This window comes from Ostrinia nubilalis, chromosome 28, assembly GCF_963855985.1.
Source record: "Ostrinia nubilalis chromosome 28, ilOstNubi1.1, whole genome shotgun sequence".
NCBI classification, from domain to species: Eukaryota; Metazoa; Arthropoda; class Insecta; order Lepidoptera; family Crambidae; genus Ostrinia; species Ostrinia nubilalis.
In genome coordinates, this window is record NC_087115.1 from 6,676,701 (window position 1) to 6,783,390 (window position 106,690).

Consider the following 106,690-nt stretch of genomic DNA (forward strand, 5'->3'; position numbering starts at 1 on the left):
CGATAATAAATATTCACCTAAGTCAGTCACTGCCAACTGGACAACTAAAAATTGAGCTAAATTTTTCAACTAATTTTAAAACCGCTCCGTGTTTTTGCGTATTTTACAAGAAAATGTAATTTAATATTAAAATAATCGGCCATAAGTAACTTTTAAAGACTAGTCATAATTTTTTCTAGAAAAATATATATATATATAATGATATATTAGTTACTTGAGAATGTATTATATTGGTCGGGCTGTAGAAAACGCCTTTTTTTGATGAAAAAAAAACTGAATCCTGTAAGTAGTTCATAAACATGTAACTTTAATACAAAAACTGTGTTTTATTTGGTTCATTTTTTTAACCCTGGAAATAGGTACAGCCAGTAGTATAGAACTACAGGTATAAAGCCTGGTCTCTGAGCACGTAGAATTTTGTCCAATGACCCCAAGCTACCCATCCTTATCGCTCGCGCGTAATTATATTGCTGTCGCGCTCGCACACTCACTGCGGGCGCCCGTCGCACAGTCGTCACCCAAAGAGCGATGGAGAGGGCTATGCTCGGAGTCTCCCTGCGTGATCGAATCAGAAATGAGGAGATCCGCAGGAGAACCAAAGTAACCGACATAGCTCGCAGAATTGCTAAAATCAAGTGGCAGTGGGCGGGGCACATAGCTCGTAGAGACGATGGCCGTTGGGGCAGGAAAGTTCTCGAGTGGCGACCACGGGCTGGAAGACGTAGCGTGGGCAGGCCTCCTACTAGGTGGACCGACGATCTGGTAAAGGTCGCGGGAAGAGCCTGGATGCGGGCAGCGCAGGACCGTTCATTGTGGAAAGCCTTGGGGGAGGCCTTTGTCCAGCAGTGGACGTCATTTGGCTGAAACGAACGAACGAACGATGCTGTGACAGCATTGTTACGACACATGTCTTTGAACGGTCATTACTACATGAACCTAAGTTATGCACTATACCTACCTATAGTTCCTTTTTTACACGAAGTCTGGGAATAAAGAAAAATGCCATCGTAAAAATATATAAATATTTATTACATAATATTTTTACATAACGCATTTTGAGAACTCAACAACAATATTATATACAGGCTGTTCGTATTTTTAATAAACAATAAACTTGAGCACGTAATATAGCATTCATATTTTATTACTTTACTTTTTCATAGAATTCATTTATCAGTTAGAATATTATTTAGTGTTCCACGACCGGAATTACCAGAAAAAACACTAAACTAATAAAATATGACATTTGATGATAAAACACCCTGTATAAAAAAATAGACCACCCAGTGATCATAAAAACGTAATATCCCATACAAAATCCATATACCATATTCGCTTAATAAATAAATTGTGTACAACCTACTTTTTGATTTACATTAACAATATGGAATATTTCGACTACCATCATGGATTTTTAGCATTTTTCATGTATGAGTATAAGGCGTAACTGTAAGAAATAACAGAAATCTCAGTCTGAGAAGATATTTAGAGCTAAAGATCGTTTCATCCACTCGGACGCGCCCCACCATTCTTCCGCGAATGTTTGAGTGTTATCGGTACACGCTAATGCTCCATGAGTGCACACGCACACTCCAGTAATGCCTTACGGATTGCTCGGACCACACTCCCCGCACCCCGCGCGACCGGGACCAAACATTGTGGGGCGCGTCTGCGTGAATGAAACGAAGTAATACCAAGATATTGAGTAAATTTTCAAGAAAATAATTACACTATATAAGCCATATTGTTCCATCAATTACTCACTAGTAAAGGTACCCATAAGTATTTAGAAAAAAGATTAATAAAATATCCACATTTCTTACAGTACAGAAAATACACACACTTGAAAAACAAACGGTGTCATGTAATTTTTGCTTAACCAGCTAGTTCCCCGCTCCACCAATAGATGGCGCTTACTAAGTATTGTGGATAATTCAGTTAGGTAGTTGGCACCAATTTTGAAAGAGAAATTCTCCATACTTATCTAGGTATTTAGTATAGAAAAAAACAAGCTTACTTGTCAAAATTATGAATAATTGTAACCGACACAATAATTATTTATTAATTGATTGATTGAATGACGCCACTTGTTCATCAACTGTTTTTGTTATTCGATAAAATTGTTTATTTATTCCAAACAAGTAACAATCTAATTTTACCTTTATTTTTAGTTAGTTTTAATAAGTTTTGAGTTTTAATAACTTTGAATTAAAAACCAATTAGTTTTTCATTAGTAATAGTAAACACATACGTAATTTTGGACTTTACTCATTGCTTCAAAGATTGAGTTTTAAATCTTCAAAAACAACTAAAAAATTTAACTTTCTCTCGATTAAAGGTCTTAGAATCACAGTTAAATGGTGCCAATTACCCAATTTCTCTTATATTTGTGAACACAAACACGTTAAATACACAACCTGCGTGTATTAAAGCATCTTTCTGATCATGTAGTTCAGGATACCTCCGTTTTTGAAGTAGGTCAAGTCGACTTCAGTGTCGAAACGCACCTTGACTTGGAATGACTGGCCTGTGGATACCTGGAAAGAAATATACATTGTTATAGGTCTGGCGCAGTAATTCGGGACTAATCCCACCTCTCGTTCCCACCACTGCAACTCCTTGTAGCCAGGATCTACAGCTTGACCGCTAACAACCCAACCAATGAAGGCCAAGTTTGTCCCGGGGGAAAGTTAAACTGTCATTGGACCCGCAACGATTTTAATCAGAAGAAAATAGGAGTTCGAAATTAAGGTTCGATTTCCCTCCATTGCAAAGCGGATGACAGGACATAAGCAAGTCAGTGCCTGAGGTACAGTTCCAAAATACTGAACTGTCCTATGCATGACATTGACAGTGGGGCGCCACCGTCAATACCGGATCGCTGGTTCCGATGTGGAAGCAGGACGAGAGGGATGACATAAAATAATGACGTTACAGAGCATATAGATGACCCACGCTGAACTGTCCCACCAAACTCAATGACAGGGGGGCGCTACCATCGTTCAACTATATGGTTTCCAACATGGCAAACATCGGAACCAGCGACCCGGTATTCACGGTGGCGCCCCGCTGTCAATGTCATGCATAGGACAGTTCAGTATTTTGGATATACTAAGCTTACTCGTACCTACTCGAGGGGTTAACGGGACTATATTAGTAATTTGTGGAAAAACAAATTATAATATTCTTTAAAAAAAAGTGTCAGCAAGATTTTTTTTCATAAAACGACAAGAGCGATTGTTACACGATTTCACGCTAAAATTGTCTGGCTGGGACGAAGAACAACGTTTAAAATTAACTTTAACCGTAACTACAACCAATGTTTAAATAAGGCGGTGCATATTGTAACGAGCATAATATTAAGTGTATTCACAGTGTTACTCCAGAAAATCTGGACCACTGTACTCAAAAATATAACTATGACACCTGCATGCCTTGCGTCGGTCATAAGTCAGTTAAATAACGCATAGTGGACGTTCAGTATAATAAATCCGGAAAAAATCAAATGTTAGCGCGAATTAAAACAGCACAACGTCATCTAGTGGAGAATAAACGAACTATCAACTCAAGTTGTGACCGATGGTACACAGCGCCATCACTGGTAGCGGCAGAAATTTGAACTAAAATTGTTTAAACTCTCCCGACAGACCACAACAGACAGACGTAACGACGACTATGACTTTACGTGATTTTTTTATTATACATATTTTAGTTTAGCTCATTAATCAAACCAAATGGATCTTATTTAATTTATCTATACTAATATTACAAATGCGAAAGTAACTCTGTCTGTCTGTCACGCTTTCACGCCTAAACCACTGAACCGATTTGAATGACATTTGGCACAGAGATAGTTTGAGTCCCGGGAAAGGACATAGGATAGTTTTTATCCCGGTTTATGAAACAGGGACGCGCGCGATAAAGTTTTTCTATGACACACAAAATTCCACGCGGGCGAAGCCGCGGGCGGAAAGCTAGTAATTAATAATTACGAAAACAATACGCGATAAAGACTAAGGCCCAGAACACACGGTGAAACGCAATTGCAACGGAACTGCAACTTCTAGTTATTTTTGAGTTGCATCGACCAGTTTGAAACCGGTTTGAAGGGTCGCGTCATGTGTGGTCTCTCAACGGAATCTATGGCAGAAACTTAGATGCAACTCAAAAGCACGGTAATACTACTATCATAAGTATTACCGTGTCAAAAGTAACTAGAAGTTGTAGTTTCGTTGCAATTGCGTTTCACCGTGTGTTTTGGGCCTAACAGAACGAAAAAGCTAGTTTGACTACAGTCGGGTAATATACGACATTTCTGACAGTGTTACTCCAGCATAAACTGGACCACTGTATACAAAAATACCAATGATTTCCACAACGACCATAGGTCGTCGGTCCAACGAGGCATTGTGGACGTTCAGCATTAGTAAATCCGGAAAAAATCAAATGTTAGCGCGAGTTAAAACAGCACAACGCCATCTAGTGGAGAATAAACGAACTATCAACTCGAGTTGTGACCGATTGGATTCAGCGCTATCACTTTGGTAGCGGCATAAATTGGAACTAAAATTGTTTAGACTCCCGACAGACGTAACTACAACTATAGTTCCAAAATACTGAACTGTCCTATCCATAACATTGACAGCGGGGCGCCACACCGTCAATACCGGATCGCTGGTTCCGATTTTTGCCATGTTGGAAACCATATAGTTGAACGATGGTAGCGCCCCCCTGTCATTGAGTTTGGTGGGACAGTTCAGCGTGGGTCATCTATATACTACGACTTTAATGACCTAAACTAAAGTATGTATAAGAAAAAAATCACGATTAATCAAACCAATTGGATCTTATTTCATTTATAAGGTATAAATGTTCTACTTCTTCGGTTTCACCCGCGTGAAATTTAGTTTGTCACAGATCGTCATAAATTATAGCCTATATGTTAATCTGGGTTATAAACAATAATGCTGTAAAGTTTCATCAAAATCCGTTCAATAGTTTTTGTGTGAAAGAGTAACAAACATCCAGACATCCAAACTTTCGCATTTATAATATTAGTAGGAAGTAGGATAATTAATGTTCTACTTCTTTAGTTACGATAGCATTTTTCATAGAATGAGCTATTTTCACGATATTGCTTGATCTTAATTAAATCAAAACCAAAAAGTTTAAATTTTCGACAAAAATTAATCATCTTCAAAAGACCATAGATTGGCCCCTGATTTTAAACCTTACGTTGTTGGATGGAATATTTTTTTATGAAGTTTGACAGAGTTTTTACGTTTGTAAATAGTTTTACCAAGTTGGCGTAAATGGCGCACCTACCTAAGGCCCAGAACAGACGGTGAAACGCAACTGCAACGAAACTGCAACTGCTAAGTTGCATCTAAGTTTCTGCCATAGCGTCCGTTGAGAGACCACACATGACGCGACCAGTTTGAAACTTTCCGTTTCAGTTTCATTCATAAGAAAGTTGAAGTAGGGATATTCCGATACTAATAAATACGAGTAGGTACTCGATACTTTTGATTCGATACCAAGTATTTATTGTATCGAATCAATTTTGCGATACATAATCGGTATCGAAACAAAAATACTTGGTATCGAATCGAATCAGCAAAACAACCGAAAACAATAAAAAAAACCGAGAACGCATCATTGAAGTAATATTACTACGTATAGAACAGACATCGCGAACAAAATATGTACAGTGCGGGGTGCGGGGCGGGAATTTGACGGACAGCTGTCAGTCAAATCCATGACTATCAAGTTTCATAATTTATGGCGATAAAATCTGCACCAGAAAATGTCGTACTACATTGATAGGATTGCACGAATAGTGACGTTCCTGCGGTCGCCTCATCATAGACATTGTGAATCGATTGTGAAAATAAACAAATCGGCTAAATTGTGTTAAATTTTCATGGTGCTCAATAGCAAAAAGGTTCAGCTACTTACATTATTTTCTTTTATTATATTGTGCGTTTCCTGTAACGTAATCTAAGCTCCCCTTCCTTAGACTAAAATTAGCCCTCCTAGACAAGTGACAAAACGTAGCAGTTGAAACATTCGAAATCACTTCGCTCTGCCGTTTTTTGGTGTTAGTTACTTCACTCTGATGCGATTTTAAAATTACAACTGGCGATTCCGAATTCACAACTGAGGGGACTGAGGCTAATCGTGTTACTTGTGCTACAAGTGCGTATGGGCTTCATACTGATGCTTAAGCCATTAATTATTTTTCTTCCCGATTAAAATCTAATGTAATCGATAATCGCCTTGAGAATCGATAACTGGTATTTTCTAATTCGATAAAAAAATTACCCATCTCTAGTTTAAAACTGTCATCCAACAGCGCACGAAATATTATGAGTTATAGATAATGATACCATTACAGAGGCGACACTTCGTTTACGTTTAGTTTCTGCCTATTGAATTGGATACTGTAAGGAAACATCGTCATCATCATTTTAGCTACTGGACGTCCACTGCTGAACAAAGGCCTCCTCTAATGATTTCCACATCGCCCAGTTGATAGTGGCCTGCACCCAGCGTCTTCCTGCTATCTTCAGTCAGTCCATCTTGAGATTTTAGAAAAATTCCCACTCGTAACGGTAGGAACAAAGCTAGGCATGACCCACGCCTTCATTCCAGAACCAATAAAATAACTGAAAGTCAGAAACTAGTTATTTTATTGTCTCTATTGTTAACTAACTCAGTGGTTGAGTTACACGTATAATAGCTGTGAGGTAGAAGTTACGGGACTATTCCCACCTCTCCATTTCACCGCTGCATCTCCTATGTAGCTAGCACCTAGACTAGTTGATTTAAAGCCAAGGTATATCAGTTTTTAGGTAGTGACTTAGTGCATCTAAAAATGTAAAACTTTCTAGTTTTTTGTAACATTGAAAAATCTAAAAAGAAGCATCATTTTTTTACGTTCAAGTGTTTCTAAGAAATTTAAATGGAAGCTTTTGATGACAACGTATTGCTTACTTTTTCAGCTGTCGAACGAATCACTTTTATACTCATAGGTCCTGTACATCGGTAGATTTGGTAAATAAATGAATCCATCCGGACTCAGAAACTAAAAAAATTAAAATAGCTGTAATTTTTTAATACTAGATTTGTCGATTAAATTGATCATATTATTGCGCCCTAACGGGTCGGACACTGGTGACCAGACACACTGTACAATTATTATAATTTTAGCCTATCTCGTGAGCTAGGTGTCAATAATTAGGGTGATTTACTAACTAACCAGTCGCATACGAACAACAGCAGTGAGATTCAAACAATCTCACTGATCCATGATGCCGCACGACTATTGTGTGAGCCCACCCGTAACCCAAGCTTATTTAGCTTAACACTAGGGGCTGCTGGACGGGACTATTAGTAATTGGTGCAATACAAAGTGCTTATAATCTAAAAAAAAATCTTTTTATTGCTGTATTTAACCTTCCTTTCGTATACTAATTTATGCGTCAGTGTCAAGTCTGCGATTTTTATTCTTTTAAATTTTCGTAAAATGGCTGCCGCCGCGGTGACGCCTTGTAATTAACAAATTAAAATTAAATTAGTGTTTTAAGTGCATAAATGTACAACTTAATGGTAAAAAGTCATTCCTTGATTTTTACTTAATATGTATCTGGGGTTATTTGAACAGTATTTTCGTCTATAGGATGGCATATTTCAAAAAACAAAACTGCACTCAAGCGTGTTGTCACAGCAACCGCTGAGCACATACTAATTGAATTTCGGTCCATGGACCTGTTTGCGTGCCAGAAACAGTCTAGTTGACATGTCTTCTCTAGTACGTAGTACATTATAACTCAATGGAACGCATCATACAGAACTGAAAGAGTAAAAACAGTCAGCTAATCAGCTTTAATCGGTTACCGAGTTACTAGAGCCCGAGCCGAAAGCGAGAGAAGGAGACACCCGCACCCGCCCGCAAATCATCTCGCCATTCCGCCATTGTGAAAGTGTTAAGTCACTATTTACAAGTAATTTTATTAATTGTAATCATCAAATTCATCGGTTTATTCCAATGTTATCATGGCATAAACCGATAAATAAATAGTTGTTTTCTTCTCAATTTTGTTTAAATTATTGTCCTTCAACGTTCATTGATAGCACCCTCAAAATAATAAAACAAAATAAAAGTTCCAAAAAGTATCGATATCAGTAAGTATCGATACTTTAGGAGTACTTATTTAAGTAGTATCGAAAAAAGATTTGAGTATTATCGAAATGAGTAGGTATCGATACTTAGGTGGTATCGGAACATCCCTAAGTTGAAGTTGTGTTTCACCGTCTGTTCTGGGCCTTACACAAACAACTTACTACAATACGTTCCGACAGTGTTACTCCAGCCGAGACTGGACCACTGTATCCAAAAATAGGTTTTCCACAACGACCTTTAGATCGTCGGTCCAACGAGGCAAAGTGGACGTTCAGTATTAGTAGATCCGGAAAAAAACAAATGTTAGCGCGAGCTAAAACGGGACAACGCCATCTAGTGGTGAATATATGTACTACCATCTCAATTTTAAGTAAACAACTTGAAAAAATCACTACTATTAATATTACAAATACGATCCTACTAATAATATAAATGCGAAAGTTTGGATGTCTGGTTGTTTGTTACTCCATTTTAATGAAACTTTACAGTATTATTCTTTAACCCAGAATAACATACATATTAGGCTATAATTTATAACGATCTGTGACAAACTAAATTTCACGCGGGTGAAGAAGCCGCGGGTAAAAGCTTCAAATACAAAAAAATACTTTGAAAAGCGAAGAGTCGCTTAAAGCAGGGTTTCCCAATTTTTCTTTGCCAAGGAACCCTAATTGATTATACTTTTCCTAGCGGAACCCCCGTACTACTCCGCCCGCACGCCCTGCCCCTCCCTTGTGCGTAAACAAGTCGGTGCGCGCGAACAACGTCGGTCACGAAACGTGGGATAATATTTTTTACGAAACCCTTGCGGCCTTTCCACGGAACCCCAGGGTTCCGCGGACCACCATTCGGGAACCACTGGCTTAGAGAATCGCTAAGATTTTTTTTATTACCATCTCAATCAATATTGTGACAGACAATATGCCTAGCCGCAGAACACTTTTTCTAGGTTGATAGTTGGGTCGGGCTGTTCAGTATGGATGTTGCAGTCAAAACTTATAATCGGTCAAAACCACTCTGCAAAAATCAGTCCTTGGTCAAAATGACTAATTTTTTAGCTAGAATGAAGAATGTTCACTAATTTTGTTTTTTAGCTTTCTGTATTCTCTGTTAAAAATAAAAAATACACGTGAAAGAATTATTTCGATACGTCAATTAGTTTCCAAGATATTGAATTTTAAAAGTGCGGGCGGCGGCCGGCCCGCCATTTTATGCGCGTGACGTCGCGTCATATTACAGTGACTGGCTCATATTTGTATGGGTGGAATCTTGCAAGCTGAATTAAGACCCACTTCCAGGCAACCGATTAAGCTGAAATTTCGCAAACACATGTGATTTGGATGACCATGCAATATTATGATGACATGGAGCTGATCTGATGATGGAGCTGGAAGGTGGCCATAGGAACTCCATAATAAAACGACTTAACTCCATCGAGTTTGGGCTCGTTCGTTTTGTATTGACGAGTACTTCAATTCTATATGTATAGTAATCAGGGTCTGATGATGGAGCTGGAAGGTACTTCGCAATAAAACGACACAATCGCATCAAGTTTGGGTTTGGTTCAATTTAAATTTCTGTGATGGGTCTGGGTCAGCGTTGCCAGTTTTTTTTTTCGCCAAGTCGGGACTTTGGTACTTTTTGAGTGAAAATAGCGGGATTCTTCCGTCAGAAGCGGGACATAGTAAAAAAACGTATAATAATCAAAGGTTTTCAAATATTTATCTTTTTATTTGACTTAAAATTACGTTTACGTGACAATAGATAGCAAAAGTAGCTATAGAAAATGTATTTTAACAATAAAAATAATATTTTAAATCAGATTTAGTACGTACGCCACGTACGGTCGAGTTCTCTCCGAAAAGCGGGACCGAGCCTGTCCCGCGCGGGACATTTAAATTTGATTTAAAAATCGGGACGTCCCGCCAAAATCGGGACGTCTGGCAACGCTGGTCTGGGTGTTAATATGTATGTATTTACAAAAAAAAATGTATTTAAGTATGTTTATATCCGTTTTCTAGTGAGCGGACACTGTGAATGTACGTCACGCGGGGTCACGTGACCGTTGGCGGGACTCAATATTTAAGCGAACTTTGAATGCCTATAAAATCATAACTACTGGGTATTTTTGAATGAAATAAAAACTAACGTATTTGTAAATATAAAAGCCTAACTGTAACATAGGTTTCAAGTGATTTTGCATACCTAGTAACATTCTCAATTGTGGCCTATAGTACAGTTCTACATGCTCATTACTAGCACGAAATCAAGCCATTATTGAGCAATTGCTACTACAACAATATATAAAAAATATTTTCAATTAAGTTTGCTATAAGTAGTTATAGGACGATTCCCTTGTGACGTCACATCGCCAGCGGCAAACTTATCGCGAACAAATACTGAGACGTGCTTAAAAACCATGATACATAAGCAATGCTTATTAAGCATGGCTCTGCAATGTTTACGTTTGCCAGCAATAAGCATGCTTTTTTATGCTTACTCTTAATTAAGCAAGCATGCTTAAAACCAGCCTGTTCAGACGCTAAATTAAACGTCAGTTGATTTTTAAGCATGCTCATTAACTAGCAATGTTGAGACACGTGCTACAATATTGAGCATTGGCTCAATAAAAGCATGAATTCGTGCTGTTAAATAATGAGAAAAGCACGAACCTCCGCGCTAAATTATACTCAAGAGTTTCCGACAGTGTTACTCCAGCCGAGACTGGACCACTGTATCCAAAAATAGGATTTCCACAACGACCTTTAGATCGTCGGTCCAACGAGCCAAAGTGGACGCTCAACATTAGTAGATCCAGAAAAAATCAAATGTTAGCGCGAGCTAAAACAGCACAGCGCCATCTAGTGAAAAACACACGAACTACCAACTCGAGTTGCGAAAGCTTGGTACAGCGCTATTTCTTTGGTAGCGGCAAAAATTGGAACTAAATTGTATAAGACTCCCCGCAAACAACACACAAAATCGGCCGATAGATTGGTCTAAAGGCGCAAATACACTATGCGGTTGAAGCGCTAGCCTGCACACCGAAGTATGGACAACACACGCGAGGGAAACGGAGAAAGTAACCGAGATGGTGTTCACACTATTACGTGTTGGTCAATTTTCCGCATAGTGTACTTGCGCCATAAGGGTGCGAAGTTATGTGCTTACTGACGAGGTTTTAAGGATTGTATACAGTGATTTGAGCGTCCCCCCCCTCTAAAAATTAAACTGTTAGCTTGAAAAATCTGGGAAAATTCATTATTAATGTAATTTTAATGTAATTTTTAATAATTTTTTTTCAATTTAATTTATTTTATTTCTCTCTATTATTATGATTGATTTAATATGTTTTTTTTTAATTATTTAATGCAATTATTATTGAAATTTTATGGGCCCTGGCCTGAAATAAATGTTTTTTTTATTTTTTTATTGTAATAGTGCTTTCAAGGAAACTATAAAGAAAGAATTAAAGAAATTTTTTTTACTAATTAAATTTCTTACCTGATAAAAATTCCTTAGAACAAAATATTAAAAGTGACTAGATGAAGTAATTGCTTGCTTCTGAAATACATTATGCTAACTAAGGACAACTACGGAACCCTACATTGAGCGTGGCACAACACGCACTTAGAATTTTTTTTTCTACTTACATTTCGACGAATGTTTTTATTTAAAAACTCACCTGTACAGTAAGATTCTGTCCAGGCGCCACGTTCTCCGGTACGTCGATCGAGTAGGTCTCCGCTCCGCTAAGGCCGAGGCTCTCCGCATTCTCTCCGTTAAGGAACTGCAGCGGCATGATGCCCATGCCTACAAGGTTGGACCGGTGGATACGTTCGAAGGACTCCGCTATGACTGCTTTGATGCCCTGGAAAAGTGGAAAAATATTTTTAATGAAAAGGAGTACCTACTCAATAGTCAAATTTCCAAGCAAATTATGCACCAAAAAAGTTGCTTCTATTGGCCTTTACTCAGTCGGTGTCTGACAGCGCGCAAAAGGCGATACTGTGATGATCCCTTTCCGAGTTGATAAGTCTGCTATGACCTTTAATCACCCAGGTGAACAAAGTGGAATTATACTTAAAAATAGACTGAAAATAAATAAAAAAGGTACAAGTCACACACAATACTTACGCCCGTATTCACAAACGATGCTTGCTTAAGCGAAGCAGCAAATCGATCGCACGTTGAACGGAATAACGTTTCAGCTCGGAATGACAACTTCTCAAAATGACCACCGGGGCGCAAAATGTCCACTTCTCGAAATGACAACTTCTTAAATTTGTCAACTTCGCTAAAAGACAACTTCTCATAATGTCTATTTCTCACAATGACAAATTCGCATTTGGTCAACTTCACATAATGACAACTCTAGAAGAACTAGAACTCTAGAAATAATGAAAATAAAATATCAACAAGTAGTTGACATTATGCGAAGTAGACCAAATGCGAATTTGTCATTGTGAGAAATAGACATTATGAGAAGTTGTCTTTTAGCGAAGTTGACAAATTTAAGAAGTTGTCATTTCGAGAAGTGGACATTTTGCGCCCCGGTTGTCATTTTGAGAAGTTGTCATTCCGAGCTGAAACGGTTGAATAGAGCTCTATGATTGGTTCGTGTGTCACCCTGTGTCACGCGCCCTGTGAGACCTCATACAACCCGTTCGCGATAAGTTTGCCGCTCCGTCGAATGCGCGTCCCCTCCCCCAACCGCGATTAAACGCAATCAGTTAGTGATTAAACGCATTTAATGTGTATTATTTTATCCAAATACACAATTTTTTATCAATAATAATAAATAAAAAATATTTTAAATATACACTCGGCATCAAATAAATCGCACCTTCCGCGACGCGAACTTTAAAGATTTTCTTCTGACACAATCATGGTACCCCAACAATATTGGTGTTATTTGAAAGCCCAATAAACAAACTTAAAGAAAAACACATTTAATTTTTTTTATAAACAATTAACAGGTACCATAAATGTGACTTGAAAAAAGGCCTCAGTTGGGGCTCACCTCTGGGATCAATTAGACCAATTTTTATGGTTATAAAACCAAATAATGATCTCACGTGTCCTCTTTAACAGATGGATAGCGATTAATCCCAACTTAACAGTTTTATAGCCACAAAAGTTGGCTCAAGCGTAACTACCTATTTTTTGAAGAAGTGACTCTGGATTCTTCTACAGACACATTTTCGGGGTAAAAACCTTTCCTTTAATGAAATGAACTTTAGAACTAGGCTTTCAAATGGTATCAATGTTGGTGGGAAGTGGGGATGCATACGTTTGATAAGTGCTTGTCGCGGGAGGTGCGATTTATTTGATGCCGAGTGTAGTTTGTTAAAGTTATAGACGCTTCCCTTCGAGTGACGTCATATCACCAGCGGCGAACTTATCGCGAACGGATAGTAGTAATGTTTGTGAACACGGGCGTTGTTCTTACCAGCAGATACGGCCCCTTGGCGGCCCAGTCTCGGCTGGATCCTGAACCGTAGTCTTTCCCCACCACCGCGATGAGAGGCACGTTTTCAGACGCGTACCTGGAAACACGAGTAGTAACTAATTTAGGACTTTTGTACTAGTCGTATAAGTTTATTTGTATACAGAGTGTTAGGTAAATGGGTATATGAGCCGACACTAGCCCATGTAAACATGGGCATATAAATGGTATGGTGAAGTCAGAAAATTGATATCTTCATTTTAATTATTTTAATTTGCATACAAATCGGATTTTATAAAATTTATTTTGTATGAAAATAAAAAAAAAATTAATGATGATATCAAATTTCTGACTTCACCATACCATTTATATGCCCATGATAACATGGGCTAGTGTCGGCTCATATACCCATTTACCTAACACCCTGTATATAACATTTTTGTGTTTTTTAGAGCATCGCCAAACGATTTTATTCTGTTTCTGCCCAAGCAACTGTCTTTAAGTTCGCCTTGTGTGGCATTAAAGTTTAAATTAACAAACAAATCGACTGCCTCACGCATTTTTTTTTATTTTACACTAACCAAATCACATACATACATGAATTCACTGAGACTTTTCTGACCATTGAGCAACCGAGACATTGGATGCTGGTCTGTCTAATGGTTAACTGGTAGAGAATGACATTAAGTTCGCCTTTTGTACTGCAATTTTTTGTGTGCTAATAAATAAAGCTTTAAATAAATAAACAAACATACACAAGTTAAATAAAGCATTAATTAAACCTACCTCGCTGATGGTCCTGGTTCGCGGCCCGTCGGTAGGCGCCATCTTGTTCACGAGGCGAATGTTCGCGAACGTATTGTTGCCACAGAATTCGAACGTTCGTTCAACATCTTAAGCCACCAAGGCGGAACAGAGTGGAGCGAAGTTGTGCGGAGCAGACAGGAGAAGTGGAAATAATCAAATCAGATTGTTTTTTTTTTTAAGATTTTAGTAACTAGCGGACGCCTATATGTTAATCTGGGTTATAAACAATAATACTGTAAAGTTTAAACAAAATCCGTTCAGTAGTTTTTGCGTGAAAGAGTAACAAACATACAGACATCCAAACTTGTACAAATTACTATAGTCTGGTCCGTGAGCACGTAGAATTTTGTCCAATGACCCCAAGCTACCCATCCTTAGCGGGGACCGAACCTGTTGCCCTGTCCAGCCTGTTTACCGTTCGGCTATCGTGGCTTTTACAAAACACTTCTCCGCTCCGCTCCGCTCTGTTCCGCCTTGGTGTCTATTAAATCCAACCTACCTCTCTGCAGCGTCGAATATATCCATAACGTCACCGCTTGGATGGTGGGTGGTCCTTGGCCCAGCTGTAGGCGCCATCTTGTTCACGAGGCGAATGTTCGCGAACGTTCCGCGCGACATGATCGCGTCGTTGCCTCGTCGTGACCCGTAGGAATTGAATTCGCGGGGGGTTAGGCTGGAAAATGAGAAAGAAATAAATTAATAAATACCTAGTATACATAAATACATACGAGTAGGTACTCTTAATATCCACCCACAAGGTGGACCGACAACCTGATAAAGGTAGCAGGAAGGCGCTGGATGCAGGCCGCTACCAACCGGGCGATGTGGAAGTCATTGGGGGAGGCCTATGTTCAGCAGTGGACGTCCTGTGGCTGAAATTATGATGATAATGACTCCTAGTATAGTTAGTTCTGGTGGTTCACGTGCTAAATTAATGCGCTAGTAGTCACGGGTTCGATCCCCGTACAATGTCATCATCATCATCATCATCTCGACGTCCACTGCTGAACATAGGCCTCCTCCAATGCAATATACGCCCCGTACAATGTATGCATTTATAATTCTCGTCGTCCCCTTGCTTGCAGCTCGTCGTCCCCTCGCTTGCAGCTCGTCCCCTCGCTTGCAGCTCGTCCCCTTGCTTGCAGCTCGTCCCCTTGCTTGCAACTCGTCGTCCCCTTGCTTGCAACTCGTCGTCCCCTCGCTTGCAGCTCGTCCCCTTGCTTGCAGCTCGTCCCCTTGCTTGCAGTTCGCCGTCCCCTTGTTTGCAGCTCGTCGTCCCCTTGCTTGCAACTCGCCGTCCCCTTGCTTGCAGCCCGCCGTCCCCTTGCTTGCAACTCGCCGTCCCATTGCTTGTAATTCGTCGTCCCCTTGCTTGCAATTCGTCGTCCCATTGCTTGTAATTCGTCCCCTTGCTTGCAATTCGTCGTCCCATTGCTTGCAGCTCGCCGTCCCCTTGCTTGCAATTCGCCGTCTCCTTGCTTGCAATTCGCCGTCTCCTTGCTTGCAATTCGTCGTCCCATTGCGTGCAATTCGTCGTCCCCTTGCTTGCAATTCGTCCCCTTGCTTGCAATTCGTCGTCCCCTTGCTTGCAGCTCGTCGAGTTGATAAGTGTGCTATAACCTTTTCAAACTACTCACCCCTTAGAAGCGAGGAACCGGGCGGCCGGCGAGTTCCTAGCAATAGAGCCGGCTGGCGCGATTGGGGGACTAGCGGAGAGGGGGCTAGCGGAGAGGGGCTAGCGGAGAGGAGACTGGCGGAGAGGAGGCGACTAGCAGAAAGGAGATAAGATGAGACTAGCGGAGAGGGGACTAGCGGAGAGGGGACTAGCGGGGAGGGGAATAGCGGAGAAGAGAATAGCGGACAAGCGGAGAGGGGAGAAGAGAAGATACTAGCGGAGAGGAGACGAGAGGAAGGGAGAGGAGACTAGAGGAGAGGAAACACGATTGGAATGGAGAGGAGACGAGCGGAAAGGAGAATTCTAGCGATGGGTCCAGCTATCAAAATTTGGTCTGTTTAACGCTGTCAATTGTCTTTAAATTACTAAACAGATAGTGACGCTACTCACCCCTTAGAAGCGAGGAACCTGGCGGCCGGCGAGTTCCTAGCAATGGACCCGGCTGGCGCGATTGGGGGACTAGCGGAGAGGGGACTAGCGGAGAAGAGACGAGAGGAAAGGGGACTAGCGGAGAAGAGACGAGAGGAAAGGGGACTAGCGGAGAGGGGACAAGATGCGACTAGCGGAGAGGGGACTATAGGAGAGGAGACGAGAGGAGAGGGGACTAACGGAGAGGGGACTAGCGGAGAGGAAACTAGCGGAGAGGGGACGAGAGAAGGGGGGAATAGCGGAGAGGGGACGAGGTTAGACTAGCGGCGAGGAGACAAGATGAGAGGAGATTAGCGGAGAGGAGACAAGAGAAAAGGGGACTAGCGGAGAGACTAAAGGAGCGGAGACGACTAGCGGAGAGGGACTAGCGGAGAGGGGACTAGCGGGGAGGGTACTAGCGGAGAGGGCACTAGAGGGGAGGGGACTGGCGGAGAGGGACTAGCGGAGAGGGGACTAGCGGAGAGGGGACTAGCGGGGAGGGGACTAGCGGAGAGGAGACAAGAGAAAAGGGGACTAGCGGAGAGGGGACGAGAGGAAGGGAGGGGAGACTAGAGGAGAAGAGACCAGATGAGTCTAGCGGAGAGACTAGCGAAGAGGAGAGGAGACGAGAAGAGACTATCGGAGAGGGGACTAGCGGAGAGGAGACGAGACTAGCGGAGAGGAGGCAATTGGAGAAGAGACGAAAGGTATCTAGCGGAGAGGAGATTAGAGGAAAGGAGACGAGCGGAGTGAAGAGGACTAAAAATGTCAGCTGTCCGTCTATTGCTGTCTACGTATCGCAATGATGATGATGATGATGATGATGATGATGATGATGATGACACTCACCCCTTAGAAGCGAGGAACCTGGCGGCCGGCGAGTTCCTGGCGATGGACCCGGCTGGTGAGATGTGGTCTGTGGTCACCGAGTCGCCCAGGAGCAGCAGGCAGCGGGCTGACTTGATGCCGCGACTGGGACTAGCGGAGAGGAGAGGAGACGAGAAGAGACTATCGGAGAGGGGACTAGCGGAGACTAGCGGAGAGGAGAGTAGACTAGCGGAGAGGAGCCTAGACTAGCGGAGATGAGACAAGATGAGAGGAGATTAGCGGAGAGGAGACGAGACTAGCGGAGAGGGGACTAGCGGAGAGGAGACGAGCGGAGAGGAGAATTCCAGCGATGGGTCCAGCCATCAAAATGTGGTCTGCTTTACGCTGTCAATTGTCTTTAAATTACTAAACAGATTGTGACGCTACTCACCCCTTAGAAGCGAGGAACCTGGCGGCCGGCGAGTTCCTGGCGATAGAGCCGGCTGGCGAGATGTGGTCTGTGGTCACCGAGTCGCCCAGGAGTAGCAGGCAGCGGGCTGACTTGATGCCTGAGATTGGGGGTAAGTCCTGGAAGGGATAAAGATTGATTTTATATTGTTTTGAACTTCCATGGTCACTGTCATAATTTTTATTACTGACGGGTTGCTACCATGTACAGTAGAATCTCGATTATCCGGACTTCGATTATCCGGATATCCGATTATCCGGACTCATTCTTTATGGTTCCTAAATTCCGATTTAGGGTCTGGACCCATCAAAACGGCAAAGCGCCGCCACCGTAACACGGTACGCACGTCGTCTTAGTTCATTGTTTAAAAAAATGCATTCATCCAATGGTCTATAATTCAGATTTTAGACTATAATTCTAAATGATGAATTGAAAACCCTTTTTATTGTAAAAAGTTAATTATTGTTTGATTTTACTTTGAAACCAATTATCCGGATTTTCGATTATCCGGAACACCCCTGGTTTTAATTGATCCGGATAATCGGGATTCTACTGTACCTTAATTTTGAGTTTCCGATATTTCGGCACTGTTACTCCGTGACCATGGCGCTTGCAACAGTGCCATGGCGCTTGAAATATCGGAAACTCAAAATTAAGGTAAAGCCTGGTCCGTGAGCACGTAGAATCCCGTCCAATGACCCCAAGCTACCCATCCTTATCGCTCGCGCGTAATTATGTTGCTGTCGCGCTCGCACACTCACTGCGGGCGCCCTTCGCACAGTCGCGACAGCAATATAATTACGCGCGAGCGATAAGGATGGGTAGCTTGGGGTCATTGGACGGGATTCTACGTGCTCACGGACCAGGCTTTAGTAGTTACATATGATAGCAATCCCGTCAGTAATAAAAATTAGGATTGATTTTATTACTTTTTGAAAACAATAACCGTTAAATAAATATAGAAGTCACAATAGCCGAACGGTGAAGGTGTCGGACTAGCCGACTCGTGATCCGAGGAACGCGGATTCGAACCCCGCCGAAGGACTATTGTGGTGAGCCCACTCGTAACACAAGCATATTTAGCTTAGGAACCTACTACAAAAATACTATTTTTTTTAATTATAAGAGTCAAAAAGTAACAGTTGTAATTTCGAAAGGTCTGGCGTTTTTTTTTGTATGGAGTCACTTCTAATTTTTTCTTTTTTTTTCTCGTTCGTCTTTTTTCTCTTTTCTTTTTTTTCCAATGAAGTTTGTGTATGTGTTTTTTGCTGAGGCACTAAGAGCGCCTTATTTCCTTTTTTTTCTTTATTCTCCTGTTTTCTTTTCTTTTACTTTTTTTTTCTTTTCTCTTTTTTTTCTCTTCTTTCTTTTGTTTTCTCGTCTTTTTTTTAAGTGCAAATGTGTGTTTTGCTACCAAATTAATTTCACTTACCCTGCTCATCCCATCAAAGAACGGCGGTCGCTTGATGTAAGTTGAACTGACGTCCCAGCCATACAGCTTTCCCTGAGGCACTGAGAGGGCCTGCCACGAAGGAGAGCCTTGCTCGATCTTCTCGTACACCTGGAATATTAATAATAATAATTCACATAAGACTATACATTTTTTGGATCGTCGGTTCACCTAGTGGGAGGCCTGCCCACGCTACGTCTTCCGGCCCGTGATCGCCACTCAAGAACTTTCCTGCCCCAGCGGCCATCAGCTCTACGAGCTATGTGCCCCGCCCACTGCCACTTGATTTTAGCGATTCAAATTATGTATTTTTAAGTTAAATAAATCTATGATTAATTGGATTCATTTAAAAATACTTAGTTTTAAAACTTATAATAATTTAGTCATATTTTAACTGAGAAACATGTTTTGCTCAATTCTCGCAATTTTTTACACTGTTTCTTGCGGAAAAAATAAATTACGTTATACTTGCCAGAAAATCCTCCCTCTTTTGCTGTGACCATTGAGCTACTAAGACATCGGACCCGTTAAGTTTATTAGGTACAGTCACGAAATGAAAAGGTTCGTCAGTTTTCAAATTGATTCCTTCAACGAATCGCGAGCACATAATAATAATATTACCTTTTGAAACTATGTTACAGAATAATCTCGAGTTAGAGAAAATAATCTTTAACTGTTCGCCAATAAAGTTCAAAATTATTTAGATCAAAGTTGTTTGACGATTTATCTTGTCAAGATTAATTATGATTGATAAACTAAAACCTTCTTGTTGGTTCAACCTGCCATTATTATTTCTATTAAATAAAAAAAAACTACATTTTGTAACATTGCATGGGATAGAAAATTAAACAAGCAAAACCTTATTCGTTAGCAAACGTCATATTTATTTAATAGCAGCACTGTTTCTTGCACGGTTATGTTGGCAGGTTTGACTCTTACAATACCTAGTGCAAGCGAAAACCGACACTAAGGTGACGAACCTTTTCATTCCGCGACTGTACTTTGTGAACCAGCTGCACAAATCAGTTTAAGGCAATTTATTTGTCAAGTTTTATCAAATGTTAGTGTGCAAACCTCCTTGAACATGCCCGGGATGACGAACTTGTTCTCCACCTCCTGGATATCGGAGCGAGTGGGCCAGATGTCCCGGAGGAAGACCGGGCTGCCATCGGGACGGTTGCCTGAAAAGTAATGTAGATTGTGGTTTTAGACAAAATTGTCATAGGATTTAGAATGATCATGCATCATAATTCATGATGCATTATGAAAAATGTTAATGCATGATTTAAGATGCATTATGTATGATGCATGTTTAATTACATTATACATACATAATGTTAGAAATCATTGGGGGAGGCCTATGTTCAGCAGTGGACGTCCGATGGATGATGATGATGATGTTGCATTATACATGCTAGATAATGAATGATTCGTGATGCCGATGAACGATTGTATGATAAGTGATAAAGGTTGTATTATGTACTATTAGAGGCCAGTAGATCTATTCTCATAAATAAAATGGATACTTTACATTCACCTTATATTGCCTAGTGTCTATGCTCGTATTATGTAAGAACCTTTGTATGCTAACATTGAGTAATAAAGAATTTGAAATTGATGATAATATGTGAACTTACCGAGAGGCTCTGTCCAAATCGATGTCCAGCTATCAACAGCAGCGGCGAAGCTAAGTAGTTAGCTCGCATATTTGGATGGATAGCTTACCGAGCCTTGTGAGTGACTCAAGTGTTTTGCTAGATAATAAAATATGGTAATAAATTCTTGATACATGATTGATCATGCCTGATAGACGATAGGTACTTGATGCATCTTGCTTACCGAGCGGCTGTGTGTCCAGAACTATATCAACTGTACCAGCCAAAGCATATGTAATCACCAATTTTTTATTTTATTTTTATTTTTTTGATGCATGATGGATGATTCATGCATGACACTTGATGCATCTTGCTTACCGAGCGGCTGTGTGTCCAGATCTATGTCGACTATACCAGCCAAAGCATAAGCTATCACCAGAAGTGGCGAGGCTAGGTAGTTGACTCATATATTCGGATGAATGGCTCACTGAGCCTCTTGAGTAGCTAAGTGTTGTGTTACTGTGTTAGATAGTAAAAAACGTATGATGATTATTCTTGATGTATGGATGGATATGCATAATAGATGATTCATGATTTATGATAGATACTTGATGCATGATGGATGATGCATGCATGATAAACGATGCGTGAACATACCAAGAGGCTGTGTGTCCAGATCTATGTCCACGGTACCGGCTAAAGCATACGCAATCACCAACAGCGGTGAAGCAAGGTAGTTGGCTCTCGTATTAGATGATTACGGTCTTCCAGTGGCTAGTGTTACATTAGATAGTAAAAGAAGTATGATGATTAATGATTATTCTTGATGCATAATGGATTAGGTATGCCTGATTGGTGATGCCATGATAGATGAATATCATAGTCGATGCACGATACACACGCTGCATCGCTGATAGATGATGCATTATTTAAGCATGATAGACAATGGCTGATGACTTACCGAGTGGCTGTGTGTCCAGATCTATATCAACTGTGCCTGCTAAAGCATAAGCTATCACCAGCAATGGTGAAGCAAGGTAGTTGGCTCGTGTATTAGGATGGATACGGCCTTCGAAGTTGCGGTTGCCTGATAGAACACCGCAGCAGACCAGCTCGTTCTGAAACATCATCATCAGGTCATCTAGTCTCCACTGCAGGAGTCTGACCCTCTAATTTACCAGAGGCAAATGGAGGATTTGTCCTACACTCCCCACGCTGGTCAGACTGGTTAAAGAGTCCTGATGTACGTTATTTTGGATTGTTAAATATGTATTATTTACTATATACTATTGTCGGCCGTTTGGTGTAGTGGTTCAGAACGGACTACTATGCCGAGAGGTCCCGGGTTCGATTCCCGGCCGGGCAGAAATTGAAATGATGAATTTTAATTTCTGTGACGGGTCTGGGTGTTACTATGTATAATATGTATGTATTTAAAAAAAAAAGTATATAAGTAGTATATCCGTTAAGCTAGCACCCATAACACAAGCATATTAATTGCTTACTTTGTGGCTAGATGGCGCTGTGTGAGATTGTCCAAAGATATTTATTTATTTGTTTATTACACCTATAACAAATGTGATTTTTTATTTACTTATTATACCTCGTATTTCAGTCTGTTATGTTCAGAGGGCCTAGTGTGAGTTTTCATCAAACGCGCTCACTAGTGAGCGCGTCAAAAAATTACATTAAATGTATGACGGATTGTACAGCGCCCCTAGCGGGAAACGTTCAAGAACTAAAATTTCATACGTTTTTATAACGCGCTCACTATAAGTTTGATGTAAACACACTACGCCCACTGAATTGTTCCACGGATTGTACGGTGTACTTAGAGAATCTAACCAAATTCCTCTATAACTAGTCCAGTCAATAAAGCATTATAGATGGAAATCCGTGGAACACAATTTCTGACTTCGGGACTTTATTTAGACTAGTTAGGAGGTGAACATAGCAAAAGTCCCCGCCCTTAGCCCTTGAGCCGGCGGGGAGAGGGGGGTTTAAAGGTACCACTTTTCAGTTTTTCGATATCTCACCTGTAGCAAAAATAAGCTTTTTTTAGTTCATAGTAGTCATGTCACTAGGACGCATAGTTTCCGAGGATTAAGCGAAAAACTGAAAAGTGGTACCTTTAAACCCCCCTCTCCCCGCCGGCTCAAGGGCTAAGGGCGGGGACTTTTGCTATGTTCACCTCCTAACTAGTCTAAATAAAGTCCCGAGGTCAGAAATTATTGTGTTCCACGGATTTCTCTCAACACCGTCGTTAAAGCATTCATTGACTGGACTAAACGGTATACCACCTGTAAGAACGTTAGGTACCTACACAACATAGAAATTGTCTGCTCAACTTAATAAAAAATCGACTTTACCTTCTCAATGGTGTTGGCTATGTTGTCATCAATGGGCCCTGAGTTGCCGATGCACGTCATACACCCGTACCCCACAATATCGAAGCCGAGTTTCTCTAGGTACGGGATCACTCCGGATTCCTGCAAAAAAACAAATAAACATAAATAAATACCCACTTATATTTAAACTCTCTCAAGGGTCTATAAGACCTCAGGGCCTAGTAGTGAGCGCGTCAAAAAATTACAATAAATGACCACACCAAAACTAAAATGACCACAGAATAATAGTAAGTACTACGTACAGAAGCTTTACTTCGCGAAGGTATTTAAAAAAATGTATGCTCAATGTCATTTACAATATGGTGTAATTTAGCCTGTCTCAGGAGTCAAGCACCATTTTGTTGACAAACGTCAGTGATCGGCACTGCGCCGAAGCTATAGGGCTGACTTCGGTAAAATGATGTGACGTGAGGTGCCAAACTGCGGAAAATGGCGGAGGAAGTATATGATTTAGCATGAATTATCATGAATAATATTAACTACTTATTTATCTCTCAGTGTCTTGAGGCAACTTAAACGAGTAGATTCTGTGTTTTTATTATTATTTCGGCAGTTAAATACTGCACAGTATTTAGTACACCATTTTCTTTATTTTCTTCCATCATACACAAGAATACGCGTGCGTGAGTCAATGTTCGCTCGTATGTGAGGCCTTGTCGAATAGTATCCTGTAGGTGGGCCATCGTGCGTGTTTTGTTTTCGATGTAAGCTCGCGGAGATGAACAGGCCTGGTATGACGGATTGTACAGCGCCCCTAGCGGGAACGTTCAAGAACGAAAATTCTCATACATTTTTTTAACGCGCTCACAAGTGAGGACGTTTGATGTAAACACACTCAGCCCTCAGCACTTTTCAATCAAAGATAAGTTTACTTGTATCATTTGATACATTTAAGTGACCCCTATACAAAATGCCTGTTGTGTTACCATAGGCGTCACTTAAAAATAAGGGATTCATGGTGAAAACAGGCATAATTCCAGCTATTTGGCTGGAAGGAGGTCATTTGACGTCCACTGCTGGACAAAGGCCTCCCCCAAGGATTTCCACAAAGACCGGTCCTGGCCTGCCCACATCCAGGCGCTTCCTGCGACCTTCACCAGATCGTCGGTCCACCTAGTAAGAGGCCTGCTCACACTACGTCTTCCGGCCGGTGGTCGTCACTCGAGAACTTACATATTTGATACACTGTACGTAATCAAATTCTCTATTATAATGTAGGATATTTTCAGAGCCATCATTTCGGGACACATATCGGCTGGCGCTGAGAAGTGGCATCGACTAGGGGTGGTTCTATTCTATCGCAACTACAGTTAAAGTATCATCATCATCATCATTTCAGCCACAGGACGTCCACTGCTGAACTAGGCCTCCCCCAATGACTTCCACATCGCACGGTTGGTAGCGGCCTGCATCCAGCGCCTTCCTACTAAGGCCCGGTCGCGGAGCACGTAGAATTTACCCATCCGCGCAATATAATTACGCGCGAGCGATAAGGATGGGTAGCTTGGGGTCATTGGACGAAATTGTACGTGCTCCGCGACCGATCTAATAATAGATCTTTATTAGGTCGTCGGTTTACCTTGCGGGTTATAAAATATATCATACCTTCAGATAGTAAGTAACCACTCCAGACCCTGGCGAGAGAGACGTCTTGATGTATGGCATCACGCTCAGACCGTTCTTCACAGCATTCTTGGCCAGGAGCCCTGCGAAAGAATATTGCAATGAATAATCACGAAAATGACAGAAAAGTTATGGTAATAATAAAAAAATATTTAAAATTGAGATAGAAATATAAATAAAGAAATAATAATAATAAATACACTTTATTGCACACCAAAGAACAGAACAGAAATAAAAGGAACACATAAGGTACAACTAGGCGGTCTTATCGCTATGAAGCGATCTCTTCCAGACAACCTATGGAAAGGGCAGTTACTTAAAACAAATAATATGAAGGGGAAGGCGGTGTCGACACTAATGAATGATGTAATGATGTAAGTACCTACACTAGACTAAAGAACGAAGCACACTTATCAATCAACCCGGAAAGGTACCGTGACGTCAACTCGAGGCGGTCAGTATTTTTACGGATAGCGTCTGGAAGCCTTTTTAGGAACTAGGCACTACGAGACTATTCCCACTTCTCGTTCCCACCGCTGCAACTCCTGTGTAGCCAGGATCTACAGCTTGACCGCCACAAAAACCCAACCAATGAAGGTCGTCCCGGGGGAAAGTTAAACTGTCATTGGACCCGCAACGAAATTAATCAGAACATAGGAGGAGTTCGAAATTAAGGTTCGACTTCCCTCCATTGCAAAGCGGACAAAGGTTTAAAACCTTTAAGAAAAGATTATGCACCACGGACAATAAATATCAATTAAGGGGGCCTATCTTATGAGCAATTAGCAACTACCTGCCAATAATATTTTTCACAAAATCGCTTAAAAGTACGGAAAAATTTCGTAGTTGCGACAAGGACGATGATGATCATCTGCCCCCAGCATGACGCTCGGATTGGAGGAGGTACTCGTAAACTAGTTCCTAGAGTGTCTGCGAACTAGAGTGTCTGGCTCCTAGTGTCTGGTTCCTAGAGTCCCTAGCTCCTAGAGTCCCCCTAGTTCCTAGAGTTCCTAGCCAGTTCCTAGAGTCCTTAGATAGTTACTAGTCTCAAGGTAGTTACTAGAGTCTCAAGGTAGTTCCTAGAGTCCCTAGCTAGTTCCTAGAGTCCCTAGCTAGTTCCTAGAGTCCCTAGCTAGTTCCTAGAGTCCCTAGCTAGTTCCTAGAGTCCCCCTAGCTCCTGTCGCCCCCAGTTCCTAGAGTCCCTAGCTAGTTCCTAGAGTCCTTAGGTAGTTACTAGAGTCCCTAGGTAGTTCCTAGAGTCCCTAGGTAGTTACTCGAGTCCCTAGGTAGTTACTCGAGTCCCTAGAGTCCCTAGAGCCCTTAGGTAGTTCCTAGAGTCGTTAGGGAGTTCCTAGAGTCCCCAGCTCCTAGAGTCCCCCTAGCTCATGTCGCTCCTAGTTCCTAGAGTCCCCCTAGCTCCTAGAGTCCCCCTAGTTCCTAGAGTCCCTAGGTAGTTCCTAGAATCCCTAGGCAGTTCCTAGAGTCCCTAGGTAATTACTAGAGCCCCTAGGTAGTTCCTAGAGTCCGTAGGTAGTTCCTAGAGTCCGTAGGTAGTTTCTAGAGTCCCTAGGTAGTTCCTAGAGTCCCTAGGTAGTTCCTAGAGACCGTAGGTAGTTACTAGAGTCTCTAGCTAGTTCCTAGAGTCCCCCTTGTTCCTAGAGTCCCTTGTTCCTACAGTCCCTTGTTCCTAGAGTCCCCCTAGTTCCTACAGTCCCTTGTTCCTAGAGTCCCCCTAGCTCCTAGAGTCCCTAGGTAGTTTCTAGAGTCCCTAGATAGTTCCTAGAGTCCGTAGGTAGTTACTAGAGTCCCTAGGTAGTTCCTAGAGTCCCCCTGGCTCCTAGAGTCCCTAGCTCCTAGAGTCCCCCTAGTTCCTAGAGTCCCTAGGTAGTTCCTAGAGTGTCTGGCTCCCTTACCTGCGCCCAGCATGACGCTCGGGTTGGAGGTGTTGGTGCACGAGGTGATGGCAGCGATGATGACGGAGCCGTGGGTGATGGTGTAAGTGTTGCCGTCGCTGAAGGTGAAGCTGCCCGATGATGACAGCTGCGATGGGGACAGGCCGTAGCCTTTGAAGCCGACCTGGAAGAGAAATAGTTTTTTTAGATAATAAAACTCATAAAAACTCATTTATTTCTGTAAATAGGCTTAAAAAAAGCACTTTTACACGTCCCAGTATTAACCCTACCACTGCTTCAGGACAATAAATGGGCCAGTGCTGAGAAGAAGCAGCGCAAGAAACTCAGACACTATTGTCAGCCTCTTTTTCAAGGGTTTACAGGCTTTCAAATGTACAAAGTTATAAATATTTATGCGAGCTAGGCAGTAACGCATCTAATGTTTACTAAGATATTCCAGGGCAGGCCTTCGCACTAGGTTGACCGACGATCTGGTGTGGAAATCCTTGGGGGAAGCCTTTGTCCATCAGTGGACGTCGAACGACAAAGATAACGCAGACTAAAGACTTTTTGATCTCTCAAAAGCTTTTGAGTGCGTAGAACATCTAACGCTAATTCGCAAACTGCATTATTATGGGGTAAAGAACTCGGATTTGAATTTAATACAATCCTATTTAAACTTTAGAGTTCAAAAAGTTGATATAAATGGTGTTTTGTCTTCTGGGTCACCTGTGAAAATGGGAGTTCCGCAGGGGTCCATTCTGGGTACATTCTTGTTTCTTATATACATTAATGATCTACCATATTTTGGAATACAATATTTTATGTATGAAAAGTATGGTTTAAGAGCACAATATTTGACGATTTGTAAGTACTATTTATTAGTCTAAACAAATAAAGAAATCTTGACTTTGACTTTGTGGGCCGATAGTTGGGTCGGGCTGTTAATCAGTATGAATGTTACAGTCAAAACCACTTTTGACTGCAAACAAAAAAGTGGTTCCCCCGATTTAAAATTTTATCAATCAAAATTCATAATAATATAAAGTTATGAATAATGGAAATTACTAGGAAATCGTTTTAAAGTGTAATTTCGATTACGTTTATGTGATTTTTGCATAAGTACAAAATGATAAATTTTGATTGTAATATGAACTTATGGAAGTGCGCGCAATGAGGGCTATCGTTTTTATACTTAACAGTTGACACCCCTGGCGATTGACAGGACCTTACTCTACAGTGGCGCCATCTTGATGAGTGCAAATGCGATAGTCCTCGTACCACTTTAGCGCTCACCAGTTGGTGCCACTGTCTTCGCTACTAGCAAGTGACAGGACCTTACTCTACAGTGGCGCTAACTGGTGAGCGCTAAAACGATAGCCCTCATTGGACGTTCCTAAAACGCAAGAATGTATCAATATAAAATGAGTTTTCTTCACATTCTCTACAACAAAACAGCTATTTCATGTTATTTATTTATTTCTAGAAACCAACAGCGATACATTTAGTACTTAGTGAAATATTTGCAGGTTTATGATCTTTCTTAATATTCATCATCATCATCATCATCTCAACCACAGGACGTCCCCTGCTGAACATAGGCCTCCCCAATGACTTCCACATCGCACGGTTGGTAGCGGCCTGCATCCAGCGCCTTCCTGGTACCTTTATCAGGTCGTCGGTCTGTTATTCTTAATATTATCCTATTGTTTTTTATAATAATTATGTACTTAATTGAAATGTTTCTCAGGAAGTGAATTTATTATTAATAGGGATGTTTCCTGGGTCAAAAAGCAAGAGTTTTAATTAGTCCGTCAGTTAACTTATCAAAAAATACTCTACACGTATTTTTCACTTTTTCAAACTAATGAAAATTTAAAGAGATAAAGCGCGCCAAAGTTCATAAAAAGAGGCCCGTGACGTCAATGCGTGCATAAAAGTGCCGCACGTTGTGACGTCGTGCGGAACTTCAACGCACCATAACTAGTTATGTAATTATTTGTTAGATTGACAAATAAAAATATATGTGTCCAATATTTTTTGATATTAAACATTACGGACTAAAAAAATTTTTTTTGGAAACTAGCCTATTCTTATGAGAAATAAAGTTCTTAAACCGTACTTAAAAATCTCAAATTCAAAATCTTTGAATAATAAATTAAAAATTCAAGCGAAGCCGCGGTCAAAGTATTTAAAATAAAAAGAGAAATTGTCACGAAAATTCATTTATCGAGTTTCCATCAGGTCACAATAACGACCGTGACATACATTTCATACATCTTCAACACAAATATGAAATCAATGATACTTGTTTGTTATGTTAAAAACATAAAGTGCAAATTGGCACGTTTTAACATGTTTTGAAGGTATTTGCTGAAACTGCATGTTAGAAAGACCTTGTTTATTCAGATGTTTGTCGAGTAAGCTTAATTCACGTGGGTTTGCTTCATAATAAGAAACAAAAAAATGATAATTAGTTATTAAATTGCCGTGTGGTTCTAGCAGGAGTAGAATAGGACCACCCCCTTTCTTAGGGCTATATTTCACCGGGACACCATGGCGGCGCAACCAGTCGCCGCTACCAACAAAATGTATGCAGCTTTGCGCAACCAAACGGACACCAGGTGAGTAACTCTCTATAGAGCTGCATACATTTTGTTGTAGCCGGCGACTGGTTGCGCCGCCATGGTGTCCCGTTGAAATATAGCCCTTAGATGTCGTAAGAGGCGACTACGGTACAATCTACTACACTAATATTATAAAGAGGAGATTTGATTGATGTTTGTATCATTCATTGAGCTCCGATACTACTGGACCGATTTGAAAAATTATTTCACCATTAAAATCCTACATTATTCCTGACTAGCTTTCCGCCCGCGGCTTCGCCCGCGTGAAATTTTGTCTGTCACAGAAAAACTTTATCGCGCGCGTCCTTGTTTCAGAAACCGGCATAAAAACTATACTATGTCCTTTCCCGGGACTCAAACTATCTCTATGCCAAATTTCATTAAAATCGGTTTAGTGGTTTACGCGTGAAAGAGAGACAGACAGACAGAGTTACTTTCGCATTTATAATATTAATATAGATGACACTCAGCAGCAATAATGTGGCTTTCTATCGGTGAAAGAATTTTTAAAATCGGTTCAGTAGATCCCGAAATTACCCCTTACAATTTAACAAATATACAAACACACAAACTTTACCTCTTTATAATATTAGTATAGATAAACATAGACATATTTTAGGCGGTACGAAGTTCGCCGGGTCAGCTAGTATTTTTAATATTAGTATGATAATATGATAGTTAAATTATTCCTAAAATAGATTAGTTAAACACTCATTTCTTAATAGCGTGAAAGTCCCATGATTTAATTATTACATCTTTTGTATCACTAATGATTTACCTGAATGCTAATTATTACACTTAATAATTGTTTTTAAGTGAAATTCACACGATGATAGAAAATATGAGTCAAAGTCAAAGCAGGCCGTTACCAACTGTCCAGTCTGGAAATCATTGAGGGAGACCTATGTTCCGCAGTGAACGTTCTATGGCTGAAATGATGATGATGATGATGAATAAAACTAACGAGCGAGATCGAATCAGAAATGAGGAAATCCGTACACGAACTAAAGTCGCTGACATAGCCCGACGGATTAGCAAGCTGAAGTGGCAATGGGCAGGGCCAGGGCACTTAGTACGCAGAACTGACGGCCGATGGGGCAGCGAGGTTCTGGAATGGAGGCCGCGTACCGGAAAACGCAGCGTTAGACGCGTCCACCTAAACGTGGAACGACGACATCGTAAAGGTAGCAGGGAAGCGCTGGACGCAGGCCGCTACCAATCGATCAACGTGGAAAGCATTGGGGGAGGCCTATGTTCAGCAGTGGACGTCCTATGGCTGAAATGATGATGATGATGAAACGTAAATAATCTATATCTATGAATGCGAGAGGTCACTGACTGATTGACCGACTGACTCACTCACTCATCACGAAATCTCAGAAACTACAAGTGCTAGGAGTCTCAAATTTTGCATGGGGGTTCCTTTTAGCACGTAGGTGCTCACTAAGACGGGATTTTTCAAAACTCAACCCCTAAGGATCCACGAGTACGAAGTCGCGGGCGGCCGCTAATAATATCATACAGACAAGGCGACAAAATTATATGTACATACAAATTAGGAAGTAAAAAACTGCTGAGTGTATCCTACGATCTGTATGTATATAAAATCATTTGCTATAGTTTTCGTCACGTACTATGTGTTTAGTGTTGTACCTATTGTGAAGTGACGGTGTACAAAAATAATTAACGTAAGTGTTTAATTACAATTTATTATTTTATTAAGCTACTAGCTGACCCGGCGAACTTCGTACCGCCTATGTTCATCAGAAATAATGAAAGTTTTTTTTTTACCATCTAGCCCTAAAGTTTAAACAAGTACCTAGGTAGGTAATAAGTAATATGCTTGTGTTATGGGTGTTATAACATAGTAACACCCACCTGTGGTCAAATACCTGCCTTGTTATTCATAATAATTAAAAAAAACCAGACCCGTCACAAAAATGAAAAGTCATTATCACAATTTCTGCCCAGCGGGGAATCGAACCCGGGACCTCTTAGCATAGTACTACTACACCAAACGGCCGACAAAGGGTTTTAACGGTGAAAGATTTTTTCAAATCAATCCAGTAGTTTCGAAGCCGTTTTGTGGTACAGTCAGCAAATACTTCGTGACACCCAAAGTAGTCAAAAAGTCCGCAACACGTCTTTGTTACAATGAGGGCTATCGTTTTAGCGCTCACCAGTTGGCGCCACTGTAGAGTAAGGTCCTGTCACTTGCTAGTAGCGAAGACAGTGGCGCCAACTGGTGAGCGCGAAAGTGGTAGGAGGACTATCGCATTTGCACTCATCAAGATGGCGCCACTGTACAGAAGGTCCTGTCAATCGCCAGGGGTGCCAACTGTTGAGTATAAAAACGATAGCCCTCATTGGAATAAGGTTGGGTTGAAACTTTTTGGCTACTTTGGGTGACACGAACTATTTGACGCTGACTGTATTATAGATAACAAACCACAGGTATGTAGCGGGAACGTTGCGAAATCGGTCATTTTCCAAACCATCTAATACTCGTTAGGTTAATGGGATATTAATAATGTATTTTTGCGAATCCTGTTCGTCACTACTGACATAATTACGTCAATTCTTAATGATTTTAAGTACTTAGTAAAGTATTAGCTGTGAATTTGATGTTTGGTATGAATTAATATTGAGAGCGGGGATATTCTACCACAAGTATTTGTTTACTTAAAAGAATTCCTCGATCGCAATATAGAAATGTAAAAACTCCTGGTTATGAATAAAGAAATTTGAATTTGAATTAATCATATTGGCTTTGATTTTTACATGATTTTATGCAACACTAGCTTTTGCCCGCGGCTTCACCCACGTGAAATTTAGTGTCAGTATAGGCTTTATTTTATGCCGACAGATCGGCATAAACTATAGCCTATATATTACTCTGGGTTACAAACAATAATACTGTAAAGTTTCAAAAAAATCCGTTCAGTAGTTTTTGCGTGAAAGAGTAACAGACATCATGACATCCAGACATCCAAACTTTCGCATTTATAATATTAGTGGGCAGCAGGATTCTGTGGTATGTGTGCTTTTTTAAAGCCTAACTTGCAAAAATAAATGAGTTTTTATGCGACACAATGTGTCGCTGACGAAGATGATGATGATGACATAATCATCATCTTCGTCAGGTCATATGTATATTCTCCACTGCAGGACCCTCTCTAATTTACCAGAGGCAAATGGAGGATTTGGCATACACTCCCCACGCTGATCAAACGGGTTGGGTATCTCTTCAGTCCATTACACAAATACCTTATGTTTCACAGTTTCATTTACCTGGATGCTTAGATCAATAAAGCCTGAATAACATAAAACCGAATTAGGGAGCTCTTTTTTAAGTAATAATTAAAAATGTAGACAGACTACAATACAGAAAGACATACAAGGCACACACATAGAGAAATAAATTGCATTATTAAGTTCGGGCAATTAAATGTACACCATGATCGAAATTTTTACCATGATTGAAATAGATTTTTTTTATGATAGGAGAGCGCAAAATGTAATATTTTGACTATTTTTTTTTAATTTGAGAAGCGACTCTATTCCCTAAGAAATTTTAATAACGAATTTGACTATTATCTTACCTACCAGGCATTTCACAGACAGTCAAATGGTACCAATTAAAACAACACAAAATCGTGAACAATATTATAAATCAATAACAAAAAACCACCAACTGATAGTGAGATACATAAATATGTATTCTAACCACAAACTATCATAATAGGTAGGAATTTGTGCGCTCGGTAAGTCATATAGTGTATTCTGCTTCTTTCCTCTTCTGTCTGAATCAAATCAAATTAAATCAAATCGTTTATTTATGCAAGTAGGCTCCCAAGCACTTTTACACGTCCCAATCCTACCACTGCTTCGGGACAATAAATGGGCTAGTGCTGAGAAGAAGCAGCGCAAGAAACTCAGTCACTATTGTCAGCCTCTTTTCAAAGATTTTCAAGATTATATTCCATACATGTACTGTGTGAACTACGAAGTTTTAATTCTATACATTTTTGTCTAATAAATAATCAACTTATAAAGAGTTTCTTGCGATACTTCTCAGCACTGGCCTACTTATTGTCCCGAAGCAGTGGTAGGGTTAAAGTTATACTGGGACGTGTAAAAGCGCTTTTTAAAAGCCTATCTGCAGAAAATAAATTACTTTTATCTTGTAGATTGTAACAATAGAGCTCAGATTTTTATTTTTATTGAAATGATACGATCTCGGGTTGATTTGATTTCGTTTAAATTTTATCAAAATTGGTTCATTAACTGTTTTAAACCAAAATAACTGGAAAAAATGTCGTTCGAGGAGAATGATAGCTTTTCGTGGCTTTTCTGAGGTGTTATAGTGTTAGAATAGTCCCAGATCCCAATGGCCAATCTTTGTTAACAACAACCAAAAATGTGAACTACACCTTTGGAGTCGGTTATAATATTGTTATTTATTTATTTAAACTTGTGTTTTATCTGCTGGACCAATCAGTTCATCATCATCACCAAGAAGACCTGATTCAAGTATTTGGTGACTCAGCTTATGAGGGTATTGATGATCATAAAGCTGACTTACTAAATATTTGCGTTTGGATGTGTTTGCTACGGATTGAAGAGTATTACTGCTGCTGAGGACTCAGATGTGGTGTCAAAGTTATGACCCGCTATAGGAGTCTGACTCGATGGTGGAGTCTACAAGAAGATTTTTAGGTATAGATGTTTCTTAGATGTCATTTAATTTTGATGTGCATGTTTCTATTGTTAATGAAATACATTTTATTATAGTAAGTATAATTTAATAGTAGTCTATATTTTATTACTTACCTTGAATAAAAATGTATGATAGGTTTATTTGTCTGTATGCTATAACTAATTTGTGATTATTTTTTTATTAAATATTATAACTGAATGGTATATTTTCTTTAAAATAATAAAAAAGTAGGTGTCGTCATCTATCCAGAGGAACATACATAAATAAACATATTTTACACTGCACCATCAAGCCCAAACTAAACAAAACTTAGGCAATAATAAAATTAACACAAAAACCAATTAAAATAGACTATTTAATTGATTTGACTATTTTAATGCAATTAAATACGAGTTTTTAACTATCACTTACATTAGAAGTACATTATCAAACCGCAAACCGTATATTTGATTGAAAATAAACTGACAAAGTTGTGTTAATTAATACCTTTTAGAGACAATAAAATATCATGGCAGTACTTATTTCTCACAAAACTACTTCAGGGATCATGGATGAATGGGCATAAACTAAGATACTAGGGAACTTAGCAACAATCCATTTAAGAAAAAATAGCACAGTAAATAATATAAATATACGAATAGTCGTTAAGAAAATTAAAAAACAACGAAAAAAGGACAAAACAAAAATACAAAATAATTATAGTCATAGAAAACAAAAATAAAAACACCGAAAAAATATTACTCGTCAAATTTCACAACAACCTAATTAGTTATTGCCTCAAAAACATCCTATGACGAGTCATCGATCCAACCAACGATCATTAGCAAATAGATCGGTAACAACCCTTAAAGTACTTAGTAATTGCTCAGGTGACTTCAAAATAACTATTTAAGCCAAAATAAGTTCAATACAAGTCAGTATTAATTTAGCAGTGAAATGTGTAACATCTAAAAAGTGCAATAAAAGGATATCAATATTAATAATAGTGAAGAGTGGTGATAGAAATCATATCAAATTATTTAGTGAAACAGAAAAAAAAACTGAAATAATAACTCGGTTTCTCTTTTAAATTCGATAAAACATAGAAAAACATTCCAAAATTACCGAAAAATATTTAATGTAGAGATTTATTATAAGATATTTTTGCTATTTCGCGGTTAAACTAAAAATCAAAGCTGTGTCAGATAAAAAAATAGTTTGTGAATGTCAAATGGACAATTTTTTCGTGGTTTCTTAGTAAAACAATTTTTGAATAAAAAAATATAATCTCATACGGGATAAAATTACAATTTATTTTGATTTTCTTTATATAAAAAAACAGAAAATGTCAGATACCTAATATTTGTGTAATAACGGAATTGTTAAAAATTGTTAAAAATATAAAATAAATATTTAAATATCTAAGATATTGAGCAATTAATAATGTTTAGACAATTACGATGCAATGGTATTTATTACTCATAGCAATTAAGAAAGGGTGAAGCTTCTAATTACAATGTCATTATTAAGTATCAATTACTAATGAGCTTTAATGCTTTAAGCTTTGATATAAATACACAAAAAAGTCAATTTGTTGGGCAGTATCTTACTAACTTTTCTAAGAGACACATCTACTAAAATATTGGCAATACCACTATACTTCTAAGTATTATTTACTCCAGTTCAAAAACAGTGTGCAATTTCCGTGCAATCTAAAATGGTATAGAATCTTCAGTAAAATTAAGAAAAGAGTGAAAAATGAAATTAAAAAGTTGCGTAAAATAAGAAATTAAATAGTGTTATGTGAACTTTTTTGTGATAAAAGTGATGAATAATGGATTCACCAGCAGTTGGAGGTAAGTTATTTATTATTTTAACTTTTTATACCAGCTCGTTTAGGTTTAGTTTAGCTAGTTTAAGGCAAATAAATTATTATTACGTGACACCCAAAGTAGCCAAAAAGTTGTAACACTTTTTGGCCACTTTGTGTGTCACGAACTATTTGAGGCTGACTGTACAAACAAGCAAATCAAGTTAACTTTGGTCCTACCTACTTAGGTCTCTAGAAGAACACTATAAGCAAGTGGGTCTCAGTAGTGTGCATCCAGTAGTTTACCTACTAAGACCGCGGAAGACCAGTTTCTTGACATGCCCTCACGAGCATGTCAGGATAAATGCTGACCACTATTTTATATATTCGTTTTGTGTTGTTATTGTTTATAATTTGTGCTTACTGTGTTCAATAAATTCTATTTCTTTCTTTCTTTCCTACTACAATCTTTAATTAGGTCGTCGGTCCACCGAGCCGACTGCATTGTGTCTATTTTCAAACAATCGGCCTCTGTTCCTTAGAAGATAATTCCTTTTCTATCACTGGGAATGAGACGCCGATTATTTGGAGATGTCTTCTTCAGAAGAAGAGAACAGAAGAATGTCAAAGACCGTTAGGTTATCATGCTGTCAGTTGACATGTTGACATTCAGTCACTGGGTGTGCGATGACCTTTTGGGAATGACAACAATCGGCAGCAGAAGATAGAGAAGAACACAGAAGACCGAGACTAGCGTAAACTCAGTCAGTGCCTGAGGTATGAGAGCGGCACGGCAGGGTGTTTTTGTGATTTGTATGCTGTCACGTCATATGTCAAAATCACCTCTCCCGTGGTACTTCCACACCTCAGGAACTGACTGAGTAAACCTATATCGAAGGTAACTGCGACAGCATTCAAGTACTCAGTTGACATGTGCCAAGTTTACTGGGTAGTTGGAGGCCCGTTGCAGTGATCTAATAATCTACAATAATGTCAGCAAGAATGCGGTCCCTCAGTAGGAGCATTACTCACTCAAAAGAAGCATTCACTCACTCAATAGGAGCATTCACTCACTCTGTAGACATGTTTTCACTCTGTCACTGGGTGAGTGATGCCTGCTACTGAGCGATACTAATAAACGTCGAGTCTAGAATGGAGTTTATTTGACTACTATTTACTATAAAATTATCTAAGTGTTTTAATGATATTTTTTGTACAAAAAAGCAAGAATTTCTCTCAGTGGAAGCACTCACTCATTCAGTAGATATGTTTTCACTCTGTCACTGGATGCGCGATGTCTTCTATTGGGTGATAAGTTACATCGAGCATCGAGTGTGTTTTTGTATTTATATTTTTTGTACAATTCTCAGCAAGAATTTCAATCAGTGGTAGCACTCACTCACTCTGTAGACATGTTTTCACTCTGTCACTGGGTGAGTGATGCCTGCTACTGAGCGAAAATAACTGTCGAGTGTCCAGCTTACATTTTATTTAAATACTATTCGTGTGTAATATAAACTGCAAGAGCTTGTGTCTCTCAATGGAAGCAGTCGCTCATTCAGTAACATGTTTTCACTCTGTCACTGGATGCGCGATGCTTCTTACTGAGAGATGTGAATCTACGAGTACCTACGTATATAATATAAACGTGTATATGAAACGTAAATATTTATTTCTATACTACTTGTGTGACAGTTTTTTAAATACTTTCCAGCAAAAAAATTGTCTCTAAGTGAGAGCATTCACTCGCTCATTAGACATGTTTACATTCTGTCACTGGGTGAGTGATGCTGCTTACTGAGAGATGTGAAACATCGAGCTACCAGTGTTTATTTTATTTTTTCTTATAGTTATCGAAGTAGTTTCTGTAAGGGTTTTTGTCTATCAATTGAAGCTTTCACTCATTCAGTAGATATGTTTTCACTCTATCACTGGATGCGCGATGCCTTCTATTGAGTGATAAGTTACATCGAGCAACGAGTGTTTTATGTTAATGCTATTTTTTTACAATTTCAACAAGAATTTCTCTCAATGGAAGCACTCACTCATCCAGTAGATATGTTTTCATTCTGTCACTGGATGCGCGATGTCTGCCGCTAAGAGAATCTGTACTGCATACCTTTTCTGTCACTGTTACTAAGGGATTATTGCAGTAGCATTCAAATACTACTTTGACATGTGCCAAATCTGTCACTGAGTATCTGAATGCCTGCTGCGGTAATCTAATAATCATCAGCGTTTAATCAATGATATTTTTGTATAATTTTCTACAAGGTTTTCTCTCAGTGAGAGCACTCACCATTCAGTAGGCATGTTCACCATCTGTCACTGGAAGGGAGGGATTGCTCTTACCGAGAGATATGAAACGGCGAGCGAGCAGTGTTTTTTTTTCTGTTTTTAGCATAAGTCAGACAATTTTTTCTCCCAGTATCTAATATTTTCTGTATAATATGTTTCTCAGTGAGAGCACTCACTCATTCTGTACGCATGTTCATCATCTGTCACTGGAAGGGAGGGATTGCTCTTGCCGAGAGATATGAAACTGCGAGCGAGCAGTGTTTTTTTGTTTTTAGCATAAGTCAGACAATTTTTTCTCTCAGTGTCTAATATTTTCTGTATTTGTTTCTCAGTGAGAGCACTCACTCGTTCAGTAGGCATGCTTTCATTCTGTCACTGGAAGGGTGGGGAAGCCTCTTGCTGGGAGATATGTATCCACGAGAATTTTTAACCGACTGCGCCAGAAGGAGGGTTATTTGTATAACACATTTTTTTTCTGCAAATCTTTCGTCTCTTAGTAGGAGCAATCATTCGCTCAGTAGACATGTTAATATTATGTATTCTGTCACTGGGCGCGCGATGCTGCTTGCTGGGAGATGTGAAACGTCGAGCGAGCAGTGTTTTAAATTAATACTCTTTTTAGTATGTCTCATTAAATGGTTTCTGGAAGTAATTGTCTATCAGTAGGAGCCTTCACTCATTCAGTAGATAGTGCACCATCTGTCACTGGAAGGGTGGGGAAGCCTCTTGCTAAAAGATGTGAAACGTCGAGCGAGCAGTGTATTATTTGATTTTTTTTTACTGTTTTTAGCATAAGACTGACAATAGTTTGTCTCTCAGTATCTAATATTTTCTGTATTCGTTTCTCAGTGGGAGCATTCACTGACTTAACAGACGTGTTTTCATTTGTCTCTGTTTGGGGAGGGGATGCTCTTACTGTGAGATATGAAACGACGAGCATTGAAGTTCTTTTTATAAGAAAGTAATCAAGTACTAATACTGTTTTGTATACAAATAATTTTCCGCAAGAACTTCTTCTGTCAGTAGGAGCATTCACTCGCTCAGTAGTCATGCTTTCATTCTGACACTGGGCGCGCGATGCTGCTTACTGGGAGATGTGAAACATCAAGCTGGCAGTCTTTTGTTATTTTTTTAGCATTTTTACTGACAATAGTTTTGTCACTCAGTGGTAGCATTCACTCGCTCAGTAAACATGTTTTCACTCTGTCACTGGGTGAGTGATGTCTGCTACTGAGAGAAAGTTTCGACCGAAGAATCTAATCGCACGAATTGAGCCTAGACAGTGACATTCGTGAAAGTTTTAATTTCGAAATCGCTTTACGAAACGAATTGACTACTTACCTACCATGAAACGTAAATGTGTTGTGATTTTTTTTACATGTGTCTGTGTGATTTTCGTGGTGGATTAAACCTTTAAATGTACAGCATTTTATCAGACAATTATTTTGTAGCAACATGGAAAGCATTGGGCTGAGATGATGATGATGATTTTAAAGTTCCATCAAAGTTGCCTTTTAGTGGTAGCTGTCACTGATCCAGGAGACATGTTTAATTATCTGTCCAAGGGTGAGTGACACCTGCTATTGAGAGATATACACACCGCCGTCTAGTATTTTATATATATTTTTATATAATTTTTATCTACGTGTTATTTTTGTGATATTTATAGCACGAATGTGATCACTCAGTGGTAGCAATCACTAATTTATTTATTTATTTATTTATTTATTTATTTGAACACCAACAAGGTTACATTGAGGCTTCACAAAAGTAACTTCAGAAGACATGTCTCTATTCTGTCACTGGATGTGTGATGTCTGCTATTGGGAGATATACAAGACCATCGATAATCGACTAACATAATTATTTATATTTAATACATCTACTTGATATTTTTGTGATAGCTATAGAACAATATTCAGCACGATATAGTCGCTCAGTGGTAGCAATCACTATCCCAGTGACAAGTTTTCATTCTGTCACTGAGAGAGTGATGCTGCTAGTGAGATATACATATACACCGCCAATCGTCTAGCTTTGTATATATTTTTATGCACTGCCAATCGTATTTTATGTACTTTATTACATTTAATAATACTATTTTTGTGATAGTTATAGAACAAGATTCAGCACGATATAGTCACTCAGTGGTAGCAATCACGACCCCAGTGACAAGTTGTCATTCTGTCACTGAGAGAGCGATGCTGCTAGTGAGATACACATACACCGCCAATCGTCTAGTTTAGTATATATTTTTTTATGCACTGCCAATCGTATTTTATGTACTTTATTACATGTAATAATACTATTTTTGTGATAGTTATAGAACAATATTCAGCACGATATAGTCACTCAGTGGTAGCAATCACGACCCCAGTGACAAGTTGTCATTCTGTCACTGAGAGAGCGATGCTGCCATTGAGAGATTTAGACCTTCAAATGTATTTTGGCAGACAATTATATTTTGTATTATTTCAAAGTTTCAGCAAGATAGTCTTTTAGTGGTAGCTGTCACTGATCCAAGTGACATGTTACCAATCTGTCAAAGGTTTAGCGACACCTGCTACTGAGAGTTTTCACCAAAAAATCGACGATCAATTGAATCGAATGGAATTTTATCGGACAATTGTATAAGTTCCAGAAGGAGAATTGATTTTGTATCTTAAAAAAATTATCTTTTAGCGGTAGTTGTCACTAATTCAGGGGACATGTTAACTATCTGTCCAAGGGTGAGTGACATCTGCTACTGAGAGAAAGTTCCGACCGAAGAATCGAATCGAACGAATAAAGCCTAGACAAAGTGACATTCGTGAAAGTTTTAATTTCGAAGTCGCTTTACGAAGCGAATTGACTACTTACCTATTGCGAATTGTTTTTACATGTGTCTGTGTGATTTTCGTGGTGTAACAACATAATATCTGTTAGTGGCGGCATTAACTAACTCGGAGGACATGTTCAAATCTGTCACAGGGTGAGTTATGCCTACTACTGACAGATACGAATCTCCAGCTGCAGATTTGTGTATACATTTATTTTATTTTATTTCTTGTTGCTATATTTTTTACTTACCATAATTAGTTAAAAAGTAAAAGCTGCTAGATAAAATTAGGTAAAACATATTTGTGTAATGCTATTTTTGTCTAATTGTGATGTGATTTTCAGTGACGAATGCTAGTTGTCAAATCACTATGGGGTTACTGCAATAGCATTCAAACACTTATGACATGTGTCATGTGCTTCTGTCTGAGTATTTGGGTGACTGTTGCAGTGATCACTGAACTCAGCGACAACTAGCGTGAATGCTGTCACTCAGTGGGAGCATTCACTCACCCAATGACATGTCGACATTATGTTACTGGGCGAGGGATGCCTTCTACTGAGAGATAATAACCGTCGAATTGAATTCCATCTATGTAATTTTCAAATGTTTCGTATGAATGCTGTCTCTCAATGGGAGCATTCACTCATTCAATAGCCATGTTGACATTCTGTTACTGGATGAAGGATGGCTCTCACTGAGAGATGTGAAACGACGAGCAACCAGAATTCATGTACAATTTTGCATTTTGATGTTATGTGACGTCAAGCTTAGTAATCGCCAAAATTAACTTCGGGTATGTTTTGTAAAGATATGAAAAATATTATACGTTTATTGCACTAATCTGTCATTGAATTTATAACACGTGTTTGAATTAACCAACATTTTTTCAGAGGCACATGTTTTTTAGACTGTCTTATTGTGGTAGCGATCTTACGCCCATGGGACGTATTCCATTTCCACTGGGTGCAGGATTACTGCCAGAGTAGACATGATATCATCACCAGTGTGAAGTCGCCAGTCTCCAGTGATAGTACCAGTGAAGTCTCAGTGACAGCATTTACTCACTCAGTAAACATGATTTTTTTTTATCCACAACGAGGAAGCTCTTGGCCTGTATCTCACCTGATGGTAAGTGACGATCAGACCGAAGGTGGAAGCGTTAGCGAATGTTATACGCGTATTAACATGTTTTCAGAGGCACATTGCATCTTTACACTGTCGTATTTTGGTAGCGATCTTACGCCCATGGGACGTATTCCATTTCCACTGGGTGCAGGATTACTGCCGGAATGGACACAATATCATCTTTATCGGCGTCATAATAAGGTCTAAATTGGAACTGCAGCAGCGGCTACAGCTACTCAGTGGTAGCATTTACACAGTCAGTTGACATGTTAATTTCTGTCACTGGATGCGTGATGCTGCTACCGAGTATGAAATCTTCGACATTAATTTTATTCGTTGTTATTACTTGTTATGCCCAAGTATTATTTACACTTAATCTGTCTCCTTTAAAACCAGAGAAGAGACCAGAAGTCATTCAGTGACAGCATTCACACATCCAATAGACATGTCAATAGCTGTCACTGGATGCGTGACGCTGTCACTGTTGTATGTTTTATCGTCAGCTCCATCAAGAATGTTCCAGAACATCAAGTAATTTGGAATCTCTCAGTGGTAGCATTTACTAATTCAGTGGACATGTTCTCACCTGTCACTAGATCAGTGAATGATACGCAAGAAGAGATCAAAATCGTATAAACGTTTTTAAAAGCCTGTAACTTTTTATGTCATTTTAGCAGCAAGATGAAGAAGTGTTTTGTCTCTGTGAATGCTCAGCATGTTCAGTAGACATGTTCCAATTCTGTCACTGGATATGCTGCAGCAATTACAGGGAGATATTACTGCACTTTAAACTGTATACAAAGCTGTTTATTATTTTGTTATATGTTGTTTTTGTAGTAGCGTTCGAACACTTGTGGATATGCTGCAGCAATTACAGGGAGATATTACTACACTTCTAACTGCATACAAAGGTGTTTATTAATTTGTTGTATATTGTTTTTTGTAGTAGCATAACCAATACTTAGTAGGCTGAACATTTTTACTGAGTGCTCAAAATATTATTTTATTTACAATTTTGTTTTATAAACTATATTATTTTAATCTACTGTCAAGGAAGATGGATACCAAGGAAGATATCGAAGAAGAGTTTCTCAGTGGTAGCACTCACTCCCTCAGTCAGGCAAGTCATCATTCTGCCACTGGGTGCGTGATGCTGTCGCTGTTTGACGTCATCTATCATCATCAAGAATGTCCAAGGACATCAAGAAGATACTTGAAAACTATAATCAGCTCCATCATCAAGATAAAAATAATAATCTTAAGGTACTTGAAAACTGTCTACAGTCCCTCAGTGGTAGCACTCACTCCCTCAGTTAGGCAAGTCATCATTCTGCCACTGGGTGCGTGATGCTGTCACTGATAAACATCAGTCATCACCATCATCATCATCAAGAATGTTCCAGAATATGAAGATATTTGAATACAACAACGAGATAAATGAAAATTGTTTGTCAGTGTAAGCACTCAGGTCACACAGTAGGCAAGTTATCATTCTGCCACTGGGTGCGTGATGCTGTCGCCGATGAACAACTTCTTTCATCATCAGTATATGAAGAATGTTCCAAAATATGAATATAATTGAAAACGATCAAGAAAAAGATACATACGTACAGAAGATGTACATCGAAGAAGAAAGTTTCTCAGTGGTAGCACTCACTTTCTCAGTAAGCAAGTTATCTTTCTGCCACTGGGTGCGTGATGCTGTCGCTGTTTGACGTCATCTATCATCATCAAGATTGTCCAAGGACATCAAGAAGATACTTGAAAACTATAATCAGCTCCATCATCAAGATAAAAATAATAATCTTAAGGTACTTGAAAACTGTCTACAGTCCCTCAGTGGTAGCACTCACTCCCTCAGTAAGCAAGTCATCATTCTGCCACTGGGTGCGTGATGCTGTCGCTGATGAACATCAGTCATCACCATCATCATCATCATCAAGAATGTTCCAGTATATGAAGATATTTGAATACAACAACGAGATAAGTGAAAATTGTTTGTCAGTGTAAGCACTCAGGTCACACAGTAGGCAAGTCATTATTCTGCCACTGGGTGTGAGTGCTGTCTCTGATGAACATCATTAACTCCATCATCGGGAATGTTCAAGAATACCAAGATTATCGGTCTCTCATCGGTAGCACTCACTCACTCAGTATGCATGTTTTCATTCTGCCACTGGGTGTGTGATGCTGTGACTGTTGGACATCTTCCTTCATCATCAGCTCCAAAATCAAGAATGTTCGAGATATCATCATCAAGATACTTGCAAACAGTTTCTCAGAGGTAGCACTCACTCGCTCAGTAGACAAGTTATAATTCTGCCACTGGGTGCGTGATGCTGTCACTGAATGAACATTGGTCATCATCATCATCACCGAGAACGTTCCACAATAACGATACTTTAAAACTGTATCTCAGTAATAGCACTCACTCAGTAGGCAAGTCGTTATTCTGCCACTGGGTGCGTGGTATTATTGCTGTTAGACAGCTATCAACATCAGCTTTATTATCATTAAGAATATAAAGATATTTGAATACATCGACGAGATAAATGGAAATTGTTTGTCAGTGTAAGCACTCAGGTCACACAGTAGGCAAGTCATTATTCTGCCACTGGGTGTGAGTGCTATCACTGATGAACGACTTCCTTCATCATCAGCTCCACCCTCAAGAATGTTCGAGATATCATCATCAAGATACTTTAAAATAGTCAATCAGTGGTAGCACTCACTCTCTCAGTAGACAAGTTATAATTCTGCCACTGGGTGCGTGATGCTGTCACTGAATGAACATTGGTCATCATCATCATCACCGAACGTTCCACAATAACGATACTTTAAAACTGTCTCTCAGTAATAGCACTCACTCAGTAGGCAAGTCGTTATTCTGCCACTGGGTGCGTGGTACTGTTGCTGTTAGACAGCTATCATCATCAGCTCTAATATCATCAAGAATGTCCAAGAATATGAAGATATTTGAAAACTACCAAGAATTCAAAATCAAGATCTATTGTTTGTCATCGTAAGCACTCAGGTCACACAGTAGGCAAGTCATAATTCTGCCACTGGGTGAGTGATGCTGTCACTGATGAACGACTTCTTTCATCATTAGCTCCACCATCAAGAATGTTCTAGAATATGAAGATATTTGAATACATCGACGATATAAATGAAAATTGTCAGTGTAAGCACTCAGGTCACTTAGTAGGCAAGTCATTATTCTGCCACTGGGTGTGAGTGCTGTCACTGATGAACATCATCAACTCCATCATCAGGAATGTTCAAGAATACTAAGATTGTCTCTCAGTGGTAGCATTCACTCCCTCAGTTAGGCAAGTCATTATTCTGCCACTGGGTGCGTGATGCTGTCACTGATGAACGACTTCCTTCATCATCAGCTCCACCATCAAGAATGTTCGAGATATCATCATCAAGATACTTTAAAATAGTCAATCAGTGGTAGCACTCACTCTCTCAGTAGACAAGTCATCATTCTGCCACTGGGTGCGTGATGCTGTCACTGAATGAACATTGGTCATCATCATCATCACCGAGAACGTTCCACAATAACAAGATACTTTAAAACTGCCTCTCAGTAATAGCACTCACTCAGTAGGCAAGTCATCATTCTGCCACTGGGTGTGAGATGCTGTCACTGATGAACATCTTTCATCACCATCATAACCATCATATCATCAACAATGTTTCAGAATATGACAGCTTTAATGAAGAATCTTCCAGTATAATAATATCAAAATAATAATATGTGCTTCAATATTGTCTCTCAATTGTAGCACTCACTCATTCAGTTACCAATTTATCATTTTGCCACTGGGCGTGAGATGCTATCACTGATGAACATCGGTCATCATCATCATCATCAGCATTTGAAGGATATTCCAAATATGAAGATATTTGCACACTGTCTATCAATGGTAGCACTCACTCACTCAATAGACCAAGTCATCATTCTGCCACTGGGTGCGTGATACTGTCACTGATAAACATCAGTCATCACCATCATCATCATCGAGAATGTTCCAGAATATGAAGATATTTGAATACAACAACGAGATAAATGAAAATTGTTTGTCAGTCTAAGCACTCAGGTCACACAGTAGGCAAGTCATCATTCTGCCACTGGGTGCGTGATGCTATCACTGTTGGACATCTTTCATCACCATCAGCTTCATCATCAAGTGAATATCAAGGTAGTTGAAAAGTAACTGTCAGTGGTAGCATTCGCCCACTTACCTAATAGCCAATAATTTTAAATCATAATTGTAAAAATGTATTTTTTCAGCGAAAGACGATACACACAATTTTGTCTCTGTGAATGCTCAACATTTTCAGTAGACATGTTCCAATTCTGTCACTGGATATGCTGCAGCACTTACAGGAAGATATACCATGTTTTCATCATCTACTGAGCATCATCATCATCAGCTACTAAAGGACTCTTTTAAAGATTATCAATCATAATAGAATTTGTATATGTGAATGCTCATCATTATGCAGTAGACAAGTTACAATTCTGTCACTGAATGAAGTTGCAGCAATTGCATTGAGATGAATATCGACTGATCCAAGTGAAAGAGTGAAAAATTCTGAAAATGGCAGTAGAGTTGACTTCAGCTGTTTGACATTGATTAAAACTCATAGCAGACTTATCAACTCGGAAAGGGATCAACACCGCATTGCCTTTCGTCTACCGCGAGGTATGGGCTTTTACGTTATGGCGCGGATAAATGTGGGTTGTAGTATGGAGTTTCATACAAAGAATACTACTGACCGCCTCGAGGTGATACTTACAATCCCTTTCCGAGTTGATATGTGTGCTACGTCCTTTAATTCACTAGACTTTTTTACAGAAATTAGTTACAGAATACATGTTTTCCTACATTAGGTCTTTAGAAGCAGCAAGATGAAGATGTTTACCTCTCGGTGACAGCATTCGCTCATCCAGTAGTCATGTTTGACATCTGACACTGAATAAGCGATGTTTGTCACTGACAGAAACGAAATCAGCAGATGACATCATGAAGATTGGCAACATAACAGAATATTCATTTTTGTTACATTATCACTAAATAAGGCGCCAGTTTATCACGGAAAAAGGAGTGTCACGCGGCGGCAGTCTCCACACTGCCATTAGGTGTCATTCAAAATGGCCAGAGTGTTGACTCAGCTGCAGTATGACATTCATCATCCTCTCAAGAAAAAATCATCCACTTGACTTTTTCACTGCAACATTTATAGAAATCATATTATTATCTAGAAGTGTTTAGAAGAAGCAAGAAGATGTTTGTTTCTCGGTGGCAGCATTCGCTCACCCAGTAGTCATGTTTGACATCATACATGAAATACATACATGAGACATGATTAAGTATGTTTTATAAACAGATATCTGTTTATATCTATTTAGTGGTTATCTAAATAAATATTATAAACGTATGTATGTGTTTTCTTTTATTATTATATTTCCTGAAAGTTTAATCCAGATTATTCCTTTAATCCAATTTCCAATCCTAAAATCCTTGATTTCTTTTCTAAACAGTGCCTAACTTTTTGAGGCATTATTACATTACATAATCATTTTAATCATTTATCATTTAATCATTTATTTATTGCTTCATAAGTGTACATAGGTGGTGATCTTAAACTTAGTCTCAACTTATGACCCTGTAAGGGTGTTGCAAATCTTGTATCGTAGGTACATTACTAAATATTCTACAATAGTTAGTAATAATTAATATTGATAAATTATAAAATTAATTAGTTTACATAATTTTACATTACAATTAAAATACAATAATGTTTCTCCATACCTATTCATACATAATTTTCATCATCGCATCCTACTCAAATTATAGAACTCCTGAATACTATAAAGACATTTTGATATAAGGAACTCTTTTAGCTTGGCCAAGAATAATGAGTCTTTTTCAATATTTTTTAAATAGGTAGGCAGTTTATTATAGACTACTATGGACATGTGATAGACTCCTGATCTTACCAGGTGAAGCTTAGTGTCGGGTAATGCTAATCTATCTTTGTATCTTAAGTTACGGGGTGCTGAATATTGTTCTTTTGCTTGGGAGTAAATAATTTTATTCTCTCTGACAAATTTACACAGACCTAGGATATAAATTGATGTTAGTGTTAATATTTTTAGTGATGTGAAGTGCTTTCTACAGCTTTCAGTTTCAGTTATGTTTACTATTATTCTAACACATTTTTTTTGTAGAATGAAAAGGTCCTTGGCATCTGTGCTATTCCCCCATAGTATCACTCCATAGCTAAGCCAAGCATGCGCATAGGCATAATATGCAGATGTGGCTGTTTTTAGATCTGTGCATTTTTTTAATTCGTATAGCGCGTAAATAAATCTGGATAGCTTAGTCGAAATTTTATTTACATGTGGTTTCCAATTTAAGTAGGTATCAACCTCAACGCCCAGTAGGTTGCATGAATCAACTTCTTCTACGCATTTGCCATTAAATTTACATTTTATTATTAAAGGTTTTTTCTGGTGAGGATGATATTGGATGAGTTTTGTTTTTGAAATGTTTAGTTTAAGATTGTGTTCATTTAACCAGTTCTCAATGTTTTGTAAATTAATATCTATTTTTTGTACTAGTTCCTCGCTGCGACTAGTTGGCACAATAATATTAATATCGTCAGCGTACAAAATACACTTCTCTGTTGTAATTTGTGGCAAATCATTTATGTATATCAAAAATAATATACATCCCAAGACGCTACCTTGAGGTATAGAGCAATTAGTTTTAATTTTTTGTGAATAATATCTACTTAATGTTTTTTTATTACTTTCAAAATACTCAATAGTAACTACTTGTTCCCTATTTTCCAGGTAGGTGGACAACCACTCATGGGCTTTACCCCGTATTCCAATACCAAATAGTTTTTTGAGCAATATCCTATGGTTAACCATATCATAGGCTTTGCTAAGATCAAGCAACAACGAGACTGCATATTTTTTATTATTCAGGATATTGAGAATCTCCTGTATGTAAGCAAAAAGCGCAGTTGTGGTTGATCTTTTCTTTCTAAAGCCATTTTGACTATTATGAAAAATTGCGAATTTTTCACAAAAAGAGTTCAGTTGTTTTGCCATTGCTGATTCTAAAATTTTTGAAAACGTGGATAATAAAGCCACTGGACGATACTGGCTAGGTTGAGTCTGCATTTTTGTTTTTGGTATAGGTTTTATTATCGTAGTTTTGAGTAAATTTGGGAAAGTTGCTTCTAGAAATGATTGGTTTATTAAGTCGGTCAATGGTAAAATTAGTTCATCTTTACAATATTTTATTAATTTAGGAGGAAACTCATCAAATCCAAAGCTAGATTTATTTTTTAAGTATTTAATAAGATTTTCTACTTGGAGTGGGCTTACTGGGTTTAAATACATAGTACTGTCATTTGTTGCGATTACGGGTCTACCAATTGGCTCTTTGTCTATTGTTGGGTTGGAACCAATTGATGCAAAATATTTATTTAAAATGTTTGCGACCTCATTGGGTTCGTCTGTAGTATTTTTACTATTGTTCTTTTCTAATTTTATATTTTTAATATTTTTATTTGCTTGTCTATTTGTTCTATTTGTTTTTTCCTTTATTACTTGCCACATAGTTTTGGAAATATTATTTGCTTTTCTCATGGTTTTTATGTAATGGTTTCTTTTTGATATTTGGACTACTTTCTTCAATAAATTATCATATTTTTTACAATAAAGGTTAAGAGTAGGATTATTTGCTTTAATTGATAATATTTTTAATAGACGTTTATTTTTACATGATGTTTTTATGCCTTTTGTTAACCACTGTTTGTTTTTTATCTGAATTTTTACTTTTTTTATTGGTATACATTGGTTTAGAATAGATATAAGTTTTTGATGAAATGCTTCATAGTTTTCATTTATACTTTTGTCTAACTTTAAAATATGCTCCCAGTTGACTGTTTTCAACTCTAATCGAAAAACTTCCATATTTTTTGCACTAAAAATTCTTTTTGATACATAATAAAAATTACTAGAATTTGTTTGACACTGGTTTTTTAGAGTAATGCTTATTGCTTTATGATCAGAAAGACCAAACTCACACACATTATTTTTAAAATTTGAACAGTCAAAATTAGTAAATAATATATCCAAACACGTAGAGCTTTTGTCGGTAATTCTAGTTGGTTCTTTTACGTTTAGTGTAAAATTATGACTTTTAAAGAGATTCATTATGTCCCTAGACTGTTTATTATCGTTTAAAAAATCCACATTAAGGTCTCCGCCAATAATTATATTTTTATTCGAGTACTTAGACCTTATAATATTCAAAAGTTTCTCAAGCTGCATATTAAAAATCATTACTTCTCTACTACTATTCGGCCAATATATTACAATTAACATAATATTAAGCGTGGGAACATTTACTGCACTTATTTCTATTATATATTCAATTGACAAGTCTATTATTTCCTTACATTCATTAGAAGTTATATAATTTTTTAAAAGTATACAAGTTCCACCCCCCTCTCTAGTATCTCTACAAAACATACTCGCTACGCTGTAACCTTCTAGGTGTAATAAATCAATTTTTGCAGCAGTTATCCATGTTTCAGTTAAGCAGATAGCGGCAAAGTCTCGTTCTTCAGTGAGAGCCTCCAGCAAGTGGGTTTTATTCTTGATACTGCGTATATTTTGGAACATGATTGTGGCTTCATTACGGGCGAAAGGAGTGATTATTCGCTCGTCGTTGTTCTTCTTTAGGTTGACCCTGGGTGGGAGATAGTGTAGATAGTGTGGACCTGGCGCGACTTGTCCTTGACTGTGTATTTATTTGGCTTTTTTCATGACTATTTCTGAAATTTAGTCGTCTCTGCTGTCTTTCACGTAGCCCCTGTTCATCAAGATATTCAGAGATCCATAGACCAGAATTCTTGAACATATTCCTACATGAAAGCAGGTATTTGACCATCCGCTTGCTAAGTAATTCTATTTTTAGGGGTCTTCTGTAGCCTTTTTTGCCTATACGGTCCATTTCCTCAATATAACCCATCAAATTTGTATGAGTTATATCTCGAAAAACTGCGAGTACTCTGTCATACAGTTCAATATCGGATTCATGATGATATTCATTTAATCCATACAAAACCAGGAACTTGCATCTCTCTCCTGCATCTACACATTTAACTGGAGCATTTTTTATCTCATTTTTGTGATCTACGGCACTTGCTGGTTTCTGTTGCTGCATCGTAGTTGTTGAAGGTGATCCAGGCAAAATACTGTGGTTTGCAGAATCCTGACTTAGAGCTCTTCTTTGTAGGTCTTGACGAAGTTTATTATTTTCTTTTTCAAGTTCACTTATTCTGTGTGAGTTGTCCTGAACTGTAGAACGTAAGTCTTGTATTTCAGTTTCTAATAATTTTTGTTTGTTATTTATGGTATTTATTCCTTCCAAAACTGTTTTAATTGTATCTGATAAATCATTTTTGAAGCTCTCCTGATTTTGGTTCTGGATTGTTAACTGTTTTTTAATTTCGCGTATTTCTGTTAGCAACAAGCTCTCCTCTGGTTGACATGATGTGGTATCGAACATCAGTGTATCTCCCTGCGGCGGCGAGTCATCTATAGCAATGGACTCAGATAGGTCAATGTTTCTGGTTGTTCTTTTTCTGAATGTTATATTTTCATTTGAAGTTTGTGGTTTATTTTCGTCATCCAAGGCTGGCATCTGGTTGCGAACAGGAGTATTTGTATTATCATATTTCGGCTGTTTAGATTTACACTCTGGGCAAATCCAGTTTTTCTTATGTTCCGCTGTCATTGTATTATAGAAACGTTTCTCTGGTACATTAACGCATGGTAAATCGAATTTTCCTGAACATTTCATGCAAACAAGAAATCTTCTATGATTGATTTCTCCCAAACAAGCTGCACATTTATTTATATTTTCAGCATTCCTTTGGGACGCCATCTTTTGGTGAGGTTCACTCGATTACTTAAGTATAAGATGCGGTATACTACTCGCCAGTAGATGGCTCTGATTGATGGTAATTTATTTATAGTAAGGGCTGTTGTCGAGTAGTTAGTTTTACTACTCCTTACTAGATGGCGTTGTATGCTGGTAATTACTATTTACTTCAAGTGATGGTGGTTGTCTTCGAGTAATTATGTGAGCTACTCCTCACTAGATGGCGCTGATTGATCGCAAATAGATTATGTAGTAGGTAAGTGTGAAATTTAAAGATGGAACAGATTTAGGTTTCTTGAATTATATCACAAAACTGTTTTTAGCAATCAACACTGGGATTGTTCTGCTTCACTGTGTTGTTTCTCAAGTATTGTCACAAAAATATGTAGATGTTATCACTTCACAACAAAGTTTTAGGTGAACTTAGTCTGTCCACATATTTTCTTAGTTTTTAGTTATTAATTGTGCTTTATTCATAGAGATAACACTATCACTTCTTAATCAGAGTCTTTACTTTATTAATCAAACGTTTTTATTACACTTTTTCGAGTTTTACTATTTTTTAAGGTAACGAAACACGGAGCTGTTTGTTTACATGAGAGCAGCGCCCTCTTCATCTGACACTGGTTAAGCGATGTCTGTCACTGTCAGGAATGAAATCAGCGGGAGATGACGTCATCACCATCATCATCTATCATCATCATCATCATTTCACGCGGCGGCAGTCTTCACCCAGCCATCAGACAGTTTGTCATTCTGCAGATGGCAGTGTGTTTGACTTCTGCTGTTTGACATTGACACTTTTAAAAGCATATTTTAGTTGTTTTTTATAATTTTTTAATTTTATTGCATACGTGTCTCGATTAACGCTGAGCGAGCGTCTTTTTGGCACAAATACCTTAATATCTTTGTATAATTTTTGTTTTTGTATTTTGTGTCAATTACAAATTATTGTTAGCAATCAATTGTGTCTTTGCAGTAGCATTCGTACTCTCAGTAGACATGTTTATACTCAGTTACTGGGAGTCCAATGCTTGCTCTAATACACAAAATAATAATTCATCACAGAAGAAACTTATCCAGAATCCAGCATAGAAGATTTGGAAGAAGAAATCGACCACAGACCTTCAGAGAACATCGTGTCTGACAGTAATAGCATTCACACAACCAGTAGACACGTGAGCATTCTGTCACTGCGCGTGTAATGCTACTGCTGTTAGATATTAGTCAACTCTATCTTGAAGAATATCATCATCATCATCAGGTCATTTAGTCTCCACTGCAGGAGCACGACCCTCTCTAATTTACTAGAGGTAAATGGAGGATTTGGTCTACACTCCCCACGCTGGCCAGACGGGTTGGAGTCCCTTAATCACCTTCAAAGACATCCACGGGAACAATGAGTGTTATATTTTACTCTGCCAGTACCATACAGGTAAAAGAATATCATCATCATCATCATCAACAGCCCTTTACAGTCCACTGCTGGACTATGAGCCTCCTCCACTATAGTGGAGGGTTTTGCCATAATCTCCACGCTTGGCAGGCGGGTTGGAGATCGCAGTTTAAAAGATTGATGTTTTTCAGAGCTGCTTGCGCTGCTGCCCATTCTCTGTTTGATGTGTAGTCCCTAAGTCGCCTCTTACGACACCCGCGGGAAGAGTAGGGGTTGGTGACAAATGTATTCTACTCTGCCGTCACCACACGGCTTAAACGAAAACGGTAAAAGAATATACTACAAGATATTTGTCTAGAAGAATGCTCCAGTATATCAAGATAATGAAATGTTTCTTAGTGGCAGCATTCACCCACTCAGTAGCATGTATAATTCTGTAACTGGGAGCGTGATGTCAGTCACTGTTGAACATCGGTCACCATCATCATCATCAATTTTACAGAATATAACTCTGAAGATACTTCAAAACTGACACGCAATAGGAGCATTCACTCATCCAGTGGACATGTTAACCTTCTGTCACTGGATCAGTGATGCTGTCACTGCGAGATGTCAATATAAAGTCATCTTTTTGTGACTGCTCAACGTATTCAGTAGACATGTTTTAATTCTGTCACTGGATACGCTGCAGTAGTTACAGGGAGAAGTAACAACACATTTTAATTAAAAATTATGTTAAAGAAAAAAAAACTACAGGTGTAGCGCATAACTTAGTGCCTGAGGTATGGGAAGGAAAGGCACAGGAGGGTGTTTTTGAGATGTCAAGCGTCAGCTAGACTTCACATGTGTCAGATTTATATGCTCTGTCACGTTATACTCAAAATATGTCAATGTCACCCCTCCCGACGCGACTCCCGACGAGCGCTGGACCTATAACATGACTTTTATTGTTTTCTAATGATACCTGTAATGTAATGTGTGATGGATATTTCTAACTCAATAATTATTTTTTAACAGGTCTTTAAAGATAATAATTCAAGAAGACTCATCAGCATTCACATAGACATACGACAATTTAGCATTCTGTCACGTATTTCTACTGTTAGACTAAAAACTAATAAACATGCACACTTTTTCAGCATTAAACTGATGAATAAATGAATAAATCCTGTCTCTCAGTGGTAGCATTGACTTATCCAGTGGTCACGTTGACATCTGACACTGGATAGGTGAAGCCTGCTACTGAGAGATGCCAATCTCAGCGAAATACTGACGTCTGACATCTTTTACAATTTACGTTGACTTTAAATGTGATCTTTAATAAAAATTAAGGCATTTTTGGCACAAACAAAAGGGGCGACTTTCTTTATTATTGTTGGGTTTCTGTTTTTTGTGTCAAATATTACTAATTCATCTAAGAGTAGGCGCACACCGTTGATTTTTCGTCGGCCGATAGTTTAGTCGGGCAGTTGATCAGTATGGGCATGTATGGGAGTGCGCACACTACGCCGATTCGATTTGGCCGATTCTTCATACAAATTAAAATCGGGTACAACTATCGGCCAACTAAAAATCAACGGTGTGCGCCTACTCTAAGTCTCTCTGAGTTGTCTGGATTTGACAGTTTTATGTGTTTTAGAGCATTTATATCTATCTATGTACATATTTATTTTCAGATTTTTCAATGCCAGAATGTCTTATTGCAGTAGCATTCAGTCACCCAGTAGACATGTTGACATTCTGTCACTGGGTGTCTTGATGCATGCTCCAATAGACAATATTCATCACTTCATGCTGTATTTTGAAGAAAAGGAGCTTGACTGAAGTAACAGATTTACATTGTGTGATTTTGGCTGCAATTTTTAACTGACTTAAAAAAAGATTGCATGTTTTTTTTTATGTAGCTATTTTCATTATTTTTTTTTATTTTTTTTTTTTGATGAAGATGAATTTTTCGCGGCTATAGATTATATTACTGGCCCATTTATTGTCCCGAAGCAGTGGTAGGGTTAATACTGGGACGTGTAAAAGTGCTTTTAAAGGCCTATTTGCAAAGAAAAGAGTTTTATGAGTTATCAACTCGCGTTTCTGTTGTTTCATGGTCTTTGTAACCAAACATTATTCTTATGTTGGTATTAGTACTAGTACAGCGCTGTCATATTGGTAACATTGTTGAATATACTCAGTCGTTCAGTGAAAATAAATAAATAATAAATAAATAAAATATCCTTGGACATTTTACACTGCGCTTCTAGTCCCAAACTAAGCAAAGCTTGTACTATGGGTACCAGACAACGGATATAAACATACTTAAATACTTTTTTTTTTGTAAATACATACATATTATACATAGAAAACACCAACAAATATGTTCATGCACACAAATGTTTGTACTGTGCGAGAATCGAACCCGCTACCTCCGGAATAGTAGTCCGTTTCGAACCACTACACTAAACGGGCGACAAACTATTAAAAATCAAAGTGTTTTATTAGTTTCAATTCCCTATTTTTTGGTCCTTCGAGCCGGATTTCGTGAAACAATAAAAGAAAAATCGCTTACCTTATTAGTCAGGCATTCTTGGAAGTCCTTCTTCATGACCGACACGGAGACTCGATCCTGGGGCCTCTTGGGGCCGCTTACTGATGTCACCACAGTCTCCAAGTTTAGTTCTACCACCTGGAATTTGTTTGTTTATTCTTTGAGAACTTTGATTCAAAATCAAAAATATTTATTCAGGTTAGACCACAAGTGGCACATATGAACGTTAAAATATAGTAAATAATAAAAAAGAAAAGGTAGCCCTTATGGGGCACTTTACATGTCTCCTTATCTTTTGGGCCCTACCAGCGCTTCGAGACAAACATAATGGCAAGTGCTGAGAAGAAACGCCGGAACAAACTCAGATTCGAATTTGGACCTTATTACAGTGGAATAGATCACACAGCGTCAAATAGTGACACCCAAAGTAGTCAAAAAGTTCGCAACACGTCTTTGTTACAATAGACTAGTTTCCTAAAAAAACTTTTGGTCCGTCAAATCACTGCAGGAACCACAGATCACAGAAACTAAAGGGAGATGTGATAAGGGGGCGGGGCCGGTGTCGCAGCAATATGCCCAAAAACAGAACACATTGCTCGTGACAGCAATGATGACAGCAGTGACGTCATAATGTAAACAGTTTACATTGCTTGCGTAGTACTAAAGATTATTCGAACGTTGAGTACTGATACCGCAGTGGATAATGAGCACATTTTGATTTCTTTGTGTGCGTGAATTTCTAATGCGACACTGACGCAAACGAACAAAAATATGTAAATGATTTTTTCCTTTTTTTTCTCTTCTTTTTTTTTCAATAAATAAAAACATAAATATAGTAGGTATTATACCTCAGAGAAAATAGGGTCCTGTTCGGCATTATTGTAGTCTCTGAATTGTTTGGTAGCACGCAGGTACGCTTCAATGATTTGAATCTTTTCGTTGGCACGGTCTGAAAATGGAAAAATATTGGACCAATTTATTTGCACAGAAATGGAATAGTTTATTCAGGACATAGGCCCTATCCAGGGCACTTATACACGTCCCAAATATAGCTTGCCCTACCACCACTTCGGGACAACATATGGGCTGGTGCTGAGAAGTGGCGGAAGAAACTCGGTCACCTTTGTCAGCCTCTTTTTGTCCCGAGCTGTGTCAAGATGTGTACACACAAGTATGTATGTTACAAATTACAAAGGCCACTGTGGCCCCAAACTCCGGATACTTATTGGCCACAGTGGGCCCAAACTCCGGACACATATGAGCCACAGTGGCCCCAAACTCCGGACACATAATAACTACGATGGCCCCAAACTCCGGACACATTAACTACAGTGGCCCCAAACTCCGGGCATATTATGTTAGCCACAGTGGCTCCAAACTTTGGACATAATAATATGTTAGCCACAGTGGCTCCAAACTTTGGACATAATAATATGTTAGCCACAGTGGCCCCAAAGTCGGGACACATAATGTTAGCCACAGCTGCCCCAAAGTCGGGACACATAATGTTAGCCACAGCGGCCCCAAAGTCGGGACACATGTCAGCGACAGTGGGCCCAAACTCCGTGCATATGTTAGCCCCAAACAGAGGCCACAAAATCCAGGTATATGTTAATTACAGTGGTTCCGAACTCCGACACATATTCGCCACGGTGGCTCTATCAACATAATAAAGGTGATAAAACAAAATAAATTAACCCACTAGTCTGCGCCAAGTACTGCAATGATCGGTCATCTATCGGGAAGTAAGCCACAGTGGCCCCAAATTCCGGGCACATGTTAGCCACGGTGGCTCGGTCAGCGTGATAATAATGATGAAACAAAATGAATGAAATACATCAACTCACTAGGTTGCGTTAGATACTGTAATGACCTTTTATCATCATCATCATCATTTCAGCCAAAGGCCGTCCACTGCTGAACATAGGCCTCCCCCAATGATTTCCACATCGCACGGTTGGTAGCGGCCTGCATCCAGCGCCTTCCTGCTACCTTTATCAGGTCGTCGGTCCACCTTGTGGGAGGTCGTCGGTCCACCTTGTGGGAGGTCGTCGGTCCACCTTGTGGGAGATCGTCGGTCCACCTTGTGGCTGGAAGTCCTCGTATTAATGAAAGAATAACTCACTAGTTTGCGCCAAGTACTGCAGCGACCGGTCATCCACCGGGAAGTAAGCCACAGTGGCCCCAAATTCCGGGCACATGTTAGCCACGGTGGCTCTGTCAGCGATACTCAAAGCTGACACTCCGGGCCCGAAGAATTCCACGAACTTGCCCACCACGCCGAGAGAGCGGAGGTGCTGGAATGAACGAGTGAACGATGAATGAGCGAACGAATGAAGATAAAATATACACAGCTTAAAAATAAAGATTCACTATTGTTCAATCAGTCAGTAGATCCGACAGTCAATTGTTTCTACAGACAGTTGTTTCTATAGGCAATTTTTTCTACAGGCAATTGTTTCTACAGTCAGTTGTTTCTACAGTAAATTGTTTCTACAGTAAATTGTTTCTACAGTCCGTTGTTTCTACAGTTGTCTCTACAGTCAGTTGTTTCGTCAGTTGATTTATCAATCAATTGCTACACCAGTCAGTCAGTTGGCCCCAAACTCGGGGCACATGTTAGCCACGGTGGCTCGGTCAGCGATGCTCAGAGCTGACACTCCGGGCCCGAAGAATTCCACGAACTTGCCCACCACGCCGAGAGAGCGGAGGTGCTGGAATGAACGAGTGAACGATGAATGAGCGAACGAATGAAGATAAGATATACACAGCTTAAAAATAAAGATAATAAAACAGGTCCAATCAGTCAGTGGATCCGTCAGTCATTTGTTTCTACAGTCAATTATTTCTGAAGTAATTTTTTTTGTAGTCGTTTTTTTCTACGTTTAAATGTTTCTCAAGTCATTTGTTTCTACAGTCAGTTGTTGCTACAGTCAGTTGTTTCTACCGTCATTTGTTTCTACAGTCAGTTGTTTCTACAGACAATTGTTTCTTAAGTTTTTTTTTCTACAGTCCTTTGTTTCTACAGTCATTTGTTTCTACAGTCAGTTGTTTCTACAGTCAATTGTTTCTACAGTCAGTTGTTTCCACAGTCAATTGTTTTTAAGGACATATTTTTCTACATTCAGTTGTTTCTACAGTAAATTGTTTCTACAGTCCGTTGTTTCTACAGTTGAGTCTACAGTCAGTTGCTTCGTCAGTTGATTTATCAATCAATTGCTACACCAGTCAGTCAGTTGGCCCCAAACTCGGGGCACATGTTAGCCACAGTGGCTCTGTCAGCGATGCTCAGGGCTGACACTCCGGGCCCGAAGAATTCCACGAACTTGCCCACCACGCCTAGAGAGCGGAGGTGCTGAAATGAACGAGTGAACGATGAATGAGCGAACGAATGAAGATAAAATATACACAGCTTATAAATAAAGACAATAAAACAGGTCCCCTGAAGCTATTTCATAAGTCACAGTCAGTGGATCCGTCAGTCATTTGTTTCTACAGTCAATTATTTCTTAAGTCATTTGTTTCTACAGTCAGTTGTTTTTACAGTCAATTGTTTCTACAGTAATTTGTTTTTACAGTCAGTTGTTTCTACAGTCAATTGTTTCTACAGTCAGTTGTTTTTACAGTCAATTGTTTCTACAGTCAGTTGTTTCCACAGTCAATTGTTTCTAAGGAAATATTTTTCTACAGTCAGTTGTTTCTACAGTCCGTTGTTTCTACAGTTGTCCCTACAGTCAGTTGTTTCTACAGTTGTCCCTACCAGTTGTCCCCGAATTTGGGACACAAATGTTAGCCACGGTGGCTCGGTCGGCTATGCTGAGTTCTGATACGAAGATGCTGGAATTAAGGATTAATTTTTCATTCGTGATACTTCAGTTTAACGCTCGTATTCACAAACATTACTATGAGGTCTCACAGTGCGCACAGGGTGACACATGAACAAATCACAGAGCGTTCAACGCTGTGCGTTCGATTTGCTGCTTCACTTAAGCAAGCATCGTTTGTGAATACGGCGTAACAGTCAGTCGGCAGTTTTGCAGTCAGTTAGTCCTACAGTACCAGTACAAGTATTTTAATTTTATTTATTTATGGCTCACAAAACAAGTTAGTCATATTTAGGCACAGATAATAATCCATAGATAAATCTAAACCGCAACTCTTAACATGTGCACAGAATTAATTGAAAATTATGAAATAAAGAGGGTAAGTAGTGTTAGTTTAACCACAGAATAATAATAAGTACTACGTACAGAAGTTTTACTTCGCGAAGGTATTTAAAAAAATGTATGCTCAATGTCATTAACAATATGGTGTAATTTAGCCTGTCTCAAGAGTCAAGCACCATTTTGTTGACAAACGTCAGTGATCGGCACTGCGCCGAAGCTATAGGGCTGACTTCGGTAAAATGATGTGACGTGAGGTGCCAAACTGCGGAAAATGGCGGAGGAAATACATGATTTAGCATGAATTATCATGATATTAACTACTTATTTACCTCTCAGTGTCTTAAGGCAACTTGAAAAAGTACATTCTGTGTTTTTATTATTATTTAGGCAGTTAAATACTGCACAGTATTTGGTACACCATTTTCTTTATTTTCTTCCTTCATACACAAGAATACGCGTGCGTGAGTCAATGTTCGCTCGTATGTGAGGCCTTGTCGAATAGTATCCTGTAGGTGGGCCATCGTGCGTGTTTTGTTTTCGATGTAAACTCGCGGAGATGAACAGGCGTGGTTTAACTTATTTTATGCATATAATAATAAACATGTTCACACAGTACCTTAGTGATGGTCAGCACCAGATCAGTAGAAGTAGCCAGCGGACTGAGTTCGCCCACGAGTTTGTATCCGACCACTTTGGGCAGTAACATGCTGATGGCCTGGCCCAGCATCACGGCTTCGGCTTCGATGCCTGGCGGGGACAAGTGGATTTTAACTGTTTGTTCTCAACCAGTAAGAGTAGGCGCACACCGTTGATTTTTCGTCGGCCGATAGTTTAGTCGGGCTGTTGATCAGTATGGGCATGTATGGGAGTGCGCACAGTACGCCGATTCGATTTGGCCGATTCTTCGTACAATTTAAAATCGGGCACAACTATCGGCCAACTAAAAATCAACGGTGTGCGCCTACTCTTAATGTGTAAGCTGTTGGAAAGATAAATTAAACAGGTGTTCTAACGAGTAACAATGTGAGTTAAGAATTTGGATATTCTTCCTATTGTTTTTTTTTACATTTGCACAGTAAAAACCGTTTAGGCGCTATTGGTCCAATTTTTTCTGCAATAGTAGTAAAAGTTGAATAACCTCCTTATTTTTTTCATTTTGGACCAATTACGAATTGGACCAATAGCAAATTGGACCCATCGCGAATTGGACTAATCGCGAATTTGTAAATTTTTCACTTATCGTGAATTGGACCAATCGCGCCTAAAAGAGTAAAATCAATCCTTTTTGTTTAATCATTTACCAAGGGGTCGCATTTCAAGAGCATCTTTTTATTTTTTCTCTGACTATGGTTTTACATTGATGGCAGTTTCATAAAGTACTTACCGCCCACTCCCCAGCCCACCACTCCAAGCCCATTGATCATGGTGGTGTGACTGTCAGTACCGACCACCGAATCCGGGTGCAACACGTCACCAGTGAACACCACGCGAGCCAGGTATTCTAAGTTCACCTGTAAATTGCAATAAAAAATCAAAACATTTATTTCTCAGAAGTTTCTTTTTCATCCACAACAAAAAAAAATCTAAAATCAAAAATATTTATTCAGTTTAGACCACAAGTGGCACTTATGAACGTCAAAATGTAAATAATAAAAAAAGAGAAGGTAGCCCTTATGGGGCACTTTACATGCTTCCTTATCTTTTGGGCCCTACCAGCGCTTCGAGACAAACATATGGCAAGTGCTGAGAAGAAACGCCGGAACAAACTCAGTCACCACTTATTGCCAGGAATTATCTAACGGTAAGAATAGCCAAATTTAAGTACATCAAATATGTGCAGACTGAACTGACCACGCATCCTTGTCGTCAATATAGTCTCGAACCTTGTAGTACACAACGAGGAAGCTCTTGGCCTGTATCTCACCTGATGGTAAGTGATGATCAGGCCGAAGGTAGAAGCGAGCTTCACTCGGAATCCTCAAATCATTCGGAATTTACTAAAGCCTGGTCCGTGAGCACGTAGAATTTTGTCCAATGACCCCAAGCTACCCATCCTTATCGCTCGCGCGTAATTATATTGCTGTCGCGACTGTGCGACGGGCGCCCGCAGTGAGTGTGCGAGCGCGACAGCAACATAATTACGCGCGAGCGATAAGGATGGGTAGCTTGGGGTAGACGTGCGCGCCGGTCGAAAAAAATCGGGCGGCGGCGCGCCACGAAAAAATCCACGGCGGCGGCGTAACGCCGGCGGCGTGGGATTTTTCAACTTTGTATATTAAGACGTATAGTAATGAAAAACCACGTTTAAACCAAATAACTTTAGTAAGTAAACTAAAAAGTTGACTCAACCACTTTTCTTGACAGAAATATTTTGTTTGCAACTTTTATATTTGTCGTGCACAAAAATTATTTTATTCACCCTAAATGGACTGAGCCGGGACCTTTTGGCTGTTAAAAGCAATCTAGCAACCGAAAACACTCTTTCACTCGGAGTGCTGGTTGCTGGAATGCATAACAAAGCCTGAGCGAATGACGATAAACGCGGGTAGGCAGATTGTCTGGTTTGCCAGTAGGACAAGATGTCTCCGTCTTCAAGTTCCGCAGGATCAGCAGTAGCTAGGTATTTCCAAGCTTCCTGGTCAACAGCATCATCGAAGCCGGAACCATGAGAACTGTGTTGCATGCTGTATTTGCGCGAGAGTTGGGAAAGTATTAAAACTTTACTTGTACTCGCTTCTTGACCTTCATTGGTTGGGTTTTTGTGGCGGTCAAGCTGTAGATCCTGGCTACACAGGAGTTGCAGTGGTGGGAACGAGAGGTGGGAATAGTCCCGTTGTACTCGCTTTTTCCTGGGGACCCTCCTGGTGTAATAATGGTTGAATATGTTCGTAGTAAGGGATTAATTCTTTGGTATATTCTGCCAAAAAACCAGCTGGAGTTAATTCGTTAGCAGTCAGATAGAGGTCAACTTCTCCAAGCTTCATAAACCTACAGTCTAATAATGCTGCAGCAACAACAGCCTTACTGGCTGGGAAGCGTGTGTCCAGTTTCATCAACATTTTCCTTTTTAAGGATGTTATTATTAGCGACTTGTCATCATCAATCGAATTAAGCACGTCTTTTATTTCGGCTTTAAATACAAGAGCAAGGTTGATTGTGCTCGATTTTGATGCTGATAAAATTTCAACAATTTGCCGAAACTTGCTCAGAAAATTGCATAAATCCTCTAACAAAATCCATTCTGCTTAGGAAATTGTCATACCATCTGGCCCTATCCGACGTATGATGCTATTTATCGGGTTCCTATTACAACAGCTTTAGCTACAACGGGTTTAGACGGATTAGCAAGCTGAAGTGGCAGTGGGCAGGGCACATAGTACGCAGAACTGACGGCCGATGGGGCAGCAAGGTTCTGGAATGGAGGCCGCGTACCTACCGGAAAACGCAGCGCAACGACGACCTGATAAAGGTAGCAGGAAGGCGCTGGATGCAGGCCGCTACCAACCGTGCGATGTGGAAGTCATTGGGGGAGGCCTATGTTCAGCAGTGGACGTCCTGTGGCTGAAATGATGATGATATTACAACAGTGTGCCATCGTTTCAGCCAAATGACGGCCACTGCTGGACAAAGGCCTCCCCCAAGGTTTTCCATAATGAACGGTCCTGCGTTGCCCGCATCCAGGCTCTTCCTGCGACCTTTACTAGATCGTCGGTCCACCTAGTAGGAGGCCTGCCCACGCTACGTCTTCCAGCCCGTGGTCGCCACTCGAGAACTTTCCTGCCCCAACGGCCATCGTCTCTACGAGCTATGTGCCCCGCCCACTCAAGTCAAAAGACTTTGACCAGTGTGTGTTGCCAGTGATGGTATACGGATCTGAGACATGGTCGCTTACTATGGGCCTCATAAGAAGGCTCAAGGTCACCCAAAGGGCGATGGAGCGGGCTATACTCGTAGTTTTCCTGCGTGATCGAATCAGAAATGAGGAGATCCGCAGGAGAACCAAAGTAACCGACATAGCTCGCAGAATTGCTAAAATCAAGTGCGCCATACTTTCGAGCATTTCTAAGACACTGTGCCATCTCGTTGGAGTAGAAGTTTTAACTGTAGGCATGTTTGCCAAATTTTCAAATAAGGCACGAGCTTCTGTCTCTCTACCACGTCTTCACTGTCTTCAGAGATTGGATCGTTTTCATCTTCCTCTATTACTTGAGAAACAGTCTCCAAAGAGTTTTAAACTTGCTGTTCATCATTTAGGTTGCATAAAATAGGTAATTCATTCTTGGGGATTACCATATTTAACAAAATACCACACAACCTTGTCGAATTGCCGATAAACAAATTTAAGATACATATGTATAAAAAATACCCTTATGTCCAAAGGGTACTACAAGGTTCGAGACTATATTGATGACAAGGATGCGTGGTCAGTTCAGTTTGCGCATATTTGATGTACTTAAATTTGGCTATTCGTTAGATAATTCCTGGCAATAAGTGGTGACTAAGTTTGTTCCGGCGTTTCTTCTCAGCACTTGCCATATGTTTGTCTCGAAGCGCTGGTAGGGCCCAAAAGATAAGGAGACATGTAAAGTGCCCCATAAGGGCTACCTCTTTTTTATATTTGACGTTCATAAGTGCCACTTGTGGTCTAAACTGAATAAATATTTTTGATTTTGATTTTGTCTCGGCGCGAATTTTAAACTACCGGCGGCGGCGGCGGCGCGCTGACTCCTCATGGCGGCGGCGCGCCGCGGCGGCGCGCACGTCTAGCTTGGGGTCATTGGACAAAATTCTACGTGCTCACGGACCAGGTTTTAACAATCTATCAATACTGGATTTTTAATTCTGATTTTTGCCACTTGACGATTCAGATCATTTAACTACATCAAAAATAAAAATTCACTGTATTCTTCCTCTGGGACATTCTGCAAAAACAAGTACCTACCTAACCTATTAAAATCGGACTAAAGCCCGGTCTGCGAGCACGTAGAATTTTGTCCAATGACCCCAAGCTACCCATCCTTATTGCTCGCGCGTAGTTATATTGCTGTCGCGACTGTGCGACGGGCGCCCGCAGTGAGTGTGCGAGCGCGACCGCAACATAATTACGCGCGAGCGATAAGGATGGGTAGCTTGGGGTCATTGGACATAATTCTACGTGCTCGCAGACCAGACTATAGTAAACGTTACCTGATGGACGATACCAGATCCTGGAGGCACTATCAACATGTTATCGAAGGCTTGGGCACCCCACTGAAAACAGTAACATTATTTTATTAATTATTATTATTTATGTATGTATATTTTATGCAGTATAGGTTAGTGTCCGTGACTCCCACTCGGCATGGGGCACACTGAAAACCAGCGTCGTGGCTTCCCTCACCGGGGGCCACGGCATATGCTGAGTGGGGTCCCATTGCGATGGACATCGCTGTGCGACAGGGTGGCACTGCTCAGTTTACTTTCTCTTCCATTGTATGTTTATTGCCTCCTCTGTCTTATTTGCTTTTTTTTATTTACATCTTTTGTCTTTTGTGATGTCCACGGCAATAAATGTTTCTTTCTTTCTAATATTTTTGCGTTTCTCGAAAAATCTGCATTACAAAATAGGTATATGGCTTAAAATTACCTTCAAGAACTGGAACCTTTCCTTGTTTCTCTCAAACTCTAGCTCTTGATTTTTGTTCAAAGCGTCAGGTCTGAAATTAATAAAGTTTTGACAGTACAGAATCATTGAATTCTTGCACTTGCAAACATACAACACTAACGATTTTTTGTTACGATTTTTTTACAAATACGTAGACTTTTAAAAATCATTTTTACACGTCCCAGTATTAACCCTACCACTGCTTCGGGACAATAAATGGACCAGTGCTGAGAGGAAGCAGCGCAAGAAACTGACACTATTCTGAGAATTCAGAAAAGTAATGGGTCAAAAAATCTAATCGCACTCTAGGCACCACAAAAGAAAGACCAAAATGTAGTTCATGGTTAGCCCAACATATTATTTAATTGTGGAAACTTGATTAGTTTGTGAGTTATTGCACCTACTTAATTTAAATTAAGTTGTAACTGTGTTTTCCTCACCGCGTCCGACCATCTCATCGGTGCCCTGCCCCGAGCACGTCTGCCTTCCATTTGTCCCAAGATAATTTGTTTCTCCAGACAATGCCTTGGGCACCGACGAGATGGTCGGACGCGGTGAGGAAGACGGTGGGCGGGAGTTTGCATCGTGCGGTCCACACAGCTTATTTTTTTATTTTATTTTGTTTATTTGGTTCACCAACAGTTAATTATTAATTATGACCGCAGTCTGTGGAGGAACACTATCTGTGGTCGCGATCCTCATCAGTGAGGGACCGAGGAAGAAGAAGAAGTAACTGTGTTTCCCAAATATTAAATAAATGAATGGTCCTTCGAGCCGGATAATGAAAGAAAATTAATAAATGTGAAAACTAACTATAAATATCAGTAGACTGATGACTTACGATCTAGAGAAGTCGACTTGCACCGAGTGGTCAATCACCAGGTCAGCTGGGCAGATGGGGTTTATCTTCTGAGGGTCACCGCCCAGCTGTTTGACAGCGTCACGCATGGCTGCGAAGTCTACCACCGCTGGGACGCCTGTGAGGTCCTGGGGAAGAATATCCATCGTCAGCATCATGGGGTTGTCATCATCATCATCATAATTTCTGCCACAGGACGTCCACTGCTGAACATAGGCCTCTCTCAATGATTTCCATGTTGACCAGTTGGTAGCGGCCTGCATCCAGCGCCTTCCTGCTACCTTTATTTAGGTTATTTATTTTTTAAAACTTATGCACATAAAACATTTGCCAAATGTTTGTCTCGTTGGTAGGGCAAAAAAAGAATGAGACATGTAAATAGGCTTCCTAAAAGCATTAATGACGGTTTGTAAGTACTAATTTAATTAGTCTACCTACACAAATAAAGATAATTTTGATTTAGATTTTTGATCAGTACCTAAGGCGAACTTAATGCCATTTGGCTTCTCCTCCAGTTAATCTTACTAAGAATAAAGTAGTTAGTCCCCACTGTAGGCGAACGATATCAATACTAAGTCTATATTTAGGGTGATAGTAACTCAATGGTGTCAGTGTCGGATAGCCAATTCGAGGATAGTTCTAATCCCATCGTCTATTGGACTGATATGGTGAACCTAGGTACTCAATACTACTCATAACACAAGCATATATTTGGAGGGGTTTACGGGACTAATATCCCAAAAAAACAATATTATTCCACCCTACTTATCCATACTGGTCCAAACTAGGTAGTTCATACTGGTACTGTATTATGGAGGGAATTTTGCGAAGCCCAAAATTTGATTTGCATACATCTTGAGGCCATTTTATGAAAGTAATTCTTTCATCAACTTTTCTACTATTGAAAGGCCTCCAAATACAGTCAGCGTCAAATAGTTCGTGACATCCAAAGTAGCCAAATAGTAAACACGTCTTTGTTACAATTAGGGCTGATTTTTCAATCGTCTGATAACTTTTAACTGAAGAATAAGTTAGGCACATTGACAGTTTTAATATGGGAAATATGTCAAAATGACAAGTTTATTCTTCCGATAAAAGATATCTAACGATTGAAAAAACAGCCCTTAGAATAATATTGTGTTGTCAACTTCTTGGCCACTTTGGGTGTCACGAGGTATTTGACGCTGAGTGTACCAAATAAAATATTGGTCATAGCCTCGTAATATCCATTCTTGGGACAATATTTTACACGTTTTCACACCAGCCTTGGGAAATACAAACGTGTTTTAAGAAAAACATCCAAATTGTATGGTAATTCATTGAGAAACGTAACATGTAAGCGGATACGTGGTGTATACGTATATATTCCACGAGATTTTAGTAGTTGGCACCAATCATACTAATTATAAAAAGCAAAGATTAGTATTTTTGTAATAAACTCAAAAACAGAAGAGAGAAGAAAGGGCTATGCTCGGTGTTTCTTTACGAGATCGAATCAGAAATGAGGAGATTCGTAAACGAACTAAAGTCGCGGACATAGCGATCGGATTAGCAAGCTGAAGGGGCAGGGCACATAGTACGCAGAACTGACGGCCGATGGGGCAGCAAGGTTCTGGAGTAGAGACCATGTACTGGAAAACGTAAGACATCCACCAAACCACAAAGTGGACCGACGACCTCATAAAGAATTTAGAAAAGAGACCATATTTTACACGATGAACATGAAATTAAGTCTTTTCTAAGTATCAAAAAAACAATACGTCATCATTTCAGCCACAGGACGTCCACTGCTGAACATAGGCCTCCCTTAATTATTTCCACAATAGCCGGTTGGGGGCGGCCTGCATCCAGCGCCTTCCTGCTACCTTTATGAGGTCGTCGGTCCACCTTGTGGGTGGACGTCCTACGTTGCGCTTTCCAGAACTTTGCTGCCCCATCGGCCGTCAGTTCTGCGTGCTATGAGCCCCGCCCGTTGCCACTTCAGCTTGCTAATCCGTCGGGCTATGTCATCGACTTTAGTTCGTTTTCGGTTTACGAAAAAACAATGAAAAAACAGTGTGTAAGTATAAAATAGACACACCCACTGAACTAAACGGAAAGTAATGTCGTCACTACATAGACTGCAAGGTCATGTATGAATAATTAATTTGTTTTTTAATAAGTATAGTTTTTCCATTGTTTTCTATGTATAGTGATACGATAAATTGGATATTCAATCCAGGTGATTAATGTAGGTACTGTTTCTGAGCTGTCAAAACAGAAATTCTCTATAAATTGTACTAAAATACCCACTTTTGACATCAACGGGACTATTCCCACCACTCTTTCCCACCGCTGCAACTCCTGTGTAGCCAGAATCTACAGCTTGACCGCCAATAACCCAACCAGTAAAAATCATTGGGGGAGGCCTATGTTCAGCAGTGGACGTCCTATGGCTGAAATGATGATGATGAATTACCAGTACGAGACCTCCATTCCTAAACCCTTCTTGGTCCTTCAAGCCGGATAATGACTCATAAAAACTCATAAAACTCATTTTATTTTTGCATGTAGGCTTTAAAAAGCACTCACACGTCTCAGTATTAACCCTACCACTGCTTCGGGACAATAAATAGGCCAGTGCTGAGAAGAAGCAGCACAAGAAACTCAGTCACTATTGTCAGCTTCTTTTTCAAGGGTTTACAGTCTTTAAAATATACTTACAATGGCAGTGGGCGGGGCGCATAGCTCGTAGAGCTGATGTCCGCTGGGGCAGAAAAGTTCTCGAGTAGCGACCACGAGCCGGAAGATGTAGTGTGGGCAGGCCTCCCACTAGGTGAACCGACGATCTGGTGAAGGTCACGGGAGGTGCCTGGATGCAAGCGGCGTAGGACCGGTCTTTGTGGAAAACCTTGGGGGAGGCCTTTGTCCAGCAGTGGACGTCTTTCGGCTGAAACGAACGAACGAGCGAAAATAAATAACTTTGCTCACCTGTAGAATGACTCTGGCAGGTTTGAAGGCGATTTCCACTCCCCCTTCCACGGCTTGATTCTGCTCCCATTCCAGAACGTTCTGCACATCCTTCTGGAGAACTTGGAAGTTGTCGCAGTTCCTCACACAGGATTCTAGCAGCACTCGGACGCTGAATGGCAGACGTTCTGGAAAAAGAAAAATAAGAGTAAGGCATTTGTGCCACCGCCAACGAAAAAGGAAATAACTGTAGGTTATTTTTATCAATAACGCTATTAAAGTATCTACCATAGTGGACCCCCGATGCAAAAAGAAGGGTAGTCTCTACCTATGGCACCGTAACTCTTAAACCAGTGAATCGATTTGAATGCTATATTTTTATACGAGTATGTTAACTATGCGGTAATTTTTTATATGTTAAGTTACCTCTGTAAGTATTGCAAGAATGCAAAGTAACACCGTGTATTTAATAGCAATATTACTTCAATGGTTTGCTAGCGATTTTTGTTGGATATATTTCATAAAAATGTTCTAGCTATTTTCTTTAGACATGTTTAAAAAAATCGGTTCAGCCTTTTCAATATCATCAACTCTTATTTTAGCTGCCGTAGGAATCTAAGACATGAAATTTTGGAAGCAGGTTTTCTAGTGGTGGTTCTTTAAATCCACATGGTAGGGGCGTCATAAAAGATTTCAAGATCTTTCAAGAGAAGGTTTCAAGATCATCCGCCCTTTTGTTGCGGTAGCTTTTTTATGTTATGAATTTTGCCATTGTCTGCTGTAGAACTTAGTAGTACTAGTCTAGATGCTAGATCAGTGGTTCTTAACCGGTGGTCCGCGGACCACTGGTGGTCCCTGGAGGCTTTCCAAGTGGTCCACGAAGTGCACTTGCACGCCTTGGTCAAAACCACTTTTAACTGATTTTTGCAGTCAAACTGGCTTACTTTTGACCGATTATGATTATGAGGTGGGCCCTGACAAGACAGAAATGTGGTAAAATGGTCCCTCATGACTTAAAGGTAGAAGAACCACTGTGCTAGATAGTCGTAAGAGTCGTTTCGTCGTCGACAAGTGATTATAAATGTAAATTAATATGAATTCACTTTATCTACTGCATAATACATATTTGTCATAGAATGAAATGAGAACAGACGCGTTGGTGTTTTCTTATCTCTGACGAGCTGAGTTTATTGCTTCAAATCAAAGATAACGTCAAGATCATGTGATGATACCTATACAATTAAATACATCATCATCATTATTAGGTCATTTAGAATCCCCGCAAACTACAGACTTATCGGCCAATAGTTTGGCTTCTAATTTGTATGAGAAATCAGCCAATTGGCCATCAGTCGCTGGATCATTATGGTGAAGTGAACCCTCAATTTTAGGAGAGACATTTTTTTTTATCCACAACGAGGAAGCTCTTGGCCTGTATCTCGTCTGATGGTAAGTGATGATCAGGCCGAAGGTGGAAGCGAGCTTCACCCGGAATCCTCAACCACGGAGGAACTGGATATCTTACCTCTAACTGCCGGAACACAACAATGCTGTTAGTTAACATTGTTGTTATGGCAACAGACTTAGGTAAGATGGTGGTAGCTAGCCAATCGGACTTAGAACAAGCCCTACCACCAACCAAACCGAACAGAAAAATCTGCCCCCACTTGGAATCGAACCCGGGACCTCTGCGTCTGAAGCAGGTGGTCTTACCACTAGACCACAGAGGCGGTCAAAACATCATTTGCTTGAGGCAATTCTTACAAGCTACACACGGCGTCAAATAAATCGCACCTCCCGCGACAAGTACTTTCAAACGTATGCATCCCCATTTCCCACCAATATTGGCACCATTTAAAAGCCTAGTTCTAAACTTCATTTCATTAAAGGAAAGGTTTTTACCCCAAAAATGTGTCTTTAGAAGGATCTAGTGATAGTATAATATAAGATTTTAAACTTTCGCGTTCTATTACAGTCTGCTTGTGACCACGGCTGCAGCATCGCAGCCGAAACGTCAAGCCGTTTAAGACCCGTGTCTTACTAATCTAGTGATAGTAACGTTACCAGTGATGGTGCCCATCTATCTATATCTATATAGGCTTAATTTGTTTGTTCTTAAAGCGACATGCAGTTAGGCTGGTTTTAGTGTCACGCGGACCGTCTGGTGCGGACCCGCTCCGCACGGCCGATCTGTATGAACTTCTGGGAGCGTTTTAGAGTAATGCGGTCCGGAGGAACCGCTCCGCTCCCTAGCAGTTCATACAAATCGGCTGTGCGGAGCGATCCGCACTGACAGTCCGCGTGACACTAAAACCAGCCTTACGCTTAAGTGGTGGGGCACCATGATTGTGTTAGAAGAAACTCTTTAAAGTTATTGTCGCGGGAGGTGCGATTTTTTTGAATCCGAGTGTATTTTATACAGCGCATTCCAATGACTAGAGTCATAAATGAATGACAATTGATATTAAATTAAGAGGTTCCTTCGTGCGTGTCGCAGTTCAAATCTATTTATACTACTACTAGCTGTGCCCGCGACTTCGTACGCGTGGATCCCGTTTTACCACCTTAGGGGTGGAGTTTCGTAAAATCCTTTCTTAGGGGATGCTTACGTAATAACATCTAACTGCATGCCTTTCAGCCCGATCGGTAGAGTGCACTGGACGTTGATAGGACGTTGATAAATCACTATGTCAGTCAGTCAGTCACCTTTGAGTTATATTTTAGAGATATTATAGTTGTCGGTTTGTAAGGATGGATGGATGTTTATTACGAGGTCGTGGGTTCGAGTCCCGCCTTAGGCAGTTCGATTATTTCAAGTTGTTTATTTAAAATTTAGGTACTTACCATATTTGGTCCCGAAGGACGATAGGTCGAAGTATTTGAAAGTTTTCCCGTTGATGTCGATGGTCTTCAACAGGTTCCCGTAAGGGTTGTTGGCGGCTGGAACAACATACATTTATTTATTAATACATACATTACTTGTAATAATATAAGTTACTTAAGCTTCAGCCAAACCAACGCGTGCAGATCGCGTCGGCGTGAGCGATCACTGCGCGTGCATAGGCCAATGACAGGACGTGCGAAATGACAGGACCCGCGTCCTGTCATTGATTCGCTTTGGTTTGGCTGAAGCTTAAGTAAGTGAGCGGGAAAGTGAGTCAGGAAATACTTTGCTTATTCTCAGACCGCGGGGACAGTCAGGAGTTAGGCTAGGGTGTTTTTAAATTTAATATCGTGTGGATTCCTTGGATCCTTCATCACGGTCTACGGATATGGTCTACTATTAAACGCTATACGCGACGTACGAAACGTCCAGCATCAAACGTTTCTATCAACGCCATATGCCGATGTCAACGTCTGAAGGAGACCACAACAGTACTTTCTATAGTAAGCATTGTGGCACGGCCTACGGCGTTTATAGGACGATCAGTATAGATCGCGTCATCCACTCGTACGCGCCCCAGCAATGTTTGGTCTCGGTCGCGCGGGGTGCGGGGAGTTTGATCCGAGCAAGGCATTATTGTACTGTGCGTGTGCACTCATGGATGATTTAGCGTGTACCGATAACACTCAAACATTAGCGGAAGAATGGAGGCGCGCGTCTTCGTGGATGAAACGATTGATCATAATCAAAATCACAGAAAATATCTTCAATAAATAGAGCCCGAGGAAAGCAAATAATCACTTGGATGGCTATATTAAATAGATAACCACAGGTATTGATAAACTATAGGTTATCTTTCACGATAGTGTAGCATTGAAATCTTATTCTGACCTATCTACCTCGAAAAATACTTCTCAACATGTTATTTAAAGGTAAATAGGTATACAGAGCTGCAGTGGGGTGACACGAGCTTATCTCGAGAAAACCTAAGTGGTTGCTTGACCGTTCGTTCGTTCGTTTCCAGTTTAAAAAAAGGCACGATGGCCTAACGGTGAAGGGGTCCGACTGGCCGAGTCGTGATCCGGGGAACGCAGGTTCGAATCCCGCCGCCACTCGACTATTGAGGTGAGCCCACTCGAGACACAAGCATATTTAGCTTAGTATGAGGGGCTAAACGGGATTATTAGTAATTTGTGCAACATAATTTGTATTATTAATAATCTTAAAAAAAACTGATCAACTGGATTAGATCACCTTGGATAATCATACGCGACACGTTGTTATCCTTTGATCACCCAGTGATCATAGGCGATACTCTATCCTTTGATCACCCATGGATAAGGTCATCTAGGTCAGGGGTGGCCAAACGGTCGACGTAACCCGCTACGGCGGGCCGGGGGTCCTGTTGTACCAGGGCCGCGAGGAGAAAACCTCTATAAAAAACAACTGGAGGAGGGAATTGGGGGTTCCCTCGAAGCCAGAGAGGCTTGCTCGTGAGCGAGCCTCTAGCCTGAGGCGGAGCTGCGGACGAATGTCCAACCAGGACAATAAATCGCGGCTCCGTTTCTTTGGGCTCTGGTGGAAACCGTCGGGTTTTAGTGGGTAGGTTAAGCGCCTTTAGTGTTAGGCGGGGAGAGTCCCACATAACCCACTGGCCGTCCCCATCGACCAGTGGGTAAGCGCAAAGCATTTCCCGACGTAAAAAAAATGGCCAACCGGTCGATCGCGACTATTAGTCCAGTCGATCGTCGCAAGGCAAAAAAAACTACATGATTGTGTACTAAACTATACTGTTTGATTTAAGATTTCAAGAAGTATGTAAGTGGTAGACCACCCAGGGTTTCGTTAGTAAACAGTAGATCTTATGTCTAATCAAGTTGGCCACCCCTGACCTAGGTGATCAAACAAAATGCATTTCAGTTAAAATATTATTTTAGTATCCTATGATCACCTATTTAAGGGTCATTCCACAAAAATATGTCAACTCTTAGTCCGCGCCACATTTCACATGGAATATTTGTTAATATTTTATTCCAAAATTGTTAAATAACAGCTCGCAATGTGTTTTATTCATCACCCATTTATATTTTTTAAAACTATTTTTAAAACATCTTAAATTCCTTTTAATTTACCCATAACGTCATTCCCTAGGCATGTCCGTACTCCAAAAGTTTGTGTTTTGGAACCCATATTTATGGAAACATCAACTTGATCCTTTGTTTTAATTAACGAATAATCTATTTAAACGTATATTACACCAAATTCTATTCATATTTTACGGTTTCAATAAACAATAATTTGATTTTCTTAAGTTGAAAAAGAGTCCACAGCTTTTAACGTCATTCCATCGCCACGCACAGATTTTATAATTTTGCGCTTTAATAAGTATTTAGAGTGAATGACATTTAGTTGAATTTAAAGTACGATACGAAGTTATCTTCAGACCATACTGACTTTGCGGCAACCGTTTTTTGAATTAGTGCAAACGTGCCAATTGTTGCGGAAACATGGTGTTGATCCAGTCACTGCGTCAGTCCCTAGTTGAGTAGCTTTATTGATTACAATAGGAAATTGTATATAATTTATTAGTATTTACGTGTGGTTTTTTGGCTATTTTCGGCACATCGTATTAAGCATCTTATAATATAAAGTTAATCTGCATTTGTGTTAAGTTTTACTCCAAATCGTCAGTCCCTAGACCGTCAGGCCCTAGCTTTTAATGGCGCTAGGGACTAAGTTACTAGTTATGGAATGACGTTTTTTATATAGTGATAATAACAAAACAACTACATTAAGTATATTAACTTATCTATACATGTTAAGGTTATAAGTTTTATACTTTATTAAAAGTCATATAGGAGTAATGTAGTATGAAAAAATTGAAAATTATAATTTCTCGTAAAATAAAGCATAAAGTGACTGGCCCTTTTAGACATAACATAATTAATAAATAAACTATAATTTACACTAATAAAGTATTCAAAAGCATCTTAAAAAAGTTTAGGACAAAATGACGTTGAAAATATACAGATTTTCATGGAATGACCCTTAAATAGACTGTCTAATATAACAATGCTAGGGGAAGTTGCACCACCTAACTTTAACCATAAGTATAACAATAACCCGTGTTTTTTTTGTATGGAGTTTGACAAATTTTTGATGTTTGCTATTGTTAAAATTAATGAATAAATATATAGAAAAGTTCTAAATCCACTAGTGATTTGATAGAATGATTTGAGTGATTTGACTAATTATTATTATTAGTCCTCAAATCAGTACTAATTAATTCTAAACCCTTTCTACTTAGATTAATAAAGCCATTTCTATCAAATCACTCTGAATAGACATTTATTAATCCATGGTACTAATATTGTACACAAATTTTAATTTAATATACAGACCTACCTACATACTAAGTACATGTTAAGTTTTGTGTTAAAATAATGCATCAAAGGCAGGAAAATACAAAACACTGGCTGGCTGATAAACTTTTGAGCTCTATTCTAAAAAAATAAATTTATTCATCAGTCATTGCCTAGTAGGTAGGTACTTTACAGTGTCAATAGTTCAAAGCAGTAAACAGTGAATATTCAACAAGACCAAAGGTTAAACGGTATGACAAGAAAACATAAAATAGGTAAACATTTTAAAGGTAATGGTTAGGCCATGTGTACTTAATTTATTAGAATATTATCGCTAGATTAGTAGTGTTGGATACTGTTAAATTGTGGTTGACAATGTAACAGTTAGTAAGAATCTAATTAGAATTTGATTGCGTACATAAAAATACCTGTTTTTGAATTTAGAATGTAAATACATACCCATGGTCACTCGAAATGCTGAAAAGTCACGTAGACACAAGCCGAAGCCGAAAAAGTTGAGTATTAGTGCTGGGTGATACGATTTCTCGAACACAATCGAGAAATCAAGGAAAATTTAATTAAAACAAATGACAGCCGACTGCGACACTACCGAACGCTGTCAGTCAGTGACAGTGAGTGAATGAATGAACGAGCCAAAGAGCATAAAAGAGTAAGAGACGGCACTCCATAGATATTTTTTGAGCTCACGCACACATATGCATTTTAGAGAACGACCCGCAAATCTTTACCAACCGCACAAACTACAGGCGGAGCTACCAACATAATGCCTTATTTTCTGACAGTATTAGTGACGTTCGTAATAACTTATCGATTATCGATACTTTGCTAGGGTTGTAATTGCATATCGATATCTAGTATAGGAACCTTCAATATTTTAATGATTACTATTTTTATTTTATACTATATGTAAGTAAAACGAAGTTTTGTAACGTAAATTATTTATTTCGAAATAAAATAGGTATATTACAATAAGTATTGAACATGACATAGCAGTTGTAGGCATGAGGAATTATTGAAAATTATAACAAAGTACAGAAATGATAATTTTGTAAACTTTTATTTTCACAACTTTTTCTAAGAAAAAATAAGATTTTTATTTATAAACATCTTTAATTTTCTTATCAGCTGATCGAACCTCAGCCTCAAGATTACTTTTCAATGCTTTGTTGCTGTGCTTTTTTACTTTTGTCAGCAAAATTGTTTTCACTTTTTATGAAGCTGTCATTAATGATTTTACAACTTTTTCTTAGAAAAAGGTAACTTAATATTTTAAACATCTTATCATAAATTTCTTTATTATGTTGTTGACATTTAAACCAACTAAAATTACAATTTGTACTCAACATTAAGAAAATGAATTTTCCAACATTTTCCATATATATCTGGTCGGCAATATGGTCATGATAAAATTGTTTAGCTTCATTTACGGTGGTACATAATTGAATTGTTGGATAAACGAGACTTTTTTTATCATGCCACCATTCGCGAAGAGATATATATGCATACAAATCATTGTCAACAGGAGTTTTCACGCTCAAACACTCTTCACAAATTAAACAAGAACTGTTCTGTAATAGTTTGGCAGCTAAATACCCGCTTACATATACTACTGGTTGGTTTTCAAGGCTACACAAATTTTCAATGGGCTGTTCTAAGTTCTTTTATAACTGTGGACTAATATTTCTGCCTGTGCATCTTGATGGCAAATGTTTTTATCATCTGAAATATTATAAATATGCAAATTAGTTTAAAATTTATTTTGTTGTTTTATGAAACATATTATTTCCAAATCAATCAATCATTATCAAGTTTTAAAAAAATGCAAAGACAGGATAATGATAGCTCTTCTCATAAAATATGAAGCGTGGGCCCACCTTCAATAACAATGACATAATATTAAATTAAAGGCATTTAGAGGTTTTAATGTTCTGCATTCTGGATGCGGTCTGCGGGTATGTCAAGACAATCTGTAAGTGGTCGTGATAAGGCAATCAGTCACGTGTGCTTTGCGTTCTTTGTTCGTATCCGCACGGTCAAATAGCATTAATATAAAATGTACAGAAACCTAGAATGTTGTACATATAAGTTCATTTTGACCTGACTGCAGACTGCAGAACGCATCCAGGGTGGCATTCTTTAGTTTGAGGGAAGGCATATTTTAGAAGGTAAATAATTAGTTTGTACACTTACCATGAGTAATGGGTTTATAGGTCATATGTTCTGGTGCATTGGAAGTAGAAGGAAGAGGTTCAAAAGTTGTTTTCGCAGAAATACCAGAATCTGGTATATCCACAGCTCCCAAACATGTTGAATTTAGTTGTTTGGTTGTAGTTGTAAGGGGAACTGAAAGCAGATAATGAAATGTGAATTGGGTAATAAAATGTCATGTTCTTACCCAACTTTAGGGTACAATCAGTCTAGTACATGTCTTGCTCACATTAAAAATTACTAGCTTATAAATATTATTAAACTAGCTGACCTGGCTAATTAATGTAGATTGCCTAAAATTTTTCAAATTGGTCCGGTACTTTTTTTGAAGAATTTGTATTACACAAATTACTAAAGTCCCTCTAACTCAACACACATTCTAAGCTAAATTGTGTTACGAGTGGGTTTACTACAATATTCAAGCTGTGGGGTTCTAACCCGCACTTTAGGCTATCTTGGCTTCGAGTTACGGAGCCGATCAAATACAAACAAACAATTAAATATTTCCTTTTTATATTATTAGTATAATTTTATATAAACATACCTCGTTCAACTGGATTTGACTTCTTTGGAATGCAATATGAATGATCATAAAGAACTGTAACAAAGTATAGATATAATTAATAATTGAAATTATATATTATTTATTGATAAGCATACAACACATGTTTGTGGTTACAAAGAAAGAACCTTGTTAAATTGCATTCGGTTGGTTTGTTTTGGAAACCAAAGAAAATTAATTAAGACATCTAAATAATTCAGAAAAATTGATAGTAAATTAAATTTAAAAAAAATAATTGAAGTCATCATCATACCTGTCTTGAGGTTTTCTTTATTGGAGTCTTTTACATGAAGAGGAAACTCTGTCAAAACTTCATCTGGCAAGATGGGATTGCTCAATTCCAGTGTTGGAATAGCTGAGTTCTTCAGCCGAGTTCCTTTGGCATTGAAGGATTCAGGAGTGAAGTGCCCACCACAAACAAACTTCAGTTGGTGTAACTTTTCAATAGGTACATATGCTAAGTCTTCTATGCCAGCATTTTTAACCCACATTCGACAACTGAAATAAGAAATACCTATTAGAAAAGAAAAAGAATAACAAACTGAAATTTATTCATCAACTAATTTCTTTTAGTATTGTTATGCAATTCATTTACAGAGTACGAAACAAAATACTGAAATTAAAAATTGGTTATGGTTATTTACTGTATGATTAAAAATATTAATCCCAGCCTTTAAGTTTACACAATCAGTAAAATTATCTTGTAATAAATGAGTGTTATTAGAAACTTACCGGTCAGAATCCAGAGGAAACCTACTCAAAAGTAAGGGTGATCCACCACGACTTCGCCTCTTATTACAAATAACGCACTTCTTGTTGTTTCTACTCTCCATTATCAGTAGAAGCCTAAAATGAAATAGGTATTAATTAAACAAAGCCTATAATTTCTCTCCAACCAGTGTCAATGCCCTGGTTCATGCATTTACCAGTTTTGAAAGTACATTTACATTTTCATCACATAGGGTTGTTTTTAATGAATAATAGATTTGTAATAGATCTAATATTTCAAGTAAGTAGATAACATACCCATTAAACAGAAAAGTAAATAAGAGTTTAAACTTCTGTAGAAGTTGAAACACAGCTTATTTAAAAGAGTCTCTATCTCACAAAAAACATAACACTGAACAGCAAACTTTATCACGCCCGATACGGAGGAACTTAATCAACTCAACGTAAACGACAGAAAAGTTTATTTACAGTAATATTGCACCAAATCTGAGAAAATAACTTCACACGAATCAATTCGCCGGTTAAAAACTCAAACTCAATTGACAGACATTTTTTTTCATTTGTCAAACTAACAATACTACCAACATAAGGACACTAACAATTATTTTTAGTATGGTGGTATTGATCCGCGGGTTCCCCTGCTGTAGTGAAATCAATCCAAAATGCACTTTATTGCTTAAGGGATAAGGTTGTATATCAATTGCTACATATAGAGACTAGTTTTTGAATGAGAAGTGTCTACCCACTGGAACGAGCACGTATTTATTAGTAGCACGCGAATGAATGAGGTTGACCTCTGTTGACCTTTTTTTGATTCAAGATTAATGTATGAATGAACGAAAATAGTAAAACGTAAAATCTGTGTTGCCTGACACAAAATTCAATTGCACCTTTTTAATTTTTTTTTAATATAAATTCTGTTTTGATTTGGTATTTCATCTTTCTTCTTTTTTGAGTAAAGGTTAACATTACCATTATTGGCTGTAAGAACAAAAATACCTGTTTGTATTATTATTATAAAGAGCTGTGGTTTTCTGAATAAAGAAAAATAAAAATAAATAAATAAACATGAGGTTAACTGAATTTACGGTAGACTGAATTTATCTTAAAAGCTTATTAAACCTTTATGCGTTGAAATATTTACCAAATTGATTTGCATTTCGATAAACCGTTGATAATGATGAACCATTTTCGGGATTTTTAGCCGACTTTTGAAAATATGAGTAATGATCACGAATGATCATAAAGATGATCTTCGAGTTAAGATGAGCTAGCTCACGCCTAAACCACCATTAATCCAAGTTTACGAACGGATTTAAAAATTTTTTAAAAAGTTCAAAAACGTCATGTCAGTTGTCAAAAAAATATAAAAAAGATCCGTTGATCGAGCGTTTGTTTCCATGTAATTTTGTTTGTGTACATATTTATTTAATCAATAGTTATTAATAACTTATAATTATGGCTACTTTCGACTTTAATTCCATTACGAAAGCTTTAAACGATCCTAATAGGACGACCAGTGGCGTTGATTTTTCGGGGAAATCTTTGAAACTGGACTCTGAGCAAGATGGTAAGTTTTTCGCGCCTACAGCTCTATACTTACATTAAATTATGTCTCTCGGCCTTTTATAATGAATGATTAAGGTCGATTTATCAAAAGCGCTAACAATAATGGGGTTTTTCGAGTGTTTTGTAAACATAACCTATTCATACTTAAATGTGCGCCTTTTTTCATCTTGACGCTATTATTGTATTAAAACAACCTGCCCAGGCTTTCTTCGGGTGTAATTACATTACACAAACCTACATTGGAGTCCTATGTAAAGCCTATATTAAGGTCTCTTCAGTATTTTCTGAGATTTACCACATAAAATATTGAAATGAAAATTCTATAAACTATCTGACTATCATAGGTTAAAAGGTCTTTCTAAGTTAGTAATATAACAAAGTGAAAGATTATGAAGAGTATTAAAATGTGTGGAATACATTATCTGAACTTACTTTTTTAAAATAAAATAGTACAAAATAAATATTGTAGATCTCATTTTGAATAACATTCATTGACTATAATAAGTACCTAACAATATACAATATATCTATTAATGTGCAATAAATAAAAAAATAAGAAATGATATTGATAGGATAGGTTCATTCAGGTTTTTATTTACTGAAAGCACAAAGACAGTAAATACATTAATTTTTTAATGGGGCAGCAAGATTCTGGTGTGGGGGCCACATACCAGTAATGTAAGACGTCCACCCAAAAGGTGGACCAACAACCTCCTAAAGGTAGCAGGAAAATGCTGGCTGTTATCAACTGGTCAGTATTTAAGTCATTGGGGAAAACCTATGTTCGGCAGTGGACGTCCTATGGCTGAAATGAAAATGGTGAATCTTTACGATTAATTACTTACTCATTCGTTTTTCATGTCAGCTAGCACCATTTCAAATTGCTCCAACTATTATCTTCAGAGAGATGGGCAAGGTTGAAAAACAGCGCAGCCCGGGACTTACTCTCGAGGCAGCTTGAGCCATCCATGGCCTTTTGTTTCCTGTATTTACTATGGTTTAAATTTTAATTGTAATGACAGTTCCTGCTCTGCACATCCCATGATGTGTCACCTCTTTTCTTTTAGAATTACTCTTCAGATTGATGCTATTTGTTTTCTGTATTCATCTTCTGTACCACATTAAAAGTAAATAAATGATGATTCTGATTCTCCTGAGCTTGAATGTAGAGTTCTCAGAATTTAGGAGAGATGCAGCAACAATAAACAATAAATAATTATTATTTATTTATTATTTTTAATCCCCAGCGCAACCAATCGTAGAAGCGATCAACAAATGCCCCGACCTCCAGTATCTGACCCTAACCGGCAACACGCTGGGCGTGACCGCAGCGCAGGCAATCGCTAAAGCGTTGGAGCACCATCCCGAGCTGAAAGTTGCTAAGTTCTCCGATATGTTCACTGGGAGGATGAAGACGGAGATACCTCCGGCGCTGGTGAGATTATTATTATTCCTCAGCCCTTCTTAAATGAGAGTTTTCGCGAATGAAAAATCCGCCCGATGGCAATACGTAAACGCGAGGTCCAAATGCTACATGATTGGTTATTTTTGACATGACATTGACAGATATGTCAAAATCCACCAATCACGCAGCAGTCAGACCCCACATCCACGTACTGCCATCTAGCGGATCTTTCATTCGCGAAAATCCTCATTGGCTTAAGTGCTGTTAGAAAAGAAAATATTATCATCGCCCGTATTAAAAATGATGCTTGCTTAAGTGAAGCAGCAAATAGAATGCACAGCGTTGAATAAGAGCTCCGTGATTGGTTCGTGTATCAACCTGTGCGTCCACGCGCACTGTGAGACCTCATAGTATTGTTTGTGAATATGGGCGTGACATCTGTAAAGGATCCTAAGAACAATAATTTTTTTTTTTTTTTTTTAATTATGTGGTAATTTAACAAATATTTTTTTACTTTGACAGACACAATATTCTGTACCGTTCCTTACCTTTAACATAAAATAATCAGTTTTTTTTTTAGTTTCCTTAAATACAAATAATTTTATTGCCCAATAAATCACATACCCTAACTCATCTTCATAACAATTTTATCTCCAAAAATAAATACCAAATTGTTCAACTGAGCAGTGAAAGTATTCATACTTCCCTACTGATATTACTTGTTCCAAACTTCACAGAGTAAAGATAAGGGCGAAAATCACTTAATTTTTTACATTCACAAGTTTCAAATATCTTAAACCTAAATAAAGACATTTCTCTCCGCACAAAGCGCTAGGCAATGCCATGATAATGCCAGTCGCTAGACATGCAAAGAAAGAACCCAAATACAGACTACCTTTTTCATGTATTTTTGACGTGCCCAAACGTATAATAAAACATAGTTGCTTGCCGCTGTCTGTCCTGTAAATCTTTAAAATTACGCAACCGATTTTGATGCGGTTTTTTTAATAGATATCTTAGAGCAGTGGTTCTTAACCTTTAAGTCACGAGGGACCATTTTACCAAATTTCTGTCTTGTCAGGGACCACTTATTTATTTTTTTTCAAAATCCTATGAAAGGGAGGTCGATTTCTCGCCCACTGTGCGCCGTTTGCGTTGTGTTGACTCGACTCATCACGTTTATTACGATGTCTTCGTGGACCACTTGGAATGCCTCCAGGGACCACCGGTTAAGAACCACTGTCTTAGAGTGATTCAGGAGGGTTTTTAAGTATACTTAGCTCCCAGGTGAAACCGGGGCAGGTCGCTAGTAACTTTGAACTAAATAAACACATTTCTCTCCACAGAAAGCGCTAGGCGACGGCATGATAACGGCCGGCGCCCGGTTGCAGTCGCTGGACCTCAGCGACAACGCCTTCGGGCCCATCGGGGTGGAGGGACTCGCTAAGTTGCTGGAGAGCGAGGTCTGCAGCCAACTTCAGGTAAGCTCATTAGGTTAGATCATTGGTTCCCAAAGTGGGGGGCGCGCCCCCCAGGGGAGCCGCAAAGACCTTTAAAGGGGGGCGCGGGCCATCTGTGTCCTTAAGTATAAAACACCTGCGACCGAATTTCAAACTCCTCCTATGTTCTTCTTATTAATATCGTTGCGGGTCCAATGACAGTTTAACTTTCCCCCGGGACAAACTTGACCTTCATTGGTTGGGTTTTTGTGGCGGTCAAGCTGTAGATCCTGCCTACACAGGAGTTGCAGTGGTGGGAACGAGAGGTGGGAATAGTCCCGTTTTGAATGACTAAACTATCGGCCGACGAAAAATCGGTGGTCTGAGCCTTGGCTAACTGTTGGTATTATAATGAACATTATGAATAAATTTCTTATTCTTATTAAGATTTATTCCAATGCAGTTTCCATACATTTTCCATGTGTAGTCCTGCAAACGGACGACTAACGTCCAGCTCAATATATGTTATTTAAAATAGCCCTTACTGTTTTTGTAACCTATCAACTTCTTTCCAGGAACTCCGTCTAAACAACAACGGTCTCGGCATAACTGGGGGCAAGCTCCTGGCCAAAGCATTGTCAACCAATCCTCGGCGACTCAAAGTATTCGTTGCGGGCCGGAACAGACTCGAGAATGATGGGGCTAAGGCACTGGCTGCTGTGTTTAAGGTAACAAATATTTCTTTTTCTAATTAACTACTGGCCAAAGCGCTCTCGGCCAATCCGCAACTGTCTAACTCTCAATTGGTCCACTTCGCAAGGTAAAACGTTCGTTCGTTTCAGCAAAAAGACGTTGTTATCACTCATTGGCACACTGAAAATTTAAGCTCTGAGATTTTTTAGATTTTACATAAGTGAAATCGTGGATGTTATTTCAGCTTCTTAAAAACGGCTAAATCGCTGATCGCCTAGTTAAATAGTGTAGTGTAGCTGAAGTGCTAAAATATTAGTTAAAATTATATCTAGGTAGGTATATCTATAAAAGCGAAAGGTCACTGACTGACTCATTCACTCATCACGAAATCTCCGAAACTACCAGTGGGAGTCTCAATTTTGCATGGGGGTTCCTTTTAGAACGTAGGTACTTGCTAGTAAATAAATATTTTTGATTTGATTTGATTAATTAATGTATGTACTGTTTTTTATTTTTCCAGAACATGGGCACTTTAGAAGAGGTAGCGATGCCACAAAACGGAATATACCACGTCGGGATCACAGCTCTGTCCGACGCCTTCAAGCAAAACCCGAGACTCAGCACTTTGAACCTTAACGACAACACAATAGGGCCGAAAGGCGCTGCGGCCATCGCCCAAGCGTTGCCTAGGTAAGTGTGTATAATTTAAGCGATTGTTTACCTTGCTTTTTTCTCTAGAGTTTTCTTGCCTTGTCTCCTAAATAGTTTCATATCTGGCACTTGGCCAGAAGGATATCTTAGACTTGTCATGCTCACTAAAATGTCTCTGGGGTAGTGGCGTGTGAGGCGGGTCGTTAAATTCCCTATAATATGGTCGAGTGAAGCGATGGCTGGTTCACACGTCATGTCTGTTAACAGGCGCTGCCTTCGGGGACTGGTCAAGGAAAGATATACCTGACATAAAATATATATGTATCAAAACGCAACAATTAACCTTTAACTACTGACGTGGGGGCCTCTCAGGCCTTGCAAAAGTCAAATTGTTGAATTTTTCCTCTCCCACGTGCACGACACACGCGAATCTTTTAGTACCTTCAAGTTTCATTGAGCCGAGGCTGTCAACAACGGTGCACGTGATTGCACGCGCAATTTCAGTAGGTAAATTAATTTTAAAGTTTCTTGTGGGCCTCTCAGGCCCCTCAGTATTGGCGTAACTTTTTTTGTCTATAGTTTTTATTTGGTTGTCGTCTTTTCTTGAAATAATTTGAAAAAATCTATAATATGGAGCTCACAGTACGTCGTCCGAGAGAAAGCGGTATCTCGGAAGTAAAAATAACCAGCATTTAACGAAAAATAGAAGAACAGTAGTTTTTGGCACGTATGCTAGGAAATGATAAGCCTGTACCTGTCTATCAGGATTTAAACGATGAAACCAAGTGCCATAAATGTATTTTGAAGATTCAAATGAAATCTACATTTTAAAAATATGTATGGCTTTCTTCACTGAGCAAAGCAAGTTTATCCAGACTGTGTTTAATTCGCACTATTTGATGTGAGTAATTTTTTTCCCCCTTTTTCATATTAGGATTACTGATATATCATTAGCTAAAAAGACTATTGAAAATTAAGATTCTAAGTTGATTTGTTGAATTTATGAATATTTTTCATGATAACTTTGTAAATCATGATTTCATGAGATGTTTGCCAAAAAATGCTACATGTTTTCTAAATATTGAAATAATACGTACTTATTAACAAATAATTTACATAAAAATCGTTTTATTGTATTTAAATATAACCACAATTAATAATTATTAAACAAAAAAACCCTAAAAAGATTATATATTTTTAAATATAAGCACACATATGTACGGGCCTCTCAGGCCCCCACGTCAGTGTTTACGTGAAATTAAATCCACCTCAGTAGCTAAAGGTTAACCTAGAAATTAGCACGGCACTAAATAAATATATTCAAAACTGCCACGCGGTCTCGTGCTAGATGGGCGTCTTAAAGGCCACTTTCTATCAACGGGAGCGCGTGGTAAGTAACTTGCTTCTGAATGTATTGTTACTTCCTACTTTTTTATATTTTTAAACTGGCAGACAGTGGTGACTGAGTTTGTTGCGGCGCTTCTTCTCAGCACTTGCCAAATGTTTGTCTCGAAGCGCTGGTAGGGCAAAAAAAGAATGAGACATGTATAGGCTCCTTAAGAGCATTTGACGATTTGCAAGTACTAATTTAATTAGTCTAAACAAATAAAGAAAATTTTGATTTTGATCTTATGGTCATTGGTATAGAGTGTGTAATAGCTTAGCAATGGAGCCGAAAGGCGCTGCAGCTATCGCGCATTTAAGTTAAGTAATTTTGTAACTTATTGTCATTGGTATAAGGTAGGGTCTAAAGGCGTTGCGGCCATTGCCCAGGCAAGTTAAACAATTTTGGAGCTTATTGTCATTGGTATAAGGGGTAAAAGAGCTTCAAATAGAACCAGAGACTCAGCACTTTCAACCTTAACGACAACACAATAGGGCCGAAAGGCGCTGCGGCTATCGCCCAAGCGTTGCCTAGGTAAGTGTGTATAATTTAGGCGATTGTGTACCTTATGGTCATTGGTATAGAGTGTGTAATAGCTTAGCAATGGAAACGAAAGGTCGCAGCTATCGCATAAGCGTTGCCTAGTCGTTGTTATTCTAATCTAATATGGTATAAAAAAAGCTTAACAATATGGCTGAATGAAGCTGCAGCCAATGCCAAGCTAGGCTTTGCCCAGGTAACTGAAACAATTTAATTTTGGATCTTATAAAATTTATTGTCTATGGCCATTACGTCCTACAGAATGAAGTTAGATCTAAGTTAAACTATTGTAACTTGTTCTCACCTATGCTCCACAATAAAGATGGTTTTTGACTTCTTGGCGGGAATCTGAAGCGTCATGTTAGCGGTTTTGTTTTATTTTCTCAAATTCGTGTGTGGGCGACTATTAATGTGTAATAATGGTGGATTATTAACCATTGAGTGTTCGTGAACGTGCATGAGTGTGGGCAAGTGAAGCAAAACAGTGCATCGTGATTCTTCTAGTTCTCTCAAGTTGTCCATAGGAGGTCTCAGTAAAGCACCACAACTTTACTGAGACTCAAAGGGTGGGAAGTCATTTTCTAACTCGAATCACTTATACAGGGTGTTAGGTAAATGGGTATATGAGCCGACACTAGCCCATGTTAACATGGGCATATAAATGGTATGGTGAAGTCAGAAAATTGATATCTTCATTTTAATTATTTTAATTTTCATACAAATCGGATTTTATAAAATTTATTTTGTATGAAAATTAAGAAAATTAAAATGATGATATCAAAGGACATTGTCAGAAACCGCCTAAAAACCGCCCAAAAACATTAACCCATCATAATTATTTTCTATTTTTTTTAATACATTAAGCACCCTTTCATTCTAATGGACACTTAAGCATTGAAAAATTAAATAAATAAGTCTTTTAACGTTTATTCTATAATACTATTACAACTTCCGGACGTTTTGGTGCGTGGCATGGTCTAAAACCTATCAAGTTCCATAATTTTTGCCGATAAAATCTGTACGAGGCGTACCGTTACCGGTTACCGTACTTTATTGCTGGGAGTCCATGTATAGTGATGTTCCTGCGGCCATCATAGACAATAAAATATCGATTTTGAAAATAAAATAAATCAATTAAACTGCTTTGAAGACTAGATTTGCGTTAAAAGCTAAAAAGATATTGACACTATTACAAGAAGCTATCTAAAGTGTCCAACTGGTCGAAGGTCGTAAATAAAATAAAAATAATTAGGACCATAAACTGATATTCATGGTATCATAACTGTAAAAGTGTCAGAATCCGATGTTGAATCCAATGCCAGTTGAAGTGAGAGAAACATATATCAACCTAGTATAGTTGCCAGTCTCTCATAATCTATGCCAATGAGGGTTTTCGCGATTGAAAAATCCGCCAGATGGCAATACGTAGACGCGAGGTCCAAATGCTGCATGATTGGTTATTTTTGACATGACATTGACAGATATGTCAAAATCCACCAATCATGCAGCATTTGGACCTCGCGTCTACGTTTTGCCATCTCGCGGATTTTTCAATCGCGAAAACCCTCATTCATAGCACATGTATAATAATAGACCAAATGAACTTTTATAGATTGTGAAAGAGAAGATAAAGATTTTATTATTTTATTAAAATCTTGCCACGAGGTAGTTTTTCAGTAGAAACCAGGATTGGATAATCGCTACAGGCAAGTATCAGAACATTTTATAAATATTTTTAATCGATTATATCCTTGTGAAACGTTTTAATAAATTGTCATTTTACTTTTTCAATTAAAACTTTTTCAATCCCTAGTCTTGTCATACTGTCATAATGTCAACAAATTATAAATGTCACGTCAGTTGACTCAATTTCAGTCTTCTGTGCGTTTATTGTATTTTTATTTCAATGAAATAGTGCTAAAGGGTTAGTACTAAAAGTGAAAGCCTTTTTTCAGAAAGAAAACCAATGTGGTGCCCTTATTATTCATACTGTTTGAAAGTTACAAGTCAGTGATACAGAGTTGCCGCCATTATAACTCCGTAGTGATACCATACCAAAGAAGAAGTTTTCCTAAACACTTGTGTTATTTTTATATGTGATCAAAAAAAAAGGATTAATTCTACTGCTCAAATGGAATAACTTATCCCAAGAGACCGAATATAAAAAAAAACCACTCCATAGAAATTATCACCATCACGAGGATGTGAATTTTTTTGAGAATTTAATATTGGTCCTGTAAGAAAAGTAGTTGTATCAGCATCAGCAAGAGTAACTATAAAAACGCCCTGTAGGTAGGTATTATTAAGCTGAAGAGTTTGTTTAGTGTCAAAGACTGTCACACAGTGTAACTTAAATTGGCATATTATGATAATGAACATAAAAACTTAAATAAATATTTATGTTAATATTTTTTCTATTTATTTATTTTCCCAAAGCTTCACAGTGACAGCTGAAACAGCAATACTGTTGTAAAACTAAACTTAGAACAAACTGTTACAAATATTTTACAAATTAAAATAAAACCGCATGTTGCTTTACTTTCTCGTATAGGTAATAAATGTAATTAATGGCTAGATTATTAATGTTACTTTGTTACCCTCAATAGTGAGGAGATCTTATAAAATGGTAACCCTGATTTTCATTGTCAATCAATGTCATTCAAGTGCTCTTTCTTCGCATAGTAGTGCATATAGACATAGACGGGGCGGGGCACATAGCTCGTAGAGCTGATGGCCGCTGGGGCAGGAAAGTTCTTGAGTGGCGACCACGAGCCGAAAGACGTAGCGTGGGCAGGCCTCCCACTAGGTGGACCGACGATCTGGTGAAGGTCGCGGGAGGTGCCTGTATGCGAGCGGTGCAGGATCGGTCTTCGTGGAAATCCTTGGGGGAGGCCTTTGTCCAGCAGTGGACGTCTTTTCGGCTAAAACGAACGAACGAACGATACGTATTACCACTATTTACCAGACATTACTATTTATTGCATACTCGCCGGATTACACGTAGAAGCACGCCCGTTACAGCTTCGCTCTTGCATTATTATAAGATCTTGTTCCGCCCTTTTTCGAACTTCCTCCGTGAGGATATCCCCGCCGAATTCTATGATGAACCTATCAAAAGTCATATTCTGCAATGTCAACCCACCACAAGGTGGACCGACGACCTGATAAAGGTAGCGGGAAGGCGCTGGATGCAGGCCGCTACCAACCGTGCGATGTGGAAGTCATTGGGGGAGGCCTATGTTCAGTAGTGGACGTCCTGTGGCTGAAATGATGATGATGATAATGAAATGAATGAAAATGACAAATCTTCGAACGTGTATAATACCGTGCCAAAGTAATCATATAATTTTGGCACCTTAATAACTATTGCCGTTTTTGTTGTAAAGATCATGCAGCGCTACTTGCGGATATTATTGGAAAGAAAACTATGTGGGCTCTAGATCTGAAGCCGCTTTAACGAACACGAAGTGCTCATACAATGCGGCGTATTTTCTTCCAGTCTTTAGTCAGGACTTTAGTCGAATTAAAACCCCGGTTGAACGTGATATAGCCGCACTAGAATACGATGCTTTTTTGCATAATCGCAAGACTTCGTTCCGGTGTCGACCGAATGTTATCATGATGTATGTGGCCCAGGGGTTACTGTAGCCGCTAAGGTTTGAAACTTCTTGCTTAAAATATTGTAGTCTTTGGCATAGACTACGACGGTAGTCATGGAGATAGGAGTTTGATATCTCGTGTCAGATGTAAATGGTGAAAAGAAAACTCATGATTCGTGTTATTTTTATGCAATATGTAGGTATTTTATAAAAGTGGAACCCCGAGTGATCTCTCATTCTATTATTATATACGATTCGGCTTCGATATCTATAATACAATAGGAGTTTATTTCATGTGTCAGATGACAAGGGTGGAAACAAACTACGATTCATGTTGTTTATTTACGTGCAATATGTGGGCATATTATAAAAGTGGAATGCCGAGTTGTATTTCTAAAACTTGTTCTATTATTTTATACTATTTGGCTGCGACTCGGCGTGACGACAATACAAAACATTTTTCGCGAATCGGTGTTCATACATTCACACAATACATTAGACGCCATGTTGTCATAAACGACATATTATAAAATCGCTGTGATTTAATATTCTTAATTATTAATTTTATGGCAAGTGTCCATCAGGAATCATTGTTCTTACACACAGAATCGTATTATTTCGCTTTCGGGTAGTAATATGTCAAAATTGTTGGTTCTTAGGCGAACAATGTATGGAGAACGAACATTGTCCTTTCTGACTTCACCATACCATTTATATGCCCATGTTAACATGGGCTAGTGTCGGCTCATATACCCATTTACCTAACACCCTGTATACTTGAAAATGGCACAAATCAAGTCGACCTCGACGTGTATTGCCAACATCAACAAAAAAGAAGAAGAAAGATGGTTTTACTAGCTTTCCGCCCGCGGTTTACACAATCTTTTATTTCTCCATACAACTTTGGATCCCCGTTTCAATCCCTGGCGAGAACAAACTCATAATCCTACTAATATTATGAATGCGAAAGTTTGGATGTCTGGATGGATGTTTGTTACTCTTTCACGCAAAAACTACTGAACGGATTTTGATGAAACTTTACAGTATTATTGTTTATAACCCAGATTATCATATAGGCTATAATTTATGACGATCTGTGACAAACTAAATTTCACGCGGGTGAAGCCGTGGGCAAAAGCTAGTCAAATCATAATAACTAAACAGCGAAGTAAAAGATTTCAGCTGTTTGTTGGATATCAGTCAGTAACCGTCACCTTTTAGGCCCGGCCAGCAGAGCGGAGAAGTGTTTTGAATAACCAATCAGATTTCATTATTTCCACTTCTCCGCTACCCGCCGCGCCGCCGCCCCTGTCAAATTTGACGGCTCGACACTTCTCCGCTCCGCTCCGCCTTGGTGGAGACCGGGCCTTATGTATACAGATTTTTCAATCTAATAACCTTTATTGTACTTTATTACAGCCTAAAAAACCTCAAGTCCATCAACTTCGGCGACTGCCTACTCAAAAGCAAGGGTGCCAACGCGCTAGCGAAAGCCTTCAAAGACAACACACACGTGTTAGAAACCCTGGATCTGAGTCACAATGAAATTGGAAGGGACGCGTGCATGGGCTTGGTTGATTCAGTGGCTGTAGGCGGATTAAATAAGCTGACTCTTGCTGGTAAGTAAAGAAAGAGAAAATACAGGGTGACTTTTGTATCAGTATCCAAATTTTTTCCTGACATTAGGTATCGTTTATAGATGACATTTTTAATAAAAAATAGGTAGGTCAAATTTTAACATCAACTATTTTTTTCCTAACCAATTAATCACGTAGTGTGGTTACCGCGCTTAGCGCGTAAACATTTTGCGGGAGAGCTGGTCGAACGGAGAGCTGGCAACGTGTGGCAACGCTCGACCGGCCGGCCTGGCCGCGCGGCGCTTCAATCAGTCGCCCGCGCAACCCATTACGAGACGCGCGTATCGCTGCGCGCGCCGATCGTTCCGTCATGCGGTCAACGTAACGATGTATTCGCAGCGCGAGTGTTATGAAATGATTCGGTGCTACATTTTAAGTGGAGAGAGTTTGAACCGGGCCCAGAGGAATACCTCGACTTCGTAACCAAGGACTAAACCCAACAGTGCCAAACCGGTGAACGATTTTAGCGGCAAACTGAAGCGAGATCCGCGAGCAAGTAGGTAAGTACCTACACGAGACGCGAAGTGCGAAATGACACTGTAGTTTTAAATAAACTCAAAGACAATGTACAAAAGCGTGCAAGTCTGTCTGGAGAAAAATGGTATGCACTTTGGGCAATTATTAAAATAACTACTCATAATTTGTTAGTTTGTTGTTAGGTTAGGTAGGTTTGGTAAGCAATCTCAATTATTGCACATGAAAATAACGATAAATACCCCCGAATAGGTACACAAGAAAAGTAGTGTTACCGCTCTCGGTGATTTTATTTTCTTTTTGATAGCGTAATTATTGTCGTAGGTATTTAATTTTTCTACCATAAATTAGTAAGTCTGTTTAATTAAAACTAATTACCACTTTGAAATCTTTTGCATTTTGACGGTCCTAAGCCCGTGAAAGTATGAAGGGAAAATCGACAACTTATAAATCGTATCGCAATGAATGAAATGCGGCGCGGGCAGGCGCGTACGTGTGTGCGTGCGTAAGCGAGTGAGCCGTGACCACGGTGTAAGTGTTTTTTCAGACTGTTTCTGGGTGCTTTATTTTGACATTTTTGTACTGGACGATACAAAAATAAAAAATACGTGTTTTGTCTTTCGCTTCATAGATTATTATATTAAAATTTGGATACTGATACAAAAGTCACCCTGTATATCTCTTTGGTTCAAGTACGTAAGTAAAGATCAGCCTATACCCGATCGAGCTAACTGCGCATCTAAAGCCTGGTCCGTGAGCACGTAGAATTTAGTCCAATGACCCCAAGCTACCCATCCTTATCGCTCGCGCGTAATTATATTGCTGTCGCGACTGTGCGACGGGCGCCCGCAGTGAGTGTGCGAGCGCGACAGCAATATAATTACGCGCGAGCGATAAGGATGGGTAGCTTGGGGTCATTGGACAAAATTCTACGTGCTCGCAGACCGGGCTTTAGACCTATATCATACCTATTATTTTTATTTTACGCAGACGTAAGGTTCACGTTGATTGAAAATCTATACTAATATTATAAATGCAAAAGTAACTCTGTCTGTCTGTCTTGCTTTCACGCCTAAACCACTGAACCGATTTTGATGAAATTTGGCATAGAGATAGTTTGAGTCCCGGGAAAGGACATAGGATAGTTTTTATCCCGGTTTTTGATACAGGGACGCGCGCTATAGTTTTTCTGTGACAGACAAAATTCCACGCGGGCGAAGCCGCGGGCGGAAAGCTAGTATCTGTATAAAGATATGTAAAAAATTATTTTATACCTACTTATTATTTGTTTCAGGCAACAGTTTGGGTGGAGCGTCCAACAAAAAGTCAATTCAGGACAAGCTAGGCGCACGAGTTGAATTGAGCGACGGGGAAGGAGGCAGTGACGACGAATGTGAGTAGATAAGATAAGATAAGATAAGATAAGCATTTATTGTTAATTGTGTTGATACAGTGGTGTTACATAAAAGGCACATAATGCTAAAGTACACAATTTATCCATTTCGGACGTACAATATAAATTGTCAAAAACATAATTAATTATTAATTGGATTATTATTTGCAATGTCAGTTATTATAAAATTATTCATTACATTACATTAAAATATTCATTTAAATTATAAAAAGATTTGTCAAATAACCAGTCTTTGAGCGTTCGTTTAAATTTGATTCCCTCTAATTGTTTTATAGTATTTGGCAATCGATTGAATATTCATCATCATCTAGAACAGACGGTGAAACGCAACTGCAACGAAACTGCAACTTTGTGATGATTCTGATGAATGAAACTGAAAGTTATGGCAGAAACTTAGATGCAACTCAAAAGTAACTAGCAGTTGAAGTTTCGTTGCAGTTGCGTTTCACCGTCTGTTCTGGGCCTAACTCTGTCTGTTACGCTTTCACGCCTAAATCACTGAACCGATTTTGATGAGGTAGTGAGATAGTTTGATATAGCCTCCTTCCAAATTTTGCTGTGACCTGAGTCCACGTTGATCTGCTTGAATTGTAAAACCTAAATGCTAATGTGGTGAAGCAATAAAGTATTTAGTCCCGGGAAAGGACATTATTATCCGGGATTTGAAACATGGACGAGCGCAATAGTTTTTTCGACTGACAAAATTTCGCGCGGGCGAAGCCCTGGGCAAAAGCTAGTTAATTATAATTTGAGCAGTAATTATTGCCGATTACGTAGCCCATAGGTGTTCAAGTGACAGTACTTGGACTGTCAAACTACGTGAATGAGGGCTATCGTTTTTATACTTAACAGTTGGCACCCCTGGCGATTGACAGGACCTTACTCTACAGTGGCGCCATCTTGATGAGTGCAAATGCGATAGTCCTCCTACCACTTTCGCGCTCACCAGTTGGTGCCACTGTCTTCGCTACTAGCAAGTGACAGGACCTTACTCTACAGTGGCGCTAACTGGTGAGCGCTAAAACGATAGCCCTAATTAGGCCACTGATGACGCTCGGTGCACGCGCCATCTTGCGTTTTCTCTTTCACTGCCGTCAAATTAGTTTTTTTTAAACAAAGTTTATGTATTTGTTGGCAGACGTAACAGATTCCGACGAAGATGGCTCTGAAGAGGACGACGAGTCGGACAACGATAGCGGAGACGAAACTGAAATCAACGAATCTGCGGACATCGTGAAGGACATCAGTTTGGACTCCTCAGGTTTGTACTACGGTCTAGATCATATCTGAGCCATTGGGTGAGTTTGGAAATAGCCAAGATCATATCATATCTGAGTCATTTGCCAAATGCAAATGGAACTGCTAAAAAAAATAATGAAACACGTCACTGTTCCAAATCACTTCTAAGTAAAAATTCTACATAGGCGTGACGTAAGGCGTCATTTCAACTCGATGTAGCAAAATAATAATTTAATCAAAAAAGAAAATAAAAAACACGAGTCTAATATCTGTCTGACGGACAAATAATTTAAATTTTGTCATCTAGCCTATTTGTAAAGATTTCAGAATGACGATAATCGCGACTCTCGTCCAAAATTAGTATACAGACAGCATAATTATCATTGATATTTAATATTCAACCGTATATTTGTGTGGCGCTAGTGCTAATATCTAGTGATATTATACTTGTTTTGAAATGTATGATTAGTTGTCAAAAACGCCATCAACTAGATATAAAAATCTATGGAAGAATTGTGTTTTGACGCCTATTAAAAGTTCGTCAGTCAATGAGGGTTTTCGTGAATGAAAGATCCGCTAGATGGCGGGACGTGGATGTGGGGTCTGACTGCTGCGTGATTGGTGGATTTTGACATATCTGTCAATGTCAAGTCAAAAATAACCAATCATGCAGCATTTGGACCTCGCGTCTACGTATTGCCATCTGGCGGATTTTTCATTCGCGAAAACCCTCATTGACTGCTGTTCTCAAATACCCTATGAATATCAGTTTTAATAAAACTATCAATGTTTTTATTTACCAGGAGTGGAAGAAATCGAAACGGACGTGGGCAAATTCCTCAGAGAGCCGACGATAGAGAATCTGAACCGGTTAGGCGCAAATGCTGCTGACGTCATAGACACGCACCTACAGGTAATAAACTAAGGCTAACTTTGCAAAACTGTTCAAAAATATTTGCGCAACGTATTTGCAAAGAGGAAAACTTTTTCAAACATCTACTCGTGTAAATATATCTTTAGACAATATCTCACTGTGCCAGCTAGCCCCAAAGTAAGCAACTATGATGCTTAACTGCCTAGCTCGCATAAATATTCATAACTATGTATATTTTAAAGACTGTAAACCCTTGAAAAAGAGTCTGACAATAGTGACGGAGTTTCTTGCGCTGCTTCTTCTCAGCACTGGCCCATTTATTGTCCTGAAGCAGTGGTAGGGTTAATTAATACTGGGACGTGTAAAAGTACCTTTTAAAAGCCTACTTGCAAAAATAAAATGAGTTTCGTGATTTTTTTAAACGAACTTATGTGTACACATCTTGACAAATATCTGTGACCAGTGTTATGGAAAAGCAGCCTTCAAGGGCAAGAGAATAAATGATTTTAGACCTTATGATACATTAATAAGATTCAATGTTGGGTGGCTATATACTCGTATGTAGCTTGTGCCCTTTAAAGTCATTATTTACCTGTATCATCATCATTTCAGCCTCAGTACATCACTGCTGAACTTAGGCCTCCCCCAATGACTTCCACATCGCCCGGTTGGTAGCGGCCTGCATCCAACGCCTTCCTGCTACCTTTATGAGGTCGTTGGTCCTTGTGTTTCCGGTAGTTCCCTGTATAACCTAAATATTATTTGTTGCAGTCAATAAAAGACACCTCAGATCTCATACAAGCGTACGTCGAAGCCACCTTCTGCGTCTCAGGGTTATCAGACCAGAACGCTTCAGCAGCAGAGGTCGCGAGGAAAATGTACCCTCTTCTAGTCAAGAGGGCAGGCCAGAGGCACGCGGCGGCCTGGGTTTTGGCTGACACCATGCTAAGAGGATTGGGGCTGATCAAGGTAGGATGGGTGACCGCCAAAACTATCCTAGAAAGCCTTCCACGTGTAGATCAAAAGTACCAGGACAACATAAGTTCCTACAGTTCTTCAGTGAGTAATAAGGGTCTGGAGCTGGTCAAAGTAGGATGGGTGACCGCCCGTTAGTAGCTTAAAACCTTGCAATGTAACTTTGCAACTCCATCTGTGGTCAATATTGGATGGGTGACCGCCAAAACTGTCCTAGAAAGCCTTAAATTCGTCCACATCTAGATCAAAAGTACCAGGAGAACATAGTTCCTATAGAGGTCTTCAAGTAAGTGCCAGCGTCTTTCATATTAGCAATCTATCTTTGGTCATCATTGGATGGGTGACCGAACCCACGATATCAGTCTTCGACATCTCTGGAACACACCAGCAACACTGATGAAGATGGGTGACCGCCCGAACTACTCCTATGAAGCCTTCCTACCAAAACCAAAAGTACCAGGACAACATAGCTCCTGTAGAGATATCCAGTTAGTGACTTGCAGCCAGTGTTGCCAACTCGGATTTTGAAAAAGTCGTAGGACAGATTATAAAATTACGTAGAAATGGTACAATTTCCATATAGAAAATACGTAGATCTACGTACTTTTTTTTCTGAGTGAAATGAAGAGAGTAGGGGTAGGTGAAAGTAATAAAACGACAATTTATATTACCCTGAAAGTAGTAAAGTACACTTTTATTGTGTATCATTTTCAGACAAATTAAATTTATACATAATTATATTTGTTGGAAAGAAGGAAGGAAGTTGAAAAATATCGAAATACAACAACACCTTCGAAATCTTAGCACAATCCAGCACAATCTTAGTTCGAAATATTTTTATAGTGAAGATTCACTTTGACCGTTTGACGGTTTACACACACTGTCACGTCTCGTCACATTTCAAATTTCATAAATCAGTGGGTCTAGACAAAGTGCACATTTTAATCGCAAACCAGTCGAAAAGTGGTCGAAAAGCCTTTTTTTAGTATGGAGTTTTGACGGATTCAATTTTGGATTCGATCAAAAAGTGCACTTTGTCTAGACCCACAGATCAAGGCTTTTCAGTGACATTTACAGGGGGGCGCTGTACAGCATTTTTTCTATGGGGAAATGTCCAAATAACATTAGTTCCGACTTTTGCCACATGCCAAATAACCGTGATCGGAACCATGATCAACTTTTTCGCGAAAGTAAAGGAAACGATGCCCATTCAGCCTATTTTGCAAATTTGATAGAAAATACGTAGATTCTGGGACTAAAGTTCGTAGGTTTGCAAGGAAGGCTTAAAATACGTAGATCTACGTAAAAATACGTAGAGTTGGCAACCCTGCTTGCAGCAGAGGTCGCGAGGCAAATGTACCCTCTTCTAGTCAAGAGGGCAGGCCAGAGGCACGCGGCGCCCTGGGTTTTGGCTGACACCATGCTAAGAGGATTGGGGCTGATCAAGGTAGGATGGGTGACCGCCAAAACTGTCCTAAAAGCCTTGAAATCTTCCACGTTTAGGGCAAAAGTACCAGGACAACATAGTTCCTACAGAGATCTTCAGTAACAATAAGGAGTGATTCTGGTCAAGGTATGATGGGTGACCGCCCGTTAGTAGCTAAACCTTCATTGACAGCTTGCAACTCCATGTCATAGTCAACCTGTGGTCAAAATTGGATGGGTGACCGCCAAAACTGTCCTAGAAAGCCTTAAAATCTTCCACGTTTAGGGCAAAAGTACCAAGACAACACAGGTTCCTATAGAGTTCTTCAGTAAGTAATAAGGGTCTGGAGCTGGTCAAAGTAGGATGGGTGACCATCTTTAAATAGGTTAAAACCTTGCAATGTAACTTTGCAACCACATCTGGGGTCAATATTGGATGGGTGACCGCCAAAACTGTCCTAGAAAGCCTTGAAATCTTCCACGTTTAGGGCAAAAGTACCAGGAGAACATAATTCCTATAGAGGTCTTCAGTAAGTAAGGGTCTGGGGCTGGTCAAAGTATGATGGGTGACCGCCCGTTAGTAGCTTAAAACCTTCATTGACAGCTTGCAACTCCATGTCATAGTCAACCTGTGGTCAAAATTGGATGGGTGACCGCCAAAACTGTCCTAGAAAGCCTTAAATCGTCCACATCTTGATCAAAAGTACCAGGAGAACATACACTCGCGAGCAAAACTATGGAATCACTTACATGAAGTTGTTTCCACGCGATCTTGTGTACTAACGAATTTGTTAGTAACAAAAACAGTGGCACCATTTTAAAGATTAAACTTTTACCTTTAAATTGGTACCAAATTCATTTAAATCACACCAGCATTTAAAAAGATATCGCGGCTGATGTGAAGAAGTAAGGAAAAAGACATGTATCAACTGTTTGATACGTCGCGAGTTGCGGCCCATTTACCCCCTATAAAAGCACGTGTTTTCGGATTTTTGCTTTCACACGTTGATTCATACACATCTCCGCTTCTTTTGACACTTTACCTGGGATTCTACACCTTCAGAAGCAGCACAAATCCTTGCACTATTGCAAGCAGGGCTCAGCCAGCGGGCTGTCGCATGTCAGCTCCACATAAGCCAGTCCAGGGTTTCGAAAGTTTTAAGACGCTTTCGGGAGACTAGGGGCTTTATCCCGAGACCAAGTTCTGAACAGCGCCAGTGCACATCGCAGAAGGATGACCGTTTTTTCATGTCAACCTCTATGAAATCGTCATTTCATTGGTATCGACGTCCAGCAAGAGCTCAAAAATGTTCGTAGGATAACTGTTAGCGTGTGGACAGTTCGTCTAAGATATAAGCAATAGAATTTGACTCCAAAAAGGCCTGCCACAGGCTCGAAACTGACGGCAGGTCACCGATAAGCACCCTTTCAATTTGCTCGTGCACATCTCGATGGGAAGTCGAGCAAGCCACCCCCATAAGCCACTGTTTCAGCGAACCAGCACTGCACAAATCGCTCCCCAGGCTGCCTATAGACCCGACCTCTTCAACTGCTGCACTGCAAACACAGTCTGCATTCATCGCAGAACAAAACTCGCCTCCATTACTCGCCTACCCATCAAAATAAGTGCGAGTTAATTGAAAGCGTGCTTGTCGGTGACCTGCAGTCAGTTTCGAGCCTGTGGCAGGCCTTTTTGGAGTCAAATTCTATTGCTTATATCTTAGACGATCTGTCCACACGCTAACAGCTATCCTACGAACATTTCTGAGCTCTTGCTGGACGTCGATACCACTCAAATGATGATTTCATAGAGAGGTTGACATGAAAAAACGGTCATCCCTCTGCGATATGCACCGGCGCTGTTCAGAACTTGGTCTCGGGATAAAGCCACCAGTCTCCCGAAAGCGTCTTAAAACTTTCGAAACCCAGGACTGGCTTATGTGGAGCTGACGTGCGACAGCCTGCTGGCTGAGCCCTTCTTGCAATAGTGCAACGATTTGTGCTGCTTCTGTAGGTGTAGAATCCCAGGTAAAGTGTCAAAAAAAGCGGAGATGTGTATTTATCAACGTGTGAAAGCAAAAATCCGAAAACACGTGTTTTATAGGGGGTAAGTAGGCCGCAACTCGCGACGTATCAAACAGTTGATACATGTCTTTTTCCTTACTTCTTCACATCAGCCGGGATATCTTTTTAAATACCGGTGTGATTTAAATAAATTTGGTATCAATTAAAAGGTAAAAGTTTAATCTTTAAAATGGTGCCACTTTTTTTGTTACTAACAAATTCGTTAGTACACAAGATCGCGTGGAAACAACTTCATATAAGTGATTCCATAGTTTTGCTCGCGAGTGTAGTTCCTACAGAGTTCTTCAGTAAGTAATAAAGGTCTGGAGCTGGTCGAAGTAGGATGGGTGACCGCCCGTTAGTAGCTTAAAACCTTCATTGACAGCTTGCGACTCCATGTCATAGTCAACCTATGGTCAAAATTGGATGGGTGACCGCCAAAACTGTCCTAGAAAGCCTTAAATTCTTCCACGTCTAGATCAAAAGTACCAGGAGTACATAGTTCCTATAGAAGTCTTCAAGTAAGTGCCAGCGTCATTCATATTTGCAAACTAAGGTTATCTGTCTTTGGTCATCATTGGATGGGTGACCGAACCCATGATATCAGCATCAATCTTCGACATCTCTGGAACACACCAGCAACACTGATGAAGATGGGTGACCGCCCAAACTACTCCTATAAAGCCTTAAATCCTACCAAATGTAAGCCAAAAGTACCAGGACGACATAGCTCCTATAGAGATATCCAGTTAGTGACTTGCAGCAGAGGTCGCGAGGCAAATGTACCCTCTTCTAGTCAAGAGGGCAGGCCAGAGGCACGCGGCGGCCTGGGTGCTGCCTGACACCATGCTAAGAGGATTGGGGCTGATCAAGGTAGGATGAGTGACCGCCAAAACTGTCCTAGAAAGCCTTAAATTCTTCAACATCTAGATCAAAAGTACCAGGAGAACATAGCTCCTATAGAGGTCTTCAGTAACAATAAGGAGTGATTCTGGTCAAGGTATGATGGGTGACCGTCCGTTAGTAGCTTAAAACATTCCCTTGAAAGGTCACAACTTCATCTTTGGTCAATAGTGACCACCAAAACTGTCCTAGAAAGCCTTATTCTTCCTCTTAAAGATCAAAAGTACCAGGACAACATAGTTCCTAAAGAGGTCTTCAGTAACAATAAGAAGTAATTCTGGTCAAGGTATGATGGGTGACCGCTTGTTCGCCAAAACTATCCTAGAAAGCCTTGAAAAGATAGCTTCACAGAGCACGCATCTTCAGCTTATTTCCTGAGGTCGTCAGTCCACCTTGTAGGTTTACGCTAAGTTGTCAGAGCTCTCCACTTTAAAACCTGTTTATTCAGCAGAACTTTTTGACTCACATGAAACGTATCTCTTTCCCACAGTCGGAAAACAAAAACTACAAGATCAGATGGCTCATCCCACCTTGCTTCACGTGTCTCGGATCAGTAATCGAACTGGCGTACTTTCCTGCTGCCTTACGAGACACTCTGCGCTTCTTCATCAAGTCAAAACTCCCTCTACTACCCTCAGAAACGAGCGAAGCTGTCAAAAAAAGCACCGTGTTGCTAGTAGATTAATAAATCGTTTGATGCCAAAATTTTGTTTTATTTATGATCGTAAGACGCGTCCCACAATTCTTCCGCGAATGTTTGAGTGTTATCGGTACACGCTAATGATCCATGAGTGCACACGCACACTACAGTAATGCCTTACGGATTGCTCGGACCACACTCCCCGCACCCCGCGCGACCGGGACCAAACATTGTGGGGCGCGGCCGAGTGGATGAAACGAACTATAGCTTAACTGATATAATTCCAGATATAAAAACTAGGATTAACGCTTAACTTAGTAATACAAACCTGAAGCATATTTGAAGTCTCGCTCACGTTTGACCGTGCCGCTCCCATACGTCAGGCTCTGACTGACTTTAGCGCCAGATTTATAGTCGCGAGAAGCAGGCATAGCCGTGGTCACAAACTAGTATAATATACATATACCTACTCTCAAATCTCATTCACAAATGCAACCTCTCCGTTAACAAAATAAGATTTATAAACAAGCACATGTTTTCGTTAACAAAATACTATTTATTTGTAAACAACGCAAACCATTTGGCAAACAATAACAATAATTCGGTATTTATAGTAACCTCTGGCCTTCGTACAGTTTAGTTCTTTGTTTATAATTGTGGTGTATTGGTACTCGTTCAAAATTAAAAGGTCTAGGTCTAGGGGACTCTTAGTAGAGAATCTGTGATAACACGGCCTGGAATAGGCGTATACCTATTTATACAGGCCGTAAACGATAGGTGAACTCACTCGATATTTCTAAACTACACAAGACATCGAAAATTTGGTATAGTTCTTGCAATTCACGAAGGCGAGCGAGCTTTACATGTGGTGGTGGCTCGCTACTGTTCGTTTTTCATAAGTTTTGATACACATTATACTATCGTTATGTGCATGTACACGTACACACACAAGTAAAACGAGTGAGCCTTCGTGAGTTGCAAGAACTATAACTGGAATGGAAGCTGGAACCATTGAATTTTCGGATAGATCCAGTTTATTCTGTTACCTAATATTGATACTGATTGATAGAGCTCGTGAAGCACTTTCAGGATCAGTAACCAGTTTTTCGATATCTTGTATAGTTTAGAAATAATCGAGTGAGATCACTTATTTACATCCTGTATAACAATTTACGCACTAAATCTAAGGCTGACTTGCACCAACTAACTTTAACCGTAACTTTAACAATAATCGGCGTTGTTTTTATGGATTTTAACAGATTTGTGACGTTTGTTAGTAAGTCGGCGCAACTCATCTAAGTTTTCTAGATTTATGTACATTATCCATAGTTATAAATTATAGAGAAGATCGTAAGAAAAATTCTTCCTCCATTTTGGAAAGAATCAAAACTTTATTCGCTTCAGCTGCTGCATACAAGTTATAGTAAAAACAATACAAAATGATCCACCGGCTCTGGACAGTGTTTCTCAAAGTTAGTGCTGTGTTGTGCATCGATAAAGTGGTGCAAGATCTATTGACACCACTGCGGCAGATGGGAGAGACCTGTGGATATGCTGTAAGTACCATATTATTTTATTTTAAACTACCTTTCCGCCCGCGGCTTCGCCCTCGTCGAATTTTGTCTGTCACAGAAAAACTTTATCGCGCGCGTCCCTGTTTCAAAAACCGGGATAAAAACTATCCTATGTCCTTTCCTGGGACTCAAACTATGCCAAATTTCATGAAAATCGGTTCAGTGGTTTAGGTATGAAAGCGAAACAGACAGACTTGCTTTCGCATTTATAATATTACTAGCGGCCGCCCGCGACTTCGTACGCGTGGATCTCGTTTTACCCCCCCTTCATCTATCTTACGCGGTTCAGATTTTTTCATACAATTTTTTTTTCCCGCTAACTCCCGTTCCCGTGGGAATTTTGCAATATCCTGTTGTAACTAAGCTTTAAGTTTACTAAGGTACCTGCATGCCAAATTTCAAGCGTCTATCTTACGCGGTTTAGATTTTTTCATACAAATGTTTTTTCCCGCTAACTCCCGTTCCCGTGGGAATTTTGCAATATCCTGTTGTAACTAAGCTTTAAGTTTACTAAGGTAGCATGCCTCAAGCGTCTAACTTAAGCGGTTTAGATTTTTCATACATAAGGATTTTCCCGCTGATTCCCGTTCCCGTGGGAATTCCTAAGTATACTATAACCTGCCCAGGAGTATGAAGAATAATTGTACCAGGTTTCGTTAAAATCCGTCGAGTAGTTTTTGTTTCTATAAGGAACATACAGACAGACAGACAGACAAAAATTTTACTGATTGCATTTTTGGCATCAGTATCGATCACTAATCACCCTCAGATAGTTATTTTGAAAATTTTGAAAATATATTTCATGTACAGAATTTACCTCTCTACAGATTTATTATAAGTAGGTATAGACTAGCTTTCCGCCCGCGTCGAAATTTGTCTGTCACAGAAAAACTTTATCGCGCGCGTCCCTGTTTCAAATACCGGGATAAAAACTATCTTTGTCCTTTCCCGGGACTCAAACTATCTCTATGCCAAATCAAAATTGGTTCAGTGGTTTAGGCATGAAAGCAAGACAGCGTTGCTTTCGCATTTATAATATTCGTATAGATGTTAATTAAATTAATTTGGGAAATCTGTATTTATAAAAGCGAAAGGTCACTGATTAACTGACTCACTCATCACGAAACTACAAGTGCTAGGAGTCTCAAATTATGCATGGGGGTTCCTTTTAGAACGTAGGTGCTCACTAAGAGCGGATTATACGAAACTCCACCCCTAAGGGGGTAAAACGGGATCATGAGTACGAAGTCGCGGGCGGCCACCAGGTTTTTTAAATTTAATATTATAAAGAATATTAGTAATTCAATTCGAAGTATTAAGTTCGAAGCTACGATAGCCGAACGGTGAAGGGATCGGACTGGCCGACTCGTGATCCGAGGAATGCGGGTTCGAATCCCTTCGCCGCTCGACTATTGTAGTGAACTCAGTAAGTATACGGAAGTTTTTAGTTCATATTCATGTTTAAAATTGAAGAGTAGTCGCCCAGCAAGTGAAAAGTCGTGGGATCTATTCCCACCTTAGGCAGAATTTTTCAAGTTGTTTATTTATAATATTCATGTTTATATTGCAGAGCTGCCCCCTTCTCCAGAAAGATATGTTGAACGTTCATATAGTGCCCCACACTCACGGCGAGCTTGGCGACACGAGGACATTCTACGAGCATTACACTGGAAGTAAGTAAAAACGGTCTTAAGGCTACTCTTAGTTCGTGACGCCTAAATTGGACAAAAAGTTGACAACACAACCTTATTCCAATGAGGGCTATCGTTTTTATACTTAACAGTTGGCACCCCTGGCGATTGACAGGGCCTTACTCTCCAGTGGCGCCATCTTGATGAGTGCAAATACGATAGTCCTCCTTCCTACCACTTTCGCGCTCACCAATTGGTGCCACTGTCTTCGCTACTAGCAAGTGACAGGACCTTACTCTACAGTGGCGCTAACTGGTGAGCGCTAAAACGATAGCCCTCGTTGCGAACTTTTTGGCTGGGTGTCACGAACTTTTTGGCGCTGCATGACCACCCTAAATTCCCGTGGATGTCGTGTGACTAAGGGACAAACAAGCGAACATCAGATGGCCTAAGATGCGCTTGATAACTTTTATCGACATAAAAATGTATGGGCAAAATCGATAAAATGGCGTGATAACCGCTTATCGCGGCGCGCATCTTAGGCCTACAGGCCTCCCCAACCCGTCTGGCCAGCGTGTGAAGTGTAGGTCAATCCTCCATTAGACTCCAAAACTAATTTGAACATGATTTAAACATTCTTTAACCTTTAGAATCCTGCATATTTCTGATCAACATAGGCGGTACTAAGTTCGCCGGTTCAAACGTTATTGAGAAGACAGGATATTTCCTGTTACTATTTATTGACAGTGATGTTTTGATTTCAGATGACAACCTCTACGAAAAGAGTCAAGTAAACATGAAGCGAATACTAGACTTCACCATCTCAGAACTGTGGGCGCAACAGGATCGAAAGTAAGAGTTCATCATCATCATCATTATTTCAGCCACAGGACGTCCACTGCTGAACATAGGCCTCCCCCAATGACTTCCACATCTCCCGGATGGTAGCGGCCTGCATCCAGCGCCTTCCTGCTACCTTTATGAATGAGTTGTGTGCGATCGGTCCTGCGCTGCCTGGACATAGCTCGTAGAGCTGATGACCATTGGGACAAAAAAGTTCTCTAGTGGCGACCAGGGGTCTGAAGACTTAGTATGCGCAGGCCTCCA

The 106,690-nt window shown here is 39.4% G+C and overlaps 2 protein-coding genes across 2 annotated transcripts; one reads left to right on the forward strand and one right to left on the reverse strand.

Moving 5' to 3' along the window:
• Window positions 1-1,008: 1,008 nt before the first annotated feature.
• LOC135085312 (cytoplasmic aconitate hydratase-like) lies at window positions 1,009-76,576 on the reverse strand. The gene is made up of 22 exons (XM_063980102.1): window positions 76,393-76,576; window positions 72,532-72,627; window positions 69,709-69,875; window positions 66,721-66,866; window positions 65,862-65,931; window positions 65,423-65,485; window positions 61,620-61,746; window positions 60,852-60,982; window positions 58,195-58,366; window positions 56,918-57,018; window positions 56,091-56,207; window positions 26,790-26,952; window positions 24,859-24,959; window positions 23,215-23,334; window positions 21,807-21,963; window positions 20,325-20,431; window positions 19,233-19,361; window positions 17,783-17,919; window positions 14,941-15,114; window positions 13,638-13,734; window positions 11,871-12,056; window positions 1,009-2,537 (listed from the first exon to the last, which is right to left on the reverse strand). The coding sequence occupies exons 1-22, from the start codon at window positions 76,394-76,396 to the stop codon at window positions 2,427-2,429; spliced, it is 2,676 nt and encodes an 891-aa protein (XP_063836172.1). The 5' UTR covers window positions 76,397-76,576; the 3' UTR covers window positions 1,009-2,426.
• A 4,231-nt stretch (window positions 76,577-80,807) lies between these two features.
• On the forward strand, window positions 80,808-102,443 carry LOC135085289 (ran GTPase-activating protein 1). The gene is made up of 11 exons (XM_063980065.1): window positions 80,808-81,023; window positions 82,270-82,457; window positions 83,774-83,908; window positions 84,442-84,594; window positions 85,080-85,249; window positions 92,153-92,352; window positions 94,139-94,237; window positions 95,397-95,519; window positions 96,301-96,410; window positions 97,143-97,340; window positions 102,229-102,443. The coding sequence occupies exons 1-11, from the start codon at window positions 80,912-80,914 to the stop codon at window positions 102,421-102,423; spliced, it is 1,683 nt and encodes a 560-aa protein (XP_063836135.1). The 5' UTR covers window positions 80,808-80,911; the 3' UTR covers window positions 102,424-102,443.
• Window positions 102,444-106,690: the final 4,247 nt, after the last annotated feature.

Coding starts and splice junctions, on each gene's coding strand:
- LOC135085312 (XM_063980102.1), bottom strand. Junction 69,876..72,531: donor GTCCTTCGGGACCAAATATG/GTAAGTACCTAA, acceptor TTCTTTTTCCAG/AACGTCTGCCATTCAGCGTC. Junction 15,115..17,782: donor AGGTTCCTCGCTTCTAAGGG/GTGAGTAGCGTC, acceptor CTCATTTTCCAG/CCTAACCCCCCGCGAATTCA.
- LOC135085289 (XM_063980065.1), top strand. CDS start 80,912: ATGGCTACTTTCGACTTTAATTCCATTACGAAAGCTTTAAACGATCCT. Junction 84,595..85,079: donor CACTGGCTGCTGTGTTTAAG/GTAACAAATATT, acceptor TTATTTTTCCAG/AACATGGGCACTTTAGAAGA. Junction 95,520..96,300: donor CATCAGTTTGGACTCCTCAG/GTTTGTACTACG, acceptor TTTATTTACCAG/GAGTGGAAGAAATCGAAACG.